The 140155-nt window shown below is 48.6% G+C and overlaps 4 protein-coding genes across 15 annotated transcripts in view; 3 read left to right on the top strand and 1 right to left on the bottom strand.

Moving 5' to 3' along the window:
- SPTAN1 (spectrin alpha, non-erythrocytic 1) overlaps positions 1 to 20713 on the top strand; it is an 86373-nt gene extending 65660 nt beyond the window's left edge. For 5 of the 9 annotated variants that reach the window (XM_077306463.1, XM_077306464.1, XM_077306461.1 and 2 more), the window contains 21 exons: positions 579 to 710; positions 1812 to 1949; positions 2262 to 2366; positions 3051 to 3259; positions 3369 to 3489; positions 3995 to 4116; positions 4522 to 4654; positions 5024 to 5122; positions 5314 to 5473; positions 6157 to 6233; positions 6348 to 6557; positions 10288 to 10584; positions 11754 to 11866; positions 12838 to 12855; positions 14510 to 14572; positions 15938 to 15992; positions 16138 to 16334; positions 16841 to 16894; positions 19100 to 19246; positions 19479 to 19626; positions 20382 to 20713. In XM_077306463.1, coding sequence (XP_077162578.1) covers positions 579 to 710; positions 1812 to 1949; positions 2262 to 2366; positions 3051 to 3259; positions 3369 to 3489; positions 3995 to 4116; positions 4522 to 4654; positions 5024 to 5122; positions 5314 to 5473; positions 6157 to 6233; positions 6348 to 6557; positions 10288 to 10584; positions 11754 to 11866; positions 12838 to 12855; positions 14510 to 14572; positions 15938 to 15992; positions 16138 to 16334; positions 16841 to 16894; positions 19100 to 19246; positions 19479 to 19626; positions 20382 to 20507 — 2724 coding nt within the window. In that variant the 3' untranslated portion in view covers positions 20508 to 20713. The remainder of the gene's footprint in view (positions 1 to 578; positions 711 to 1811; positions 1950 to 2261; positions 2367 to 3050; positions 3260 to 3368; positions 3490 to 3994; positions 4117 to 4521; positions 4655 to 5023; positions 5123 to 5313; positions 5474 to 6156; positions 6234 to 6347; positions 6558 to 10287; positions 10585 to 11753; positions 11867 to 12837; positions 12856 to 14509; positions 14573 to 15937; positions 15993 to 16137; positions 16335 to 16840; positions 16895 to 19099; positions 19247 to 19478; positions 19627 to 20381) is intronic. The other 4 variants (XM_077306468.1, XM_077306465.1, XM_077306469.1 and 1 more) reach the window with 1 other exon arrangement.
- A 117-nt stretch (positions 20714 to 20830) lies between these two features.
- DYNC2I2 (dynein 2 intermediate chain 2) lies at positions 20831 to 40053 on the bottom strand. 2 transcript variants are annotated; one of them, XM_077306473.1, is made up of 10 exons: positions 39482 to 40053; positions 34002 to 34089; positions 30460 to 30720; positions 27938 to 28047; positions 26474 to 26631; positions 25825 to 25934; positions 24096 to 24263; positions 23078 to 23310; positions 21850 to 22007; positions 20831 to 21098 (listed from the first exon to the last, which is right to left on the bottom strand). In XM_077306473.1, exons 1-10 carry the CDS (start codon positions 39526 to 39528, stop codon positions 20860 to 20862), a joined length of 1572 nt encoding a protein of 523 aa, XP_077162588.1. In that variant the 5' UTR covers positions 39529 to 40053; the 3' UTR covers positions 20831 to 20859. The 2 variants fall into 2 exon arrangements, with proteins under 2 accessions (XP_077162588.1, XP_077162587.1); XM_077306472.1 differs by lacking the exon at positions 34002 to 34089 and having other exon boundaries at positions 39482 to 40052.
- Positions 40054 to 66847: 26794 nt separating this feature from the next.
- SET (SET nuclear proto-oncogene) lies at positions 66848 to 73697 on the top strand. 2 transcript variants are annotated; one of them, XM_077305287.1, is made up of 8 exons: positions 66848 to 67291; positions 68952 to 69009; positions 70060 to 70202; positions 70684 to 70787; positions 70930 to 71043; positions 71823 to 71993; positions 72091 to 72181; positions 72824 to 73697. In XM_077305287.1, the coding sequence occupies exons 1-8, from the start codon at positions 67219 to 67221 to the stop codon at positions 72829 to 72831; spliced, it is 762 nt and encodes a 253-aa protein (XP_077161402.1). In that variant the 5' UTR covers positions 66848 to 67218; the 3' UTR covers positions 72832 to 73697. The 2 variants fall into 2 exon arrangements, with proteins under 2 accessions (XP_077161402.1, XP_077161401.1); XM_077305286.1 differs by having other exon boundaries at positions 66852 to 67291; positions 72091 to 72237.
- Positions 73698 to 77945: 4248 nt separating this feature from the next.
- PKN3 (protein kinase N3) lies at positions 77946 to 139260 on the top strand. 2 transcript variants are annotated; one of them, XM_077305895.1, is made up of 22 exons: positions 77946 to 78257; positions 84780 to 85065; positions 93820 to 93971; positions 94499 to 94628; positions 95108 to 95259; positions 97571 to 97769; positions 104497 to 104688; positions 108011 to 108120; positions 109396 to 109539; positions 111752 to 111827; positions 115109 to 115298; positions 117018 to 117177; positions 118679 to 118746; positions 120226 to 120292; positions 121559 to 121650; positions 125119 to 125295; positions 127116 to 127178; positions 129483 to 129559; positions 130969 to 131111; positions 131279 to 131386; positions 136404 to 136484; positions 138024 to 139260. In XM_077305895.1, the coding sequence occupies exons 1-22, from the start codon at positions 78231 to 78233 to the stop codon at positions 138234 to 138236; spliced, it is 2907 nt and encodes a 968-aa protein (XP_077162010.1). In that variant the 5' UTR covers positions 77946 to 78230; the 3' UTR covers positions 138237 to 139260. The 2 variants fall into 2 exon arrangements, with proteins under 2 accessions (XP_077162010.1, XP_077162011.1); XM_077305896.1 differs by lacking the exon at positions 104497 to 104688.
- Positions 139261 to 140155: the final 895 nt, after the last annotated feature.

The raw sequence follows: 140155 nt of genomic DNA, 5'->3' as shown, positions 1-140155 counted from the left end.
TTAGGAACCCACGAGAGAATTGTTGGTTTTGAAATCTCAGAAAGATGTTGGCAGAGAGAGGTAACAACCCCATACTGCTATTTCAGAGCATCCAGTTCCAAGTTGTAGTCTGCTCTGGGATATAATGAACCCTTCTTGGACTGGAAGTAGTTTTTATTTATTTAAAATATTTGTATGCCGCCTTTATGCTCAATTAGGGTCCTGAAGGCAGCAAGCAATTAAGATAATAAAAATCAACTTTTTAAATCATGGAATATAAATATTTTCTTCATTCAAGTCAGAAATACTCCCTATTCCCCCACTGAGTAGATTGGTAACAATAAAAGGGAATACGCACAGGTATATTCATATATTGGGGGGGGGGGGGCTTGAGAAAGAGCTTGGGTTGAAATTTCATAACATTCTTGTTCTGGGTGGGAATAATCACAAGCTCACCAACTCCTGGTTTCCATCCAGTGGACCAGCCTTCCGGTTTCCGCCACATGTGTGCTCTGTGGGAGATACTGTCCCCAGCAGGCTCAGTCTGAGAGCTCCTCGTGCTTGTTGCTAAGGCGCTTCTATGGGTTTGTCCCTTTCAGAGCAAGCACCAGAAGCACCAGGCTTTTGAGGCTGAGTTGCACGCCAATGCTGACCGGATCCGTGGCGTCATCGACGTGGGGAATGCCCTCATTGACCGTGGAGCTTGTGCTGGCAGCGAAGAAGCCGTCAAGGTGGGTCTCACCATCCAAAGCAAACTGCTCTCGTTGAACATTATACAAATTAGGGTGGGATTCCTCCAGCTCTAGAAGCTGGTGTGTTTTAATTAACCTTCTCATGATCCACCTTGACTTGAGCCACAAGACAATTTTTTCCTGGTATTTTCCTTCCCAAAGCAGAAAAGGGGGAGGGAAACCTACACAGAGTTTTCAGCCCTTCTTTTTAAGAGGCTAATTGCAAACCCTACGCTCTACATGTAAGGAGGTTTTAGATTTGGGAAGCTGTGGTATAGGGTGGGAAGACAACACTCGCCAGTCCTCTCTGTGCCTGCTTGGGCCCCAGAGCAGCTGACAGTCAGTGAGGACCCATGGAATGCCAGGGGCCTGGAGGGGCAGCAGTGGGTGGAAAAGTCCCGTAAACTGCCAGTCCTGGCCAGGGAGGGTTGGTGCCTCTGCAGGAATCCTTTCTCAAAGGGCCGGGTGGTCTCAGAACCTGTCTTCGGAGAGAAAGTAGGCTAAAGTAACCAGTTTCTTTATCCCTCTGAGAAGGGCAGAGGCTGGAAGCAATCCATTATTAGGAGGAAAGCTGGCTAAAGATTTTGAGCCTTATACATTGTAATTCCTGAATATGTGAGGAAATAGTGATTCACCTCAAGCGTTTTATATGACTGGCTGCTAACTGTTCTTTGCACCCAGCAACTGTCTACTGGAATGTGGCAGTGTGGAAACAGGGAGATGCCAGGGCCAAGAAGGAGAGATTTTGGGGGTGCCTCACCCTGGCCTTGTAAAGCCAGCTCACAGAAGTTGTTAGACCACCAAAAATTAATTTACTGGCCCCTATATTAGTAAATTCACAGCCTGGAATTGTGGGGGGCAGGAGCTGCCTTCTGAATTGTTCTTGCTTCTCAGCTTGTTTGAGTGGAAGAGGGGTTTTGCCCCAGGCTGTTAAACGTTTGTCGACCCATCAGCCTGTCATTATTTATTTATTTATTTTTTATTTATTTATCATACTTTTATACCGCCCTCCCCGGAGGCTCAGGCTAATTATCTTGCTGCCCAGGGTCGCTTGCGAGGGATTTTGTTTTCATTCTTGCGTCTTTCTGTTCTTCATCTTAGGCTCGCTTGGCCGCTCTGGCTGACCAGTGGCAGTTCCTGGTGCAGAAATCGGCAGAGAAGAGTCAGAAACTGAAGGAAGCCAACAAACAGCAGAATTTCAACACCGGGATCAAGGACTTTGACTTCTGGCTGTCGGAGGTAGCCCAACTCCTGCTCTGGTTTGAATTGCCTTTAGAATTCATCATACTGTAGGAAAACCGTTTGCCGACTATGGAATGCAGGCATGTATTTGTCTCTTTAGATGGAGCACCTTGTTTTAAGAAACTTGTTTAAGGAACTAGCTTAAAGCATTGTGAGCTTTCCAACACCACACCCTCGAAGGGCTCATCTGCTTGAATTAATGTGGTGAAGTAGGAAGCAGAGGCACAGTTTTAACAGGTTGTAAAAGCACAACTTCTGCAGTTGCCCCACCACAAAGCATGACAAAGCCAGGTTCTTTTCCTTCCATAGGTAGAAGCACTCCTTGCATCTGAAGATTATGGGAAGGACCTGGCCTCTGTGAACAATCTCCTGAAGAAGCACCAGTTGCTGGAGGCCGACATCTCTGCCCACGAGGTGAGAAAGGAGAAAAGGTCATTCACGGGCAGTGAGTGCAGCTGATGTAGCAGGCTCTAATCCACAGAAGGCGATGCCACCATAAGCCAGTTTCTGACTTAATTTTAATTCAAAGCATTATCAAGCTGCCTTTCCACCCAACTAAGGGTCCCCGGGGTGACAAACAAGAAAACCAAGATGAAAAATACACATGTTTGTAAAAAAAAAATTAAGTTAGGAACACATAAGCACAGATTTCTCCCTTTCTACTCAAAGGAAGAAGCTGCAGGCAGTGCGCTTCATTAGAAAGAGGCTCCCTTTCTCGGTGGTTCTTAACGCTTAGATCAGATACTGACCTTTGTGAGGCGATGCAGAGCCAGCCCAGGTGGAGGACAAGATGGGAACCAGGTCCAAAGCTGGGTGCAGAAGTGGGACCAGCAAGTCAGGGTGGTGCTGGTGTGGGACCCGGCAGGCTTAGTGCTGTAGAAGAACAAGATGGGAAGTTTGCCCTCTCTTCAGGCTCCAGTGCTGGTTGCTGAACAGAGCATGGTTTGACTCATCACGCCAGGAAAACGTGAACTGGTTGGCTTCTCTGCCTGTGGATCGCCATTTCATTTTCCTGACATTCTTCCTAGGCCAGGACTGTAGGAACCAACATATGTGCTTCATTTCTCACCTGCTCTTGGCCTCTCTGTGTTTTCCCAGGACCGCTTGAAGGACCTGAATGGCCAAGCTGACAGCCTGATGACCAGCAGTGCTTTTGACACCTCCCAAGTCAAGGACAAACGGGACACGATCAACGGGCGTTTCCAGAGGATCAAAAGCATGGCAGCCGCCCGCCGTGCCAAACTGAATGAGTCCCATCGCTTGCATCAGTTCTTCCGGGACATGGATGACGAAGAGTCCTGGATCAAGTACGTACTAAAGCCGTTTAAACCGTGGTGCTGGCCACGCAAAGAAACTGCTAGAGTTGGGGGAGGAATTTTCCCAACCTGTTTCCTACCTTTTCCCTCTGGCTTGCAGGGAGAAGAAGCTGTTAGTTAGCTCAGAGGATTATGGCAGAGACCTAACGGGAGTGCAGAACCTGAGGAAAAAGCACAAGAGGCTGGAGGCAGAATTGGCAGCTCACGAACCTGCCATCCAGGTAGAACCTTGGGATGTAACACCTTTCTGCACGTTCACCTAATACAGATCCTAACTGACCACAATTCTGTTACTGTAGAATAAGCTGCGTATCTGCAAGTCACCAATGACAGGGTGATGCAGAGCACTTGCTTGCATATTCAGGACCAAAACTTGTATCAGTCGTGGTAACAGCTGTGTTTTATAGAATTTCTGCAAAGTTTAAATTGTCTGTAAGAAGTGGAAAACAGTGAAAGAGTAAATTGGAAGGCAGAAGGCCTTGGAGCACTGAGAATATTCGGGATGGGATCTGTGCATGATGAAGACATGTCCCAGAGAACTGGGAAAGCAGGCTGTGCTAATTGTGGAGAATTCCATTCCTAGCAATCATTTATTAATTTTTACCATGAGAGTGCAAGCAAACTGCAGTTGCACTTCCTGTATTTATAAATGTTATTATCAGGTAGCTTGATTTATAATTCTGCAATTGCAAATAATGTGCATCCAGTGTTTTGTCTGTGGCTCAGGGTGTGCTGGACACAGGAAAGAAGCTGTCTGATGACAACACCATCGGCAAGGAGGAGATCCAGCAGAGGTTGGCTCAGTTTGTGGAACACTGGCAAGAACTCAAGCAGTTAGCTGCTGCTCGGTGAGTAAGATCTCCTTCTGCCTCTAGCTTGCCCTTTCTTGTAAAAAAGCCTCAGAGTATACCTAGAGCCAAGTCAGTAAATGTCCATCTTCGTGCCTTCTGTGCAGTCCCACACAGAGTGAGACTGCACAGAATCCCACTCAAACAACAATTACAGGTAAGTGCAAACCGTTTTTATATCACTAGGCTGCTGGCTTTGTAGGCCTGTCTAGGCCCACTCAGGGTGAGGCTGTCTGTTTAGTTCCAAAGGTTTGTTATTTAGTCCTCACAGACAAGATTTCTTGAGAAAAGCACCTGCGTGAACATGGCAGCAGATTGGTAGGAAATAATATCTGCTTACTTTGGGAATGTAGAATTGAAGACCCAACCCACTAAACCATATTTCTTCCTTCCTTTCACTGCCAGGGGCCAGAGGCTAGAGGAGTCCTTAGAGTACCAGCAATTTGTGGCTAATGTGGAAGAGGAGGAAGCCTGGATCAATGAGAAGATGACGCTGGTGGCCAGTGAAGACTATGGGGACACCCTCGCCGCTATCCAGGTGGGCAGGCGGTTACAAAATGAGGACCTTCCCATATCAGTTTTGGGAGCACATCCCAGTTCTCTCGCAGGAGGGAAGGGTCTCGCCATGTGGGCTCCTAGAATCACGCCAGATCCCTTTGCAATTGGTGTGCATGACAAAACCACCTGTCCACCCAAAAGTGAATTGTTCAACCAACTTTCAGCTCACTCTCATAAAGTTCTGTTCCAGAAAGCCACTGAAGTCCTGCCCTTTGGCAGTTGTGCCTCTGAGAAATGTCTTTGGATTTATTTTACTTGACTAGAATGCTTCTGTCATGCCGTCAGCAGCAGCAGCAGCAGCAGCGTTGGCTGTTCCGTTTCGGCTCTTAGAACTGTGCCTTCCTTGCAGGGCTTGCTGAAGAAACATGAAGCATTCGAGACCGATTTCACAGTGCACAAAGACAGAGTGAACGACGTCTGTGCAAATGGCGAAGATCTCATCAAGAAGGTCAGTGGAACCACAGTGCAGCTCCGCAGGCTGAGCAAAGCAGCTTCTGGTCCTTTGGTATAAAATTACACCCTTCTCTGCGTAAGGAATCTGAACAGTTGACTCTGAGGGTGGAAACGAATGGTGAACTTGAGCCAAGACAAACCACATGTGTCGTCCCCCCCCCTTTCTGTTTTTTGTATTTTTTGCAGAACAACCATCATGAAGAGAACATCACAGCGAAGATGAAGAGCTTGAGGGGCAAAGTCTCTGACCTGGAGAAAGCCGCTGCCCAGAGGAAGGCCAAGTTAGATGAGAACTCTGCCTTCCTCCAGTTCAACTGGAAAGCCGATGTGGTGGAGTCGTGGATAGGTATGTGCATCTTGCCTCCTTCTGAAGACTGAGATGTGTCAGACAGGGGGACTGGAGAGGTCCCTGCTGGAAGCGAAGGCTGTGTATTTGATAGTAATTATATTGTTTTTTTCACATTTTCACATATCAGGTGATATGACCATATATGGTCAAGTCGACCTCCCCCCTGACTAATGATGGGCCTGAAGGGGAGGGCGTGTCCGCCGTGGGCATGTCCACAGTGCTGCTTCCCAACCATATTCTTCATGGCCACACCACTGCTGGTGTTTCTTGAAGCCTGAGGAGTGTTTCGGGGGGTTCTCAGTGGTACAAAAGTAGAGGAAGTCTGTAGTTGATCACAAGCAGCCCTTTCCCTCCGTTTCCCCTGTCCAGTGGGTTTGTGAATGCTGTAGACTCCTAACTAAACAGAGGAGGGAAATTGGAGACACAAGGCTTGGTGCGAAGAAAGCAGCTTCCCGTACCTCCAGCTCAAAGTTTCCTCTCCCTTGTTTCAGAAAGTGGGATGTTGACGACAGTGTAGTTGTAGTGGTGTAGTTTGGTGTCCTGGTTCGGAGTGGCGGTCTCTAGTCTGGAGGAAACGCCCACCTCACGGGTCTGTTGTGGGGAGAGGAAGTAAGCTGCTTGGAGACTCCTTTGGGTAGTAAAAAGGGTACATAAAAACCCAGCTGTTATTATTATTCTAGGAGAAAAGGAAAACAGCCTCAAGACAGATGACTACGGCCGAGATCTCTCTTCTGTGCAAACACTCCTCACCAAACAGGTTGGTAAAAGCTGGTGGGGACCTGAACCTCCAAAAGACTAGTTTGGACAACTGGGAAGATCCCTAAAGGCAGCAGGTATGAAGCAGAATCTGTTCCTGCCTTTATCGTTCTAGGAAACCTTTGATGCTGGCCTCCAAGCCTTCCAGCAAGAAGGGATTGCCAACATCACAGCCCTGAAAGACCAGCTACTTGCCGCCAAACACATCCAGTCCAAAGCGATTGAGGCCCGGCATGCCTCTCTCATGAAACGTTGGAACCAGCTGCTGGCCAACTCTGCTGCCAGGAAAAAGAAACTCCTGGAAGCCCAAGAGCATTTCAGAAAGGTCAGTGTGAAATCAGTAGAAGTCAGCGATTAATAGGCAGGCAGGAGAGGCCAGTGTCCCCCTTCTGCTCCCCTTACCAGCCTGCGTAGGGCAGGGGCTTTCAGCCCTGATAGGCATCTCACACAAGTGCTGCAAGGCTTGTGCTGCTGGTAGAAAGCAGCCAGCATCTGGCAGCCCCATAGAGCAGAGCTGTTGCTTGTTAGAGTGGGCCCTACTGAGTTAGGTGGGCCAATGCTGAGAATAAAATGATGTCCCATATTGCTATTAATGTTGTGTACACACAATCCCATTTTTCAGTGTTTACAATAAAATAACAAAAAGTAAACTCAGACTTGGACACAAAGAAGGTTAACTATTCTAGAAAGCAACCATCATGCATGAAGGCAAGGGTTAAAAAGGAGGACCTGCCCTTTGACGATCCCCCTCAGCAATCTAAAGGCATCATCACGGGAAAGGGTATGATTGGTTAAGGCACCATGTCGAGTCCAGTGGCACCTTTGAGACCAACACCTTTTCTTCCAACCCTGCCATTTCCCAGCTAAAACCAACTCGAGTAGCAGGGCTGGGAAAGATTCCCTCTACTTGAAATGTCAGGGCCAAGGCCCAGGATCTCGTGCACCCCAAGCATGTCCTTTGTCCCCGATTAGTAGGTCCCTTTTCTTGCAGGCCTTTGCTGTGTCTAGCCCCACAGTCCTCTGCTCTCTCTGCAGTCAGATAGAGGTCTTCCGTGGCCCTGCTCCCTCTTGAATCGATGACACCAGAGGTGGAACCTGGAGGGTTCTTCTCCCAAAGTCTTATCCTACGACTGAGCTGCTGTCCCTGGTATTGCCAGCATCTCTAAAACAGGCAGTCTTGCCCCTGAATAAAATCTGCCCCTTTCGAAACAGAGGGGCATCCTGAATTTGAATTATGAAGAAACAGAAAGAATGGAGCCAAAACCTTTCAAAGCCTTCCTACTTCAGACTGGTTGTGTGCCCATTGCTCTCCAGCGAATGACACGCTAGAGGGGGAGTTGCAGTGTGCCTTGTGTTTTGTGTGTGTGTGTTTTGTTTTGTTTTTTTTTGGGGGGGAGACCTTTGGTTGAGATGGCAAACCCAAAGCGTCTGGCCAGCTGAACAGAAATGCTATGCCCAAGCCCGCCTAGCCAGCCAGATCAGCCGAATCAACCCTGGCGATCAATGGGGTGACAGATGTCGCAGCCAGATCGCCATCACATCAGGAGCTTATCATGAGAGATCATCTTTAACAAACTTCATCCCCTCCCTTACTTGGTATGAATATTTCTTAAACCTATTCCATGAGGACAGAGTAAGCTCTTGTAGCCTCTCCGAGATCAACTTGTCAGATATCCCAGACTGGGCCCCAGTGATGCCTCATGAAGTCAGGGCTTGATTGATCAACTCGCTCCCAACCAATCATAGACCCATCAGCCTCCTCTCTATTGTTGGGAAGCTACATGCCAAACTCCTATCAAATAAACTTACCTTGTGGTTGACTAAGGAAAAGATTCTAGGCCCTGAGCAGGTTGGATTCTGTCAAGGGAAATCCTCCCTTGATCATTGCACCATCCTTGCCCACCCTGTCAACAAATATAGTAAGAAAGAGGGTCCAAAGCTCTTTGCAGCTTTTCTGGACCTTAAGGGAGCCTTTGATTCTATCCCTAGAGATCTTCTCTGGGACAATCTGTTAAAGATGAAGATAGATAAAAGGCTCCTATAAGGAAACTCTATTCTTCTACCTGTTGCCAAGTCAAACTCACCCCCCTTGGGAGTCTTACTCCTAAAATACCAATCAACAAAGGGGTGAAACAAGGATGCATTTTGGCTCCCCTCCTATTTAACCTTTTTATAAATGACCTTGCTCCATCCCTATCCCCCAATTCTGGCCGTAGCCCAAAAATTGGTTCTCTTCACATCCCACTGCTTTTATACGCAGATGATGCGGTAGTGCTGTCCCATTCACAAACTGGCTTAAAACGCTTACTGGTTCAATTCCTGGACTTCTGTGAAGTAAACAAACTTGCTCTGAACTTTGAGAAGTCAAAAATTGTGGATTTTGGAAAGCCTCGGAAGCCTCTTAAATGGAATGTAAGAGGTAACAACATTGAACAAGTTAAAAGCTTCAAGTACTTGGGAATATTTTTTCACCATAATGCAAATTGGGCTACACAGAGGAAATATGCAGTCACATCTGCAAAAAACTAGTGCCCTGGCAATCACACATTTCTTCTACACCAGTGGAAACCAGTACGTGCCAGCAGCCCTCAAAGTATTCAATGGGAAACTAAGTGCCCAACTGCTCTGTGGCATCCCTATTTGGATCAACGCTTTTAACCAAGCAGTCGAAAGTCTCCAATCTGTCTTCCTTCATAAAATCCTTGGGACCCCGAACTGTGTCTCTTATGCAGTCCTATGTCTAGAAACCAGCCAAAGACTATTGGAAACCAGAGCATGGTTGTTAACAATCAAGTTCTGGCTTCGCATTCATCTTAGATCTGACCCCAATAGTCTAATTTCCCTTATGCTATCTGGACATGAGTCATCTACTTGGTTAGGACACATTGAGGGGAAAATTAAATCTATAGGAATCTCTTTAGACTCCTTGTATCCAATATCTGAAAAGACTGCATTTAATTCAATTAAACGCAGACGGTTGGACATAGAACTGCAGGAACTTAGCAGTAAAGCTAGAAACATTTGCTCGCCACTGAGCTTGGGGATCTCACCAAGCTCTCAGCCCCTAACTGCATACTTCTACCATCTAATCATCCCACAACAGCGTAGAGCAGGGGTAGTCAAACTGTGGCCCTCCAGATGTCCATGGACTACAATTGGGAATTGTAGTCCATGGACATCTGGAGGGCCGCAGTTTTGACTACCCCTGGTGTAGAACATTCATGCTAGCTAGAACTAATGCTCTACCTTCTGCTGAGCTGTATGGGAGATTTCAACAGATCCCGTATTCAGCTAGATTGTGCCCATGTGGACAATGCTGTATAGAATCAATTACACACGTTTTCTTCCATTGTCCATTTTATTCCTTGATCCGAGCTAAATTTCTTAACTCACTGCTGTGTAAAAGAGAACTGCATTCGGATGAACGTAAGACTCAGTTTCTTTTGACATCCCAAAACCCTGATATAATTGAACCAGTTGCAAAGTTTGTATATCTTGCCATGAGAAATCGTGAATGTATTATGTCTTATCCTAAAGCAGGGGTCCCCAACCTTTTTATCTCCGGGGACCGGTCAATGCTTGACAATTTTACTGAGGCCCGGGGGGGGGGGGGTAGTCTTTTGCAGAGGGACATCGCCGCCACCGCCTGAGCCCCTGCTCCGCTTGCTTTCCCACCGGCACCCCTGACTTCCCGCCTCTCACTGAGGGGTGCTGCCAGCAGCAGCTGCGCAGTGTCACAATGAGGGGGGCCCCAGCCATGGCGGCTGCCGGAGAGCACCAAAGGTGAGCTGGCGGCAAAGTGGCAGGGCAGCCCCTGAGGCAGCTGCCAGGGAGGAGGACAAGGAGGAGCCGCGGCCCGGTACTGACTGATCTACGGACCACTACCATTCCCCGGACCGGGGGTTGGGGACCACTGTCCTAAAGCATTATGATCTCTGCCTTTGTTTTCACTAGCAGTGGATCCTTTTGCACTTTCCCTTCTTATATTGTACTTTTATATGCTATTAAAGGCTTGTTATTGTTGTTAAGTCTCTGGATGGGCTTCTCTTTCCAAGGTGGAAGACCTGTTCCTTACTTTTGCCAAGAAAGCTTCGGCCTTCAACAGCTGGTTTGAGAATGCTGAGGAAGACTTAACTGACCCTGTGCGCTGCAACTCCCTGGAGGAGATCAAGGCCCTGAGGGAGGCCCACGATGCATTCCGCTCCTCGCTTAGTTCTGCCCAGGCCGACTTCAACCAGCTAGCTGAGCTGGATCGCCAGATCAAGAGCTTCCGGGTGGCCTCCAACCCATATACCTGGTTCACAATGGAGGCTCTCGAGGAAACCTGGAGGAACCTGCAGAAAATTATCAAGGTAACTGAGCTGCTCCCACTCAGTATTGTCCCGGCCTGCTCTGCAGTGGCGGGCTTTTGCAGTCCCTCTTACTCATCATTGAGCCTCCCTTCTCCTCCCTTCGGCCTTTCCCAGATTAGCTATTTGGGTTAGGAAAGGAACCTTCATCCATGGCAGCTCTTGCAGGCATCGTCTGTGCAACTTGAGCAGCAGTTAGCGCAGGCAAGCCTCTGAAAGCTACAGAGTGGGGCTTTTTGTTTTCCAAAACCTGAGATGCTGAGATCAGTAGGGAGTCCTGTTTACACAAGAATCTAGTCTGGCATAGAGGAGGCCGGCAGCAGATTCCCCTGGCTTTTGCGTGTGAAGCTAGCCAGGGCCAAATAAAAAGGTATTTTGGAGGGATTCGGAATTGAATACTTAAAGGGGGGAGGGGTAAGGAAGTCAGGCTGGAAAGAGCCGATTGTGCCCCCACCCCTCAGGACTCCCAACTGCGAATCTTCAGTCAGAGCAGCAGTGGGATGGGCTGCCTAAGGAGGTGGTGAGCTCCCCCTCACTGGCAATCTTCAAGCAAAGGTTGGATACACACTTTTCTTGGATGCTGTAGGATGCTTTGGGCTGATCCTGCATTGAGCAGGGGGTTGGACTAGATGGCCTGTGTGACCCCTTCCAACTCTATGATTCTATGATTCTCTGTCTCAGAAGAGAACTGCCCATCTCCCACCAGTCAGACTGGCAGAAGAAATGCACCCAGAGTACCTGAGAGCCTCTCTGGCATGAAGCTCAGTGGATGGCCAAGCATAACCTCCCTCTCAGGGTGTGGCAAAGACGAGGGACCATCATGCACAGGGGCCCTGAACTCTCTGGGGGAATGGTGGAGTGCTGACCTGAATCTGACAGTGGAAAGAGAAAAGGGCTGCTTTGCAGGGTCCCAGAAACACTGCTTAGCCCACTATGGAACCCCTAGCAGTTTGCACATGAAGCTGCTTCAGGCCGAGTCTGACCCCTGAGCAGGCAAGGTCAGCCTGGTCGGTGCCAGAGACCAAACAAGGGATCTTGTGCCTTCAAAGCAGATGCTCTGTCACAGAGCTACAGCCTCTGCCCCGCCCCTCCCCTCCCCCAAAGCCTCTGCTGAATTCTTAGGCTCATCACCACCACCACCACCGGGAGTCACATGGCTTTCTTTGCTTCAGGAGCGTGAGCTGGAACTGCAGAAGGAGCAGCGCCGGCAGGAGGAGAATGACAAGCTGCGCCAGGAGTTTGCTCAGCATGCCAATGCTTTCCACCAGTGGATTCAAGAGACCAGGTGCCAACTCCCGTCCCCCCACCTTGCTCCCTGTGAGAGACCACAGACTCCCCTTGTAGATCCACCATTAGGGAATCCCAAGCTACTTTTTCCTCTTGATAGGAAAGCACCCACGACAATATACTCGTGTTCAGCCTAGGGGTGTATACCACAGTATTTTTCAGGTTCATGTATACTGAACCTAAAAAGTACTAGTATTTCCCAATAATCTGAATCCCAGTGGCAGTATGCTATTCTGATTTGGTAAATATTTGGGAATGCTAAATTTGGGGAGTTCCAGTATAACCTGAGGGGACCATTACACTCAATAACTTAGGCTCCTTTTGCAAGCCGTGGCATAAGTAAATGCCAAAGACATTTAAAGGGCTTGCAATCCCTTTAAACACCTTCTCTAAGCTAGAAGTTCACCCAGAAGGTGTTTAAAGAGACTGCAGCCCCTTTAAACACCAGCTATCCTGCAGTCCTGGAAAATTACAGATATTATCAGGATTATTCAGGCTCAGACAATATTACCACTGGCTAGTGTTCAGTTAGGGGTTGAATGAATAAATCATTAATCAGTCCAAAGGGTGGCTTTGGGGCAACTTTGTCATATTCTCTTCCTAGAGAAAATGTGAGAGGAAAAACTTGGTAAGCTGCGAGAGAGAGAGAGCTGATGTTGAACTAGCACACAGCTGAGGACTCCCCTTTTCTGTCCTGGGAAAGAATGCTGTATCTTCCTCTCCTTCGTTCTGCTTCTCAGCATCCGACTTCCCAGCCCTCAGGGTGCAGCAGAAGGGCATTAGAGGAGGGGGTTGGGGAGAGAGCAGGCAGCTTGCAGGGCAAATGGCCTGCCCATGAGCCCCACCTCTGGGGGGGGGGGAGTCTGAAATGCCTATGGGAGCAGCCTCTGCTAATGTACATTTCTCTTCTCCCTCCCTCCATCCCTCCCCTCCCCACGTCTGGTGCGATTTGGGCCTCCCGTTCTTCAGGACCTACCTGCTTGATGGGTTAGTACACAATGTCACGTTTCAGAAAAGCTTGTGTGTGTGTGCGTGTGTGCATGTGTGCGTGTGTGCTTCCTCCTGCCATTGCTTTTCTTGTGAGAGCTGTGTCAGCAGCTGTCTTGTCTGAGGACCTCTGCCTGGGATGTGCATGAGCAGCTTCCCCGTCTGCTGTCAGAGGCCCAGGAAACAGAGCACAGAGCAGCGAAGGAGGAAGAGACATCCCTTTCCTGCCCCATCTCCTGGCCAGATTGGCCTTCTGGCTTTCCCCCTGGCCAAAGGAGATCCGGACAGGAACGTGCAGCTTCTGTGGAGCTGTTTTCCGTTATTCTGAGGTTAACAGCAAGCGTCATCAGTACCTCCACGTGCTTCAAAGCAGACATCTTAGCCACACATTGGCTTCAGCTGCATTTCAGAGAGTGGTCCATGCTAGAGAAGCTGTTTTCCCCCCTCAGGATAATGGGTGAAGAAAGGTGTTCTACTTTTGCCAACTAGAAATGGTCCATGAGCTCAAACAGTGCTGTGTGTTCATAGGACTAACATGATAAGCAGCTGTTGCTTGGTGGCTTAACTTGACGGCTGCTGCTTTCTGCTACAGCAAAGGTATCATTCGTCTCTTGCCCCCTGAATCACAATAAAGGAATTCTGCGCTTTTTGTTGGAAGTTGGGAGGAGAACATATGCCCTAGTCCTCAGCTGTGTGCTGATGGCCCAGAATCAACTTGCCTGCAACAAGCAGCACAATAAGTCCAGCACAGGAAGGGCGGTCCTTCTGCAACAAGTGGTGTGTCTGTCGCCAGAGGCAGAGGCCATGCAGCCTGTTTTTGAAATGGAAAAGGGGGGGGGGGTGCGTGAAGTGGCCAGCCAGATGCCTGCTGAGCCACAAGGGAGGGCAGTTTGTAAATATAATAAATAAAAATATTAAACCCACAGCCAACTCTGAAGAGAGAGAGCTGGGGAGGGGGGATAAAGAGTAATTTTCACACTTTTAAAGCTAAAGCCCAGGGGCACCTTTAAAACCAACAAGTTTAATTTTGGATATAGAACTAGAGCAATTAGCCAACGTCCCCAGAGGGGCATTTTGGGCATCAGAGCTAGAGCAGTTGGTCAACAGCTCCAGATGACAGAGCTGTTCCTGGGCTCTGCCATTTCAGACTTCAGGGGTGGCAGGGGGATGAACACTGAATGCTCCCCCATAGGTGAAAAAAATAACACCCTCACACAGCTAAGCCCTGGGTTTGGGAGAAGGCCAAGCCGGTGCTCCTTCAGCAGCAGAGGTTCTCCAGGAGTGAGTTACGTTTCCTCCTTGACTCAGAGGCAGGGCTCCACGGGAGGCTGTTTGCCTGGTCCCCTGCAGCACATAGAGCCTCCACTTTGCTTTAAAAGATCTCAGGTAGTTGTTTTGGGGTGGGTGGCCTCAGGTGGGCTGGACCTGTGGTTTGACTCTGAAGAGGAGGGCAGCTTTCCCAAGCCAGTGCCTGGAGGGGTGGCCCTTGTCCTGCTGCCCGCACTAGGTGGCGGGGGTCTGCTGGGGCAGTGGGCATGCGCTGCTGCTGCTGCTGCTGCTTGTGACTGCTGCTGTCTGAGAGCTGGTTCTGGTTTGCAGTTTTGTGCTCCCTTTTTCCCATCTGGAATTCACTTGGTTTCTTTTCTTTGACTAGCATAGCATATCGTCGTGTCATTCGTGTCTATCAGTATGAAGTTGGGGATGATCTGTCTGGAAGGTTTTTCTCCTTATTTTTCTTCTCTCACTGTGTTTATTTTTTATTTTTTTTACTGCGCACTCCTAATCCCAAAGACTCGCTTTCCTTTTGACTAACTGTCACTGCTGTGAGATGCTTTTGGCGGGAGGGAGCGTGTTTCCTGGGGTCAGCTCACAGCTTGCCTGCCACCCAGAACATCCTGGGCACACGTTTGGCCGCCTTTAAAACCCCGCACTGTGAGCTGTGAACTTTCTGGGGGTGATCATTGTCCCCAGGGCAATTCTGCCCCTTTGCATTAATGCCAGGCAATTCTGCCACCAAAGTTAGCTTGGAGGGCAGCCTTTGGTTGGGATGAGAAAGGACACCCCGCTTCCCACCAAGAACCGCCATTTCACAGGGGCTCAAAGGAAGTGCAGCTCACCTGCACGGTAGCCAAGACTCGCTGTTTGTCCACAGGTTGTCCATCGTGATCTTGCACCATAAATGTGTCAGGACAGGGGCTCTGAATGCACTGCGAAAAAAACTGCTGCTGCCTTGTTGCTGTTGAAAAGGAAACATGGAGCGATTTTATTTGGCTAGTTCAACCCTCCAGTGTCAATCTTGGGCTGGCCTGCCGAAGGCCTTTTTTATTAACTTCTCTGTGCCCAAGTTGCAAACAAGCCCTGTAATCATTAATGTTTTGAAAAACACGAACCCTTAAATTCTGGATGCCTCAGAGCTCCCCCCCCCCCTTCCGCTGGGGTGCCAGCGGGACAGGTCCCTCCTTGGACCCAGCCCCTCTCGAGGTGAGAGGCGCATAAGGCCTGCTGAGGGGAGAGTGACCCCATGACTTTTGGTGCTCCAACCGGGCCAGTGGTTTTGTGCAGGTTTTCCACACCCCTTCTCTGTGCCAAGCCTCGCGAGAGTGCCTGTCGTTCATTGGCACTCCGAGCTCATCTCAAGCGACTCACCTGTGGTTTGTGTGTGTGGGGCACAGTTGGGGGGGAGGGGAGGTTGCACTGGGGAAGCCAACTCAGCCCACGGAGGAGGTGAGCGCTTTGGATTTGGCATGATGTGTTTTCATACGGCTTGTGGGATGGGGCTTGAAATGAACTGCCCACAGCTCAGAAGAACCCACTGGCATCTTTGGATGTGAACCTTTTCTCTCATAGAAACTGGTCGTGATTCAGCCTCTGGAAAAATCTCCGCGTTGTGCTGGAGGTGCTGCTGGATTCTGACCAGGGCTCTGGTGTAAAAAGAAAAACACCTCCATTTAAAACCCTGCCTTGGCAGTGAGATCAGGTGCTGCCCTGAACAGGGCTGGCATTGATTTTGAGCCCCATCTGAGCTCTTTGTTTTGTTTTGGTTACGGAGAGCCCCGCCCTCACTGGTACTCTTGTGTTCTAGGTCTTGTATGGTGGAGGAATCAGGAACCCTGGAGTCCCAGCTGGAAGCAACTAAAGTATGGCTCTTTCCCTGCAGTTAATCAGAGGGCGTGGGAAGAGGGAATGACCCCGTGAGAGTCACTTGGGCGACTTTTAATACAGGAGTGAAAGTGTGGTGTCTTGGACAGGATTCTCATGGTTCCACTTCCCTCTTCCATACAGCGCAAGCACCAGGAGATCCGAGCAATGAGGAGCCAGCTCAAGAAGATCGAGGACCTTGGAGCAGCGATGGAGGAAGCTCTTATCCTGGACAACAAGTACACTGAGCACAGCACGGTGGGGCTGGCACAGCAGTGGGACCAGCTGGACCAACTCGGCATGAGGATGCAACACAACCTAGAGCAGCAAATACAGGCCAGGTAATGCCCCTTGAACGGGGACTGTGCCTTGGAAACAGGTGGCCGAGCCAAGCAAAAGCAGCTCCTGTCTGAACCACCTGCTGATCTAACTGGATGGGGCCCAGGTGGTCCGGCAACACTCCCAAGCTACAGACGCACTCTTTTAGGTGGAGTGCCCCCCTCTCAGAACAGGAGAGAGCCCAGTTCCTGGATCCAACCTCCTCCCCACCAGCAGCACCTCCATTCTGTTAGGATTAGGTCTCAGCACACAAGCCTCAAAAATTGCCTCCAGGCACCTGCTCGGTTTCCACAGCCACCTGGGAGTTTACAGGACATGAGAAGTAGAATTGTGTGTCATCTGCATACTGATAGCCACTCAGCCCGAACCTCCGGATGACCTCTCCCAGGAGATTTATGTAGATATTGAACAACATGGGGGACTAGATAGGCTTGTCCACCAGCTCCTCCTAGGGGTTGAGAATATTTCCAGGACCTGCTTCCACTAAACTGCTTCCTCCCTCTTCTAGAAACACCACTGGAGTCACTGAAGAAGCCTTGAAGGAGTTCAGCATGATGTTTAAGTAAGTTTGCGGATTCCATTGCCCAAAATGGTGAAAGACCCCAAATCCTTTCAGTCTACTAACAGTCATGGAGCCCTCCCTGGATTTGTCTTTTATTTTTGAAAAAATAGGCATGTTTTGGTTTTGATACTGACCTTCAAGGCCCTAAGCGGTCGGGGTCCTGTGCATCTGAGGGACCATCTCTCCCACTGTGCATCTGAGGGGCCCACTCTATCTCCCACTGTGTCCCCCAGAGAGCATTCCACTTTCCAATCTGGTCCAAGATCAGGGCCCTGACAGAGCTATCACTGAGCCTGTAAGATGCCAGGCCGATGGTTGAGACCAGGGCAGTTTGCCACCCAGGCCTCCCTCCTTTCTGCCCTCTGTTGGCAAGTACTGCCAGCCCTGCAGGACAAGATGGAGGGGGGGGGCTTTGTTAATTGCTGACAGTTAATTTTAGTAATTCATGATTTTAGTAATTCATGTTGTTGTATTGTTGTTTTTAAATCTTACTGTTGTGAACCACCCTGAGACCATTTGTGAAGGGCAGCAATATGCAGTCTGAATAATAACAACAACGCTGTGCACTGGGATGTAAACTTCCATCACAGTGTTGTGCTGATGGGAGACAAAGGCAGGAGGATAGCTCTATCTTGGACGATCTGCAGTTTGCCATTAGTGATTGACTGCAGTAGTGGCCCGGGGCTGTATCGTTGAGTCCAGCGTGTGCATACGAAAGCTTTCCCCAGAAAGCAGCTTGGTTGGAATGAAAGGTGCCACTGGACTCCAGCTTTGTTCTGCTGCTTCAGACCATCATGATGACCCACCTGAGCCTGGCGGGAGAAGCAGGGAAGACAAGCTGGGGGTTTCTGCATACCTGGGGAATGGTGGAACCACTAGCTGGACGTAGTGAGAGGGAGACATTGGCCTACTCACCTGGTGGTAGGTGGAGGGGAGGAATTCCCGAATCAGCCCTCTTCACCATCCATTTTGGGAGAGTAAGTGACCAGGAGGGAGCCGGCAGTCAAATTCTTAACATCCGTTGTAGGATATAAATCCTTAATTAGGTGGATAGGGAATTGGTTAGAGAACCGCACTCAAAGAATTGTTGTCAAGGGTGTTTCATCAGACTGGAGGGAGTTGAGTAGCGGGGTACCTCAGGGCTCGGTGCTCGGCCCCGTACTTTTTAACATATTTATTAATGATCTAGATGAGGGGGTGGAGGGACTACTCATCAAGTTTGCAGATGACACCAAATTGGGAGGACTGCCAAATACTCCGGAAGATAGAGACAGAGTTCAACGAGATCTGAATACAATGGGAAAATGGGAAAATGAGAACAAGATGCAATTTAATAAAGATAAGTGTAAAGTTCTGCATCTGGGTCAGAAAAATGAAAAGCATGCCTACTGGATGGGGGATATGCTTCTAAGTAACACTGTGTGTGAACGAGACCTTGGGGTACTTGTGGATTGTAAACTAAACATGAGCAGGCAGTGTGATGCAGCGGTAAAAAAGGCAAATGCCATTTTGGGCTGTATCAACAGGGGCATCACATCAAAATCACAAGATGTCATAGTCCCATTGTATACAGCACTGGTCAGACCACACTTGGAGTACTGTGTGCAGTTCTGGAGGCCTCACTTCAAGAAGGACATAGATAAAATTGAAAGGGTACAGAGGAGAGCGACGAGGATGATCTGGGGCCAAGGGACCAAGCCCTATGAAGATAGGTTGAGGGACTTGGGAATGTTCAGCCTGGAAAAAAGGAGGTTGAGAGGGGACATGATAGCCCTCTTTAAGTATATGAAAGATTGTCACGTGGATGCTGTTCCCATTGGCTGCAGAGGAGAGGACACGCAGTAATGGGTTTAAACTTCAAGTACAACGATATAGGCTAGATATCAGGAAAAAAAAATTCAGTCAAGAGTAGTTCAGCAGTGGAATAAGCTTCTTAAGGATGTGGTGAGTTTCCCCTCACTGGCAGTCTTCAAGCAAAGGTTGGATACACACTTTTCTTGGATGCTTTAGGATGTTTTGGGCTGACCCTGCATTGGGCAGGGGGTTGGACTAGATGGCCTGTATGGCCCCTCCAACTCTATGATTCTATGAATTGCTGCATTCTTCTGGAGGCAGGTGTGTCGGGGCAAGGGGGCCTTTGGTCATCTGCCGGCAAAGCAGCAGGCCTGATGTCTTAACTGAATAGCTTGTCATCTTCACTTCTAGGCACTTTGACAAGGATAAATCTGGCCGGCTGAACCACCAGGAGTTTAAATCCTGCCTGCGGTCTCTAGGCTATGACTTGCCTATGGTGGAGGAAGGGGAGCCAGATCCAGAGTTTGAAGCTATCCTCGACACAGTTGATCCCAACAGGTACGCATGCTTTAAACTGGGATGGGGATCGCAGGGCCGGGGGGCACCCTGCCACGCTTGAGAATTCCCACTTCACTCCAGAGGAAATGGACTTGGCCCAATTCCTCATCGTGCCACTTGCTTCCCAGTTGTGCTGTTTTAGACCGTTTCTGTTAGGTATTTCTGCCTTGCCTTGGTTGACTGAGCTTGCAGGGGAAGACCTTCCTTTCCCAACTCGTGTTTCTCTCTGCAGGGATGGACATGTCTCTCTGCAAGAATACATGGCGTTCATGATCAGTAGGGAGACCGAGAATGTGAAATCCAGCGAAGAAATAGAAAGTGCTTTCCGTGCCCTGAGCTCGGAGGGCAAACCCTACGTGACCAAGGAGGAGCTCTACCAAGTAAGTGCTTATTCCGAGTTGGGGATTGTTCTTGGGCCATTAGTTTGCTCTGCGGAGAACACTGCAATCTTGATGCCACTTTTGGTCTGAAGCAAAAGCCTGAGTCCAGTGGCACCTTGAAGGCCAACAAGGTTAAATTCTGGCTATAAGCTTATCCTCAGAACATCAAGATTCTCGCCTTTTGGCTAATGTTGAACTGTAGAGTGTGCCGTAGAAAGGTAGGATGCGGACGTTTTAGATCAACTGCAAGCTGAGGCCGTGAACCCAGGAAGCTGCCCTTGGCCCATCCACACCGTTGCCTTCTGACTGGCACCAGTTCTCCAGGGTCTCAGGCAGAGGTCTCTCGTATCGCCTACTGACAGATCCGTGCCAGGGAATGAATCTGGGGCCCTCTGCCTGTCAAGCAATGCACTACAACTGAGCCATGGATCCCAGCACAGGCAGGCTTTCTGATTGGCTCACACCCAGCTGCCAGCTCTAGGTCTCATGGTTTTTGTAGCAGGCAGCTATATACCAGGTTTTGTTCTTCTGGGGTTACTTCTCCGATCATCAGGTATTTGCCAGGCTTTCTTGGCAAGGCTGGGGGGGAGGGGGTTATGCTTGGTGGCAATAAAGCTGGGACAAGGCATTGACAAGATAGTAATTAGGGAGGCCTGACCAAGAGCCTCCCTCCTGCCACATCTTTCTATAAGCAGCAGCTGCCGTCTCCCCCCACCCGCTCCATCCTTGCTGATTCTCTCTCTTTTGCCTCTCAGAACCTGACCCGGGAACAGGCGGACTACTGCATCTCTCACATGAAGCCCTACATGGACAGCAAAGGCAGAGAGCTTCCTTCTGCCTACGACTACATTGAGTTTACCCGCTCACTCTTTGTGAATTGATAATCCAGCACTAGCACTACAGCCCCCCTCCCCAGTGCACTTGCGTCTGCTGCCTCTTTGCTCTCTGCATGTTTCCATCGTTGTGCTCCAAAATAATCAATGTGACTCTCTGATGTAACCTTTAACTGCTTAGCTTCAACTTTTCTTAGTGCAAGAGCCAAACCTGTTGCCGTGTGTGCTTAAATAAAAGTTACTGGTCCAAGTGAGACTTGACTCTTGGGTGGTTCATGATGCCCTAAAACTGCCCCACAGCTCATGTCTCTTTCAAGCAGTGTCTGCAGCCTGAATGTACAGAGTGTCTTGCATAGATGATGAACACCTGATAAAATACAGACTTTTATTCATGTCCCTGTTAATCTGTGATCTCATTTGCTAACTGGTCAAGGTGGCTCAGTTCTCGTGGCCCTCCTTCGGTGAAGTCTGAACTTAACTGCCATATTTTCACCGTACCGCTGCCATCTCCTGCAGCAAGAAGCTGGGACTGTCTGCTGTTGAACTCTAAACAGTAGACAGGGGTGTGGTTGGAGGTCTGCTGGATAGAGATGGATGGCTTCTGAGAGCTTTTCCCAAAGTCAAACAGCTGCACTTCCCCTTCAAAGCAAAGAAAATCAGCACGTTATGCTAGCTCATGGCGTGAAAAGCAGCAACTGTTTTGCAGCGGTGCACTTTTAGTAATGTGCATTCTTAATAATCGCAGTACAAAATTCTGACACAAAATCCTAAGAGCCTCAGCAGACAATGAGGGAAACGGAAGGGCGATAAAAGTTTTAAATAGTCCATGGTTGTGATCAGTGGACAGCTGTTGCTGCTGGATGGAATCCAAGTGACACTTGCAATGCCCTGAACTGCAGTGCCAGTCATTTCATGGCAAGTGTTTTGACAGCCAGATCCAGGGCTCTGCTTAGAGAGTGGCCGCAGGCGGCCTCTGGGGGCTGCGGGGGCATCAGCTGTGATCACCAGTTAGCCTCTGCCTAAAACAAAATTATGCAAAACACGCCAAATTGGGCAGTCACATACAATTCCAGAGAGGAAGCTATGCTGTCTGCCAGTCACACAATTGTAGGTTTCACACAGTGCCTCACATAAATTCACCAGGTAGCAATTGATTCCAAGTTTGTTTTTACCATGTCTACATTTTTCACTCTCCACACCATCCTATTGTTAAACACCTTCTACTTTAGTGCTGTTTTAATCATTGCTCCATATTAAGAGCCCAACATTTCTTTTGAAATCAACTTTTACAATCGCTGCTTGAATATGTTGCCCATTCTTTCCTTGAGTCTGATTCCAGTTTGCGTTTTCTCCTTGGGCAACTTTCTTTGAAAAGTTAGCACACACCTACCTTCACCAGTAGCAGCTGCAAAAACCAAGGGGCGCACTGGAGACCACCTCACACTGAAAACATATTTCTTCGATAACTGAAGAGAAAGAAGTGGCTGAGCTTGTAACATGGAATGCAAATGGATGTGTCCATCAGTCCCGCCACTCAAAAACAGATTCCTGGAAGCAAGCAAATGTTGAGTCAGGAGACGGGAAAGTTCAGCAGTGCAGGGGGCCACCTTGGCAGGGAGAAGGTTTCAAGTGGCTGCTGGTCTGAAGCAACAGAACACAGTTTGGGTCTAGGATAAGGGGACAAGATTTTAACATTGGTAAAGTGGGACAGCATTGACCGAGGGGGTTCCTAATTAAAAATTTGGTCTATATGGAGCAACATTTTTCATAGAACGCCAAAATAGTATTTTTTACTTGCAACGTAAGTACAATTTGCCAGGTACCTCCAGATATCTCTCCAAAAGTGGGACAATCTGGTCACCTTAGGGTGACCCTAGGGGACACCTTAAAGCCCAACAATGTTTAATTCTGGGTGTACGCTTCTGTTTGCACGCACATGAAATTTACCCAGAATTAAACATTTTTCTATTGTCTTATATAAGGCGATTAATTCCCCCCTTGTCCAAACTCAACATCTGTGAACCAAAGCCTCTTGCAAACATGCAGCCAGCGCTTAAGCGTGGGTCACAGCATTTAGAGAAGACCCTAAAGAGCATAAGAGAAGCCATGTTGGATCAGGTCCATCCAGCTGAGCACACTGTGTCCCACAGTGGCCAAAACCCAGCTGCCATCAGGAAATCCTGATATAATTTCTGCTTGGATTTGGGCTTTCCAGTTTACCAGCCTGTGTTTTCAGAACGCCACAGGGGCAACACATCAGGAAGTCCTCCACCAGGGCCAGAACTCCAGATGCCCTCCCACTGCTGCCCCCCAAGCACTAAGAAGTCAGAGCATCGCTGCCCCAGACAAAGTGTCACGCCTGTGCCTTCAGGCTTATAGCCGCTGATGACTCTTGAACCTTAAAACCAGAAATCCCTGCAGCTTCTTATCTAGGCTATGCAGGTCAAGCCTCTACTTAGCAAGTAGCTGATCTCCAAACTAAGCAGAGGTACAACATCATGGATCCCCTTGATGAGCTGTTCAAATACTTGCCACCTTTCTAGTTCTTGCGGGGCCTAACCCTCTGCCGCCTCACTCCCTAGCTGCTGTCCAGGTTGAAGTGACACACATCGACTTGCCTGTGGAAAGGTGAGCAGCTCACAGAATAAACGGGTCCTCCATGGGGGGAGAAGACAAACTGGGCCGGGGCCTTCAGCGGGAAGGAGCTGCCTCTCGGGAGGACGGCAACTGTCTCAACGGCAGTGGAGCACTTCAACACGCAGCCGCCTTCGGTGCCCATGACAAAGATGCTGGGCTCAAAGTGGGAGAAGGAGAGGGAGGTCACGCCCACGGCTACGTCTCCTCGGGAATGCTAGGAGCAGGAAGGAGGGCATCTTGAGGTTCAGAGGCTGAGGCAAAACCACACTGCCTTTTAACGCATTATTGTGGAGAATACCAGTCAAACTGTTTCCAGAGTGCGGGCTGGAAGCAACGGAAACCGCCTTAGTGAACAGCAACTCACAGCCACAGATGTCCCTGAAATGCTGTTTCTGGCAGGCAGGGGACCCACAGGAACAGCATGAGGGGGCAGGGGTGAGAACGGTGGAAATTAGGGTTGTGCGCTTCGGTGTAGTTCAGCCACCTCGGTGATCACCGAAGCCCAAGGAAGCCAGCGGCACAGAGAGGAGGGCAGTGGTGGCGCACCAGCCAGCAGCCACCCCTCCTCTCCACGCCATGGCGCTGGCTGCTTGGTGCTCGCTGAGGCAGCCAAACCACACCAAAGCACACAACCCTAACCTCCACTGGATCCAGGTGGCACTATGGGGGGACATTAAACAGCTACACAGCAAGATACACAGAGCAGGGGACCCCTGCCAGCACAGATCACTCCTGCTGCTTCTCCTGAGCTTCCATTCCATCATGGGTGACTGTAAGTTGCACAGTCTGGACAAATTAGCCCTCCTTGTCCCTTGGCTTGGCTGACTTGGGTGGAAAGGGAGCAGACCCTGTTAAATAGTTGTGAGAATGTACTGGCTGTTGACCTGAGGAGGACGGGAAATGTGAGGAGAGGCTGGCTAGTTTAGATTCTCTGCTCTTCTCCCAAAGGCAGAAGCCCCGAGGCCCCAGTGCCCATTTGCAACCCCACAGCTCTCTCACCTTCTTCAGTTTTGTGCTCCTGGGGATCTGCTGCGACACCAAGGCAAAACCGTCGGTGATCTTCAGCAGGCCGTCTCTCTCCTCCTGCCACACCAAGATCTTCCCATCCGTAGACACACTCAGGACATGGAAGGGGTGGCCATGCCTGGTGTGCTGTAGCCAGCCAACCTGACAACAAAAGCGAGAGGTCATAGCCCAAAGACTGCGCCAGGTGAAAGCCCCTGGACCTCTCAACAAGCAAGACCAGGTGAGAAGTCCGGCCTCTGAAGAAAGGGCTTCCCTAGTGGAATCTGCCCCAGCCCTCTCCAGAGGCAAGCGGGCATTCCTGGACAACCCCATTGGGATGGTGGCACAAGCAGGAACCTGTGAGCCAGTGGGTGCCAGCAGGTGGCCTCTTGGGCTCTTGCTGTTAGCAGGGTAAATAAGTCATAGATATGCACACACTGTATTTTAGGATAAAGGAGATAAAAGTATTTATTAATGGAATGACACTCTGTGATAATACAGCAGAGGGATAGGGACAGGCGTCTCCCCTACATGGCTACCTAAGAAGAAGAGAAAGACCGAAGCTTCCGAGAAGAAGCAGGATATTTCCCTAAGAGCAGCAATCTAAGGACAGACAAGAAAGCACACTTAATAGGAGAGAAAGGTCCTGAACTCTCTGACCTATCAAACAGCCCTCTTGCTGCCCCCTTCAGGGTCTTCTTCTCTTCTCATCTTTGTACACCAGACATTGTCTATTCCAACACTTGCAAGCCCAGACCAGCAGGTCAGGGCAGAGCTGGGAGCATAAGCACGAAGGCAGCATGAATCCTATGCAGAGGAAAGAGCCTGAGGGTGTGTGACCTCCACAGGTATTAATTGTAGAGCTCATTTGTACTCTCCACATTGGCGGGGAAGGAAGCAAGATGAAGGCAGCAAGTTTGATCCTATTGCCAGATTTCCACAGATACTGAGAAATGTTTTTAGCAGAAAATTCTCAGGAGGGTGAGGTTGGCATTCAATGGCAGAATACGCTGCTCTGGCCCAGAGGAATGTTGGTTTGTAGTATAACAACCCCGTCTCCACCGGGCTGGTCTTCTCTTAGGACACTCTTGCCTTCCCCACTTTCACTTCAGGTAGGATACAAATGGTATTGGAATCTCAGCCCTTTTGTAGGCTGATCGGTCCGGCCCTACATATGGCCCCAACTTAAGGCAGGCTTTCTCTATCAGGGTTTCTTGAAACCTTGGGGTTTCTTGAGGGAGTGAGAGTTAATATTTTTACGTATTTTAAACATTTGTTAAACATTTATCAGGCAATGTGACCATATATGGTCATGTCATCCCACCCCTCCCAAAATGGCCATTGATGAGCCTGAACAAGGTGCGAAGGGGAGGAGGCCCATGTGGGCATGTCTACAGCTAGGCATCCCGGCCCTATTCTAAACCATCACGCCCTTCTGGGGCTTCTCGAAGCCTGAAAAATGTTCTCAAATTATCAAAGAGGTGAGAAGGGCTGACCAAGGAGAAAGGAGGGAGCTATGCAGAGGCAGCCCAGCACTTCTGAATCACCACCCTGGGAGTCAAAAGGGAAGGTACGCTCAGCTGTAAGAGGTTATCCTGCCATCGCAGGATTGTCTGATTGACCAAGGGCCAAAGGAGAGCACGGAAATGGCCTCTGAAAGACATCACCCCACCCCCAACACCTCACCCCCCACCCCAAGCAGCATCCTGGCTTTCCCCTGCACCTGATAAACTGGGTCTGTGTGAGTGTCGTCAGTCATGCCTGTCCTCCAGACCAAGGGGTCTTCTAGCCTGCTGGTGTCCCAGACCAGGACCTCCCCGCTGAAGAGGCCTCCTGAAAGGGACAAGAGACACAAGACTCCATGAGTAGCTGACGGCACACAGACTAGTGGCTATTCTTCACCCGGCTGGGCTGAATCATCCCTCTGCAAGAAGAGATCCAAGTCCCCTCCCTAAGGCTGCCTACCCCAGCTAAGTAGGGGTTCAGACACAATGTTTTGTCCGGTGCATCACTCCAAACTCACAGGAGCCAAGGGGAAAGATGTGCCCATCACACACTAGCTCAGCTTTCTTTTTCAAACAAAACTTGGCTAGCTAGTCCTCGGGACTGGGGGTGGGGGGATGAGTGTGTGTGTGTTTTTGGCTGGAACCTCTTCACACCAGCCGTCCTTCTCCATGTCCCCAGTCCAGCTCCTCCTCCTCCATAGATTATTTCCTCCAGAATCCTCTCCCTCTTACCATCGTGGTCCACCCCTTCAAAGGCCTAATGCTGCAAGACGCTGGTTTCTGCTGCAGCACCTAAGAATTGGAGCCAGTGTAATTACAGGCAACAAGATGGGAACACAGGAAGAGAGAGAAAGGGAGTCAAGCTACCGGCTACCAGGGAAGGCTGCTGTGGGTGGAAGGCCAGGCACATCACAGAACTGGGGATTTCCACCACGAGATCAGGACGATTGGGATTCAGCCCCCTACGATCCAGATTCCAGGTGCAGACATACGATTTTTCTGTGCTCCAGTCCCCATCTTCCATTCTGAAAGAGAGCATGGGGGGGGGATCAGAAAGGGGTTTCCTTACAACTGAACTGGGCAATTTCTAGGCTGGCTGCAGGGGGCCACCAGAAGGGCCACGAGCTTCTCTGACAATCTGGGCTTGGACTGTTCCTTCCCTGCCAGCCTCAGCTTAGGGGGCCCACAAATTGACAGCTACAGCTAGAATTCCACCTCCCCTGATCCTGGAGGAATCAGGCACCTTGAAGTGGGTCTCAGGGGGTTTAATAGAATTTACTTCCAAATATGGGGCTGATAAGTTCAATTTTTAAATTACTTCTAGGGGAGTGGATTGCATGACTGTCACAGTGAATGAAAACAAAACACCAAAGATGGCCCCCCTTTCCAACAAGAGGACATAAATTTGGAGTCTTCACCATTTGTATATAATATATTCATCATCATCATCATCATCATCATCATCATCATAGTGAGCCATCAAGTCAGCACTGACTTGTGACCACCCCAGATGTTGCTTGCCACAGCCTCCCTCTGCTTTGCCACCCCGGTCTGATTTGGAGGTCTCCCCTCCAAGTACTGGCCACATCTGATCCTGCTTGGCTTCCAAGCTCCAACAAGAGCAGGCTGCTCTGGGCTTTTCAGGCAGCTGCATCATCCATCCATGGCTCCTTTATATAATTGGGAAACTGCCTTGGGGCTGGACCATGTCTTGAATCTGGGCCAATCAGGGTGCAGCCAACTAAGCGGGCCCCTACACCACCCGCCCTCCCTCACCGCCCCCTCGCCTCTCGCCTGTGCACACACGGGGCCGCCAAAGAACTGGAGCCGCTGCCTTGACACGACAAAACACCCAGAGCAGGTCACCAGCTGCGGGGAGGCCCCTCACGAGTGCCCGCTGCCTTCTTCCTTGCAGTGCGCTTAGCGGCTAGTCATTCTTATACTACTTCAAAAAGCCACATTTATCAAGTTTTTGATAATATATGCAGGCAGATTTCACCAATTAACCTTTTATAATTCCTATGAGGAGCAGACAGCCTGAGAATAAAGAGAAGGCACCTTCTATAAAGTTCTGAGGCCAAAGGCAGCCCAGTAGATACTTTGGAGATGTCCACACGCATGAAGTTGCTGCATGCTGAGTCAGATCCTTGGTTTACCTAGCTCAACATGGTCTCCTCTGACTGGCAGTCACCTCCAGGGCCTCAGCCAGAGCGGAGTCTTCAGCAGCCCTGCTACCTGGCTTGTAGATGCCAGAAACGAGACCAGAGCACTTCCGAACATGGGGGGATGTCTTCCACTGAAGACAGCCTCTGTTCACTCGGGTCAACTCACCTGCCATAGGAACACGCAACAACTGCCCCGGTGGCATTCCAGGAAACACTCGTGACTTGCAGTTTCTGTTCTTGAGCCTCAGGGTATGTTAGACTGTGCAGGCAAAAGACCTACGAGAAGCAATGCAATGATGCTGTACAAAGGCAGAGGAATGAATAAGATCATGGGAACAAGGGAGCTACCAAACCTGCCCAGCCCATTTACATATCCAAACTCTTCATCCTTTGGGGATGGCAGCCTGAAGGCAGAACCGTGTGCAGTATTGACTGCCCAAAGAAAAGCAAGGGACTCTAAGGGAGCACACCTCTGAGCCCCAAGTGTTTCCAAGGTGGGACCACATAGCTCAGCTTCCACCTACGGCTCAAGAACAGCATGGAATGACTCCCTAAACGATAGTATCTCGAGGTTTGTGATGAGACCTCACAGTAGGAGGGTGGCAAGTTGTTGGGATGGAGTCCTGAGTAAGGCTGACTCAGGTTTGCTGGTTGGAGAACTGCAGAGGAAAGAAGAGGAGGTGAAGAAAAAGACCAACAGAGTTTCAAAGTGGCCTGCAATCGCCTTCCCTTTGTCTCTCCACAATAGACACTCTGTGAGGGAGGTGGAGCTGAGAGCTCTGAGAGAACTGTGACTGGCCCAAGGGCACGCAGTTGGCTGCATGTGTCTCAAAGTGGCCTACAATCGCCTTCCCTTCTTCTCCCATGGATCCTACATTTCCAGCAATATTACATCCCTCTTCGAGAGCTCAGAGGACTGTAGGATTGTGTCGTATGCTTTCTATTGTAAGTAACTCACACAGAGGCCAACCAGTTCTGCTGGAGGTTCAGCAACATGGCATTAGAGACCAAGGCCTTCCACTGATGTTGCCTCCTGGCAGTCATATTTAGAAGAAGAGTCGTTTTACACCCCACTATTCACTACCCAAAGGAATCTCAAAGTGGCTTACGATTGTTTTCCCTTCCTCTCCTCACAACAGACAACCTGTGAGGTAGGTAGGGCTGAGAGCACCTGACAGGACTGCTCAATCAGGGCTCTGATAAGCCCATGGTCACCCACCTGGCTGGATGTGGGGGAGCGGGAATCTCCTTTTAAAGCTGTCTATAAGAACATCATCTTATCTCTTTCCCCATGACTTGTGAGAAGCAGCTGAAGGCTCAGTTTTGATCCAAGCATCAGAGCAGTGCAAGGGAATCCCACCTGGTGCTCTAGTGCTCTTCCGTGCCCAGTGCTGCAGCTTCAACCACTTATCAGACTTTTAGTTCTTCAAGGAGCTCAAGGCTGTGTAAACTGTTCTCCCTTCCCCAACAATCCTGTGAGGGAGGCATGGTGTAGCGGTTAAAAGCCAGCATAGTGTACTGGTTAAGAGTGGTGACCTCTAATCTGGAGAACTGGGTTTAGTTCCCCCCCTATTCCTCATGTAGCAAGCTGGGTGACCTTGGGTTAGTCATATTAGAGCTGTTCTCACAAAGCAGATCTGTTAGAGCTCTTTCAGCCCCACCTACCTCGCAGGGTATCTGTTGTGAGGAGAGGAAGGGAAGGTGTTTGTCAGCTGCTTTGGGACTCCTTCAAGTAGTGAAAAGGAGAATATTTAAAAATAGCTCTTCTCTTCTAGGCAAAGCTGGGAGAAACAGTGACTGTGGCTAAAGGTCAGCAAAATATTTCCTGGCACAGCACAAATTTGAACCCAGTGCTTAGTCACACACTCTCAGCTACTACATCACAAATTTTCCAGTTGCTCTTTGCCATCCTCTAGAGCAGCGGTCCCCAACCTTTTTGCGGTTGAGGACTGCCTCCGGGGGTGGGGGAGACACGGTGGCCCAGGCACCGTGCACGCGCGGCAGCTGCCTGCAAACGTGCATGTGCAGTTGCCACGCATGTGCGTTTGCGACAGCAGGGGACGCTAACGTGCATGTGTGGAGCTGCCGCTCATGTGCGTTTGCGAGGGGGCGCAAGGGGCGCAAATGCGCATGCACGGCAGCTCCACACATGCATGTTTGCATTCGCCGGCATGCCAGCGGCCGCACCTGCCTCTTCCCCCCCTCTTGCAGCCTCTTCCCCCCCTCTCGCAGTGAGAAGCCAGCTGAGCCATGAGCGAAGCGGCCGCTTTGGCAGCCGCTTCAGCAGCCCCTTCGCTCACAGCCTGAAGAGCTTCTCGCTGTGGGGGGAGGGGGATAGGGAGTTGCGGCCGCCGCCGGCCCGGTACCAAGCCACCAACCGGGGATTGATGACCCCCGCTCTAGAGACAAAGCTCAGAGCAAATGAAAAAAGAGTTTCACAGGCACTCTGACATCAGTCTTTCCATTTTCCCATTCTCTCTTTCCGCACAAGAGCAGCCAGGAGGGTCCAGCCGGAAGAGGATTCAAACTCTCCATGTCCTGCGCTCACTTGCAGAGGAAGCGCAGGGGGAGGTGACAGCAGCAGGGTGTGTCTACTGAAAAGTAAATTGCTATGGGAAGACAGCAGGAGGGAACAACAACCTCAGACATCAGCCTGGTTCCCAGCATTCGCAGGGGTTTACCGTTTACCGTTTCGTTCTGGTCCAGCCAATTCACTTCAAAGCCATCGAAGGCATGGCTTCTCCAGTTCTTGTTTAGCTCCCTGACCACAGCCTCTTCCACGTTCTGCAGGAAGGAGAGCAAACCGGCGTAATCCACAGGTGCTGCTGGCCGGAGCCCAGCTGCTTGAAGGTTCTCTTTGCCCGTATCTGTTTGCACGGCGGCATCTTGGGAGGAGCAGGACTGGGTTACAGCTTCTGTCGTGGAGATCCCCCCTGTCTGGGTGCTCTTCTATGAAAGGAAGCATTAGAGCTGCATAGTCAAACAGGAAAAACTCCCCTGATTCAGGTAACTGCCTGATTCAGACCTCCCCTCTTTTCCATGTCCATTATGCCTTTCTTCGCGCCCACTTCACAACAGTCATTCTTGGCACCTGCATAACTCTTTCAAGTCATCAAAGCACTTCTGACTAGAGATCCAAGGGGTCACACTAAAAAATTTCCACAATTTTCTTCAGTGGACATTGTTTCCTTTTTTCCAAAGGAAAACTTTGAAAATTTGGGGGAGTTGTGGGAAAAAACACCTTTGGAATTTTTCTTTTTCTTTTAGAATCAGTCCAGTGCTTCTTAAAGCAAGGGTTTTCACGCTCCAGATGTCTAGCATGAAAAAGTAAGGGGGCCTTTTACATTTTTCTGATGGAAAATTTTGTCAAAAATTGAAAAATCTGCGAAGCAATGAAAAACTCCCTATGGAATACTTTCTCTTTTTGATTGTGAAAAACCATGTCTTACAAGCCATTTAACTTTTTCCAAATGTACTGCATAAAGAAGTCTGAAGATGTTCTTAATTTTTCCAGTAGAAATTTCCAATTCAGAAATTTCTGGAATTACCAAAAAAAGTTTGTACTCTGGACATATACAATGTTTTCAAGATTTTGGGAGGGTATAAATATCAATATACTTGACAACAATGCTAATGAGTTTAATGATAATACAGTATTCAGTATTTTCCATTCAAACAGTCATACCTACTGTAACTCTATTAGTGAGTTTCTGTTCAAATAAGGCACTTTTAACATGGAATTTGTTTTCTACCTTCAGTTTGTTTCCTCTCAGATAAAACTCAGATAGTATTTTTCTTATAGTAAACAAAAAATTACAATTTTAAATTCCATGACTATGCCAAGTCATACAATTAAATATGCTAAACCTAATCTACCGTATATACTCATGTATAAGCTTTTTTTCAGCACAGTATTCACACTGAAAAAGTGCTCCTCAGCTTATATGCAGGTATATACAGTAATTGAAATAAACGCCTGCTCCCAGCCAGCCAGTCGTTACATTGCTTCTGCAAGCCTCCTGCCAGCTGAAGCTTGCTTGCTCTGGCTGCTTGTAGGACAGCAATGGTTTGAGTGAGGAACTCTGATCTTTTTTTTCCTTTTGCCTTCACTTCTTCCAACTATTCTACTTCTTCCAACTATTCTTTTGGTTTCTGTGGGTGGAGTGGGTTTTGGGGGTGCTTTGGGATTTACTGTTTCTCCAAATGTTTATTTCTTCTTTTTTCTGAGGGGCAGCATTGTTTGCCTTTTATTCTTGGGGGTGTGTTTCTTTTAAAAGTTGATTTTTACAGTTCGTTCTTTCAGTGTTGAGTTTCACAGTTCTTTATTTAAGTGTTTTGTTCTGAGGGGGGGCACTGTAGCTGTAGTTAGAGTAGTCCATTCTCCCAGTTTCGTAGCTGTTGTACTTGCTGTAATAGGTTGCCAACTTTGTTCTGCTCTGGTTTGCTGGCCCTCTTTTGCACTGACAGAGCACTGACAGAATACAAAGTATTCAAAGAATACTTTGAAATAAGTATTCAAAAACATTTAACCTAATGGTGCCTCAATTAATGTAAATTTACCAGTAACTGCTGCATTTCCCACCTTCGGCTTATATGAGAGTCAATATGTTTGCCCAGATTTTGTGGTAAAATTAGGTGCCTCCGCTTATAAGCAGGTCGGCTTATGTGAGTATATATGTGAGTATATATGGTACCTCACAAGGTGTTTGTTGTGGGGAGAGGAAGGGGAAGGTGGTTGTAAGCTAGTCTGAGATTCCTTCAGGTAGCAGATGAACTTGTAGGAGAAGGGGAGGTAGAATGTTATCATGGGGCCTGGCCTTGATTGGCTGGATACAAGTGATGTAATGTTATATGATGTAATATCCAGCACTTTGTCTTTGGGAGCATTTGGGGTGGGTTTATGCTTGTAGGGCACAGGAACTTGGGGCTATAATAATCAGTGTATTGCCTATCAAATCATTTTCAGCAAGAGTAATCATAAGCCTTGTATTGCTTCTTCAATCAATCACTTTAGCTGTTTTGCCAAGTATATTCATTGGAAGGGGAATCAACAAACAAGGCAGAAGCATATCCCCAGGATATCCCCAGGATATGGTGTAACCTAAGGGGGGGGGGGGCAACCTTAGAGTGTAAACGGCAAACAGCTGGAAGTCCTTGTAAGCAGAAGAGTGCCAAGCACCAAGGGGGGGACAGGGTACAGCATCCTAAGGGGCTATGGAGGTGAGTGGTAATTAGCTAGGGTGGAAACCTCCTGGAATAAGAAAGGGGTTCTACCATAGGATGAAAATCCTCCCCCTAAGAATGTCCAGAGAAGGGTTTCATAACAAGGGTTAGAATGGTAGAGGACACTGCGACAAAGAAAGGGAGGTGACACAGGCAATAAACGTCACCATAAACTACATAGAAGCAATGTTCTTCTTACACTGGCTCCACCTACCCGTTTAAGAGGCTAAGGCAATACATTTTTCCCTCCTCATTAATATAATACACAGTTTTAATGCTTAATATTATTTATGGCTTTATTTATGGCTGGACAACTCCTCCCCTTCCTCTTCCCACTGCCAAACTCTAGCGGCTGTTGTGTTCTTGGATACAACGGGCTTTGCCCCTAGTCACTAAATAAGGATCAACATATGCTAGCAAAGACCCTGCCTGATAGCTTGGGCTAGTCTGCTCTTGTCAGATTTTCGAAACTAAGCAGGGTCAGCCCTGGCTTGTATTTTTAAATGGGAGACCACCAGTGTTGTGGAAACCAAGTTCAGAGTTGCTAGGCAGAGGCAGGCCATGGTAAACAACCTCTGATTATCTCTTGCCTTGAAAACCCTACAGGGTTGCCAGATGTTAACTTGACTCAATGGCAGAACAAAAAACAGAGAACCTGCAATTAAATACTGAGACACCCCCGCCCCCAAATCAAGGAGCTCATTTGAGGTTGACCCCTGCTTCCTACTGCCCTATCATCTTCCTACACTGAAAAGAGATCCAAAGAACAGAGAATGGGCAAAAATCTCTAATGTAAATATGACAAGTTAATTGTATATCTGTCAGGATCGCATGATGACTGCCATGATTTATGCTTGACCTGAGTGGTTCCATCTTGTATCAATGTGTGCTTGTTTCGCTTGTGTAACCCTGAACTGTCTGTGTTGTGATTTAGTTATTGTAACAATTATGCTAAACTGTGTTATCTCTGAGACGAGGAGCTTTGTAACATTCAAGGCTAAGAATACCTGGCTATCACTTCTGGCCGAGAGCCCAGACTGGCACCTGCAGGAGGCGGCTCTGGAAAAATGGTCAGGTTTGGGCAGGAAAATGAACCTGTAAAAGTGAATGCATTCTGTGTATTGATTAGATTTGACTATGGACGTCTAGGGCTTCTGATCTGCTTAGCCAGCAGTCCGCAACCTTTTTTCAGTTGCTAACCGCTGCCAGGGGGGCGACCCGGAGCCCCGCACATGCACAGCAGCCCCTGCGCAAACACACACGCGCGGACCTGCCGCACATACGCGTTTGCAACCGGCTGGGCCACAAACGTGCACGCATGTGCGAAACTATTGCACGTGCACATTTGCACTCCCGGCGGGGATGCTTCCCTCCCCCCCCCCCCACCTCCCGCAGAAAGAAACTTGCCGGGCAGCAAGCTAATAGGCCGCTTTGGCGGCTGCTTTGCTCTCGGCCTGGCGAGCCTCTTGCTGCGGGGGGGGCAGGGAGAGGGAACCGCGGTCTGCTGCCACGGCCCGGTGGTTGGGGACCACTGTGCTTAGCAATAAAGCTTTCTATTATCCCAGAGGTTTTGTTGCTGGTCTGTCAGCCCTGACAATATCCCATTATGGGCCAGGGGTGCATTGTCCCCTTCCAAGGTACTAAGCGTTAGCACTGATTGGATTTGCTCACAGTAACATCCATGTTGGAATATCTGCTTCTCTTTTAACTTCATGGCACTGTAAGGTGCAAACAAAGGTGGTCGGAGCAACTCCTGCAACAGACACATACTTCTTTGGAAAGCCCGGCTTTAGTTTGTTTGTTGGATGGTGTGGAGTGCCCATATTAGATTCTGATCCTAATCTTGACATCTGGACCCCCAACTCTAAAGCTGTATCCAGCTGTACAGTAACTCGGTCTCTGTCTACACCTGCTGGTCAAAGGAATGTACTGCCAAGCCAAGGGCTACCATATTTTGAAAAGCAAAAGAGGGCATATTCCCAGCTGACTCCTGCAAATAGGTGATCGACAAGCCTCATTTTATACACCTCTTCTATTTGAGCTGCGATAATGGCTGCTAACTAGGAATATTCCTAACTTTCCAACCCCCAAAAGAGGTCATTTTCATCAGGGCTTTAAACAGTCCACAAAGAGGATGGACACCAAAAATAAAGAGGACACCCGATAACCCTAATGCTGATTTAGTTTGGGGAATGGCAAGTAGTTTAAAGCGAGCAAGAATCATTACAATAATTTCCTCTCTCCTACACAAAAGGTTTTGATTTCCACAGAAAAATAATTGACATACTGCAATGTGCAAACCAACAATGTATAGCTAATAAAAACATGTGAGAGGATTCCCCAATTTAAATTTCAGCTGTCGAGATGTCATCAGGCAATCAGAAAAGCCATTACCTCTCACAGACCGTTTATGCACTGGGAACTTCCATGCCCCACCTCCCATGCAGGAGCACAGATTGGGGGTGATTGAGGTGCACCAGGCCAAATGCTCCCCTGTGTGGGTGCAGGAAGAGGTGGGGCTAACTGCCACGACTAAAACTCCAGCCTGCAGCCCAGCATGAAGCCTCCAGTGCGTAAACAGTCATATGTAAAATTACTTACAAGCTCTTATTCTCACTTACAACAAATCAAGTTCTCCCTCAGGGGGTGGTTGCAAACAACAGAATATCGCTGAGAGACTATTAACTATGTGGTGCATTGAAATAATGTACTTTTATCAGCACCCTGACAAGGATGGCCCAGGCTGGCTCGATCTCTATGCAGGGATGGCCCTAATCAGTATTTGGATAAGAGACCACCGAGGAAGGCCAGGGTTGCTACACAGAGGCTGGCAATGGCAAAAAACAACCCTCTGGATATCTCTTACCTTGAAAATCCTATGGGGTCAGCATAAGTCGGCTGCACCTTTACGGCACATTCCTCCAGCACCACAACACAAGTATTCATGGTTATTATTACACACATACACCTTCCAGCAAGTGAACATCAATATATTTTGTGCAACTCAAATGCTCACATTTACCAGGGGCTGAAACCAAAATGTAGAGGTCTGCAACTGGACACCCTGGGGCCAAATATGGAATTCTGAAAGGGTGCCCACTGGTTCTCCTCTTGCCAGCATAGAGGCTGAAAAGGTGTGTGTGGGGGGGGGAAGCAAGCTTGGTAAAAGACCAGGCTGGCAAAACATTTACAGCCAAGGGCAGGGGTGGCCAAACTGTGCATGCTGGCAGGGACTCGTTGGACCTGAAGTCCATCAACATCTGGAGAGCCACAGTTTGGCCATGCCTGGCCTAGAGGGTGCAATGGTGATCCATCAGCCCTTGCTTGCTTCTCAGCGTGGCTGTCCAGAATACCAAGGCCAAGGTAATTCAGATCGTTGTATGTGGAGGAGTGAGGCAGTCAGAGCAGTTTCTCAATGGAACAGGCTTCCTCAGGAGATGGTGGGTTCTCCATCTTTGGACATTTTTAAACAGAGGCTGGATAGCCATTTGACAGAGAGGCTGATTCTGTGAAGATTCAAGGGGGTGGCAGGTTACAGTGGATGAGTGATTGGGTTCAGGGTGTCCTGCATAGTGCAGTGGGTTGGACTAGATGACCAAGGAGGTTCCTTCCAACTCTATGATTCTATGACTCTATGATTTCATGATTCTATGAGAACAGTGCAAACAAATAGAAGAAAAAAATAGAGAACAGAGCAAACAAATAGAAGAAAACAATAGAGAACAGTGCAAACAAATAGAAGAAAACAATAGAATAGGGAGGACCAGAGATCTCTTCAAAAAAATTGGAGATATGAAGAGAACATTTCATGCAAAGATGAGTATGATAAAGGACCAAAATGGTAGGGACCTAACAGAAGCAGAAGAGATTTTTAAAAGGTAGCAAAATTATACAGAAGAACTATACAAGAGCAAGCTTAACATTCCTGATAACCACGAGGGGGTAGTCACTGACCTGGAGCGAGACATCCTGGATTGTGAAGTCAAATGGGCCTTAGGAAGTCTGAGCAACAATAAAGCTAGTGGAGGTGACAGCATTCCAGTTGAACTATTCAAAATCTTAAAAGACGATGCAGTAAAAGTGCTCCACTCAATATGCCAGCAAATTTGGATAACTCAACAGTTACATTCCAATCCCAAAGAAGGGCAATGCCAAAGAATGTTCAAACTACCACACCATTGCACTCATTTCTCATGCTAGCAACGTTATGCTCAAAATCCTACAAGCTAGGCTCCAGCAATATGTGGACCGAGAACTTCCAGAAGTACAGGCAGGATTTCAAAGAAGCAGAGGAACTAGAACATGTCATCCGGCCCTCTCAATTCCTGGCAAATAGATGGGGAAGAAACGGAGATAGTAACAGATTTTATTTTCCTGGACTCCAAGATCACTGCAGATGGGGACTGCAGCAAAGAAATTGCTTGCTCCTGGGGAGGAAAGCTATGGCAAATCTAGACAGCATCCTAAAAAGCAGAGACATCACCCTGCCAACGAAAGTGCTTCTAGTCAAGGCTATGGTCTTCCCAGTTGCAATGTATGGCTGTGAAAGTTGGACCATAAGAAAGGCCAAGTGTCAAAGAATTGAGGCTTTTGAACTCTGGTGCTGGAGAAGACTCTTGCGAGTCCCTTGGACTGCAAGGCGAACAAACCGGCCAGTCCTAGAGGAGATCAGCCCGGACTGCTCCTTAGAAGGCCAGATCCTGAAGATGAAACTCAAATACTTTGTCCACCTCAAGAGAAGGAAGGACTTCCTGGAGAAGAGCCTAATGCTGGGAGTGATTGAGGGCAAAAGAAGAAGGGGATGACAGAGAATAAGGTGGCTGGATGGAGGCACTGAAGCAATTGGTGCAAACTTAAATGGACTTCCAGGAATGGTAGAGGACAGGAATGGTAGAGGAAGATCATTGTCCATGGGGTCGTGATGGGTTGGACATGACTTTGCACCTAACAACAACAACGAGTGGGAAATCAAACCGGACTCTCCAGATTAGAAGCCACCGCTCTTAACCACTACACCATTTGTCCAAATTGCTTCTGTGTCTCACTTTAAAACCCCAAAAACATCCACACCCCAGTTCTACACTTTACAGTTCTTAGCTATTGAAGGAAATCCAAACACAAAATGGAGGGCCAACCAATTATTTGATCTGGAAGTCCTCTCTTTCCGTTCCTATGTGTTGTGGAAGCAAGAATTTGGTTGCACATCTTCAGGAATAAAAGGCACCTTCACATGGGACTCCAGACCACTCTTTCCTTCTCTCTCCTTTCCCAATATTTATTATTTATTATTGGACTTATATTCTGCCCTGTCTTTGGAAACTCAGGGCAGATAAATTACCTGCATTCTCTTTTGCACACTACAGGCTTTCAAAGGCATTCCCAATATGCATGACTTTGGGCTTAAGTTTGGGTGCAACAGAGTTTAAGTGGATCAAATGTACTGTTAGTCACTTTGGCAGCTGTGATGAACCCACAGGAGCCCAAGGGGAGTCATAGAGCAGCTAGGAATCCCTAGAGGGAGGGGGCACTCTGGAAGGGGAAGGTGGGAGTGGCCTTGGAGGGTTCTAATTCCACTGGCAGTTAGTCAGAGAAAGAGTGGGAGTTGAACAAGTCAGAGAGACTTGGTACTGGAGAGAAGTCTGAGTTTGGTGAAAGAAAGAGGATATAGGAGACTAACAAGGTTGTGTGTCTCAGGAAGAAGGGGGAATTGTGGCCGCCTGTTTAAGGCGAGCCCAAGACAGTTGAAGCAGAACACTTATATTTCACATGAAGCAACACAAACAGACAGGATGAAAATCTACCTTGTACAAAATAACAGCCTGGAAAAGACCTACAAACAGATTTATAAACCTTTATGTTGGACAGTTTAACAAACATTTTATTAAAAAGTTAAACTGAAGGGACACAAAAATCCCCTTCTCCCCCAGAAACAAAAGCATGAAGTGACAGAGGTGGGAATCTCACACAAACATATCAGGAAATATATTTTTCCTAAACAATGGAGATGTCTGCAGAGTGCTTGGCTGAAATAAAGCAGGATATTCATTACAACAAACTTAAATGGACTCCGGGGAATGGTAGAGGAAGGCCTGGAGGATCATTGTCCATGGGGTCGCGATGGGTTGGACATGACTTCACACCTAACAACAAATTCATTACAACAAATCAAGAAGCATTAGGACTGCTTCACACCGTCAGAACAGAAGTCCAGGAGTGGCCAGACTGTGGCTCTCCACATGTCCGCAGACTACAATGACCATGAGTCCCTGCTGGAAACCGGCTCATGGTCATTGTAGTCCACGGACATCTGGGGAGCCCCATTTTGTCCCCCCTGAAGTATCCCGATAACGAGAGGGGCAGTCCAGACGCGCCCTGAGAACCCAAAGCCTAGGAGGCCTCTCCACCCAGCAACAACCTTCCAGAGGTAGACTGCCTCGGCACGCGGAGGCTCCATTGCCGAGCAGCCGCCGCGCGGCCTGGCCCTCACCTCCTCGCAGCGAGCCCCCCAGCCTTTCCTCCACGCCGACTCCACATCGGCCCCGCTCACGGCCGAGTCCCCGAACATCCCAACGGCCGCCGCCTGAGGGGAGTGGTGGGCGGAGACGATCCGGTTGCCATAGAAACCGAAGCGCCTGTTGGAGGCCGAACGCAACGGTCCTTCTGACGTCACCGAAAAGCGCCGCAGGGACGGAAAGAGCGCGAAAGTCGCCATGGTGCGTAAGGGCATGAAATAGGATGGATTTTGTCCGTGGGCGCCAATTTTGTCTTTCGCCGTCGGTGATCTTCCATCGCTCTTCCTGTGGCAGATTTAACTGAGTAGAGCGAAAGAGACGTCGCCCCTGCGTTGGAATAGAAGCCGGAGTCTGCGTGTCTGCCAACAGTAAAGATGGCGCCTGTGGCGTGCTCGACCACGGCAGCGAAGCAAATGGTGCAGGAGAGCGGGAGCTTTGTGAAGAGCTACTGAAGGACCCGAACGGGGACCAAGGAGACGCCTCCACGTCAGCCCTTACTGTTTCTGGTCATCGGTTTCATTTGGCCTTCTTGATAGCTGTTTTCTCCTGGATTCTGTATTTCAGAGTTACCAGCTCCGGGTTGGGAAATAGGGTGGAGCCGCGAATGGGTGGGATTTGGGGTGGGGAGGAACCTCAGTGAAGTCTAATTCTACGGAGTCCACCTTCCCAAACAGCCATTTTCTTCAGTTGAACTAAATGATCTCTCTAGTCCGGAGATGAGCTGGAATACTAGGGGATCCCCAGGCCCCACCTGGAGGTTGGCATCACTCTGTCCCCCTCCCAAGCAGCCCTTTCCTCCAGGGGAACTGAGCTCTGTAGTCTGGAGATGGGCTGGAATTCCAGGGGATCCCCAGGCCCCACCTGGAGGCTGGCATCCCTCCGTCCCCCTCCCAAGCAGCCCTTTCCTCCAGGGGAACTGAGCTCTGCAGTCTGGAGATGGGCTGGAATTCCAGGGGATCCCCAGGCCCCACCTGGAGGCTGGCATCACTCTGTCCCCCTCCCAAGCAGCCCTTTCCATCAGGGGAATTGAGCTCTGTAGTCTGGAGATGGGCTGGAATTCCGGAGGATCCCCAGGCCCCACCTGGAGGCTGGCATCCCTCCGTCCCCCTCCCAAGCAGCCCTTTCCTCCAGGGGAACTGAGCTCTGTAGTCTGGAGATGAGCTGGAATTCCAGGGGATCTCCAGGCCCCACCTGGAGGCTGGCATCCCTCCGTCCCCCTCCCAAGCAGCCCTTTCCTCCAGGGGAACTGAGCTCTGTAGTCTGGAGATGAGCTGGAATTCCAGGGGATCTCCAGGCCCCACCTGGAGGCTGGCATCCCTCCGTCACCCTCCCAAGCAGCCCTTTCCTCCAGGGTAACTGAGCTCTGCAGTCTGGAGATGGGCTGGAATTCCAGGGGATCTCCAGGCCCCACCTGGAGGCTGGCATCCCTCCGTCCCCCTCCCAAGCAGCCCTTTCCTCCAGGGGAACTGATCTCTGTAGTCTGGAGATGAGCTGTAATTATAGGAGATCCCCAAGTCCCACCTGGGAGGCTGACATCCCTAAACTAGCATGAAAACGTATTAAATTAAAGTGGGTAGCTATGCTGGTTTGAAGCATCAGAATGAAGATGCAGTAGAGGTGCCTCCATACTTGAGATACTGGATGGCGCATAAGGGCAGGCTCTCAGCACTTAGTTAAAGATGCATCAGCTCCTAGTGTGATATATTTATTTCCTTCACTGTTTTCTCCTGGAATTGAGCCCAAACAAATGGTAACTTTATAAACTAAGCTTGTTACCTCTGCTTGATTCTAGAATCTGTTAAATATTTTCATTATGCTGGATGTTAATTAACTCTCACACTTTACCTTTAAGTATGGACTGGTAACTCCCATTTCATTGTATCTAAGGAAGTGTGCGCACACACAAAAACTTTTACTTTGAATAAAACTATGAAAACAAATTGGTGAATGTGTTTGTTGCAGCTTTTCTCAAATAAACTTTGCCCTATCCATTGTGAGATTATATATTCTGTTCTGCATTCCTACGTTGTTGCTTTTAAAATCTGAGGAAGAATGCGTCCACTTGACAGCTCACACCTTGAATAAATCTTTGTTGGCCTTAAAATTTTTATTGGACTCTATTTTTGTTTTTAAAATCAGACATTCTGGTTGGTCTTCTAACATGCTCTAGTTTTGAACCCAGTGGAGGGCAGACTGTTGCAAAAGCAAAAGACAGCAAATGGAGAACAGCAACATGCAACAGGTGTTATAACTGGGAGGGGTAGGAAACTTCTCTGATGGGAGAATAGATATGTTACAAGCAGGCCTTTATTTTCATTTGTGGAATGTTCACGGGGATGGATGCGCCTCTGAGGCCAGAACCAAAGAGAAAAAGACCCTCTATAACAGCTGCACTGTGAACAAGAACAGCAATTGAAAGGGAATGAGATGAAGTGAACATACAGCCAAGAAAGGGGTAAAGAATGAATGAGTGGTGGTAATGAAAACCCATGAAGAAGCCCATGGCATCATCAAAAGCAGTATACTGATTGTAGCATAAATGTTGCAGAAGATGGGAGTTGTCTGAAAAGACATTGAGTTGTGGACGATAATTATTTCTGTTTCACAGACAGCATACAGTTTCTTAGGACACAAGAAAAGCCCTTCTGGATCAGACCAGAATCCATCAAATCGAGCATTCTTTTTCAAGCAGCAGCCAAGCAGACGTCCCTGATGGCCTGCAAGCAAGGCACAGGAAGGCAAGCTTCCCTTCTGCTCTTGCCTCCAAGAACTGGTATGAGGGTTGAAGAAAAAGAAGAGTTGGTTCTGATATGCCGCTTTTCTCTACCCGAAGGAGTCTCAAAGCAGCGTACAATCACTTTCCCTTTCCTCTCCCCACAGCAGACAGCCTGTGAGGTGGGTGAGGCTGAGAGAGCCCTGATATCACTGCCCGGTCAGAACAGTTTTATCAGTGCTGTGGGGAGCCCAAGGTCACCCAGCTGGTTGCATGTGGGGGAGCACGGAATCAAACCCAGCTCACCAAATTAGAATTCTGCGCTTGTAACCACTACACCAAGCTGGCTTCTGATTCCATCTAGGCCATAATTTTCTCTGGCTACCATTCTGGCTTTGTTAATCTGTTTCTTGACTTCATTGGGAAGATATTTTAGTTACCAAAAAAGTTAGTTATAGATCCCTAAGGTCTTACCAGTTTCCTTCATCCAGCTTTAGCTTTATTTACTGGTCAGTTATTTATGCATCTTGACTCTAATTGGCCTTTCCCGGTAACTTCTTTCTCAGCTGCCACCTGTGTGTAATGTGTGAAATATCTGGGTTCAAGAACCACATGACACTGGACTCGTTGCAGCTCTTTAATGGTGACCATACATGATACAAATAGCACCAGGACTTCACTCTGCTAAAAAAAAAAAAAAACAAGACCTCTAACACATATACAAACAGAGAACCATTGGGCTGGCCATGGCAGTGAGCCATTAGCTCAGACCTCCTCTTGATTAATTTAAACTGGTTGGCTGCTGCGGTGGCCACAACAGTTAGAGTCCAGGTCTTCCCGATTCTATTGCAGGACATGTGCTCAGTCCTAGGATCGCCCGCATGCCAGCATACCCAACATAATAGTTGGTGATGTCTCTTTCAATGTATCTGAATAAGTGGGAATGCTTATAGCCACTGGACTCAAACTTTATACTGTTGTTTCAGACCAACACAGAGACCTGCATGAATCCACATTCAATGAAGTTCCCCTTATATAAAATAAGAATACTGTGGTTGCTGTCAAACATCCCAGTCCTGTGAAATTCTGTCGGATGTACTACATTTCAAATTATATAATTCTCCCTCTCCTCTTTTATCGTAATTTTATCTTAATAACCTTGTGAGGCCCGTCAAGCTGAGAGTGCTTGAGTGGTCCTGGCATCCAGCAAGCTTCCAGGGCAGAGTAGGGATTTTAACCTGCGTCTCCCAGATTCTAGTCCAGCACACTCTTCCTGCGGGACTGGAAACAATTCCACCAAGCCTATGGTAGAGGCCTACAAATCCCAGCACAAAGATGACCCCCCCCTACAAAAATGACAAATTCGCATATGCCATTCAGCCCCTCCTTGTTCCCTCCTTGTTCCCTCCTACTGGAGAAAAGGTGGAGAGGTGTTTTTTTTTTTTATTTTACTGTTTTAAAATGTTTAATATATTTTAACCATTTTTTATCTTATGCAATGTTGTGAGCTGCCCTGAACCCTCCGGGAACATCAGCATATAAATTAGAAAATAAATAATAATAAATCACTGCACCATGCAGTCATCAAATACTGTCCCTAGTTTGTGGTGAAATGTAGAAACGGCTTTTTCAAATGTTGCTGGTGTGCATATGTCCTAATTCAGGGGTAGTCAAACTGCGGCCCTCCAGATGTCCATGGACTACAATTCCCATGAGCCCCCTGCCAGCATTCGCTGGCAGGGGGCTCATGGGAATTGTAGTCCGTGGACATCTGGAGGGCCGCAGTTTGACTACCCCTGCCCTAATTCATCAAGTCTACCCTCCCCAACTCTAGAATAGGGATTCCCAACCAGGGCCCGTGGCCTTTCCCCTCCTACCTTAATGGATTCAGCCGTGGGTGTAAAATAAAAAGGGAGGAATCAGTTAGTTACTGGGTTCTCAGCTCCTGCCATTCTTTCAAGCCAACATGAGGCAGAGCCACTGTAGTAGCAGTAAAGTCAGGGAGAGGGAGAAAGAGGGCAAAGGTGTTCTCACTTCTAGTGATGCGTCACTTCTAGGGGGGGGGGCTGCTGACCACTTCCGGGGATCCTCAAAACCTTAAATTTTATTTCAGAGGTTCCTCCACAGTCAAAAGGTTGAAAAGAGCTGCTCTAGAAATTAAATTTTGGCAGAGGGAAGGAGATGCCACTGGACTGTAGGACACATGTCTAAATGCACACACGTGGCTGGCAAATGATGCATTGCGTTCCTTCCCCCCATAACATATCATAGATGTGAACGAATGCCTGAATTTCAGCTCAACCAAATTTCAGCACAACCAAATCCAGGGTGAAACTAAACAGTAGTCTGAAAAGAAAATATGTTCTGGTCAATTTATAAGCTTCATATCTAGGGTTGCCAACCTCCAAGTGGTGGCTGGCAATCTCCTGCAATTATGACTGATCTCCAAGTGACAGAGATAAATTTGTCTGGAGGAAAGGGCCACTGAGGAAGGTGAACTCTATGGCATTCTATGCCAGTGAAGTCCCTCACCTCCACCCCTTCCCAGGCTTCACCCCCAAAATCTGTAGGTATTTCCCAACCTGGAGCTGGCAACCCTAATTATATCAGAAGCCAGTACAGGATGACAACATCAGTACAATGTAAGCAGCGAACGGCGGCTGGAATAATCCAAACTTGTCATAGCTAGGAAGCTAAGCAGGATTGCCCATAACGGGTGGCCAAACCATGGCTCTCCAGATGTCCATACTGCTGGCAGGGGCTCATGGGAATTGTAGGCCCTGGGTATCTGGAGAGCCATGGTTGGGCCACCCGTGCCATAGTGACTATGATGGACCAAGGGTCTGATTCAGTATAAGGCAGCTTCATGTGGTAATGCATTGAAATTTTACATCCATTAGGTTCCCAGCAAACAAGGAAGCATCTCAGAATAGGTGAGATTGCAAATGCCCCCGGCCATAAAAAGAAGACCATATTCTTGCCTGATCATATCCCTTTAACTGAGGTCTGATCCGTCAGAATCAGCAAAGCCCCCAAATGCTACCGACTTCCTGCTCTACACAAGTATGTCTCTGCAAGGAGCATTCCACATTTGGGCCTCCTCTACTGCAGTTGGCCTGAGGTTGAGAAAGGCTGAGCTAGCGGCTCAAGGGTACTGGTGGATTGAATCTGGGACCTTCTACATGCCAAGCCGTTGCTTGACCACGAAGCCCCACTCCCTGGAGGGATGTAATGTTGTTCTCTAGGACTTCTATTTCTCCTGGACTCTATGGTATGCTGTAGAGCAGTGGTTCTTAACCTTCCCAAAGCAGCAACCCTTTAATACAGTTCCTCCTGTTGTGGTGACCCCCAACCGTAAAATTATGCAAGTGTTCTTTCACAGAAATTAAATTGAAACTGACCAATGGCATGAAGATCCAGCGTTTATGATTGTATATACATTGGTTATAAGGTAAAGGTATCCCCTGTGCAAGCACCGAGTCATGTCTGACCCTTGGGGTGACGCCCTCTAGCGTTTTCTTGGCAGACTCAATATGGGGTGGTTTGCCAGTGCCTTCCCCAGTCATTACCGCTTTACCCTCCAGCAAGCTGGGTCCTCATTTCACCGACCTCGGAAGGATGGAAGGCTGAGTCAACTTTGAGCCGGCTGCTGGGATCGAACTCCCAACCTCATGGTCAGCTTCAAACAGCATTTCTGCCACTTACCACTCTGCCCCACAAGAGGCTTTACATTGGTTATAAATTGTATATAAATTGGGGGGTGCCTTCAGGAGGAGTGGCAACAGTGGCGGTTCCTCCCCCCCCCCCTCGGCAAAGCTGCTCACCCTGCCACAACCCCTGTTAACGGGGTTGTTCGACTCCCAAAGGAGTCCTGACCCCCAGGTTGAGAACTACTGCTGTTGAGCATGCCCTTTGAAGCTGCCATTTCCTCACAAAATGCATCCAGTGAGTTATCATGTCATATATATACATGCACACTTATTTTCCTGGACTGTTGCCCAAGGCTGGTTCAAGGTATTTTTTCACACCAAAAGGGAATATCCAACCCTACCCGAGCAGTCCCTTGGGTGGGTTGGACAGAGGACTGTCCTAAGCTGTTCCAGTCCCTGGCAGCTCTGGCTCTTCAAAAGGAGGGCCCCTTCTGTGAGACAGCACCCTCCTTTTTAAAAAGAGCTTTGCTCGGCCAGTTCGGGTTGATGGGCCTGTTGCTATTGCCCCAGCATGTTTCACTGACAACTTATTTTGTGATTTCCGTGTTTGCTTTAGTGAATTTTATATGCCTGTTAATGAACTGCGTGTGGGTTGCCTTTGGCTAAATTGCAAGGTAAACATTTGTGACGAACTAGCAATTACACATACAATAAAGAAAATAAAAAAAAACCTGCTGCCTTCCAGCTTTGCCTTGCTAGAAGCATAAATTGATTTGAACTGTCCTAACTCATCCCGCCTGCCATGATACCTGAGGATTTTGACTTCCCATGGAGGCTATGGAATAGATTTTCTTCACAGAATTCTCAGCACCTCACAACATTCGCAAAGTTCCTGGGCGAATGCCATGAGAACAAATCCAGTGGCAGCAGGCATAGAGCATTAAAAACACTTGAAGTTATAGAAGACACAGGAAATGTACTCATCTTACAAATGTGTTTATAGCTCCCATTGAAAAACAGAGAGAGAATCTTGTAGTTCAGAAGAGGAGGGGCTTCTTTTACCTCACAGCAGGAATCCAGTGTCTGGAGTGAGCATAGATATTCTGCCTCACAGGATATTAATTCAGAAAACAGCAGACTTATCTTAAACCGCTACTGCGGAGCGGATTAATTAAAGGGTAAGGGCTGTTTGGGAGGAGTTAGGGCGGGCCCTGTCCGGGGAAAAAACTCGGCGGGCCCAATAAGGAGCCACAAAGCGAGTGTCCATCCAGGGCCAAGCCGCCAATGGCTGCTGGGCCCAGCCTTGCCTGCCTGGCTGGGGACTCACCTCGCAGATTCAGCTGGCAGCCTGCAGGGTGAGTCCTCCGGCCCAGGTCCTCCTCCATCTTCAGAAAGGAGCAGGGACGCGGTGTCAAAGACACCGCGGTGTCAAAGGACGCGGTGTCAAAGACACCCTGCTCCTTTCTCGCCCCGGGAACCCTGGCCATGGGGGGGGCCTGCCGTTGGTGGGGGCCTTCTCCCAGCCCAAGGGATAGCCTCGCCACGTCACAGACGTAGCTGCATGGTGGGGGGGGGGTCGCCGCCTTCTCCCGGGCACAGGAGACCAGCCTGCGGCCGGGATAATGCCCCAGGTCACAGCCCACTCGCCCCCGTGTCCCAGACCCCCGGGAAGCCTTCACCCTGTGAAGGCTTCCCCAGGGACAGGCCCCTAGCGCCCATTTTATTTCAACATAAAATGGGCTTTATTCCTAGTATAAAACAGCACTCTTGTTCCCAATATTGCCAAAGTTATAGTCTAACTGTTTCTGGCAAAACTAACTTTCTCAGCACACTGGCAGACTGCTGCTCAGAGATGCTTAAGAGCATTTGGTCATGATTGCGCCCCTCTCAACAAAAAAGAATAAGCCTTTATTGGAACTGAATTCAAGGACGTATCGAGATTCAAAGCAAATAATATGAGCAGGAATCTTTTTACAACCACCCTATAAAAGGAGACTTTCGGAAAGCAAAGCTCTCCTGTGTTAGTCCCCTATAAATGTATGTAGTTGCTCAGCCAGTACGACTTCCCCATGGAAATGAAATATAAGAACTGGGAAACTACTGGAGAGTTAAGCATTTCAAAGGAGATCGTCTTCTCCATATTTGATAGTTGGTATGCTGGTGTTTAAGTGTCATTTTAATAAAGCAATTTAGAATACTTTTTAAAAACCCTTAGATTTTTCTAAAATTAGGTGCATATACTGTTTTGGTCAGCCTTTTACAGAGGTCGTATTCTGTGTGCCCCTACTCACAGGTAGTGGAGAACCGGGGAGGGGGGTGCACCAAGACTCTTTCCCCAAACAACGTTGCCTGGCACTAAAATCTTTTTGACATCCGAGCTTCGGAACAACCATCCCCCTTTGTGATCATGTTGATGTACTTTATTGCTGATTTAATTATGGCTTGATCTCTCGCTATTGTTTTCATGTTGTCATCATGGGTGACTTCAATTTCCCAGATGTGTGCTGGGAAACAAACTCTGCGAAGCGTCCTCCGTCATGCAACTTTCTGACCTGCCTGGCTGACAATTTCATTTATCAAATGGTAGATGAACCCACAAGAGGTTCAGCCATACTGGACTTAATACTGACCAACAGGCAAGAGTTGGTGGATGAGGTGAAGGAGGTAGGGACCCTAGGGGGAAGTGACCATGTCCTCATAGAATTCCTTTTGAGATGGGGAGCCAAGGAAGCTTGTAGCCAGACGCGGATGTTGGATTTTCGTAGGGCAAACTTTAATAAACTCAGAGACATGATGAGTGTCATACCATGGATGAGAATGCTGGAAGGGAAGGGAGCATGTGAAGGGTGGGCGCTACTCAAACAAGAGCTATTGCATGCTCAATCAATGACTATCCCAGAAAGACGAAAACACTGCAGGAGCTCTAAGAAGCCTATTTGGATGAACAGAGAACTTCAAGAGCAACTAAGAAAGAAAAGGGAAATGTTCAGGAAATGGAGGGAAGGACAGAACTCTAAAGAAGAGTACCTACAGGTTACCAGGCACTGTAGATCAATCATCAGAAAGGCCAAAGCTGAGAGTGAGCTAAGATTGGCCAGGGAAGCCCACTGTAACAAGAAAAGATTTTTCAGTTATAGAATCATAGAATCATAGAGTTGGAAGGGGCCACGCAGACCAAGAAAAGATTTTTAAGTTATGTGAGGAGCAAACGTAAAGCAAAGGAGGCAATAGGCCCACTGTTGGGTGCAGATGGACAAACTCTAACGGAAGATGCAGAGAAAGCAGAAAGGCTTAGTGCCTATTTTACATCTGTTTTTCCCCACACGTCAAAGGGTTTAGGCACATCTAGAGATGGCAGTAGCCAAAGGATAGTGTCTGGGTGGCAGGTTAACATGGATAGAGAGGTTGTCGAGAGGCATTTAGCTGCACTGGATGAGTTCAAATCCCCTGGGCCAGATTAAATGCACCCGAGAGTGCTCAAAGAACTTTCCAGAGAACTTGCACAAACCTTGTCCATCATCTTCAGGACCTCTTTAAGGATGAGAGAGCAAACGTTCTTCTGATCTTCAAAAAAGGGAGGAAGGATGACCTGGGAAACTACAGACCGGTGAGTCTGACCTCTGTTGTGGGGAAAATAATGGAGCAGATATTAAAGGGAGCGATCTGCAAACATCTGCAGGACAATTTGGTGATCCAAGGAAGTCAGCATGGATTTGTCTCCAACAGGTCCTGTCAGACCAACCTGGTTTTCTTTTTTGACCAATTAACAGGTTTGCTGGATCGTGGAAATTCGGTTGATGTTGTTTACTTGGATTTTAGTAAAGCTTTTGATAAGGTTCCCCATGATGTTCTGATAGATAAATTGAAGGAAAGGACTGCGATCTGGATTTTCAGATAGCTAGGTGGATAGGGAATTGGTTAGAGAACCGCACTCAAAGAGTTGTTGTCAATGGTGTTTCATCAGACTGGAGAGAGGTGAGTAGCAGGGTGTCAGGAATCAGGCTGAGCCCAGCCTGTGGAGTCCCAAGTGAAAGCGCATCAAGAATCCAACAGTCGGTTGCAAATTCCAGAGTAGAGCTTTATTAGGCAAAGTCCACAGTAAGCTAAAGCATGCCAAGATCTTCCTAAGCAAAGATCTTGATAATAACAAAGTACATAGGGGATAGGTAGGGTAGATATAGGGCCCACCAAATAAGGGAGGGGGACCCAGAAGGTTTCGGCGGGAGAGCGGGTACAGGTGACAAAAGGGGTTCTGTTCCCAGGCTGCCAGATGGCCCGGAGCCTTATCGGGAGGTTGGCACATTGTTGAGACTTTGCTGTCTCCGCAAGGACACTTACAGTAAGATTGATACATTTGTTGGGGCTCCTCACCCGCTGGGAAAGGAAGGGAGAGAAGTTCTCAGAAGACAGGTTTATTGCTTTATGGCCTTGGCTAGCCTTGGCCGGAGAAGGCATGAGAGTGTGAGAATATGCAGGGTCGCAGGGAACAAGATGGCATGAAGCATTGGGGTTCATTTAACTCGCCTCCCCTTAAGGCCCCCCCCCGTTCAGGCGCCCGCGGCGACAGGGGCCGGGCCTGGCTTGTCGGGGAAGCGAGAGTGGAACTTGCGGAGGAGAAGGGGGGCGGCTACGTCCTCCGCATCGACCCACTCGTTATCAGAGTCAGGGAAACCTTTCCAGGAGACCAGATACTGCAGCTGTTTACGAAAAAGGCGGGAGTCGACTATGTCGGCCAGCTCATAGTGGGTGTCCTCCCCCACCATGACAGGGGGAGGAGGGCGTGACTGTGGGTGCCAATCGTCCGGCGGGGGGGCTTTCTTGACCAGGCTGACATGGAAAACAGGGTGAACCTTGCAGTAGGCTTTGGGAAGTTCCACCCGTATAGTGACTTCGTTCAACACCTGCACCACTTTAAAGGGACCCACGAATTGGTAACTTAGCTTTTTACACGGCCGCCTGTTCTTGAGGTGTTTGGTCGAAATGTACACCTCATCCCCCACGGCGTATGGGGGGGCGCTCTGGCGCTTGCGGTCCGCCCACCGTTTAAAGTCCGCTTTCGCTTTTACCAGGGACTCGGATACGTCCCCCCAGGCTTCCCGCATCGGGCCGCCCACTCGTCCACCCCTGGCGGGGAGGCGGCGGGGTCTCCCGGCGGCTTCGTGAGTGTGGGGAAGGGGGGCGCGGCGTAGCCGTGCACCACCTCAAAGGGGGACTTCCCCGTACTGGAATGTGGCGCGTTGTTGTAGGCAAGGGCAAGAGGGAGACCCAGTCGTCCTGGTGGTAGTTCAGGAAGCATCGGAGGTATTGCTCGAGGACCTGGTTCACCCGCTCCATCTGCCCGTTTGTGGCGGGGTGGTAGGCCGAGCTAAGCCCCCGGGACACCCCCGCCAGGGTCATTAAGGCCCCCCCAGTATTTGGCAACGAACTGGGCCCCCCGGTCGCTGATTATTTTGCGGGGGAACCCGTGGAGTCGTACCACGTGGGCAATTAACAGTTCGGCCAGGCGCTGCGCGGTGGGCAGGCCTGGGCAGGGGACGAAGTGGGCCTGTTTCGAGAACTGGTCCACTACCACCCAAATCACCGTCTTCCCCTGGCTAAGGGGCAAGTCCGTGATGAAATCCATGGAAATGATCTCCCAGGGGCGGTCCGGGATTTCCAGGGGTTTCAACAGGCCCTGGGGTTTCCCCACCCCATGTTTGTGCGCGAGGCACACTGGGCAGCCCGCGACGTATTTCCCCACGTCGCGACGGGCCCCCGGCCACCAAAACTGGCGTCGTAGCAGCCCCCACATTTTCAGGAAGCCAAAGTGCCCAGCGGCTTTGCTGTCATGGCACAGTTCGAGGATCGATTTGCGGAGAGAGGCGGGAACGTACAAGCGGTCCCCCTTATACCAGACCCCCTCGTGGGCACGGAGCTGTGAGCGGAGGTCGGTCAGCTGCGGATCCGGCCCTAAGGCCGAACGGAACTCTGACATGGGCACCAGGGGCGAGGTTCCCGAGGGCCCCGGCGGGGAGTACCGGACCGGTTGTCCCGTCTTGACCTGGCTGCGGGTTTGGACCAGGAGGCCCAGTTGCTTCGGGGTAAAAACCGTGTCCACCCTGGAGGGGCGATGTTCGTCCGGGTGCATGCGGGAGAGGGCGTCCGCCATGAAATTCTTACGCCCCGGGATGTGGACTAGGGTGAAGTCGAACCTGGAGAAGATGTCCGCCCATCGGATTTGCTTGGCATTTAGCGTGCGCGGCTTCCTCAGGGCTTCCAGGTTTTTATGATCAGTCCAGACCTCAAACGGGATAGTGGACCCCTCCAGGAAGTGGCGCCAAGTGGAGAGAGCGGCTTTGACCGCCGCCGCTTCTTTCTCCCAGATGGGCCAGTTTCGCTCGGTCGGGGAGAACTTGCGGGAGAGGTAGGTGCAGGGCTGGAGGTTTCCCCCCTCCCCCCTCTGTAGGAGGACCCCCCCGATGGCCTCGTTGGAGGCATCGACTTGCACCACGAAGGGCTTGTCGGTTTCGGGGTGGGCTAGAATGGGCTCGGAGGTGAACAACCGTTTGAGGTGCTCGAAGGCACGGGTGCAGTCCAGGGTCCACGGTAGTGGTGCCCCCGGGCGGCCGTCCCTGGCGCCCTTTCCTTTGGTTTTCAGGAGGTCGGTGAGGGGTAGGGTCACCTTGGAAAAACCCGGGAGGAAGTCACGGTAGAAATTGGCGAACCCAAGGAAGGATTGGAGCTGTCGGCGGGTACGGGGGGCCTCCCAATCTAGGACCGCCTGGACCTTTGCGGGATCCATCCCAATTCCCTCCCCGGAGACCCGGTAGCCCAAGAAATCAACCTGGGATTTGTGGAACTCACATTTCAGAAGCTTGGCGTAGAGCTTATGGTCGGCGAGGCGGCGCAGGACCTCCCGCACCAAAGCCGTGTGCTCCTCCTCCCCCTTGGAATAAATCAGCACGTCGTCTAGGTAAACCACCCCCCCCCCCGGTACAACAGGTCGTGCAGCACCTCATTAATTACATTCATGAACACGCCCGGAGAGCCGCTTAAGCCGAACGGCATGACGAAATACTCAAACTGTCCGAGCGGGGTGTTGAATGCAGTCTTCCACTCGTCCCCCTTAGCGATGCGGACCCGAAAATAGGCATCCCGTAAGTCCAGTTTTGTAAAGATGCGCCCCTCCCCCAAGCGGCTGAGCAAGTCCTTAATGAGGGGGAGGGGGTAGGCGTTGACGCGAGAAGCGGCGTTGATCGCCCGGTAGTCGGTGCAAAGTCGGAGGGTGCCGTCCTTCTTCTTGGCGAATAAGACCGGGGCCGCCATGGAGGAGGTGGCCGGGCGAATGAAACCCCGGGCCAGGTTCTTGTCCACGAAGGCGCGTAGCTCCCGGAGTTCGGACGGGCTCATGTTGTAGAGTTTCGCCTTTGGGAGCTTTGCTCCGGGGACCAGTTCGATGGCGCAGTCGGTTGGGCGGTGGGGTGGAAGCTGGTTGCACTCTTCCTCCGAAAAGGCTTCGGCAAGGTCCCGGTAGCAGGCAGGGATCCTTTCGTCCGGCTCGGGGTAGAGACCCATCGCTCTTAGCCAGGGGTTGAGGGTGGCGGGGCTTTCGGACCACGGGACCACGGTCCCCACGATGACCACAAGCGGTGCCTTGGGTTGGTTGCAGTACCAGAAATGCAACTTGCAGTTTGGGTGGGAGAACACGAGGCGTTTCTCATCCCAGTCGATCTCGGGGCGGTGGAGGTCCATCCAGTCCATGTCGAGCAGGATGGAGAAGCCCGCGACGGGGGCGATGGTGAGCGAGAAGCGCTCCCAGTGGGGGCCCAGGTTTAGGGCGAGGGCATTGGTGGCGTGGCGGTTGGCCCCCCCCGCCCACCGGGGCCCCGTCCACCTGTTGCATGATGAACGGTCTGGCCAAATCTTCCAGCCGCGCACCTAGAGCCTGCGCAATTCCGGGGGTCACTAGGGAAGTGGAGCACCCGGAGTCCACGCATACTTGGACCTCAACCCGGGTGTCGGCTTCCTCATTGATCAGTACCGCCGGGAGGAGGACGGGGGGTTGGACTCGTCTTGGGGGCGCCGGTGTGCCGACTGGGAGGGTCCGCCAAGGGGCGCCCGGCAAGACGGACCGTCCTCGTTTCCCGAACTATCCGACTGGGAGGATTCGGGACTGGTTTGGGAAGAGAGCTCCACGTCCGTCGAGGAGGTGGCCGGGGCGAGGAGCGCCCTGGGCCCCCCCTGTTTGTTGGCTGGTTTGTCCGACGGGCGCTGGCGGTCGGAGGCCGGGCGGGGCTTGTTTCTGTCTTGTTGGGGGGAGGGCTTAGCTTTTGCCAAACGCGTTGGGCAGACCGAGGCGAAGTGCCCCTTCCCCCCGCACTCGTGGCAGAGCCCCATTTGCTTGCGTCTCTCACGGTCGGGCGCCGGCGCAGCGGTGGGCAGGGCGGCGATTGGTTTGGGGGCCACCGGGGCCCTGTCCGCCCGCGACGTGCGCAGCAGGCGAGCCGCCTCCTGGCGGCGGCGGTAGGCTCTATAATCAGCCAGGTTCGCCTCGATCACCCCCGCAGCGTCGATCCACTGCTGGAGGTCTCCGTCCTCGGGCGGTCCCCGGTTGAAGACCCCGTCAGGCACGGGGCGATCCAAGCCGTCTACGAAGGCAGTGATGATCTGGGTGTCATTCATGGTGGTAATCCTGGCCGCGATGGCGCGGAAGTCAATGACATAGTCCATCAGGGGTCTCCCCCGCTGCTTCAGTTCGGCCAGCGCCTTCGTCGCTTTTCGTTCACGGAAAGGGTCCCTGAAGGCGTCCCGGAGGGCGGCCCTGAAGGATTCTAAAGAGGTAGCTGCCTCCGTCCCCCTCTCGTACGGGGTGATCCACCATTCCATGGCCTTGCCCTCCAGGTTGCAGCCCAGGGTGCGGACTAAGTCTGCCTCGTCCGTGAAAGAGTCCCCCCACTCCGCCAAGAAACCATCCACCATAATCAAAAAGTAGGTGAGCCTCTCCGAAGACCCATCGAACTTCACCTTGAATTTCCGGCCGCCCAGATGGTCGTGGCATTCCCCGCAGGGTCGTCAGGCTGCCGCGGGGGTGGTTGTCGGGCCGGTGAGGGCGGAGGGGCGGCTGGCAGTTGAAGTTGAGGATGGTGGGGCCGGGTGTCCACGGTGAGAGGGGCATAGGTCCCCCGCCTCAGGGCTGCGGGGCGATCCCACTCCCACGCTCGGTGGTCTCCCCGGGGCGCCGGGGGCATCTCTGGGGGAGTGGGAGTCCGCGTCGGGGGTTCCCCCCATGGGCCCGATAGAAACGTACCGGGGTCCGGGGCCCCCGACCGGGAACGTGATGGTAAGGTTTCCCTCCTCGGGCGGCGGGGTTCGTGGCGTGGGAGCGGCTCGTTGAAGACTGTGATCCGGTGGGGCCCTGGCCGGGGCTCGGGTTCGGTGTCTACATCGTCCTCCTCCAGCCAGGTCATCGTGCCGCCCGGGCGCGAGAAGGCCAATTGCTTGGGGGGGGGGCAAACGTGGAGAGGAGGCCTGTGGCAGCGGCCCCCCCCAGGGACTCGAGAGTCCCGTACCCGAGCGAAGGGGTGCTGTGATGCTTGGGCCTGGCAACGGGGCCCGCAGGGGGGCGAATAGCAACTCGGGTAGCCGGGGCAGTAGAATCGCCTGGCAGGGATGCTGGCAAGGAAGATCGGCCCTTCCTCCCCTTCTCGGAGGCAAGGTGGGCGTTCCAGAGTTCGCGGTAGGTTTCGGCTTGGCGTAGGGCCTCGGTCTCGGCCCGGCGAAGGCCTTCGATTTCTCGGCGTTGGTCCCCCACGTGTAGCATCAGACCCTCGAGTTCTTCGGCAGGAACAAGGTGTTGGCGTCCTTCTCGGGTGAAATCGACTCCCACTTGACGGCCCATTTCGACCAGCCGGTCGGCATCTCCCGGGTCTTCGGGGGCTCCCTCATCCTCGTCCTCGCCCGGAGTAGAGGGGGGGCGATTTCCCCGTCGCACTCGCAGTATCCTTCGCGGGGCTCGGGCATGGCGGGGTCCGGTGGTCTCCGGCGTCAGGAGGGGTAGCCAAAGGTACCGTGGTCGCGCCGTCCTCGGCCCGTTCCTCAATGGGGACGTGGATGATCAGGCGCTGGCGGCCCCCGTCCGGGGACTGCTCCACGATGTCTAACCCTGAGTCCTCCGGGGCTGCCGCGGCCATGGGTAGCGAGGCACACCAACGGATGGATTAACAGGGAGAAGTGGTTATTATCAATTTGTCAGGAATCAGGCTGAGCCCAGCCTGTGGAGTCCCAAGTGAAAGCGCATCAAGAATCCAACAGTCGGTTGCCAATTCCAGAGTAGAGCTTTATTAGGCAAAGTCCACAGTAAGCTAAAGCATGCCAAGATCTTCCTAAGCAAAGATCTTGATAATAACAAAGTACATAGGGGATAGGTAGGGTAGATATAGGGCCCACCAAATAAGGGAGGGGGACCCAGAAGGTTTCGGCGGGAGAGCGGGTACAGGTGACAAAAGGGGTTCTGTTCCCAGGCTGCCAGATGGCCCGGAGCCTTATCGGGAGGTTGGCACATTGTTGAGACTTTGCTGTCTCCGCAAGGACACTTACAGTAAGATTGATACATTTGTTGGGGCTCCTCACCCGGTGGGAAAGGAAGGGAGTGAAGTTCTCAGAAGACAGGTTTATTGCTTTATGGCCTTGGCTAGCCTCGGCCGGAGAAGGCATGAGAGTGTGAGAATATGCAGGGTCGCGGGGAACAAGATGGCATGAAGCAGGGGGGTTCATGACACAGGGTACCTCAGGGCTCGGTGCTCGGGCCCGGTACTTCTTAACATATTTATTAATGATCTAGACTAGATGAGGGAGTGGAGGGACTATTCATCAAGTTTGCAGATGACACCAAATTGGGAGGACTGGCAAATACTCCGGAAGATAGAGACAGAGTTCAACGAGATCTGAACACAATGGACAAATGGGCAAATGAGAACATGATGCAATTTAATAAAGATAAGTGTAAAGTTCTGCATCTGGGTCAGAAAAATGAAAAGCATGCCTATTGGATTGGGGATACGCTTCTAAGTAACACTGTGTGTGAACGAGACCTTGGGGTACTTGTGGACTGTAAACTAAACATGAGCTGGCAGTATGATGCAGCAGTAAAGAAAGGCGAATGCCATTTTGGGCTGTATCAACAGAGGCATCACATCAAAATCACAAGATGTCATAGCCCCATTGTATACGGCACTGGTCAGACCACACCTGGAGTACTGTGTGCAGTTCTGGAGGCCTCACTTCAAGAAGGACGTAGATAAAATTGAAAGGGTACAGAGGAGAGCAATGAAGATGATCTGGGGCCAAGGGACCAAGCCCTATGAAGATAGGTTGAGGGACTTGGGAATGTTCAGCCTGGAGAAAAGGAGGTTGAGAGGGGACATGATAGCCCTCTTTAAGTATTTGAAAGGTTGTCACTTGGAGGAGGGCAGGATGCTGTTTCTGTTGGCTGCAGAGGAGAGGACACGCAGTAATGGGTTTAAACTACAAGTACAACGATATAGGCTAGATATCAGGGAAAAAATTTTCACAGTCAGAATAGTTCAGCAGTGGAATAGGCTGCCTAAGGAGGTGGTGAACTCCCCCTCACTGGCAGTCTTCAAGCAAAGGTTGGATACACACTTTTCTTGGATGCTTTAGGATGCTTAGGGTTGATCCTGTGTTGAGCAGGGGGTTGGACTATATGGCCTGTATGGCCCCTTCCAACTCTATGATTCTATGATTCTATGAATCATGTTAAGACTTTTAAACCAGTATCCTACCAGCTTTAACTGCTGTCACTCCCTGATTACCCCCACAAAGTTCTCCTTGGAGACTTTTGCTGTGGCTGTTTTAAGTTCCTCTGCTGTGTTCACCGTTGCCAGGGTCTCTGTGCAGTTGCTCCCCACCTTCTTGGTGTGCTCCTAGGATTTGCTCACAGGCTGGGTGGGAGGGGTGTGCAGATGAAAGTGGGGGGTTGGCAACAAGACCTGAGCAACAATTTGGAAGCAACATCAATATTTATGACACACCTGCACATACACCTGTCTGTCTTATATTCTCCTTTTCAGCCACAAGACTCAAGAGAACTCAGCTGGTCTCCTACCCAAGCAGTGATGGGACCCAGGGCTGGTCAGATTAACTGCATTTTGTGCATTCAGACCAGTCATATCCATGTCTGACTTTCCGAAGCAGGTAAAGTCTTGGTATTAAAGAGGGAATGTTTGAGCTGTCTAGGCCCATAGCTTACATGTTTTAATTAAACAGGGAGAGCTTCGTGTCATAGTTAAGAACAGTAAACTCTAATCTGGAGAACTGGGTTTGATTCTGCATTCCCCGTGCAGCCAGCTGGGTGACCTTGAGCTAGTCACAATTCTCTTAGAACTGTTCTCATAGAGCAGTTCTTTCTGAGCACTATCAGCCCCATCTACCTCACAGGGTGTCTGTTGTGGGGAGAGGAAAGGAAATGTGTTTGTAAGCCACTTACCCACATGCTTACCATCAACTGTGGGAGATCCAGACCAAAGTCTGCCATCTGGAGGGACTGGGGAATTTTTTGTAATCCGCCTTGAGTCCCACCAAGGAGGAAGGCGGACTATAAATGTAATAAATAATAATAAAATAATGATGAGTGAGATAGCAAGAGATTAAAGGAATCGGACTGCTGACACTAAACATTTTAAAACTGGAAGCTGTTTTTGTTCGTTAACTGTTTTAATTCTATTTTTTAAATTTTAATTTTTGGTATATGTGCCTATGGTATTGCTCACTGCCCCGAACCAGTCTACTGGGTGATATAGAAATACATAAACAAACCGCTTTGGGGCTCCTTCGGGTAGTCAAAAGTAAGGTATAAAACATCAGCTCCTTTTATCTTCTTCTTAATTATTACATGCCACTTCTGACTTCCCAAGTGTTCCCAAGCTGCCTCTGGCAGCTTCAAAAGATGTTAGCTTGCAAACAGAAGAGGCTTCTTGCATCTCTGTGATAGGATTGCCACTCTGGGCTAAGAAAGATCTGGAGATTTTGGGAGTGGAGCCTGGAAAGTGTGGGGCATGGGAAGGGGTGGGACCTCAGCAGGGCATAATGCCACAGATCTCACCCTCTAAAGCAGCCATTTTCTACTGGAAAACTGATCATGGCATCTGGAGATCAGCTGTAATGGCAGATCTCCAGCTGGCACCTGGAAACTGGTCACTCTAGTACTTGAGTTGCTTTGTTACGTCCCTGAACAACAGAGTCCTTTATGCTATCTGCCAAATTAATGGGGTGGGAGGGGTGTCAGGGTCTTCTCTGAACAGCTCAGCCTCTCAGCCCAAGGAGCCAAGCTGTGCACTGAGGGTGATTTGGGGGATCAGGGAGTGCTCAGCACTACGGAATTGTCTGCCAAGAGTGTAGGTTGCCCAACTCCAGGAGGTAGCTGGAGATCTCCTAGGATTACAATTGATCTTCAGGTGACAGAAATGAGTTTCTGTAGAGAAAATGGCCATTTTGGAGGCACCATACCCCACTGAAGTCCCTGTTGTAAAAACCAATATCCTTTTCTGAATATAAATCTGTGTGATGGCCTTTAGACCAGCCATTCTCAACAAGGGAGCACTGGCACATTTGAAGAGGGCCACAGACTGAAAAATGAGAGGGGGGTGGGCTAGTAACTGATCTGATGAAATGCCCTTATTGTCACATATTATGTCATTAATTGCTAGAAAGTCCAACCTTCTCCAAGGGAGATAAAAATAAATAATTTAATCTGTCCCATTGTGTGTGTTTGAATTAATGCATTCAAAAAATGCACCTGCTTCTCTTGGTCGAATGTTATACAAATCTGTCTCACCTGTGTGTAAGATAAGGTATGTCGAGTACAGTTAGTTCACCCTTAGCTTAGGCCTTTTCTATCCTAGCTCATTGTGCAAGTGGCCAGCCCACTGCGGGGGGCTCTGGGGCCTGAGGAGAGCTCCTTAAAAGTCCATGGCCCAAAAAAGGTTCAGAATGGCTGCTTTAGACTTCACAGAATCCCAGGCAGGGTGAATGGGGGCGTTGTGTTTCGAGACCCTGCTGCTGCATGGCAGTTAGTCTTTATCTGAAAGAATCATTCTGTGGTCTTTGAAGAACTGGTAAACAAGTTGATTTACTTTGGTTCATAGTAACAGAAGAACAATTGTAGAGCTGGCAGCCTATTTTCTTTTCTTTTCTTTTCTTTTCTTTTCTTTTCTTTTCTTTTCTTTTCTTTTCTTTTCTATCTATCTATCTATCTATCTATCTATCTATCTATTTATTTTCAAGCAGTTAACATGTAATAAAGCAAATACATAATCTATCTCGCTGAGAACACACTTCTTTTCCTGAAACTGCCTGGGACTCTCGCTTTGTCTCAGACATAAAAGCGCAGATGGAGAATTCCACTTAACCGACAAATCTGACAGAAACAGAATCGTAACAGTTAGATTCTCCCATCATGCACTGCTTCTCCCTCCAATTTGAAGGCACGGATGTAAAACCCAACAGCCCCTCCCCTCAGGCCCCACCTCCCCAATCTCCAGCAGGTATTTCCCAACCCACAGCGGGCACCCCTATGACCGTGGCCCAAGAGCGCCAGAGGCCACCCTCCCTGAGCCTTGCCACCGGCCCCTGTACGTCACCTTGCTGCCACTGGCAGGATGCAGACCTGGCCCAAACAGTGTTCCCTGATAGGTCCCTCCTGGCAGGGGATTTCATAGAATCATAGAGTTGGAAGGGGCCATACAGGCCATCTAGTCCAACCCCCTGTTCAACGCAGGATCAGCCCAAAGCATCCTAAAGCAATTTGGCTTATTGGGAGCAGGAGGGAGGCCCAGCTGACTTGCAGCATCTCCTATAACAACCCTATTGTACATTTGGCTTCTACCACAGAGTTCCTGCCCAGAACCAGTTTGGTGTAGTGATTAGGAGTGTGGACTTCTAATCTGGCGAGCCGGGTTCGATTCTGCACTCCCCCACATGCAGCCAGCTGGGTGACCTTGGGCTCATCACAGCACTGATAAAACTGTTCTGAACGGGCAGTGATATCAGGGCTCTCTCAGCCTCACCCACCCCACAGGGTGTCTGTTGTGGGGAGAGGAAAGGGAAGGCAATTGGAAGCCACTTCGGGTAGAGAAAAGTGGCATATAAGAACCAACTCTTTTTCAGTAATATCAGGGCTCTCTCAGCCTCACCCACCTCACAGGGTGTCTGTTGTGGGGAGAGGAAAGGGAAGGCAATTGGAAGCCACTTCGGGTAGAGAAAAGCGGCATATAAGAACCAACTCTTCTTCTTCAGATATCAGTGTTACCTCAACATGATGATGTCCCTTCCGGATCTAAGGATGCCAGTCCCTTGGAGGGCTCTGGGGATCCCCTGGAATTCCAGCCCATCTCCAGGCTACAGAGCTCAGTTCCCTAGAGGAAAGGGCTGCTTGGGAGGGGGACTGAGGGATGCCAGCCTCCAGGTGGGGCCTGGGGATCCCCTGGAATTCCAGCTCCTCTTCAAACTACAGAGCTCAGTTCCCTGGAGGAAAGGGCTGCTTGGGAGGGGGGCTGGGGGATGCCAGCCTCCAGGTGGGGCCTGGGGATGCCCTGGAATTCCAGCTCATCTCCAGACTACAGAGCTCAGTTCCCTGGAGGAAAGGGCTGCTTGGGAGGGGGACTGGGGGATGCCAGCCTCCAGGTGGGGCCTGGGGATGCCCTGGAATTCCAGCTCATCTCCAGACTACAGAGCTCAGTTCCCTGGAGGAAAGGGCTGCTTGGGAGGGGGACTGGGGGATGCCAGCCTCCAGGTGGGGCCTAGGGATGCCCTGGAATTCCAGCTCATCTCCAGACTACAGAGCTCAGTTCCCTGGAGGAAAGGGCTGCTTGAGAGGGGGACTGAGGGATGCCAGCCTCCAGGTGGGGCCTGGGGATCCCCTGGAATTCCAGCTCATCCCCAGACTACAGAGCTCAGTTCCCCTGGAGGAAAGGGCTGCTTGAGAGGGGGACTGAGGGATGCCAGCCTCCAGGTGGGGCCTGGGGATCCCCTGGAATTCCAGCTCCTCTCCAGACTACAGAGCTCAGTTCCCCTGGAGGAAAGAGCTGCTTGAGAGGGGGAATGAGGGATGCCAGCCTCTAGTTGGGGCCTGGGGATCTCCTGGAATTCCAGCCCATCTCCAGACTACAGAGCTCAGTTCCCCTGGAGGAAAGGGCTGCTTGAGAGGAGGACTGAGGGATGCCAGCCTCCAGGTGGGGCCTGGGGATCCTAAACCAGAGTTGGCAAACCTACCCGGATCACATTCCACTTTAGGAATATACCCTTCCACTTAAATCCTCCCTTATTTACCTGCATTTTTACTTCTGTGCCTTTATTCATTCTGTCATTTTGTTTCACGGCATTTTAAATACTCCAGTAGCTTTGGTATTTTTTGGGTACTTACACTGGAATTTTCTGATGATAGACATTTTGGTCTGAAACATAACACTAGTACCTTAAGAATAACTGAATTTTATTCAAAGGTATAGGCTTTTGTGAGCGATTAACAAGATTGTGAAAAATATTTCGCCATTCTCCCAGAATTTAGTGAGATACCCAAGGCAGCAGGGGAACAAACATATGGTTGTGGGGGGGACATTTTGACTTTTCAAGATCAAATAGTCTTTGATTCAAAATATTAAGGTTCTCAAACTCATTGGACATCAGAAAAAGGTCAATTGAGAATCCAACCTGAGTAATATTCACTTCAATAAGAAGAAACCATGAGCTATATTGGGGGGATCTGGCAAGTAATACATTATTCATAAATTATTAATTCGTAATGCTTCTTCAGAGATTACTCCTCGTGGATTGGGCCCCTGTGTATCTGAACAAATGTGCATGGACCTGAAAGCTTATACCTTGGTCTTAAAAGGTGCTACTAGACTCAAACTTTGCCCACCTGAATAGTATGTGCATTTTGGTTCTTTGCTTAATATAACATAGGTGACCACAGCAGTTCTTTGCACGTTATTTAGAAATTTCAGTTTAAATCTTTTATGAAGGCCTCTGAGGCTGGAGGTGGTTCTTGCTCCTATTTAATTACACTTTTGTTTACTGGCACCCCATGAAAGGAAGGCAGCTCCTGGCTGCATGTCACAAGCTTCTAAGCAATAGCCCCTAAATCTAATCACTCCGCACTAGAAAGTGTAATTGGGTCAGGGGTTTCGTGTGTGTATATGCATGATTACCAAACGAACTGAATGGAATTCTATTCTTATTTGTGCGTCTGTCTTTACGTACTTTGGAAACAAAGCGGTTCTACAGCCAGTCAATTGATACTACCCCTAGATAAATGGTCAGAAGGCGCTTCCGAGCTTAGCGTCTAGGCAGATACGCAAACCTCTCTTCTCACAGAAACTTGGGAATGTAGCTTGTTGGGGCCTCCTGAGTTTGTTCCAAGTAATGCAAAAGTATTAATAACCAGGGCATTGCCCTCGTCGCCCACCCACACTGTACTTAAAATGAGATCTCCCTTCCTGTGGCTTTGACCTTGTAAGCAGTCCCAGCCTCGTCCAGCTCCTGTCTCCATTTTGCATGGCTAGCTTTATGGTAAAAGGGGTGGGTTTTTTTTCTCTCTTCCAGAATGCAACGCTGGGGAACGGCTTTTCATAACAGCCATCTGCAGATGTACACTGGAGACATACAGTCACCAGTTTACACTTTTAATGTGGAATATATTCCGGCATGTTGATTGCAAGTCACCACTCAAGGTCGAGTTTCCCTCAAGGGTTAGAAACCTTTTATAAGTAAAGAGCCAAATTTCGGAAGGCGAGATCAAGGAAGAGCCGGTACCAAAGAAAAAAGGTCCAGTTGGAGAACTGAAAATATACAGATTACCTTTAATGGCACAGAATCCAAACAGATACAGATAGCCACAACTCAGATGAACACAGATGGTATACACTGAAATCTGATGCATGGTGTAGCATTTGTACAAACACAATAATTGAATGTTAACATTTTTCAAAGTACATTGGAAACTTTGGAGAACTGAAAATATACACTTTATCATTAATAATTGACATGTGGATTAATAAATTAATCAGCATTTCTGCACCATAACCATTCTTCTTCTTGAAAAGCTTTCAATAAGCCATAAATATACATAGGAACACTGTGGACAATTGCTTTTGTACATGAGCATTAAACCGGCATGCCTCATGCTCAGTATTATGGCAACTCCTCATCCCTATCGTTTCCTGTGCGGCATCCCAAAGAAATCCCACAAATACCTTTGCTTTGCCATTCCCTCCCTGTACTTTTTAGTCTAGCTGCCCCTCCATTATTCCTCAGTGTCAAAATTTCATTTTTTTTTTAAACAACCACCCTTCTCCATCACTCACATAGCTTTCTGTGCCCAGGGAATATGAGCAATACTCTGGCAATGGCTAAAAGGGAAACGATAACAAAGACAGGCCTTAGAGTTTGAAGGGACCTCATGGGTCATCTAGACCAGTGGTCCCCAACCTTTTTATCACCGGGGACCACTCAATGCCTTTTACTGAGGCCCGGTGGGGGGGGTAGTTTACTCCTCTACTCTCAACCACTGCCCTAACGCTCTCTGATCACTATGGTAATGTTTAAACAACCCTTCAAAATAAGAGACAGACACGCCACAACAATGAACACAAGGAACATCTTATTTTCATGGAAATTTTAACTCATGACAATGACAAATCAATGGGAACCCTGAGCTTGTTTCTCTGCAACGAGAGTGATGAGAGACAATGACACCCGAAGTGTGTTGTAAAGGGCCGGGGGGGGGGGGGGGGGATGAAGTAAAGGGGGGGGGAGAAGGTGTCCTTCGGGGCCCACCTCCAATTAGTTGAAGGGAGGGGCCATTCGTTCTGGTCTGTCCGTCTGGGGCAAGAAAGAACAACTATGCTCCATCCATGATATGGCAGCCTTTTAAATACTTGAAGATGGTTATCAAATCCCCTCTCAGTCGTCCTCTCCAGGCTAAACAGACCAAGCTCCCCCAACCTTTCTTCCTACGTCTTGGTCTCCAACCCCTCACCATCTTTGTTGCCCTCCTCTGGAAATGCTCCAGTTTGTCAACATCCCTCTTCAACTGGGGTGCCCAAAACTCAAGCCTATCAAGATCATCCTGTATTCTGTTGCTGCCATCAGTTGTGTTTGCTACTCCTCCCAGTTTAGTATCATCTGCAAATTTAATGTATCCCCTCTAATCCCTCATCCAAATCTAAATCATTTATAAATATGTTGAACAACACAGACCCCAGGACAGATCCTTGGGGAACTCTACTTGTCACTCTTTTCCAAGAAGATGCTGAACCATTAACAAGTATCCTCTGGGTACGATCTGTCAACCAGTTATGCGTCCACCGGACAGAATTAGGATCCATACCACATTTTGCCAACTTGTCAACAAGAATATCATGTGGAACCTTATCAAATGCTTTACTGAAATCCAGATAAACTATGTCCACAACTTAGGCTGCCATTCCCATCTCTCCTGTTGTGTTATATTGGCTGGTCCAATATCACAAGATGGGAAGCAGTTTATAAACTCCCAGTTATAGGGGGGGGTGGATGGGGGAGGGATTAACTGATTTGTAAAGGGAAAGGGGCAAGTGGCTGATTAAAGTGGAGTCCTCCCCATCTAGACCGCTTGTCCCAAAGCCAGAGCACCGCCTATGGAAACAGATAAACTGAGTAGTTACCTGGAAAAGGTAAAGCCAAGGGGCACCTTAAGGAAGACCAATGGCCCAGCATCCCATTCCCCATAGCGACTGACCAGATGTCCCTGCAAGGGCTCAAAGAACAGGCAAGCCCGTCAGTTGTCTTCTCCATCTCTGAACATGGAGGTTCCATGTAGCCGTCCAGGCCTTTGATAGGCCCTTCCTCTGTGCCTTTCCAGCTGCAAATCCCCACTCTGCCTCAGAAGCTCACCGGGGGACCTGCGACCAGTAGCTCCCACCTCACAGGGTTGTTGTCGAGAGGATAAAACTGAGACCGTGCCGCAAGCCGCTTTGACCCCCCGTGGAGAGAAAAGTGGGGTATAAATACATGAATGGCTGAATCAGTCTAACCCCTGCCTGCACAGCCTCCCACACGAACTGCAATCGCGAGTTCAGCCCCGTCCTCCGGGGGACCTGGGCTGGATTTCCGGGGCTCCCCAGGCCCCCCCTGGAGGCTGGCATCCCGAGGAGCAAGCCCGGCCCGCAGCAGCCCCGGGGGTGGGGGTGGGGGTGGGGGTGGGGGTGGGGGGCGCGCATTCCTGGCCGGCCCGCCGCTTCCTCCTCCTCCTCCTCCTCCCCCCCCCCACGTGCGGCAAAGACTCCGCGCGCGCCCCCGCCGTCCTACTTTCTCTCCTCCAGGGGCGGCGAGCGCTGGAGGCCCCGCCTGTCGCCCGATGTAGCCGGCAAGGATCGGGTTAAATTCGAGGGGCGCGCGCCTGCGCGCACGAGTTGCTCTTTAAAAAAAAAACTGTTACGAGAGAAAACTGCGCGCGCGCAGGATCTCACTGTCCCTTTTTCTTGGGGGGGGGGGGAGGAGGGCGAGCTTGCGCAGTTAATCCACAAACCACTCGTGGGCCCGTAGAGAAAGCTGGCATTCTTACGCTTGCGCAGTTATTCAACATGCGTTTTTCTTTTATACCCGATGGAGGGGGGTAGGGAAAGAACCAGTAGACTTGCGCAGACAGGGTCAGACAGAAATTTATGCGCATGCGTATAAAACCCCCATCTGCGTACCTATCCATAGACACACAGCGAGAGCAAAGGAAGACTGAGCGTGGCGCAGGCGCCTTGGGGGAGTATGGTGGCCGCGGGCAGTGAGGGAGAGGAGGGGGAGGAACACCCTTTCTGCGGCTGCGCACGCATCCTCTCGTGCGCGCTGGAGGAAGGCGGAGGAGGGAAACTTTCGCGCATGCGCGTGGCGGCAGCCCTCTGCCTGTGGTGGCAGCCCCGGGAGGAGGAGGAGGAGAAGGAGGAGGGAGGGGGAAGAAAAGCGGAGGGCTTTTCTGCGCGTGCGCAGAGCTGGCTCGCCTCTCGCCAGAAGCAGCAAGAGGAGGAGGCGGAGGCGGCTCTGGCTGTGTGGAGATCGCGTGAGGGGAGCCCAGGCGCCGCCGCCGCCGCCACCCGACCCAGCGAGCGAGCGACGCGCGGAGAGCCCGGGCGCAGGCAGCGCGGGGAGCGGAAGGCCTTGCGGCGGCGGAGGAGGCGGCGGCTGCAGCGAGCGGCTCTGAGGCGCGGCGAGGCTCCGGCGGGCATCCCGCACGGCCTCCCTCCCTCCTCCTCCTGCTGCTGCTGCTGCTGCTGCTGCCCCCTCCTCGCTCTCTCGCGCGCCCCCTCCCTCCGCCTCCTCCAACATGTCGGCGCCGGCGGCCAAAGTCAGCAAGAAGGAGCTCAACTCCAACCACGACGGGGCCGACGAGATCTCAGGTGGGCGAGGGGCGGGCGGGCGGGGGGAGGGAGGGGGTTGGCGCGCCCGGCCCTCGCCGCCATCTTCCCCGCGGCCGCCATCACCGGAGGCGGGAAGCGACGCGGGCCGGATGTGCAGGCCGCGGCGGCCGCCAGGAGGAGGAGGAGGCCATGTTCGGCGGCCCTTTTGTTTCGGCGCGCTCCGGCCCCGCTGCCTTCCCGCCGCGCCCGGAGAGGGGCCGCCTCGCGCCTGCCTGCCCGCCCGCCTGCCTGCCTGCCTTCCGCCGCCGCCGCCATTCCGCGCCCGAGAGCAGCGCCCGCCCACCCGCCTGCCCGCCCTTGTATTGTGCTTTTGTGCCCGGGAGGGGGACAAGCGCCATGATGGCCCGCGCCGCATGGCTGGCTGGCTGGCTGGCTGGCTGGCTGGCGGGTGCTGCTGCTGCTGCCGCCGCCGTGCCCGGCCCCGAAGCCCCCGCGCCGGCCCTGCGGAGGAGCTTTCTGATCCGGCGCTTTGCGAGGCGTCTCGGCGCCACGTGCGGTTCGCGGCCGCCCAAGGGAGCGGGCTGTTTTTTTCATTGCAATGGGCTGCTCTGGTTGTGAGTCGGTAAGCGGGTTTCTTTTCTCTTTTAGCGACTAACGCCGCGATCTTTTCTACGGAAAAGTCCCCCCCCCCCCAAAAAAAAGCCTAAAACGGAATGCGCGCCCCTGAAAGGGAGGGGAAACAGCTGGCTCTTTTCGAAATCAACTTTGTTGCTCGTAACTCCCTCCCTCCCTCCCTCCCGCGGACGGGCTCGAGCCCGCGTGTGAAGACGCGGCGAGGGCGCACGTGGAGTCCCCTTCGTGCTGCCGCTTGTCTTGAAAGAGGGCTTTCTGGCGGGATGGCCTCAGGGGCAACGGTAATTGGGGGTCGGTCTTCACACACGCTTGCCCAGTTCCCTGGGGCTAGCCCCCAAATAGCGTACAAAGGATCACAGTAGGAGTTGAGGCAGCACGAAAAATTCAAGGGCAAATTACGTTCCCGCCTTTTAGCTGTCCAAACTCCCAAACTTTATGTGTCTGTAAGGCAAACTTCTTGTTTAGTCATTATGATGTGTTTATGTTGAAGGTTTGAAGACTCATACTGTTTTAGTTAAGCTTGTCACAGTCATTTCAGTTCAGTGCACGTTTCCTCTTGAATAAAGTTGTGTTGAGCTTTAGAGCTCTACGTTTCTGTCTAAATCATCTTAGAGAAGTGCTGGCAGCGGTGGTCATCTGCAAGGCGAAGGATGCGTTGGGTGAAAAACCTTTTAATGGATTGTGTTTAAGTATGGCAATACAAGTTGAAAGAGAATTCTTTGGCATTTCTCAGCTTATCTATGAATTTGAGGAGCCAGTACACTTCAAAAATTTTTTAAATCAAGCCCATGTCAAATGTTATACACTGCAGAGCTCAAAGTTTATAATTCAGATAAAATAAAATGTGCACTCAGGATGGTGACCTTGCTGATAAACTAGCATGTTTCCCTCTGAGGCCAGGATCAGAAAACAATAACCTAATTCTCAGGGGAGACTTTGTGAAGATGATCATTAATCTCAAGTGATTTTTTGCTCCATTTATAACAATATTAGTGTTATTTGTCTTGAATTGTCCCTGGAGCCTGCCTTAAGCATCTTACTGACAATGTTTTTGTTTTGTTTTCAGACAAAGAGCAACAGGAAGCAATTGAACATATTGATGAAGTACAGAATGAAATAGACAGGTAATCTATGTGCTCATGTTTCTAGTGTAGAAGTTAAATATGTTATGCTGAAGTAATATGGTGATTCACAAAACATATGGGTTCCAAAATCTGATGATCTGATTGAAAAGCCACTATTGATTGTACCCCTGTTCTAATTATGAGAATCGTAATTGAAACAATATCTTCACATGAGATATATGTCAAAATCTAGGCCTTGGTTGAAAAGAAAATAAGCAACTTTAAACCCAAATGAGTAGAAACTATTACAATTATAGTGGTACCTTATGTACCAAAAGTAGACTCTGCAAAACTGAAACATTAGCAATAATTTTAATCTGCAGTCCTTAAAGTATTTAATTATTATTAGTAGTTTTACATAATCATAAAAACCTTACCAAAGCTCAGTGAAAGAGCCACTTCATTCAAAGGCAGATCTATATAAATCTTTGCTCAGCCTAGTATGGTCAGTCCTGAATGACATTGATGGTAAAGTGAAACTTCTAAAGGTTTATAAGGCTTGATTCAAGTCCCCTTAGTAGTCAGAGAAGCCAATAATCAAATGGGGGTTTTATGCAGGCAATGCAGTCTGCTGCTGATTTGATGCTCTTCTGAGTTAAAATGAGTAGAAGACAAGAGTTGCAGCGTGGAATCTATGATGCAGTAGAATGGCTGAGTGAAATTAACAGTATGTCAAGGTTTGCCTATCATTCATGAGAGAACTATACTTAATTAAGCGCTGAATTCCTCAACAAGTCTTGATTAGTGGAATCACATAGTTTGTAGTGTTAACTTTTGCAATGCAATTAGATTTGTTCGTTTCAGCAATTTTTGTTGGGAGTCCGGTATGAGTATAATCTAATAAGGACTAAGTTCAACTGGCATCAAGATAAATCATCATTAAATAGTTGTTCATAATATGGTGCTGTTATTGAGTTTTAGTTGTGCTAGCTTGTCATCACAGGACTATCACACTTTATAATTATTTACAACTGAAGTTGAGTCTCTGCCTCTTTGAAACTTCTAAAAGCTTCTGATCATCATGCCATATCTTGACACATATTATTGCAGACTGAATGAACAAGCCAGTGAGGAAATTTTGAAAGTAGAACAGAAATACAACAAACTCCGCCAACCATTCTTCCAGAAGAGGTCAGAATTGATCGCCAAAATCCCAAATTTTTGGGTAACAACATTTGTCAACCACCCACAAGGTAAACAAGTCAATATATATATATATATAATATATTTGAAAGCTGTTTTGTTTCTTATTAATATTGCCGATTTCAGTAGCATCAGACTTTCTGGATCCTAAACAAGATATCCCACATAAAGATCATTTAGTGACTATCTTCTCTGGTGTTTTCCTAGAGTCTAACTTTCTGCATCCATTCTTTTGATTTATGTCTATAAATAACTTTGAGGCATACCCTGAAGGTTATTTGTTCTATAGTGGTTATGAAATAACTTTGTAGTAGGGAAAATGTATAATTAAAATATTAAATGACCTTTTGACTGTTGTATGATGTGATGTTTTCCATTGCTTTTAAAAGAAAATCCCTGAACCAAAGATTCTGTATTTTGAGAGCGAGGTTTTGTTGCAACCCATTTTAAGGACAATCAGGTGTACTGTATGCTGCTTTTAAAGCACATGTAGAACAGTTTTATGATAGACATCTCATAATTTTGCCTTAGTATCTGCACTGTTGGGGGAAGAAGATGAAGAGGCATTGCATTATTTGACTAGAGTCGAGGTGACGGAGTTTGAAGACATCAAATCAGGTTACAGAATAGATTTTGTAAGTGTCGGTGCACTGCATCATTCTTGCATGTCTCTGCATGGCTGGGAGAAATATTTGATGCTGCTTGATACATACATTTGACATCTGTGTGATGTATAGTAGTATCTACGTTCTTAATTTTCTTTTTCCTCTGCCACAGTATTTTGATGAGAATCCATATTTTGAAAACAAGATGCTCTCCAAAGAGTTTCACCTGAATGAGAGTGGGGACCCGTCATCAAAATCCAGTGAAATCAAATGGAAATCTGGGAAGGTATGCACCTGTTGAGTATGGCATGATAACAGCTTTTGTTTCCTTGCTGGATTCTAGCCACTAATCTCATTACCTTCTCTAACTGGAATATGTTTCTGCTTGATGGTAAGATTGAGTTGGCCCGCATCTTCATAGAGAATTTGGTGATCTCCTATTAAACCTTGCTAAAGGAGAGGAGAAGGGGGCATATGTATTCTGTGGGTATTTTCTAAATTTCTCAAAGCATGAAATTCTTAATATTGGATTAATTGATCTGCTTCAATTCAGTTAGGAACAGTTGCAGTGAAGTTTTGAAGGCAAAACTTGTCTGTTCAGTCTGTTTGCAAGAGTTGTGTGGAGGTCCAAGTTAATAAAAACCAGTTGCTGTTTTCCTAATACTGTAATAGGTAGAGAGCTAGAAATACATGTTAAATAATAGATCTGTATTGGTCCCTTCTATACTTCTGTTAACATGGCTTAGCTGAAGTACCCTTGGGCAGTTGACATCTCAGTGGCCCCACTAAAGGGCTACCTCAATATGGCCAGCACCCCAAAGAACTTCACAGCTACCTGGGCAGGCTTCGGGGCTGGATTCTGGGAAAGTTGCTTTTGCACTATGGCTTGAGGTTCTGTTTCTCAAAGGAGAGGGGGCATTACGCTGTGTAGTTTCCTGTTACTTGGCCAATAAGTGCCTTGAGGAGTAATCTTTGAATCGGGTGACAGCTGCTTAGCGGTCATGAATGTGAAAAGTCCACCCTTTGGAAGGAAAACTTAAAACATTCTGTGCATTCCTGTTTCAGGATCTGACAAAGCGTTCAAGCCAGACACAGAACAAGGCCAGCAGAAAGAGGCAGCATGAAGAACCAGAAAGCTTCTTCACTTGGTTTACTGACCATTCTGATGCAGGAGCTGATGAGCTAGGCGAGGTCATTAAAGATGACATCTGGCCAAATCCCTTGCAGTACTATTTGGTAAGAGGCCTTCAATAAGCTCACCACATTTGAAGCTCTGTTATTTTAGGCTGCTGAGTAAGATGCACTAATGTTAATTGTCTGCGTTTCATATAAGGTTCCTGATATGGATGACGAAGAAGGTGAAGGAGAAGAGGACGATGATGATGATGAAGAGGAGGAAGGATTGGAGGACATTGATGAGGAAGGTGATGAAGATGAGGGTGAAGAAGATGAAGATGATGATGAGGGTGAAGAAGGAGAGGTTAGAAACCTAAAGCTGTACTCTTGTAACATCCCAGGTGCCAGAGTCTGCTCTGTAAATTGAACAGAACTGGTTACAAGCAAAGTAGCAACATCCCACTATGAGAAGCACAAACATTGAAATTTGAATCCTGGCTATTAACCTGTGCAGTGATTTAAGGAGGATAAGACAGCCTTGCAAATAAGGCCCCTAGTAAATCACACATAGTTTTACTAGTGCACTTGCTTATGTGTGCCTTGGGATTTCCCAGAGTGTTAGTAGGCTCAGAAATTCTTCTAATGGGGGGGGGGGGGTGTCATATCTCCTGAGCGGAGGTGATGCTGTACTTGCCAGGGACTAGCTACTTTGAAACTTAGTGCCATCATGTGAGTTTTTAGGTATATTATAAGGAAACGTGCTTGGTGGGGAGGGGATATAGAGTCCATAATATGGATTTTGGAAGTTAGTTCAGTTGAAAGATTTCAGAGAAGTATTGAGGGATTATAGCAGATTGTGGAATGTGTGAAAAAATAAGTGCTGAGTTTTTAAGTCTCCTTAATGAAGGTGGTAAATAGCAGTAATCTAAAGGTTACTTCTCTTTCAACAGGAGGATGAAGGAGAAGATGACTGAACACTGATGGATTCCAACACCCTCTATCCCCTCCCCTCTTTTCCCACCCCTCCAGTCCCTGGGAGCAAGTTACCGTCGATTCCCCCTTCCTTTTGTGCTCAGTCACCTTGTTCTCTTGAGGTCTTTTTTTCTCTCCTCTTCACCATGGTTCACAAAATTTTTGGAGAAAATAACTTGAGCAGAATACAGTGGAAAAGAATCTACTCATTTCAATTTTTTTATCCCTCTGTTTTGAAACAAACTCTTAAATTAAATCAACACACTGTGTTCTGTGGGGAAGAAAGAGAACCTTCTGCTCCCTTCCCTGCTGGAAGCTGAAGAGCGCTAGGCCCCTGTGTAGTAGTGCATAGAATCTAGCTTTTTCCTTCTTTCTCTGTATATTGGGCTCGGAGATTACACTGTGTCTCTATGTGAATATGGACAGTTAGCATTTACCAACATGTATCTGTCTACTCTCTTGTTTAAAAAAAATGAAAAAGCTAAAAAAAGGGGTTATAGACAGGGTAAGCGAGGGTGGGTTTCAGATGTTGGGGTGGGTTAAGTGGGCATTTTGACAAAACATGACTTCTCCTTTGGCATGTTTAATTGTGATGTTTAAACAAACATCCTTACAGTTTAAGATGACACTTTTAAAATAAAATTCTCTCCTAATGATGACTTTTGAGCCCTGCCACTTGATGGAGAATCAGCAGAACCTGTAGGATCTTATTTGGAATTGACATTCTCTATTGTAATTTTGTTCTTTGTTTTGTTTTTTCAATTTTTTTTGTTTCACTGGAAAAGAAAGATGCTCAGTTTTAAACGTTAAAAAGTGTACAAGTTGCTTTGTTACAATAAAACTTAATGTGTACACCAGGGGGCTGATAGTCTTCACTGAAGAAGCATGCTTTGACCCAGAAACTTTAGTTTGGTTTCTCAGTGTACAAATGTTCCATTAGTGCTAAATTTATATATTGCAGGAAAGACAAAGATTAAAAAGCAATGTCCGTGTGTATATAAAAATCATTGGCAGTTTCCCTCCCTTTCTCTAACCAAACCTGTAAATCTCTCATGCAGCCAACTACTTTCCAAAGCTTACGTTGTAGGGAAGGCTTCTTGATTTTGGCAGAAGAGGCATTTGCCTGTTCCCTGCTACCCTAGTTTCTTCAGAGCTTACTTGGGACTTGTTTCTCCGTCTATATGGAAGCTAGCCCAGCAAAGCTCTGTTTTAATTCTCTCAATTTGGCCCTCGGTCATCCTTGGGACTGAGCAGAGACCGAGGACCTGTTTTGAGATCTAGTAGGAGTGATAAATCATATTGATGTAGGTGGAATTAACTGTAACTTCATCTATTGGTATCAATAAAGATCACTGGATTGGCACATGTAAAGTGAATATTGGTCCTTCAGAGTCTCTTGAATTTTGGCCTCTTCCTCAGAGTTCGGTTTAAATACTTGTTTTTCCAACACTTCCTAATCCTAGTTGACATCGGAGGAACCTTCACTGCTCCTTGAGAGAAGTATGTGAATATGACTTCCATATAGAGTAAGAAGGGAAAAACAGATTATAAAAGTCAAGCAAGAATCTCTACAAATAGGTCAGCAGAAAATTTTTCCATGCCACATTCTGATGAATGATGAAAAGGAAATCTGTTCGGTTTTAATAATATTTTACTCTATAAATATAACATGTAAAAATGTATATGCAGCTACTTAGGCCAAGAAAATCTACTGAAAAGTGTGTTTTGGAGTAGAGTAGTTCTAGAGCGAATCATTTGTATAGCCTTGCAAAATAGCGTGTTATGCAGAAAAGTGAGAAACTTTTTCCCCTTCCGCTCATCAACAGGTTCTAGCAAAAACTGCTTTTGACCTCATTTAGCAACTTCGCAACACTGGTCATGTCTTCTATTGTAAGAATTTTGAAATGGAGGAATCTTAATTCCCAGACATTGATGGCTGGTGCAAAGAAGCTTAAGCAGCTGTTCTTTACCTCGGAGGAACAGAAGGCCAGGTTAGATTCAAGCCGGTAGCTGTGTTGGTCTGAAGATCAGGTTGCTAAGGCATGTTTTTTTTTAAGTGCCCTGACAGTAAAGGCCCACCAGCAGCAAGTTGGAACGTTTGCAGCTCATTTTCACTGAGGCAAGGAATTACTCATGTTGGAACAGAATCGGGAACAAGTAGAATGTTGTGCAACAGAAGAGTGGAAAGTGCCTTCAGGTACCCCCCCCCACACACACACACACAAACAGAGATTAGCATTGGCATGCCTTCATTCGTGAGCTTTGGAAGTTCTTATTTTCAAGGTTTGTGAATCTTCAAATTGAATAAAATGTATTTTAATATGGAGGAGGGTTACGTACAGAATGTTTACACAGTCAGTTTACGAGCTGGATTAGAGAAGGATGCGAACAATGCTTTCTTGTAGACTAACATGGCTGCCCTGCCATATATTGCAAAAAAAGTTGGATGCTGGAGAAGGTTATGTAAGATGGTGACAGGTATGTTTAAACAAAATCAAAATATTTTAAGACAACTGTGTCATACACTTATTTTTCCCAACTACACAAAAATCCCATAATAGTATAGGATTAAAAAAACCCAACCCATAGTTTAAATTTTGCACTGGTTTGAGATTTACTCTTCCACTATTTCACTACAAAGACTGATGAGGGAGCAGAAATGTCCCAGAGAGAGTAAGGTGGGTGTGGATCAGTTGAACATTGTCCCAGCAAAAAGGTTCTAGCTCCATAAAGTTTGGAACTGGTAAGTATATGCAAGTAATTTTAGTTCAAACATTTCTAGGTTTAATTTTACCTTCAAAAATTCTGGGGAATTTGCTCCTTAAGTGCTTGCTACCAGATATGTTTTAATGAGACTTGAAAAACTAGTTTCTTCCTATGATTTTGGGTTGATTTAAAGAAACAACCAACAACCAATGACAAGAAAATGTCATTTGCTAAAAGTCTGAGTTAATGGCTGCTGGCGTGACCCTTAAAAGGTAGGTGCCTCATACATTCCAAATAGTTCAAGCTGCTTCTGCCAAAAAAAGTATGTGCTGAATGCTTAACCCCTGGCCAAGGAGCAAACATGGCTGGCACCTGTTCCTTGGGAAGGAGGGCAGGACTGTCCCAGCCCTCGTCAGAGAATGCTGCTGAGTTCTCAGGGTTTCTGACCACCCGTACTTGAGTCTGGCTGTCTTGTCCTCAGTGGATCCAAAACAGGACCAATGAACCTTTTCTGAGCATCACTTGTAATGACTTGAGTCATTACAAGCCTTGATATTCATGTACTTTTTTTCCATGGTGGAAGTGCTTTTTCTGCATGATGTGATCTTTCCAGCTGCCTGCTGAGGTATTCTATATTGCAGGGGATGTCGGGAGGCTTAATGAAGGCCCCCCCTTCTGAGTTTGTAGAACAGGTGAGTTTGGAAGCAGGGACCAAATAGGCCACTGACTGAGTGGTAGTTCTTTCCTGCTTACAAACGAAGAACATAGTTTTAAAGGCGCTGAATGGGTGCTTGGTGGCAAGATGCCAAGGGGAGGGGTGTGTCGGTCCTTAAAATGAGGGGGGTGACATGATGGGTCCCTGTGGTTGCCACTCGGTGCCAAAGCAGGGTCTGTGAACCCCAGCTACAGATCCCCCATCTTCATGAGGCTCATTGGGGGGCATTGGACCAACACCCTCCTCTGCCTAACCTACCATCCAGGGTTTACTGTCCAAACTAAGACACGGAGGTACTGAAGGTGCGGCACCTATCTTAAGCAATCAAGTTGTGGGCTTTCCCCCCCTAACTCACCAGAGTGCCAGTGTGACGTGAGGGGCATGTCTGAAATGGGGTTTCTGTAGTCCTTACAGTGAATCAATCAAGACTGCTCTCCTCATGGCCTGTGCTGAAATCCACCTGTAGCTGAGGGGGCTCCATGAGTGTTTTGGAAGGAGCTCTGCTCATTTAAAGGGTCTCAAAGTTGCTGTAAAAGCCTTCAGGTGGAAGAACATAAAATTGCAATGCTCCATTATTATGTTAGGCCTAACATTTTGATCAATTAAAAGGATACTCCAAGTAGGTGGCAAAAAAAAAACAAAAAAGGGGTTTGGGTGGGGTGTTTGGAACTCTGGGTTTGGAATTTCTCAAGAGAGCAGGGCGCAATGCCCCTGAAGCCTATCTGAAGCAGAGCACTCTGGCGACACTTAGAGTGTTTACGCACTGGAGATTTCATGCCGGCCTGCAGGGTTTTAGTCGTGTCAGGTGGCCCCACCTCTTCCTGCACCCACATGGGGGAGCATTTGTCCTGGTGAGCCTCATCCGCCCCGGATTTGTGCTCCTTGCGCGGGAGTTGGGGCAGTGAAGTTCCCAGTGCATAAACGGTCTTATAGGCCACTTGTAATTTCTGAAGATCTCTGGAAGTTGGCAGCTCAACATTGGGATCCCTACTAGCCTTGGGAGAGTTCAGAGTGCCTCTTCTAAGAATGGCGCCTGCCACAACATCCCGGGCAACCAAGAACCCTCTTTGTAAGCTGTTGCTCCATTGCCTACAGTTACGTTGCCAATAGAGGCAGGTGCATTGAAATAACTGGTTCATGCATCCATCTGATTTCATGAGATGCCTTTAATTGCACAACCCCTTAATCAAGATCTAATAATAATAATAATAATAATGGGACCTGAAGGGCAGGCACTGCATCCTCATGAACGTTTAACTCCGGCCCAAAACCACATTAAATAGAACAAAATGTGAATCCAAGGGTACTTTTAAGGCCACCAAAGTTTATTTCTGGATATAAGTTTGGTGTGCTTGTTCAGATGTCTGAATAGTGCATGTGCATGAAAGCTTATACCCAGCATTAGACGTTGCTGGCCTTACTGGTGCCCCTGGACCCTGTTCTCTGGCTCCGGATCACCAGTGCTGCCGCCTGACCCTATTAAATACCCTCGGGTTGACCACCCAAGCCGCCCTGGGGAAAAGGGCCGCTCCAGATTTCTCGAGTCTAGGTCTTCTTCCCCAGCGTCCCCCCCTAACGCTCCGGCTCCAGGGGTTGCAACTCTGAAATGGCGCTCCGGAGCGCGGCGACTCGAGCCCCGTTGCTCCAAGTGGGCGCTCCGGGGACGGCCAGGCGCCCGCAAAGCTCCTCGGTGTGCGGGAGAAGCCGGGGGCCCCGCCGAGGAGCCGGCAGCCTACTCCCGAGGAAGCCCGCGGAGGGTCGCTCTGCCCCGGGGGCTTCGCAGGAGCCGCCCAGTCGCCCGCCCGCCCGCCCGCCCGTCCCAGCGCGGGGCCGCCAGAGGGCGGTGGCGCGCAGGAGGCTCCTCCGGGACTCGGGCGGACTTTGAAAAAGTGGCGGCGGGGGACCTGCGGGAGGCTCGCCCGGAGCCCGGCCGCACCTGGGAGGGAGGAGGTCTCGCAGCAGCCATGGCGGCCGGAGAGATCCAGCAGCAGGTGAGGGGCGAGGGGCGCCTCTGGCTTCCCAGCCTTGCCTTGCCTTGCCTGCATGCATGCTTGTGTGACGCCCCCCGCCCCCGTTCCTGGGGTCGCCAGGAGCTGGGCGAGACGGGGTGGTGTTGGGGAGGAGCGCCTTCACACGTGCTAAGGAACGCGCTGCCTGCAACCCCTGCGGCCGCTTCCCCGGGGAGGTGGTGGTTCCCGTCGGGGGGGCGGGGTGTCCTCTGCACGTTCTCAAGGCTCCTTGCGGTGGATTTGCACGGGGGGACCTACTAGCAACCCCTCCCCCAATAAGGTAGCTGTGCAACGCAGCCCTCGGGAGGCAGGAGAGTGGCAAAGGTGTGGGCGAGCTGGGGGGGGGGGGCGGGGAGTGGGGCTTTTCAAATCCCGGTTCAAACCCGCGCAGTTTTGGCCCACTTCTTTTCTCGCTTAAAGTAGCCTACTTGGCAGGGCTGTTGTAAAGAAGCTGGTTGAGACGCGCGTAGCAAACCTTCAAGCCCTCCAGTGCCCGTCTTGAGACTTGAAAGGGCTCGCGACTCTATGGGAAGGTGTCTGAAGGCAGGAGGGGCGGGGGGGGGGGGGAACGAAGCCCGGAACCTGCAGTTTGTAATGGGGGATATTTGCAGGCTTCGGTCCCCCTGGTGTGGGGCAGACACAAGATCCAAGGTGTCCTGGAGGCTGCTGGGAGTCAGGTCACCAGCTCTGCTTTGGGAAATCCTTGCATGTTTGAGGCCTGCCAGAGGAAGAAGGTGTTTGGGGGAAGGAGGAAGCTTGGTGGGGATGTGATGCCACTCTAGGAATTTCATGTCTCATAGGTGCTATGGTATACCACGGAGGCTGCCTTTCTGTTCGGGGGAAACTGATATCTGTAGACTGGATAGCTGGGTCGATCGCTTTTGTGTTCCTGCCCGCTAGAAATAAGGGGCCGTTCCAAGAGAGAGCCCGGTTCCACATGGAGGTTGACAATCTTGGTTGGCATAGAAAAGCAACAAGATCAGCTGCTTTCTGAGGACAAATTAAATGAAAAACCTTTTAATTAATCTGAGTGGGTGCAAAGTGAGCCCAGGAGAAGTTGTGGGGTTGGAAGGATACTCACCTTCCATGGGTTCACCTGAAAGTCACAAGACAACGGGCAACCTTTTACATTTCATAAGACTCTTTCATGTCTTGACATCAAACCAAGTTTATGTCCGGTGGCACCTTTAAGACCAGCAAAATTTAATTCCAGGTATGTCAGTAGGTGGATTTGAAGGAAGGGGGGGGAGAGAGACACCCAGAGAGATGTTTCTGGCTCCCCCTGTGCTGGAAAGTGAACGGGGCCATTTGGGGGAGCCCTTTAGGTGAACAAGAGTTTTGGTCTCCTAGAAAACACTTGCTGTTGCCCTCGAAGGCACCCAATACTCTGGTGCAGAATTGCTGAGTTTAGAACTGTTCAGCAAGTTGGATCAAGGGAAAGATTTTCTTGCTTCCAGCAGGTGAGAATTAGCTTTGCAAATCTAGGAGGATTGTTATGTCAATGTTGGGGAAAGGCCAGAAGAAGAGTGGTTTTTAAACTTTGCTCTTCACTACCCGAAGGAAACTCAAAGCAGCTTGCAATCGCCTTCCCCTTCTCTCCCCACGCCAGACGCACTGTGAAGTAGGTGGGGCTGAGAGAGCTCTGAGGGAACTGTGACTGGGCCAAGGTCAGCCAGCTGGCTTCATATACCTCAAAGCGGTTTACAATCACCTTTTCTTCTCCTGCCTCATAACAGGCACTTTGCGAGGGAGCTGAGGCTGACTCCAAGAGAACTGTGACTGGCCCAAGGTCACTTAGCTGGCTGCACGTGGAGGGGCAGTAACCCCGGTTCTCCAGATAAGAGGCCACCGCTCTTAACCATGAACACCACGCTGGCTCTCATCACTGCACCATGTGGGCCACTGTGGCTGCCTTGTGCTTTGTGGGCAAATGTCACAGTTGTGACGCTTCTCACACTTCCCCCCCCCCATGCCCCATATTTGCCATTTCTGTACATCAAAGGATAGGCTCCAGTGCCCAGCTGAATCTTCTGGGCATGCTCTGTTGCCCAGTGGTCAACAGAGTGGTCTGCTGGGCCAGGAACAGAGCTGGGGTAGGCAGCTGCTGCTCCATCACCCCCTGTGCCCCCCAACGTGGTTAAGGTAAAATGAGAGTACTTACCTTGTTAAAGATTTATCAGATGAAATGACCATACATGGCCCTGTCAACCTACTCCCCCTCCCAAATTGGCCAATTAAGGGCCAGGAGGGAGTGGGAAGGGGAGGGGCCCCAGGTGGGCGTGTCCGCAGCTACACTTCCCAACTATATTCTGCACCATTGCGCCCCTTCTGGGGTCATTTCATCTGATAAATGTTTAACAATTTAAAAAATACATATTAAAAATTAATTCCCCCCCCCCCATCTTTTCAGCGCTTTCAAGATACCCCGGGGTTTCACGAAACTCTGGCTAAGAAGTGGTACACAAGACACTGCATTGTCAGCTTCTGTGATCCAGCATTTGAGTCCTGCAAACTTGTTCTTTGGTCAGCACAAGAAAGAAAGGGAAGGGCGTGTGGGCTGAGTTTAAATATGTAAAGAAGTATAAGGCATCAGGCTGCCCAAAAGAATCAAGTTCGATGTTTTATTAAGAGGAGAAAGAAACTCTTTATAGAAAGAGGAAAGAGAGTCCTAACTGTTCTGTGGTCCTCATTCAGTCTGTTCAGGAGGCGGCAAGCAGGGAGGCAAAAGGAGCAGGGAGTCTCCATTGAGGTGGAGGTAATTTGGAAACTATCAGGAAGTCCCTCTTCTAAGTATGCTTAACGCACTGATGTTGCCTAGCCTGCCAACCCCAGATCAGCAATATTTGGAGGTGAAGCTTAAGAGGGAGAAGTTTAGGGAGGGGAGGGTATAATGCCCTACAGTCTGCCTACACTGCAGCCCTTTCCCCCAGGAGAAGTGAAATAAATATTCTTGATAAAATGAATAGTAAATGTCCGTCTAGTCTGGAAATCAGTTGTAATTTCAGGAGATCTCCAGCCCCCACCTGGAGGTTGGGAACCCTAATGTCACCCTCAGTGGCCAGAAGGAAGGGTGAGATAAAAATGAGCTAAATGGGGGGGGGAGGATGATACTCTTAGCAGTAGGATAAAATAAGTACTGAGTGAGAAGTCTGCACGAAAGATAAAATTCTACATGGATAACAATGTGAGGAACAAATAAGCCAGACGTCCAGTGGCATTAGATGAAAATTTCATTCATTCATTTATATCACACCTTTCCTTGTGATTCAGCACTGCTTACAATATAGTTGCAAACAGTTCCATTTAAAGCCAAAAGTAAGATAGCAAACCTCAAATCTCTCCCATGCCGAAACATAAGTTTGTACATCAGGGCAAGGTTGCAGCCCTTTTTATTCTAAAAAAACTGGCAAATGGTGTGTGTGTGTGTGGGTGTGTGTGTGTGTGTGTGTGTGGCAGCTTAAAGAGAGGGCAGCTTAAAGCCAAATCTAATTAGAGGAGTCATCAATCTACAAAGACAGGGTGAGAACTACTCCCAACCCTTGAAAGATATGCATAGTGAGGTTAACAACAGAAAAAACTGAAACGAGATATCCCGGAGGAAATACTTTTGCTCCCTTGTCCTTAAAAGTGTTGGCAGTCAGTGCGGTCTTTGTTTCCGTTCTAAGGAGCCGGCTTCCTTGCTTTGTCTGGAGATCGTCTCTTCCCACATGGGCTTTTCACAGTGCAATTTCAGGGGGACAGGCAACCCCCCACAATCACACCTTTTTAAAAGTCCCTCTTTAAACAGCACACCTGACCCAAGGTACATTTAATTTAAACTTTTCCTATTCTGTGTCCCCTCTCTGCTGGAGATAATTTTGGAAAGAAAGAGTTTTAAAAAATGTGCCTCCACTCATTTATGTTGGTGGTCGGCTGGAAAGGAGCTGACCCAAGTGAAGTGCTTCAAAGAGATACTGCTTTTGATGTGCAGTCCAGTTCTGTGCATAACTACTCCGTTGGGGCTGTGGGCATTAATGGGATTTGGGGCGATAGCTGTGGGTCAGAGCCTCTGCTTGGCATGCAGAAGGGCCCAGGTTCAATCTCTGTGGGGTAGTCAGGTCCCACATGGCCACTGGTAGGAAATGGGGGAGGGGGTAGATTTGCCAGACTCAAGTTGGGAGAAGAATCCTGGAGATGGAGTACAGAGTCATAGAGCCCACCCTCCAAAACATCCCTTTCCCCCTGAGGAACTGAGCTCTGTAGGTGAGCTGTAATTCTGGGAGATCCCCTGCTGTCACCTGGAAGCTGGCATCCCTAAATCCATGGCACCTCCAGCTAAGAGCACCTAAAGGTAAAGGTAAAGGTATCCCCTGTGCAAGCACCGAGTCATGTCTGACCCTTGGGGTGACGCCCTCTAGCGTTTTCTTGGCAGACTCAATACGGGGTGGTTTGCCACTGCCTTCCCCAGTCATGACCGTTTACCCCCCAGCAAGCAAGCTGGGTACTCATTTTACCGACCTCGGAAGGCTGAGTCAACCTTGAGCCGGCTGCTGGGATCGAACTCCCAGCCTCATGGGCAAAGCTGTCAGACAGCTGCCTTACCACTCTGCGCCACAAGAGGCTCTTCAAGAGCACCTACAGAGCGGTAAAAATAAAAGAGTAAGAGCTAGGTGGGAGGAGAAAGGGGAGGAGCGAGTCCATGATAAAAACTCGGAGGGGCCAATCGGGAGCTGCTTTGGCCTGTCCGAGTGTCACTCTGGGGCCAAGTGGTCAATGGGGAGCCGCGTACAGCGTACATTGGCCACTTGGCCTGTCCTGGACTCTGTGGTGAGTGGGCCGTGGGAAGAGGCTTCGCCACTGGAAAAGGAGCAGGGTCGCCGCAGGGTGGCCCTGCTTCTTTCCCGCTGGCAAGCCCGGGACCTTGGGCGGGGAGGGGGGTGGCGGGAAGGCTTTGATGCACCCAGAGCTCTTCTGTCCGCGCCAAAGCCAGGACCTTGGGGGGGGGAGAGGGGGGATAATCCAACACTGCGGTGAGAAGAGCAGGCCTGATGCGTCGGCGGCCCGACTGCTTGTTTTGCCAGGCCGTGCCCAGGAGGGGAGGGAGGGGGGGCAGGAAAGACTTTGCTGTGGCGCAAAGAGCAGGCCCGGTGCGTCTGGTAGAAGAGCTCTGTCTTGCAGGCCTTGCAGAAGTGTGCCAGCTCTGACAGGGCCTAGGTCTCCTTCGGCAGTGGTCCCCAACCTTTTTGAGGCTGGGGACCAGCAGGGCAACTGCCCGCCCGTGCATGCGCGCCCGCACCAGTGCATTGCGCATGTGCGATGCGTGATTTTGGCCGCGCATGTGCGGTCCTGATTCCCTTTCCCCCCCTCCCGCAGTAAGAAGCTTCCCGGGCTGCAAGCTTGCGGCCTGGGAAGTTTTTTACTGCGGGGGGGGGGGCGGGGAGAGGGAGCCGCGGCCCAGCACCGGGCCGTAGCCCACGGGTTGGGGACCACTGTCTTTCGGGACCTCATTTTGCCAAATAGGGGCAAGGACTGAAAACATCCGGCCCTGATTGGGGCCAAGCGTACTTTCTTGGGGCCAGAGACCACGAACTGGCTGTAATTTTTATTTTCGTTGTGTTTGTTTCTTTGTCAGGGCGGCTTTTATTTACCAGATCACTTCTTCTCTGGCAGGGGACAAACAATATGTCCCAAATCTCTCCCAACCACACGAGGAATCCCTTCCAAATGTACGTTTGCAAACGGCCTACCTTTTGTTCTCTGCTCACACGCTGTGCAAACAGACTCTTGGGTTTCTGGCCCTTGGTTAATACTTAGCTAGAATCCTCAGTGCCTTGCGCATGTCATTTGGCAGTGAAAGGCTTTGCTTTTTCCCGCTCTGAGTCTTTGGCTCAGCTCCTGGACATCTTACTCATCAGGGAGAGAACTTCCTGAAGTACCGGTGTTAAATTAAAGCCACTTTGTCTTGTTTCCTGTTCTGACAACTAACCTTTCTAGGATGGGAACAAAGTTTGACCCCAACAAAGTTGTACTTGGGGTATAAACCTTTGTGTGCATGTATACCTCTTCACCTCTGAAGAAGCACATGCACATGAAAGCTTATACCTAGAATTGAACTTGGTACTGCTGGACTCACAATTCGTTCTTCTGCTTCAGGGCCACATGGCAACCTGCCTAAATCTTTCTAGGGCGGGTTAGTTCAGAGTTCTGAGGCTTTGATTTGTCTTGAATCCACGTTTTGAAAAGGAATCTTTAAACCAAGTGATTTTCAAAAAGATGTTCTGTACCAGGGGTTCCCAACCTTTTTGAATCTGTGGGCACCTTTCGCATTATGACCCAGCATGGTGGATGCAGTTCCATGTTGGCAAATACCAGATTTGGGGGTGGACCCTAAGGAAGGCAGGGTTTGCGAAGGGGAGGGACTGAGGTATGATGCCATAGAGTCCAAGTTATCATTGCCACGCTAACACACTGTATTTCCCTGTTCATCCTTGTCATTTTTTCTTGATGGTGTTGGATCACTTGCAGGGCAGCTGTCTCCAACAGTTGAACAAATGGGCGGACTTCATGGATCCAGGTTCTCAGCAGAAACTGGAAAACGAGAAGGAGCTCATCCGTCGGGCCATCCAGAAGGAGCTGAAGATGAAGGAAGGGGCCGAAAACCTGCGACGGGTGACCACCGACAAGAAGAACCTGGTGCACGTGGAGAACGTCTTGAGATCTTCAAACCGTAAACTGGAGCAGCTGCACAGGGAACTCCAAGAACTCAATTCTCGAATAGTGGCCACTGAGGAAGAGGTGGAGAAAATAACAGGTGGGTGGTAGCAAGACGACATTGGGGAAATAATGCATCATCATCAATTTCAGCCTGTCTGAAGAAATGCCCCTTGGCAAGGGCTTCATCAGAGATGGCCAAACTGAGGCTCTCCAGATGTTCATGGACTACAATTCCCATGAGCCCCTGCTGGGGCTCGTCTGGAAAATGTGTACATCTGGAGATGTATAGTTTGGCCACCCTATAATGATATTGGCAGTGAAATCTGCGGATGGCAGGGTGTGAAGAGGGCAGAGACCTGTTCGGAAAGACCACCTGTCACTGGGGTGACAATCACAGGTTTTGGCCCTAGTCTGCAATGTCTCCGAAGGACGAAAGAGGTACCCTGCTGGGTCAGACCAGTCTCCGTGAAGGGCCGTTTCCTGCCTTGCTTGTAACCTGTAGGAATGGAGAGTTGTTGAGACTCTCTTGCAGGGCCAGAGTTGTCTGGGGGTACAGCATGGGCTTTCCATGGTAAAGGTTCCAAATTCGATCTCCCTCAAGTTTAACAAAAGAAAAAGGAAATTTTGGGAAAGTCCTGCTCCTATTAGATACCCTAACATTGAGCAGATTCAGCTAAGGTTGAATGGGCAGTACTGGACTAGCAGACATATGTCAAGGGTGTTTCATCAGACTGGAGGGAGGTGAGTAGCGGGGTACCTCAGGGCTCGGTGCTCGGCCCGGTACTTTTTAACATATTTATTAACTAGATTTAAAGCCCGTTGTATGTTTAAATACAACGGGCGCTAGAAAGGGTGGAGTGTCCTTGGTGGCTGGGTGTTTGTCTCCTTAAGCCGGGAGAACGTTGGGGCTGCGCTGGGCGGCTTCTGCTGGGGCCGGGCACTCCTTCGCTGCTGCAGAAGCCGGGAGTGGCAGGGCTGGAGGACTTACCCCGCGGGCTGCGAGGCCAATCTGCGAGGTGAGCCGGCAGCCGGCAGCTGGCGGCCGGCCTGGTGAGGCCGGGCTTTGCGCGGCTCCCCATTGGCGGCTTGGCCACTCAGGGGGACCAATCAGGAGCTGCTTTGCGGCTCCTGATTGGTCCCTCCGAGTTTTTATCCCGGACAGAGCCCGCCCTAACTCCTCCCCGACAGGGCTTACTCTTTTATTTAGTCCGTGGCACCCCGCGGGCGCCACGGGACGTTTAAAGATGATCTAGATGAGGGGGTGGAGGGACTACTCATCAAGTTTGCAGATGACACCAAATTGGGAGGACTGGCAAATACTCCGGAAGATAGAGACAGAGTTCAACAAGATCTGAACACAATGGAAAAATGGGCAAATGAGAACAAGATGCAATTTAATAAAGGTAAGTGTAAAGTTCTGCATCTGGGTCAGAAAAATGAAAAGCATGCCTACTGGATGGGGGATACGCTTCTAAGTAACACTGTGTGTGAACGAGACCTTGGGGTACTTGTGGACTGTAAACTAAACATGAGCAGGCAGTGTGATGCAGCGGTAAAAAAGGCGAATGCCATTTTGGGCTGTATCAACAGGAGCATCAGATCAAAATCACAATATGTCATAGTCCCATTGTATACGGCACTGGTCAGACCACACCTGGAGTACTGTGTGCAGTTCTGGAGGCCTCACTTCAAGAAGGACGTAGATAAAATTGAAAGGGTACAGAGGAGAGCGACGAAGATGATCTGGGGCTAAGGGACCAAGTCCTATGAAGACAGGTTGAGGGACTTGGGAATGTTCAGCCTGGAGAAAAGGAGGTTGAGAGGGGACATGATAGCCCTCTTTAAGTATTTGAAAGGTTGTCACTTGGAGGAGGGTAGGATGCTGTTTCTGTTAGCTGCAGAGGAGAGGACACGCAGTAATGGGTTTAAACTACAAGTACAACGATATAGGCTAGATATCAGGAAAATATTTTTCACAGTCAGAGTAGTTCAGCAGTGGAATAGGCTGCCTAAGGAGGTGGTGAGCTCCCCCTCACTGGCAGTCTTCAAGCAAAGGCTGGATACACACTTTTCTTGGATGCTTTAGGATGCTTAGGGCTGATCCTGCCTTGAGCAGGGAGTTGGACTAGATGGCCTGTATGGCCCCTTCCAACTCTAGGATTCTATGATTCTAGACCAATGGTCTGAGTCAGTGTAAGGCCATTTCCTCTCTTCATAATGAAAAGGACAGAAGAGCCAGTTTGGTGTAGTGGTTAGGAGAGTGGACTTCTAATCTGGCAAGCCGGGTTTGATTCTGCACTCCCCCACATGCAGCCAGCTGGGGGACCTTGGGCTCGCCATGGCACTGATAAAGCTGTTCTGACTGAGCAGTGATATCAGGGCTCTCTCAGCCTCACCTCCCTCACAGGGTGTCTGTTGTGGGGAGAGGAAAGGGAAGGCGATTGGAAGCTGCTTTGAGCCTCCTTTGGGTAGAGAAAAGCGGCATATAAGAACCAACTCTTCTTCTTCAGTAATATCAGGGCTCTCTCAGCCTCCACTCCTTCACAGGGTGTTTGCTGTGAGGAAAGGAAGAGAAGGCAATAGTAAGGGGCTTGGAGACTCCTTTGAGTAGTAAAAAGATGGGTACAAAAAATCCAGTTACTCTTCAGGTCCTCTTTGGAAAGTGCCCATTAGAGATTATATTAACTTTGTAAATTGTTTTTTAAACCCTGCTTTGTCAGCAACTGCTGCCAAAGGACAAGAGTCTTCACTGTGTGACTGAAGATAAGCTGCAGCAGCCATTTTGTGATTTTCTCCTGTGGCAGCCATTTTGAGGCTACCTCTAAGGCTCTCATCCTCCAGGTGGTGTCAGAATCTAAAGGGTGCCTAAGATCACAAAGGTTGGGGACTCCTGGTGCAATGCATTGGAGTGAATGGCAGCCATTTGTGAATGGGTGGAATCAATAATGCAGCAGCAGCTTTGGGTTTTTCCACCAGGCCCGAGTTCTCCAATATGGAGCCCATTGCTTTTACCTTGGGTGAGCTTTTCAATAAGAGGGAGGGTCCATTGTATGGACAGGCTTTTTACTGGCTTCCCTCATTCAAATTGAAGGTTTTTCAGTTGGAGGATCAAAAGGACTGGTAAGCCATTGGGGTTTCCTTAGTCAGCATGTGGTTCCATTTGCCCTTTAGGATTTCCTCCTTCTCTGGGGGTGCGGGACAGGAGGGATTCCATTTGGCTCCACCTCTAGAGGCAGCCATTTTGGATTTTCTTCAGCCTCCTGTGGTAGACATTTTGGAGTTGCGCACGCTCCTTCTCCAAGGCCTTACCAGAAATATATAATGGAACAGATGGCATCATATGGTTTAATTTGGATATTATGACACAGTTTACTAATTTGCTACAATTTACTTTTGCCTTATATCTGTATGTTTATGATCCTTGTTCCATTTAGTCTGAGGAAGAGTGCTTACACTCGAAAGCTCACGCTTTGAATAAATCTTAGTTGGTCTTAAAGATGCCATTGGACTCAGTAGCAGAGAAGAGTTAAGACCAGTGTGCAGTAGATATTGGACTAGGATTTGGGAGACCTGGATTCGAATCTCCACACACCCATGGAATATCATTGGGTGACCTTGTGTTGGCCCACACTCTCAGCATAACTGAAAACACAGGTTGTTGTGAGGAAAATGGAGGAAAGGTGAATGATATAAGCTACTCTGGGTCTGCTTTGAGGAGAAAAGCAGAGTACAAATGAAGCAATTAAATAAAATATAATCGTAACAACGCAGATTAAAGCCAGCAGAGGCACTTACAAATAAGCTTCTCCACATAGTTAATAGTTTTGATTATTAGTTGTGATGATTCTTGGAGAGTTTGCCCCTTCATTTAAAAGCAGGTATCTAGAAAGAATGGACTAGTAAGTCGTTCTAAGAGCAATAAAATGTGCTAGAAATAAAGGAAACTATAAGCAGCACAGGCTCCTTCTGCCCCCTTCTACCCCCTCCCACATGCTTGCATACACAAGTCTGTATTTTGTGTCCGGTAGGTTTTGAGAACCAGTATGTTTGGAGAAGTGGCACTAAATATAAGGACTGTATTTACAGATACATCTGGGGAGATAACACTTCTGCTGGTGAGTTCCAGAGAACTACTGAGATTCACAGCTGTTGCTGTCTTCATAATCCCACCCCTTGACTCTATGGCCCTGCCTTGGAATTGTTTGCTTGAGAAGAAGAGGGGAATGTTGTTTTCAATCTGGCATTCAGGCTGCTTCTTTCTGCTGCTGCTGTTATTTTTTTTTTAATCGTTTTGTTTTGCCATATTGGAAGCCCCCTAGAGAATTCCTTTGAGCATGTGATTATCTTATGTAATACATAAATACGCTGGCTTTTATAGAAAGAGGTTGGCAACATGCCTGCCCTAAGGACGTCAGAGCCCTTCTGGAACAGGCCTTTGTTGGCATCCTCTCCCGCTCAGTGTGCAACCAGATGGCCTTGTAAAGCCCCAAAGTCTTCTGTGGTCGTCGCCTCAAGCAGCTGGCATCCAGAGAGCTGCTGACTCTGAAGCAGAGGTTCTGGGTAGCTGTCATGACCGGTAGCCATTGATTGACTTTCTCCGTGAATTGACCTCATCCTTTTTAAAAGTTAGCAGTCATTGCTATTCTACATGATAATTGTAGATTATCTTCTATAAGTTAATTGCAGATTGTCTGACCAATAAGTCAAAAATCAAAATGGCACAAATATATTAAAGTTTTTTTCTTTTTACATTAATGTATTTCTAATTTTCAACTTATCAATATCCAGTAATTTCCAGCAACCAAAACAGGTTCTTATCCCGCTTTCTATATCTTCTTCAGTGATTGCCAGACAATATTTGAACAAAATATCATAGTTATTACATTTCACTTAGGAGAATGATCCCCAGGCCCCACCTGGAGGCTGGCATCCAGGACTCAGCTCTTTGAGGGCTAGCCCCCAAAGAGCTGCCAGTTAGAGGCTGTTCCTTTTTGAAAGGGCCTGTTGCTGAGGCCCCTGTGTAGGAAGCAAGGATGCCATGTCTCCTTTCTCACTCTGCACATTGAGAAGCGTAGCTGGACAGCAAGGCAAGCTCATTCAGTGGTAGAGAGGATTCCTTCTTCGCCCAGGTAGGCTGGCAGATGTGGCTCGCATTCTTCCTGTCATGTGACTTCGATGTCACCTGCTTTCGGGGCTGTCACCTGGGTGTTCCAACTGCGTCTGGAAAGGTAGAAGACCAGTTTAAACCTTGACCAAGTTATCAGTATTGAACAGTATTGACTCTTTCTCAGACGCCGTCCACTCTCAGTGTACTTTTGTGATTCCTTGCAAGTGGATTTTGCCATTCTACACAATAAAACCCAGTTGCACAGAAAGCGGATCAAAAGTACATTATTCAGCGAGTGTGGAAGTAAATCCGAGCTTTGTATGTTCTGTTTCAGGGCTGGCCACTGTAGGGTGGAGAGATCCTTAATCTTGGATGTGCGTCCAGGAATGTGGTTAGAGAATAAATCTGTAGTTAGTTGCTACGTTTCCGAAGGGAAGGGTTTGGCTTCCAGTCGCCTTTCTTTGGGAGGTGCTAAGCTCAAATGGGACTTGAGGAAGACAGCGTAATGGGGTGTTGTCAAAACCTTGTACCCCCAAGCTTCTGCCATTTGTTCTGTCTGCATTTGATGCTGTATTATTGTTAAGCGTAGATATGAATGTCGCTGGGTTAGGATAGTGGAGCTGTGCTTCGGAATCCGGCCATAAATGGTTTGATGTTTTGAGAACAGGTATCTCTCCTTGACCTTGTGGACCTGAGGCGCCAGTTGTTTCTAACTTTTGTTTTTACATCGAACTATGGAAAATGGCTTCTGGAGTGTTTTACACCCAAATGGGTGCTCGGAGGGAAGCTGCAGGGGCTGGAGGGGGCCACAGTCTTGTGAGGGAAATAGTGATCAATGTGGTAAAAATGTAACATAATACAGGAGATGGGAATAGTGGCCTAGGATCACTCTTGGAGCAGTCCACAAACACCTAGTTTCTTTAAATGAAACAAGGTTTTCTGGGCCAGATGAACTGCATACAAGGGAACTAAAAGAACTTGCAGATGTCATCTCTGAACCTCTGTCCATTATTTTTGACAGATTTTCAGATTCAGATACCTTTATTGGCATAGATTTGATATACTTAAAACAAAATTTAAAACGGAAACAAATTCTGGACATAGACAACAGTAATAAGGCCGTACAGCCGGTCTGCAGCAGAGATAGATTAGTTCTCGAGATAGTTGACAGGATTTTTGCGAGGTCCACTATCTGAGAAGGCTCCTTTACACTCAGCAACATCTTCACTAGATGTTTCTAATCGCTGCACAGACACTTCAGTTTTCCCATAAAACCCCCCAGATAATGATGGAACATCTGAAATTTGGGGCAGTTGAATAATAGGTGGCTAAGGGAATGTGGTACATTGCACCCATGCAGACAGATTCTCTCATTTCGAGGGATTTGAAGGAAGCGTCCTCTTGATAGGTTTGAAGGGAAGATGTTTAGGCGTGCAAGGAGAAAGGCCCTTTTAAGGGAATAGTCACCTAACACTTGCAGATATAGGGGCATTGATTTATAAGACCGGGGGATGTCCCAGTGGCCTGGTGAACAGATCCTGTGGCTATTATCTGAATATCCTGGTCTTCTAGTCTTTTAGTGATCAGCTTCAGGACTGTGCTCTCATCATAATTAACTAGAGTAGATAGATCTAATCCTAAGCAACGAAGTTTATGAAAAATTACTTCATTAAAGCCCTTAATAAAATAAGGATCTCCTAAAGTGTTAGAAAGTAGAAATAGTGGAAAAGAATGGAAGTGGATTTTTAACCAGTATTTGAATGTACAAAGCCAGGCTCTGGTTCATAGGGTCTGTTGACCAAGCTCCGCTAAGAGTGTATGGTTTGCGACACAATTTGGTACATCCAACAATTGCCTAAAAAAGGTAGATTGACATTTTTCAACTTTGTTGCTGAACGCACCAATCCAAATTGGGCTTCCAAAAAGAATCTGGGGGATTATTTTAGCTGCATAGATTTTCATTGCGGCCGAGAAATTCCCATTACCCTTCTGGTGGAAAAATTTTGCCAGTATAGCCAGTTGCCCCTTAGAGGATTTGACAAGCTAAAATTCATACCAAGATATTTGAAGTGATATACTTGCTCGATTTGATTGTCTCTCACCTTCCACTGGTACTTATGTCTAGCTTTGGCAAAAATTAACATCTTAGTTTTTCAAAATTAATCGTGATTAAATTGTTATTTTTTACACTTCTTGGAGAACAGGTGAGGTGCCAGACGATTCAAGGCGGGCAAATGTTGTCCCCATCTTCAAGAAAGGGAAAAAGGAGGATCCGGGTAATTATCGACCCGTCAGCTTGACATCTGTAGCTGGCAAAATTTTGGAACAAATAATCAAACACTCGGTCCTTGAGCAGCTGGAACTGAGAGCTGTGATTTCTAAGACTCAGCATGGGTTTTGCAAGAACAAGTCATGTCAGACCAACCTTATCTCTTTTTTCGAGAAAGTGACTACCTTGCTGGATCAGGGGAATGTCGTGGACATAGTTTATCTGGATTTCAGTAAAGCTTTTGATAAGGTTCCACATGATATTCTTGTTGACAAGTTGGTAAAATGCGGTATGGATCCTAATTCTGTCAGGTGGATCAATAACTTGTTGACAAATTGTACCCAGAGGGTACTTGCTAATGGTTCAGCATCTTCTTGGAAAAGAGTGACAAGTGGAGTACCCCAAGGATCTGTGCTGGGGCCTGTGTTCAACATATTTATAAATTATTTAGCTGAGGAATTATAGGGGATACCTATTAAATTTGCAGATGATACTAAACTGGGAGGGGTAGCAAACACAACTGAAGACAGCAACAGAATACAGGATGATCGTGATAAGCTCGAGAAGTGGACTAAATTGAATAAAATGAAGTTCAATAGGGACAAATGTAAAGTTCTGCATTAAGGTAGGAAAAACGAAGTACACCAGTATAAGATGGGGGAGACTTGTCTTGGCAGTAGCATGTGCGAAAAGGATCTAGGAGTCTTAGTAGACCATACATTGAACATGAGTCAGCAGTGTGACTCAGTGGCTAAAGAGGCAAATGGGATTTTGGGCTGTATCAAACGGAATATCGTGTCCAGATCATGGGAGGTGATGGTACCGCTTTACTCTGCTCTGATTCGGCCTCACTTGGAGTAGTATGTTCAGTTTTGGTCACCCCAATTGAAGAGGAATGTTGACAAACTAAAATGTGTCCAGGGGAGGGCAACAAAGATGGTGAGGGGTTTGGAGACCAACACGTATGAAGAAAGGTTGGGGGAGCTTTGTCTGTTTAGCCTAGAGAGGAGACGACTGAGATGGGATCTGATAACCATCTTAAAGTATTTAAAAGGGTGCCAAATGGAGGATGGAGCAGAATTGTTCTCTCTTGTCCCAGAGGGACAGACCAGAGCGAATGGGATGAAATTAATTCAAAAGAAATTCTATCTAAACATCTGGAAGAAGTTCCTGACAGAGTGGTTTCTCAGTGGAACAGGCTTCCTCGGGAGGTGGTGGGTCCTCCATCTTTGGAAATTTTTAAACAGAGGCTAGGTAGCCAGAAAGGCGGATTCTGTGAAGGTTCAAGGGGGGTGGCAGGTTACAGTGGATCAGAGATAGGGTTGTGAGTATCCTGCATAGTGCAGGAGGTTGGACTAGATGACTCATGAGGTCCCTTCCAACTCTATTATTCTATGATCCTATGATTCTAACAAGGTCTGCTTACCGGGAGGGATCAACTGGACTCTCACAGGGGTTTGGCTTGGCTTGCACAGATGGAAATGTGTCCCCAGACCCTTGCTTCTGGGAGAAGAACCCGAACCCTGTGACAAGAAGAACAGAGGCTCTGAAGAAACAGCTCCACATTGAACTGAAGGTGAAGCAGGGAGCAGAGAACATGATCCAGATGTATTCTAGCACCCCAAAGGTGAGTCCAACTTAGCAGAAGATGCTAAAGCAAAGGCTGTGGCAGATCTTGACTGGATGTTGTAAAGATGTTTTTATTTATTTATTTTTAAACATTTAAATTGTTTTTAGGTTTCCAAAGTTGCTATGTTTGCAGTATAAATTTGAATGGACTTGAATTGAGCCCACATTGCATCTCTGCAAGGTTGTCTCAGTTGGAGCCTGCTGCCGTCAGTGGAAGGAGATCCTGGTGGGCTTGTGGACTAGTTCCTGGGCTGATACCTAGTTGACCCCAGGCCTGGGGGGACAGAGGGAAGGTCTGGTGGAGGAACCCCTCTTGCAGGCTCTCCAGGGCAGCCCCTGCAACAGATGTCCCAGGGGAGGTTCCTCTCTCTCTCCCGTGCCATGTTTCTGGCCCTTCCTCTGAGGTGTCCAAGTCCAGCACCAGCTCAGTGGGGCCATGGCAAAGGGCATTATACCTATGCTGGGAGCCAGTTCTCAAGCTCCACATGGCCGGCAGCAGGACCTCCCCTGTCTTTTCCTTCCCAGGAACGGAAGCTGCTGGCCGCCGCACAACAGATGCTCCAGGACAGCAAGATGAAGATCGAGTTGATCCGGATGCAGATTGTGAAGGCATCTCAGTCCACGGGTGGTGGGGAGGATCCAGTGGGCCCAGCAGGTGAAGGCCTGGAGAGTGCTTCCCAATCAGGCTGGCACTTCAAAACTCCATGCCAAAATAACACACTTGGCACAGGGCGGGAGGGGGAGGGAATGAAGCCTGACCCCTGTATAAAGGGAAGCAAATCCGTTTTTAAAGGGGGGAACGTGGAAAAGATATTTAACAATTTGTATCAGTGGCTTATGGGGAGGGGGAAGCTGTTATGAAGAGCATTATAGCCCCACACTTTACTGGCTAGAAACCATGTTTGGCTGCTTCTCATGGGGTGGGGGGTCTCCGGGCAACTACGGTAACCTTCTCAGCCTGGCTGTGCAGCCCTGACGGTGAGCTAGGAATTTGCTTGAAAGAGCAGGCAGCGTGAAGGTCTTAGGATGTGGAATGTTGTGCCTCCACAAAGCCTGTAACCGTGGAATGCACCAAACCCGGACGATGCACGGCTGTGCCGCTGGCTGACCACATTTTCCGGTTTGCCTCTGCAGTGAGGAATGGAGGCACAATCAGCCTTCTGGACCTGCGTCTGGAGGAGCTCCGGCATCGCCTGCGGATTGAAGCCGCGGTGGCTGAAGGAGCCAAAAACGTGGTGAAGATTCTGGGCAGCAAGCGGGTGCAGGACCGTAAAGTTCTGGCCGAGGTAGGCAAGCTGGGGCTCTCGCAATTTCTATTTTATAATGTTATTGTTTATGATCTTGTTCAGTTATTATTGTTATATTGTTATTACTGTTTACCTGTTACCATATGTTAATTGTATCTCCTCCTGTTTTCTGTAAAACGCCCTGAGCCCTCGGGGAGGGCGGTATATAAATATAATAAATAAACAAACAAACAAATAAATAAATAAGGTTGTCCCCTGATTTCCCATTGGCTCCACTTAGATCTGGTAGGATCACAAGGTTGGCAGCATTATCAGTTCTCTTCCCAGCCTTCCCAGGCCCATCATTGGCCATTGGGAGTGGGGTCAACAAGACCATATACGGTCATATAACTGATGAATGTTTCAAATTTTTTAAATATATTAAAAATTCCTACCCATTTGGGAAACACTTCCAATGTCCCCAGGAATCCCCAAGGCTTCACGAAAGCCTGGGCTAGAATGTATCATTGTACACTTACAGCTTTCCTTAAATGTTACCTGTCGGTAGAGTTAATAAGAATGAATATGCATAATTAGCCAGGCAATAAGTACAGATAAAGAGCCTCTTGTGGCGCAGAGTGGTAAGGCAGCCACCTGAAAGCTTTGCTCATGAGGTTGGGAGTTCGATCCCAGCAGCCGGCTCAAGGTTGACTCAGCCTTCCATCCTTCCGAGGTTGGTAAAATGAGTACCCAGCTTGCTGCTGGGGGGTAAACGGTAATGACTGGGGAAGGCCCTGGCAAACCACCCCGTATTGAGTCTGCCATGAAAACGCTGGAGGGCGTCAGCCCAAGGGTCAGACATGACTCGGTGCTTGCACAGGGGATACCTTTACCTTTACCTAAGTACAGATAATTCAAACAGCATAATCGATAACACATTTAATGAGGCATATACAGATAATAAAGCAATAAACAAAAGATGTGGGAACTGAATGTGTGTTAAGTGGCTCCTCCCCAACCCCCCAACCCCCCCCCCCAAAAAAGTTCCATTTCTTTGCATCAGTGGGTCCACTTACGCTTCCAGTTGACATTTCAAATAAACACGCTTGGCATGTTTAGCAAAAGCAATTTACTGAAATGAAACAAACTAAGCTCATGAGACTTTTTTGTTAAGACTAATTTGCAGTACCCATACAGATCGATATATTCCCCATTGGCTCCACCTTCAATTCACAGCATGCCACCACACTTTGGATGGTGCCTCCCTGTTTTCCCATTCACGTTTGGTTGAACACCAGACCACCAGACGGCGCTGTCGATAGCCCTGAAGCTTCCTCTCCTTCCAACACCCATCTATCAACATGAAGCAACACATAGCCTGCACTATAAACAACCCCAGACTCCCAGGCAGTCCCAAGATCATCCAATGGTTACTTCCCCCCTTCCACAGGAAACATAAACATACAAACAGTAAAGAACCGTGGACAGAATGCTGATGCCACCACTGATCCTGACACCTGATCCTGGTTTAGCATTTATAGTGAGATAAGAAGCTGATGTCCCCATTAAGCCTTGGGGGCTGCATCGCCCTGAGTGTTGTAACCACTTGCAACTCAGCCATCTCCTATTCCAGGCTGTTCCTGAAATTCCTTTGCAATAAAGCAGCTACTTTGAGGTCCCCCATTGATTGCCTTGGGAGGTTGAAATATTCTCTGACAGCAGGGGTGGCCAAACTGTGGCTCTCCAGATCTCCATGGACTACAATTCCCATGTCCCTGTGTATGTGCTGGCAGGGGCTCATGGGAATAGTAGTCCATGAAATCTGGAGAGCTACAGTTTGGCCAACCATGTCCTACAGGTATCTTGGTTTTGTAACTCTAGCTATTACCAGAAGCTCTACGGTCAAAAACTTTATTTTCCTTTGTAATTTTTGTCCCCTGGGTGATCATTCCCCCCACCTGTGACTTGGCCCCAGTTTCTGCCTGTCAGTCAGTTGAGCACTGGTGGGCAATGACTGCAGTTGCCCAGAGGTCTCCCTGCACCAGTGTGCACATGAGAGTCCTGCGCCAAGTGTGTGTTGACGGGTGCCAGCCTCCAGGTGGGGCCTGGGGATCCCTGGAATTCCAGCTCCTCTCCAGACTCCGTAGCATTACGCTCCACTGAGGCCCCTCCCTGCCCCAAATCCCGCCCACTCCAGGCCCCATCCCCAAAGTCTCCACAGATTTCCCAAGTCAGCTGGCAACCCAGTGTGTATGGCATGCCAAGAAAGAGCTGTTTGCAGCAGTGTCGGGGTACAGCCGGAGGAGTGCCCCCAGCGGTGGTCGCAAATGCCTCAGCTTTTCTTTTATTTGGACCTTTTGCCTTGTTCCAGGCCCAGGCTTGCTTGCAAGAATCGGCACAGAAAATCGACCTGTTGCGTCTCTCCCTTGAGCAGCTTCTGGGCGAACTTTCCCCTGATCACCCCAAGAGGGCGCTCATAAAACAGGAGCTGGTGAACACCTTCTGCCTGGGCGCTCAGCAATGCAGCGGGACGCCCTTCAGTGCTCTGATCAAGCCCTCGGCCCTGACGGGTACGGCTTCTATTTGGGGTGATTTGGAGGGGGAGGGGGTCTCTGTGACAATCCAGCACTCACCCCCCCCCCCCCCGCGGCTGAAAGAGAGCCATGAATTGTGTGATCGAGCCAGTGGGGTGTGTTGGTTAAAGAACAATGGACCCTAATTTGAAGAGTTGGATTGGATTCTCTACTCTTCCATGTCTAGTCAGCTGGGTGACCTTGGACCACTCACAGTTCTCTTAGGGCTGTTCTTGCAGAGCAGTTCTGTTAGAGCTCTCTCAGCCCCACCTCCCTTTCAGGGTATCTGTTGTGGGGAGCATAAAAACCAGCTCATTTTCAGACCTGGGCGGCTAGGGTTAAATTCTCCATTCAGCCATGGAACTTCCAGGGCAGGGTGGTTAGCATAACATTAGAGATTATTTAAGGTCCCTTATTCTTGGAATCCAAGAGCCTCTTGTGGCGCAGAGTGGTAAGGCAGCCGTCTGAAAGCTTTGCCCATAAGGCTGGGAGTTCAATCCCAGCAGCCGGCTCAAGGTTGACTCAGCCTTCCATCCTTCCGAGGTCGGTAAAATGAGTACCCAGCTTGCTGGGGGGTAAACGGTAATGACTGGGGAAGGCACTGGCAAACCACCCCGTATTGAGTCTGCCATGAAAACGCTAGAGGGCGTCACCCCAAGGGTCAGACATGACTCGGTGCTTGCACAGGGGATACCTTTACCTTTTACCTTTATTCTTGGAATCCAGTGAAGAGCAGGATTAAAACAAAGAATGTTTGAGAGATACAGTTGCCAACCTCCAGGTGGTGGTTGAAGAGTTTTTGGGATGACAGCTAATTTCCAGATGACAAAGATCAGTTCCCTGGAGAAAATGGCTGCTTTGGAGGGGGGGACCCTGTGGCATTATAGCCCATTGACGTTTGTTCCCAGCCTCTGCCTTCTTTGGGCTCCACCCCAAAATCTCTAGATATTTCCCAACCTGAATCTGGCAATCCTATTGATGGGATTTGCCAAATCTGTGAGCCCTTTCGTAGATGTAAATCCCATTGGATTTAGTAGGATTTAATTCTGTGTTAAGGTGTGTAGGGATGAGGGGGAAAGTTATTAATACAGTGCAATGGCTAGTATTATGTTTTGATATGTCAGATCCTGGGTCAAAATGATACCACTGTTTAGTACTTATAAAGTGTTTTTGAATGTTTAAGGGATTTTACATACACTGGCTTAATAAACCTTTACATTAGCCCTGTTAAGTAGGGCATTGTTCTTATCCCTGCTTCTACAAAATGGGGGGGGGGGGATATAAAGTTTGTTATACACACAGGGAAAGCAGATAGATGCCTTTTGGTTGGGGACAGTCTTGTTTCAAAAGCCAGTCTGTTCTCCAGTGGCCTGAATTATAGGTGCAAATACTTCTGCACAAATCAACTCCTTCAAAGGCTGTCAGACTTTATAATTTTCTACCTTCCCTCTTCTGTATTGCTTTCGATATAATCTCCAGATGTGGCTCAGAGTTCTCCTAGAGTTATCAGTTACTCTGAAGATCAGCTTCCCTGGAGCAAATGTCAACTTTGGAGGGCAGAATTTATAGAATGCCACAGAATCTAGGACAGCCTTTTTCAATCTTTTGACCACGGAGTAACCTCTGAAACATTCTTCAGGCTTTGACTCTGATATTAGCTGACCAGGCCTCTCTGCCAGGTGCATGGCATCACTAATAAAATACAGTGGTTCTTAAATAAGAAATTAGTTTCATTTTTGTGCGTACAGCATGCTAAATAGCAGCCCTTGCCTACGCAAAACAAAGCAGCATTGGGAGGAGCCAATGGGGGGGGGGCAGTGCAGCAGATTCAACTCTTCCTTCCCACTCCTTTTCCATTGTATGTAAACTTGACAAGGCCGCTACAGAAATCCCAAAAGATGCCCACCCATAATTGGTCACTTTGGGAGGGGGGCGAGTCGACCTGCCCAAATAAGGAGAAAACCATTCAGGTAATTTTTTTAAATAAAAAAAAATATTTTAAAACAATTAAATCTCTCCCAAGCACAGTAACCACTCTGGAGCTCTGGTGTGACCCTGGAATTACACGTAGCCCAGGCTGGGAATGGCTGGTCTAGAAGAAACCGCCTCTAATTCTCCAGGAATTTCCCAAGGTGGAATTGGTGGCCCTGCGTATTGTGTGATATATATCCCCTGAGTGGAGGTGTGATGTGATTGCCTGGAGAGATTCCTCTCATTGCATCTGATGATGAGAGCTGCAGGCCAGAAAGCATTTTCTAGCATGTGTGTGATTTTTTAAAAAACCTGGTTAGTCTTCATTGTGCTGCAGCAGACTTACAGGGCTCAGCCTCCAGGAGTATTTGGCAAAGGAGAACAGATGCTCTCCCCACAACAGACACCCTGTGAGGTGGGTGAGGCTGAGAGAGCCCTGATATCACTGCTCAGTCAGAACAGTTTTATCAGTGCCATGGCGAGCCCAAGGTCACCCAGATGGCTGCATGTGGGGGAGGAGTGGGAAATCAAACCCCGCTCACCAGATTAGAAGTCTGCCCTCCTAACCACTACACCAAACTGGCTCTACACCAATTCATGGTGACCCTATGAATTAAAGACCTCCATAAAGCATGCTTTCATGAGTAGCCTTGTTCAGGTCTTGCAAACTGAGGACCTTGATGGAGTCAATCCATCTCATGTTGAGTCTTTGTTTTCTGCCATTTCTAGCTTTTTCTAGTGTTATTGTCTTTTCCGGTAACTCTTGTCTTTTCATAATGTATTTCAAGTACAATAGCCTCAGATTAGTCATTTTGGCTTCTAATGGGAGTTCAGACTTGATATGATCTGGAGCCCACTTATTTATCTTTTTGGTACCCCACCTGTATACAGTTATCATCATTATGATTTTATCCATTAACACTACCAAGCACGTTTTCTGCCACAGTGTTGCATATCTTGGAAGTATCCTTACCTTCCAGTTGTTTGCAAATAGCATTCTTGCAGCTGCAAGCAAATTCAAACTTTAAATACCAACATTTGTTGTTGTTAGGCGTGAAGTCGTGTCCGACCCATCGCAACCCCATGGACAATTATCCTCCAGGCCTTCCTGTCCTCTACCATTCCCCTGAGTCCATTTAAGTTTGCACCTACTGCTTCAGTGACTCCATCCAGCCACCTCATTCTCTGTCGTCCCCTTCTTCTTTTGCCCTCGATCGCTCCCAGCATTAGGCTCTTCTCCAGGGAGTCCTTCCTTCTCATGAGGTGGCCAAAGTATTTGAGTTTCATCTTCAGGATCTGGCCTTCTAAGGAGCAGTCAGGGCTGATCTCCTCTAGGACTGACCGGTTTGTTCGCCTTGCAGTCCAAGGAACTTGCAAGAGTCTTCTCCAGCACTGAGCACCAGAGTTCAAATTCTTTGACGCTCGGCCTTCCTTATGGTCCAACTTTTGCAGCCATACATTGCAACTGGGAATACCATAGCCTTGACTAAACGCACTTTTGTTGGCAGGGTGATGTCTCTGCTTTTTAGGATGCTGTCTAGATTTGCCATAGCTTTCCTCCCCAGGAGCAAGCGTCTTTTAATTTCTTTGCTGCAGTCCCCATCTGCAGTGATCTTGGAGCCCAGGAAAATAAAATCTGCCACTATCTCCATTTCTTCCCCATCTATTTGCCAGGAATTGAGAGGGCCGGATGCTATGATCTTTGTTTTTTTAAGCTGGGGTACAAGCCAACTTTTGCACTCTCCTCCTTCACCCGCATCAACAGGCTCTTTAGTTCCTCTTCACTTTCTGCCATTATAGTGGTATCATCTGCATATCTGAGGTTGTTGATATTTCTCCCTGCAATCTTGATCCCAATTTGTGACACCTCTAATCCCAGCTTTCTCATGATATGCTACGCATATATGTTAAATAGGCAAGGCGACAGTATACAGCCTTGCCGAACTCCTTTCTCAATTTTGAACCAATCAGTGATTCCATGTTCAGTTCTCACTGTTGCTTCTTGACCTGCATATAAGTTTCTCAAGAGACAAATAAGATGCGCTGGTATTCCCATCTCTTTAAGAACTTGCCACAATTTGTTGTGCTCCACACAATCAAAGGCTTTAGCATAGTCAATGAAGCAGAAGTAGATGTTCTTCTGGAACTCCCTAGCTTTCTCCATGATCCAGCATATGTTGGCAATTTGATCTCTAGTTCCTCTGCCTCTTTGAAATCCTGCCTGTACTTCTGGAAGTTCTCGGTCCACATATTGCTGGAGTCTAGCTTGTAAAATTTTGAGCATAACTTTGCTAGCATGAGAAATTAGTGCAATGGTGCGGTAGTTAGAACATTCTTTGGCATTGCCCTACTTTGGGATTGGAATGTAAACTGTCCTTTTCCAATCCTGTGGCCATTGTTGAGTTTTCCAAATTTGCTGGCATATTGAGTGTAGCACTTTTACTGCATCGTCTTTTAAGATTTTGAATACTTCAACTGGAATGCTGTCACCACTACTAGCTTTATTGTTGCTCAGACTTCCTAAGGCCCATTTGACTTCACATTCCAGGATTTCTGGCTCCAGGTCAGTAACTTCCCTTTTGTGGTTATCAAGGATGTTAAGCTCGCTCTTGTATAGTTCTTCTGTATAATTTTGCCACCTTTTTAAAATCTCTTCTGCTTCTGTGAGGTCCCTACCATTTTGGTCCCTTATCATACCCATCTTTGCATGAAACGTTCTCTTCATATCTCCAATTTTCTTGAAAAGAGCTCTGGTCCTCCCCATTCTATTGTTTTTTTCTATTTGCTTGCACTGTTCATTTAAGAAGGCATTCTTATCTCTTCTAGCTTTTCTCTGGAATTCTTCATTCAATTCGGTGTATCTTTCTCTTTCTCCCTTGCCTTTCACTTCCCTTCTCTCCTTAGCTATTTGTAAAGCTTCGTCAGACAGCCATTTTGATTTCTTGCATTTCTTTTTTTGGGGGATGGTTTTAGTTGCTACCTCTTGTACAATGTCGCGAACCTCCGTCCATAGTTCTTCAGGCACTCTCTCTATTAGATCTGATTCCTTAAATCTATTTGTCACCTCTACTGTATATTCGTCAGGGATATGATTTAGTTCATACCTGAGTGGCCTAGTGCTTTTCCCTACGTTCTTCAATTTAAGCCTAAATTTTGCAACAAGAAGTTGATGATCTGAACTACAATCAGCTCCTGGTCTTGTTTTTACTGACTGTATAGAACTTCTCCATCTTTGGCTGCAGAGCACATAGTTAATCTGATTTCTGTGTTGACCGTCTGGTGATGTCCATGTGTAGAGTCGTCTCTTGGGTTGTTGGAAAAGAGTGCTTGCTATGACCATTGTATTCTCTTGACAAAATTCTACCAGCCTGTGCCCTGCTTCATTTTGTACTCCAAGGCCAAACTTGCCTGTTATCCTGGTTATTTTTGGCTTCCTACTTTAGCATTCCAACCCCCCATGATGATAAGCACATCATTTTTTGGCGTTGCTTCTAGAAGGTGTTGTAGGGCTTCATAGAACTGGTCAACTTCAACCTCTTCAGCAGCAGTGGTTGGGGTATAGACCTGGATTACTGTGATGTTGAATGGTTTGCCTTGGATTCGAACTGAGATCATTCTGTCATTTTGGGGATTGTATCCCAAGACTGCTTTTCCTACTCTCTTATTGATTATGAAGGCTACTCCATTTCTTCTGCGAGATTCTTGTCCACAGTAGTATACCTGATGGTCATCTGAATTAAATTCACCCATTCCTGTCCATTTTAGTTCACTGATTCCTAAAATGTCGATGTTCAGTCTTGTCATCTCTTGTTTAACCACATCCAGCTTGCCTTGATTCATGGATCTGACGTTCCAGGTTCCTATGGAATAAAAATCTTTACAGCATCGGACTGTCTTTTCTCCACCAGTTACTTCCACAACCAAGCGTCCTTTCGGCTTTGGCCCAGTCGCTTCATTCATTCTGGTGCTACTCGTACTAGCCGTCTGCTCATCCCTAGTAGCATATTGGACACCTTCCGACCTGGGGGCTCATCTTCAGGCGTCATATCGTTTTGCCTATTGGAACTGTCCATAGAGTTTTCATGGCAAAGATACTGGAGTGGTTTGCCATTTCCTTCTCCAGTGGATCACCTTTTGTCAGAGCTCTCAGCTATGACCTGTCCGTCTTGGGTGGCCCTGCACGGCATAGCTCATAGCTTCACTGAGCTACGCAAGCCCCCTTGCCACGGCAAGGCAGCGATCCTTGAAGGGGAAAATACCAAGATTACTATAACCAAAAAGCCACATCAGTGGTATAAGTTGCATGTTTTTATTTATAGTCTCTTTTATTCCATTCTGAATCATTTCTTTTAACAGAAATATGTTCCACCACCATATAAGAAGAGGGTTCTGTAATCTGAAGAGAGTTCTTCTGGCTGTTGAGGCCTAGACCAGGTGTTCAACCTTTTGGGACTACAAGCACTACTGAAATTTTGAGAGGGGAGTGGTGAGCATCACCTCAATATGGCTACTACATGAGGTAGAGTCAAGCTCAAAATGGCTGCCTCTGGAAGTGGAGACACATGCTTTGAGTCCTGGGTACTAGAGGAAAACAGGGCAGAAATGCTTTGATTTTGTGAGATGTTTGTGATTGGATGGGCTTTGGTCAACTTTGGATGCTAATGTGTTCTGAGTCCATGCTGAAATATTGCCCCTCAAGTCTTCTTGTTCCTTCCTTTCCCCTTACCCTCTGGTCTCTGGTGGCATTTCTCAGGGATGCTGGAAGTGCGCTTGATGGGCTGCCAGGATCTTTTGGAAAGGGTGCCAGGCCGTTCCCGAGTGGCCAGCTCAACGCCCATCTTTGGGAGCCCCGCTGACTTGAAGCCCTTGACCAGGACGTGGGCTGGCATGAGCATCCATGGCCGTGGGGCTTCCACAAAACACATTCGGAATGAGGAACTGGGCAGTAAGTTTGCGGATTCTGGTTGGATTTGCTTGGCAGTGTCTTTCCTGAGTTTGTGGCTGGCTGTCGGTGCGTTTTCAGGGGCAGCCAGATGTGCTTCTGGGAAAGGAAGCAAAAAAAAAAAAAGGTGTTTACTGACTAGCATAATTGCAGCCTGCATTCCTGTGCGGTCCCACATGGGATCTGCATCTGACACAGAAGAACTCGCAAGCTCTCTCTCTATAAAATTCCGGGAGCACCCAAGAGTGCTCACCTGTCCCATCCCAGAGGGTGACTTTCCTGCCCAGAATCACATGATGTGGGAGGGGCTAGCACTCTCCCCTCAGTTCTCCAACTTCCCACCGCTGAGAGAAGATTGTTCAGCAAGCTAAAGAGAAATTTTACCTCAGATTCAAAAGAAGATGCGAATTACTAAATTCTGATATTACTGGCCCCTGTTGTAGGACAGGACCTTGTTTAAATCTGTAACCATAGTGCCTCTATATATTTTGGAAACGGCACTAGAGGTGGTCTGCTCGGGACAGTGTCTGGGACACATCCGGTGTCTGGACTCTGTTTCCAGCATGGTGGGCTGCACCCAGAAGGGGTTGGCCCCCACAGCGCCTGTCCCAAAACCTGCCCATGAGGCATGCACCATCTCACTGACACACTCCTTGCTAGCTGCCAAGCCCTGCCCAGGATACTGCTTCACGTGGCTGCGGTGGTGGTGGCAGCGGCCAGGTGCCACTGCTGGCCCCAAGGAGGTGGTGGCACCAAGGTGGCAGCCCCGAGGCGGAAGCAGCTGTGAGGAGGCAGTAACCATAGCTGCAGCTGCTGCCGCCAGGATGACCCGCCCACAGCTGCGATGAGGAGGAGGTGCCCTGAGGCATCGCAGGCACCTGGGGCCACAAGAACGAGCCGCCAGCAGTCACTGGGTGAAGGAGGCAGCCCGAGGTGGCAGCCAAGAGGAACTGGTGGCTCCTAGGGGGTGGTGCTGGCCCTGGGGAGCAGCTGGCTTTTGCGGCCCCGAGCCGCTGGCAGCTTGAGCCAGCTGCCGTGGCCCTACTCTGCCACCACCGGCTACACCCTGCCACCACCTATGCAGTGGTTGCGAGGCTGCTGGCAGCTCACCCAAGGAGCACCAGCCCTGAGGCTGCCCGCCTGCTCCCCGTGCCGCATTCCGGAGGGAAGGTAAGGGAGGGTGTGGGAGCCTGCTCCTGCCTCCACCTCCCCCCCACCCAAAAAAAAACAATCCCCTGCTAGCGCCTACTGCATTGAAGTATGCAGCAGGCTTTTTACTTAGTAAATAAATATTTTTAAAAGGAGAGAGAAAATAAATGGGTCAAAAATGGCGCCAGAAATGGCTCTGAGTCTGTCACCTGTGTTCTGACAGGACCTTTATAGACAGAAGGCATCTCTTAGATGCCGGCAAGCACCATCTCCTTGATGTCGAGATCTGGTGCTGCTGGCTGACTCAATCAATGCTGGTAACCCAACTGCTGCCCAGCACTGAAAGTCCTTGATCACGTAAGTCATGGCTGCATGGGATGCTAGGACACCGTCTGTGTTGAGACGCAGTTCACCAGTTTTTCCATTTTCTAACAATGAGACCCTGAGCCTGCTTGCCTCCATAGCATTGCCACCAAGCGTTGCTGCCAAGCTTTGGCACTGCCAGGCATCAGCACCAACAGTCACTGCCAACCCGTGCCACTGAACTTCACTGCCAAGTGTCACCACAAAGTGTGGGGAAATTCAAGGGACAGGCAATGGTGCCCCCCCCCCCCAACACTGACCATTAGCTGTAGAAGTAAGTAAGCTCTGCCCGTATTCCCAACACCCATGAAGGACTGGGAAAGAGGTTGGATATGGGCTCTTAAGCTATAAAGTTGCTATCACCTGCTGCCACCATGAGTGAATCTTTGACACAGTTGCTGGCAAAGGATCTGAGACCATCTCAGAACTGATTATTATAAGGGCAAGGGTGCTATAGCCTTGTCTATAAAGGCCCCAAGTAAAGCTGCATTCACACCTGCATTAGCAGAAAATGGGACGTTTACACTCAGGAGGAAAGGCTGTGCTTAGTTTTGATTGCTTTAAGCATCCCAGAGCCACCTACATCAGTTTGGATGTGCAACCAGCAATGATTATATCTGTTTGTCACCTTCCCACCCCCTTTCTTTTTTGTTTCATGAAATGAGCTGATCCAGGCAATGTGTTGTTAGGTGCGAAGTCGTGTCCGACCCATCGCGACTCCATGGACAATGATCCCCCAGGCCTTCCTGCCCTCTACTATTCCTCGAATGTAGGAATCCTTAATTGCCTTACTGACTTTTTAAGGCCTTTCATGGTCTGAGCCGCACATATCTGAGGGGCTGCCTATTGCTTTATGCTGCCCGCAGGGCCTTGTGTTCCGCAGGTACTAACCTGTTGGTGATTCCTGGTCCTCGAGAGGTTCGCCTGGCCTCGACCAGGGCCAGGGCCTTCTCAGTCCTGGCCCCAACCTGATGGAATAAGCTCCCAGAAGAGCTAAGAGCCCTGCAGGAGCTTTCACAGTTCCGCAGAGCCTGTAAAACTGAGCTCTTCTGCCAGGCCTTTGGTTGTGGCCCAGGAGATCACAGGAGCCCCTCCACAACCAAGAACTGTCGGCATCCCTGAGGACTGGGGCCCTGAGGCGCTGATGAAGAGGGGGACAGGGGAGGTTAAGGAGGAGCTTTTATCTTTCTTTTCTTGTCACTGGAGACTTTGGGTGGGAAAGGCACCCTCTGTGAGTGGAGGGGTGGGCACTCTTGGGAGCTTCTATATATATATATATATCGCTTGCGAGTTCTTCTCCATGGCAGGCCTTGCATCAGACGCAGATCCCAGGTGTGACTGCACAGAAGGCCACTCAATGAACAATAGTTACAGGTAAGTGCCACCCTGTTTTCTCCAGGTGAACTGATCTTTGTTGCCAGGAAATCAATCGTAATAGTGAGTAATGGGTAGCAGCATTTTAAAAACAATAATTATCATTATAAAACATTATGTATTAAAATTCGTAATAGGTCCCTTAAACAATTCTAACCACTTCCATTCTTACAGCAAGATCTAGATTGTTTCGGATTCAGATGGAAATTTGAGTGGGATTTTGAACAGGGAGGTCAGGTTTTCGACACCGGGCTTGTCACTGCTGCTGGATGGCTTAATTTGATTTTCTCCAGCAGCCTCAACTGCATCTGATGCTGGGTTTGGGGGATCAGGAGTCTTTGGGTGACTTATAGCAGGGATGCCTCCCGTCTCCTCCTGAGTGAGGTGGCCCCTCTAAGAGCAGCTGTGTAACCTTCCCTCACTTCCTTCCCTCTTGCAGGTGAAGTTCTTGCTTTGCTCAAGGTGGACAACAAAGTGGTTGGGCACACAAACTGGGGGCCAGTGAACAACCAAGCTTGGGACCAAAGCTTTGTCATCGAACTGGATCGAGTAAGCAGACGTGCATTGTTGGGCTCCTGTAACTAGGGATTCCTTAAGTTTTTAATCCCTTTCAGTGTGCCACCGCAGATCTGGCATTAGTCCTGTTTATGTCTAGGGTGCCCTTGCTAGAACCTGGATGTGTAGAGGAATAGGTGCATCACTCTGGAAAGGATCTGCTCCCATGTTGTGGTGCTGCATAAATTGACAATAAGAGCTCACAATCCATTGATTATTAGGGGTGAGCAGTTTTTCTTTAGCTGGGAGACCACAATTGGGTCTCTGCCTACTTGTGATGTAGGTGTGCAGCCACTCTCGTTTTGCTGCACTGAAATTGTGCTGGCAGGATGTCTATTTCTGACACCACAGAAGTGGGAGGAGACCCAGGGGTGGCCTCCTCTGCTGCTCTTCATTGTACTTGACCCTCAAGTTGCTCCCCCTTTTTTCAGTGGGCATTGGCTCCCTATCCAGTGCTGGGCTCCAGCAGCTTTTGGTCTACCAAAAAATCTCCTGTGGGTGATTTGTGGCCCAGAGCATGATTGCTTCCCTCCGGGTGTCATCATGCTGACTCCTGTGCCTTCTGCTCTCTTGCTTCTGTCTGCCTACATCCCTCCTTGAACTTCTGGTCCTCTGGAAACCAGTGTGACTTTCTCTGGTCCATCACTGTGCCTTCTGTCTTTCCATGCTGCCTGTTATTTGGTCTGCTTCATGCCCCAGCACATGTCAGGCTGTTCTTCCCAGTTAAAAAAGCAGTTACCTCTTTACTCTCTCTTGCTAAGCAGCTCACTTTGATCGTTTCCCTGATGCAGCCTGGAGCACAAACATAGGGGAGGAGGAGGGGAGGGGGCCCAGTTAATTCCATCCCTTTGCAGGCCAGATCGGTTTGGGGCTGCTGACAGAAGAACATTCTTCATGTTTCTGGTTCCCCTCCTCTGCAGACCTGGGGCAAAATACTAGGTTCCAAATGTGATTGTGGTCCTGCCCGCCAACTTGTTTTCCTTCTGTCATGGGAATGTGATTTGATTTGATTATTATTACGGTCTTTGAGCAGCATGAAAGTATCTACAGACCACATCTGTACAGTCATGGGAATGTGAGCGATTTGCTTTCCAGGGCGATGTGACGGAGCTCTTTATTCTCTCCCCTGCTGTAATTGAGTGGATTCAAAATTTAGATATTAGTGTGTAGGGGAATTGCCCTATCTGTCTGCATAACCGTTGTCCCTGCTTGGCTACACATTTTGCATTGTCATTTGTTTCCTGTGTGTCAATCAATCAATCCCTGCAGTCTCGAGAGCTGGAGATCTCCGTTTATTGGCGCGACTGGAGAGAGCTGTGTGCAGTGAAATACTTGCGCCTGGATGACTTCCTAGATAATGAACGCCATGGCATGTGCCTCTCCCTTGAGCCTCAGGGGCTGCTTTTTGCAGAGGTAATAAGGGGACAGATGCGCTTCCTCCTTTTTGACAGCGACTTCATTTCAGTTTACAGTTCCAGGAATGGAAGCAGGTTTGGCCCCAGAAGCAGTCTTGAGAGGAGACTGTCTGAGAAGCATAACTAAACAACCGGGAAGAAACAAAAGGGTGAAATTGAAATGCCTGCCATATAGTTAGGGTGCTGTTTCAGCAGTTTTTATATTTCATATTCAATGCAAGGTTAAGCCTTTGCTTTGTATCTCAAAGATCACAGGTTGAGTTCCCAGTCTGCCCCGTCAGAGAATTTCAGGTCGCAAGGCTAATATGCCAAACAACTGAGGTTCTGTTGGTTGATCTCTCTCTTTCTCCTCTCCCCTTCTTCCCAAGGAGTTCAAGGCAGCATGCATTGGCTCTTCCTCCATATTTTATCCATTAAAAAACAAACAAACCTGTGAGAGAATGACTAACCCTGTGTTAGCTGTGTAACTCACTGGACCTCGATGGAGTTACATTGTCTCCAAAATACGAAGTGGCAGTTTGGGAGGGAGGATAATTAAATGGGGTGCTTCATTTGGATGTTGAGATCTTATTGGTGGCTTCATAACCTGGCTGAGTTATGTTGCCAGATTTCTTCTTCCTTGAAGATCTAGCCACAGATCTGGCCATGCGTGGATAGCATCCCTGCTTGACTGCTGCTGCACACTCTACTTGGGACTGCCCTTGAAAGCTGTTTGGAAGCTACGTTTGATGCCAAACTCAGAATCCGCAAAGTGATAGGAACTTGTATCAAATAGAACAGTTTTTTTGGTTTACCATTCAACAATGGATCATTTGTCTCAGTTTTACTGCATTGTGATTCAGTTCTTCTTCTGTGAGTGCAGCTGATGATGGGAGGGGCCCCTGGGCTCTGGTTGGTGGGGGTTTGTTGACTTTTCTCAACCAAAAGCTTGATGGAAAAGCTCCAGTGTGCAGGCCCTGTGGAATTGCTTTAGCTCTGGGAAGGCCCTGGTATTGTCTGGAAACTTGTTCTGCCAAATGAAGGCTAGGACAGAGAAAGGCCTGGCCCTGGTTGAGGTCATACAAGTTTCCCTGGGGGTTTCTCAGGTACTCAGGGTCCAAACCACGTATGGCCTTGAAGGTGATTACCAGAACCTTAAGCCTGATCTGGCATTCAACTGGGAACCAGCGCAGCTGCTGGAGTGCAGGCTGGATGTGGGCCCTCCAAGGTGTTCCTGTAAGAATCCTGACTGCTGCGTTCTGGATCAGGGATCAGGGTAGGCCCGCACAGAGCAAATTTCAGAAATCCAACCTAGAGGTGTCCGTTGCCTGGGTCACTGTGGCTAGGTGTTCCGGGGCCAGGCTGGGCACTAGTAGCTTGTCTTGCCGCAGGTGGAAGAACGCTAGCTCAGCTACTCTTGTGACCTGCTCCTCAATGGAGAGGGAGGTGTCAGAGATCACGCCCAGATTCCTGGCTGAGTGTGCTATTGATAGTTGCACCCCATCCAGGTTGGGCAGCCGCACTTCCTCGCCTGGACCTTTGTTACCAAACTACAGAACATCCATCTTTGAAGAATTAAGCTTCAGGTGGCCCTGCTTGAGCCAGCCTGCCACTGCTTCCAGACATCTAGCTGATGAGTCTGGGGGTGCGTCACGGTGACTGTCCATCATGATAACAACCTGGGTGTCCGGCACGCAGGTCCCAATCTGTCTAAGCACTTTTAAAGGCAAAAAATAGCAGTCCATCAAATTATACCCAGAAACAGCACAATGTGAGTCCAATAGCACCTTTAAGACCAACAAAGATTTATTCAAGGCATGGGTTTTCGAGGGCATGCCTCTTCGTATTCAGGATCTTTATCAAAAGGCCTCTTGGGACAGGGCCTTCTCTGTGGTGGCATATTGTATGTGGAGCTTCCGTGAATTTTAGATTCCAGCCTTCTCTTAAGTGTTGTTGTTGGCTAGTGTCTTAAACTCTGAAATTCTGCTTTAATTCCGCTTTTGTTTGTTTGTTTGGTACGATTTTATAATGTGGTTTATTTTCTTACCATGTTATTTGCTGCCATTTATTGCTTTGATGTTTAATGCGAACTTACGTTTCATATTTTTTTGCAAACTGGAAGGTTCGTTTATTCCAAGATAACTCATTAAAATTTAGAAACAAAAATAGATTAATTCCTACGGAGAAACAAATACATCTCATTCTTTTTCCTCCCCACTATTCCTCCACAGGTAACATTCAGCAACCCCGTGATTGAGAGGCGCTCCAAGCTGCAACGTCAGAAGCGGATTTTTCCCAAGCAAAAAGGTTAGTGGGGACTTGGCAGATGGGCAACTCTGCCTGTAAGAGTGTGTATGCCCAGGTCACTGGTTCATTGTTTATTTTCTTTGATTTTGATCCTGCTATTCCCCAGCAATCAGGGCTCAGGGCGGTTACAACATCAGTATAGAGCAGGAGTAGTCAAACTGTGGCCCTCCAGATGTCCATGGACTACAATTCCCATGAGCCCCTGCCAATGGGAATTGTAGTCCATGGACATCTGGAGGGCTGCAGTTCTGACTGCCCCTGCTGCAGGATCAAGGGAAACTGCTTGGCAAAGATTGCTCTACATCTCTTCATGACCCAAGACTTGGGCAGCTCAATGATCATGTGTTCCCTGTATGAAACTAGATTAGCACTCCCTTGGATTTTACTGTAATTTCTACTACTTCTTTGCTCAGTTTAAGATCCTATCTGCATTCCTGCAGTCTGCAGAGGTTTGTACTAGATGATCAGAATCACAGAATCATAGGGCCACACAGGCCATCTAGTCCAACCCCCTGCTCAATGCAGGATCAGCCTAAAGCATCCTAAAACATTCCAGAAAAGTGTGTATCCAATCTTTGCTTGAAGACTGCCAGTGAGGGGGAGTTCACCATCCCCTTAGGCAGCCCATTCCACTACTGAACTACTCTGACTGTGAAATTTTTTCCCCTGATATCCAGCCTATATCATTGTACTTGTAGTTTAAACCCATTACTGTGCGTCCTTTCCTCTGCAGCCAATGGAAACAGCATCCTGCCCTCCTCCAAGTGACAACCTTTCAAATATTTAAAGAGGGCTATCATATCCCCTCTCAACCTCCTTTTCTCCAGGCTGAACATTCCCAAGTCCCTCAACCTATCTTCATAGGGCTTGGTCCCTTGGCCCCAGATCATCCTCGTCGCTCTCCTCTGTACCCTTTCAATTTTATCCACGTCCTTCTTGAAGTGAGGCCTCCAGAACTGCACACAGTACTCCAGGTGTGGTCTGACCAGTGCCGTATACAATGGGACTATGACATCTTGTGATTTTGATGTGATGCCCCTGTTGATACAGCCCAAAATGGCATTTGCCTTTTTTACCGCTGCATGATCCTGGAGGAACTTCCAACTGTATGATTCTATCTGTCGTAGGACTGATTCTGTGGACCGGCCTACCAGAGGAGGTCTCAAACATAATCCTTGCCTTCTTGGGTTGAAAAGTAATCTGTCCTTTTTCATGGGGCTTTTAGTTGAAGTTAAAGTTTCTTTGAACCTTTATGGAAGGCAGCAGGAGGGCTGAAAAAATATTTTTTCAGTAGGGGATATATTTCTGGATTGGTGGCCTTCATGATTTTGTTGCATTCTTTTCTGTTGGCATTTAGTTTTTTCTTACCCTTCTCACCTTGCCTCAAGTCAGGCTTTGCGACCACAAAGTCTGGGTGTGGGGAAGGGATTTGGAGGGGGGTGGGAAATCGATGGGAAAAAGCTGGTGAACTTTGGTCATGTTAAGGTGGTAGTTAAGTGCACACTTTTCCTCCATGCACATAGTATGCTCTCTGCCTCTTCTTCCTCTGAGGATTCACAGGTGTTCCTAGCTCAGTTCATCTGCTTGGTTTGAGCATTGCACATTTTCTCCACCTCTGCCACACACCATAAATCTGTGCTCAGCGCCAGTAAGAAATCTTGTGGGAAGCGAATCATGCAGTGAGGCACTGGGAATCTTGATACCTCTGCCCACCACAGAGTGCTGCTCTTGAAAGTGGGCAGACTTTCTGAGTAACCCACAGGCCAGGGGAAACTGCTTTCCCATGATGCCTTTCTTAGGCGAACAGTCAAAGACAACTTCTAGAAGCTCAACTTGGCACTGCCAAATCAAGGCCATTTTGTGGGCTGCAGTAGCACAAGGACAAAAAAAACTGTGTTATTTATTATTTATTTATTTGTTAGGCTTGCGTTCATGTCAAATCAACACATCTTTTGTTCTTGGACCACTAGTTGAGAAGGATACAAGTGTGTGTTGTATTTAAAGAAATGGAAAAATCTGATTGGCAGCTACACTCTTTATTGTGTGTATAAAAGTGTCAAGGCTGCTGAGAGGGACAAAACTACCACAGATTTGGGCAAAGTGCACCCGAGTGGTGTTGGGTGGGGGAGAAGTAGGACTTTGGTCTGGTGACGGCTTCTCACCAAAACTACCATGTGTCCCTGTGAGCCAACTACAGCCATCAGGCAGCCATTAGCTGGCTCTCCCACCCCACGGGGCTGCCCACCGAGCATCAGCCAGACCCCAGGCCTTTTCTTTCATGACTTCTGCTCTGGGCAGGGGGCTCCCTTGGAGATCTTCAGGAGGTGTGGCAAGGCCTGCCTGCTTTCCTGGGCTTCTGAGGGAATATGAATTGACAGGCACCTTTTTAAGGGAGGGGAGAGGAAGATCTTTTCTTTTTAAGGCTTTGAACTGAAAATGTTGCAAACTATTGTAAGCTGCATCAAACTACAAGGAAATTCAGGATAGAAATGTTTTAATCAAAGAATAACAAGTACCATCCAGAGTTTCTGTGAGGATAAAACCTGTGTTGGGGGGGGAGTCATATATTAATCGCCTGGCAAGAGATGAAGTGTGAAATATAAAGTTGAACAGTGGAATTTTAAAAAGAAGACGGTAAACCACTGAATGCTAGTGAAACACTGAATCCCAGAATTGAGGGGCAATATCAGGGGAAGGCCTCGAACTCTATGCCCTATTGCTGACCCTCCATTGGTTGGCCCCTGTGTGAGGCAGAATACTGGACTAGAGGGACACCCTGGTCTCATCCAGCAGGGCTCTTGTTATATTTTATATTTTAAGTCATATAATTTGGGTCTATTAGTATCAAAGGTCCATAAAGGTAACTATCTTATAAATTTATAGACCCAAGATTTAAAATATAAAATATAAGGTATATAAAATATAAGAATTAGGTAGTGGGTTGAAGACTTTGTATCCCTGGGGGAAAAAAACAATTCAGAAATAAGTTTACTGAGGAAGTAAAATACAAAAATGAGGTTTTATACCTAGGAACTTGTTCTGAATAAAGCTTTTTGCCATTGCCAGCTTGGAAATTTCTTTCTGTTGATGCAAGGTGCTTTGGCAGATTGAATTGTTGTGGGGGGAAATGGACATAATGCATGACAGAGGCCGTGTGCAAATGGTGATCTTGGTATGTCCCTAAGGCTTAGCCTCTTGGGAACTACTGAGAGAGCCAACGACCCAGGTGATTTCAAGGCATGGCAGTTTTCTCCTGAGCTTGTGAGTTTTTATTCCGGCAGGGAAAGAGTTCCTCCGAGCCTCTCAGATGAATATCAACATCGCCACATGGGGGCGCCTGATGATGAGCATCTTACCGCCTTGCAGTTCCCTGACCACCTTGAGCCCCCCTTTCCGGCCCTCCCCCCGCACGGACCTCGCTTCTGCAGCCCCTTCTCAGAGCCGAACAGAACTGGTGCCAATGCTGGACTGGTAAGGGCCCGAGTTCTGATCACGGTCAGCCAAAGGCAGCAATTGCCGATGCATCTAAGCATGCTTGAGAACAAAACAGCGGGCGTACTGGGTTTCAGGCACAGTAAATAAACACAGCTGATTCCATGGAACGGGGCTGGGTGATCAAGGGATGACACAGCAACGAGGGGCATGGGGCTAGGATCAGAGAGGCCAGGTTCAAATTCAGATTGCTGAGTGACTTTGGGCCACTTTATAACATGGAACGGTTAGGACAAGTTTGAGGTAGCAGTTCAGAGCGACGTCCTCTAATCTGGAGAACCAGGTTGGATTTTTCACTCCTCGACATGCAGCCAGCTGAGTGACCTTGGGCCAGTCACAGTTCTCTCAGAGCTCTCTTAGCCGTACCTACTTCATAGGATGTCTGTTTCGGGGAGAGAAAGAGTAGGCTACTGTCAGCTCCAAGTAGTAAAAAGTGAGGTACAAAAAAAGAGCTCTTATTCTTCATACCAAGGGCCAAACTTGTTGCATTCAGGAATACAGCAGGTGCTAGATTGGGGGGGGGGGGGCTTGGAGTGGAAGAACTCTGTGGACAGCTTCCCTCTACCCCAGAAAGGCTGCAGGCTGGAGGCCCCCGGGTAGGGAACTCACCAGCAGGGGCAGTGGAAGGAGGGAGGGAAGTGGAAGGACGAGGGGGTGGTCAGGGGTGGGGGATGGAAGGTGATTGGCTGGCCGCTGGACAGACAGGCAAGCCGGTTGGAGAAGGAAGCACTCGGGCGGGACAGCTGCCCTGAATGGGTGTTAAGCGCTGAGTGGCACTTAAGCCACGAGAGACGCTCCTCCCCCAAGCCCTTGCCAGAAATATATTATGTGGAACAGGCATTGGATATGGGGGGCAGAATCCCCGACCGTGTGCAAAGAGTCAGACCGTTTGTCCAGTTACCGCCGTATGGTTTATTCTGACTGGTGGCAGCTCTCCGAGGCCTTGGGCAGAGCAGGGTCTTTGCCACCTCCTGCTTTCCATGATCCTGTGGCTAATCTGGGCCTGAAATCGGGACCTTTTGCATGCAAGTAAACCTGATCTCTAGTGCCGATCTGTGGCTCTCCCCATTGAGAGAGATGCTGGGTTCTGAACGAAACAGCACAATTCAGTTTCTTCCTCTCGGCCCTGAGCCCCGCTTATTGAGACCACAAACTTTACTCCTTAATCATGCATAAGCTGGCTGATGGCTGATGATGAAGAAGTGGAGCCAGGTTTATTTTTGAAGCTGAGGGTTAAAAGACACCCCCCCCCCCAAGCTAGACTTCTGAGGCCATTTTATCTCCTGCGAGTTAACACATTGGAGAATGAACAAGAACAACCCTTGTTGTGGCCAGCCTGCCTTTCCCACAGCTATAAGTTTCTCGTTCTTCCTCTCAAACAGGCACTGAGGATGAGGCAGCAGCAGAAAATGTTTAGAGCAAGCGGCTGTTGGGCCGAGTCAAGAGCAAATATTTGAACGGGTGGTCAGCTTGTGTTTAGTTCAGAACAGCAACCTGGCTGCTTTGAAAGGCTGGCTTTTCTGTGCCTCGAAGGGTCCGGTGGGATGCTCTGGGGGAGAACCGGGGCTGGTTTAGTATTGAAGAGCCGCATTGGGAGGAACAGCCTAAGGAGAGCAACAAGACGGACATCTGTGCTGTCCCTGGGGCGGGTTGCTGTAGCTGATGCTGTGGGGTGTGCCTTCTGATGTCTGCCTGCAGGACTGTGGAAGAGAGATCTCCCCCCCGAAACATGTCTCCCAAAGGCAGCCACTGCCCAGTGGCTAAACTGACGTTCGATGCTGAGCCTCCTCCGAAGCCGCCCCGCCTCTTCCTGGGCTCTTCTCCCAAAAAGCTGGAACAGGCTCCTGTGGATTCTTTGGTAATGTGGACGCTTTTGATGTTGGGTCAGGTTTCTATAGAGACCTTGTGGTCAACTTGGATACTTTAGGCCAGGCTTTTGTGGACCCCTGGGGTTTCTTGGCGTCCCTGGAGGGGTTTCCCAAATAAGTGGGAGTTAATTAATTTTTATACATTTTTTACATTTGCTAAACATTTATCGGTTGTTATGACTATCTATGGTTGTTTTGACCCACCTTTCCCACCAATAGCCAATGATGGGCCTGGAAGGAAGGGGAAGGGGAGGGGCCCCGGGTGGGCGTATCCACAGCTCTGCTTCCCAAACAATATTCTGGATGATCGTGCCACTTCTGGAGTTTTTTGAAGCCTGAAGAATGTTTCAGGGGTTTCTTAACAGTAAAAAAGTCGAGAAAACTTGGCATGGAGGTGGCATGCCCTGTCCTAACAGTCTCCCAGTGTGCCTCAAGCACTTCACTTGGCCCCAGTACAGGAGAGCTGTTATGCTTCCTAGGCTGAATTCTGTACTATCTCAAGTCATGAATGGCCATCAGGACAAGGGGCCCTGTTTGGTGGTGAGGCCAGCTTATGGGCTATTGAGAAAATTGATACCCTGGAATAGTCTTAAATGGAATGGCCCTTTTCTCAAATGTGAGAAATGTGTGAAGGATTCCATCCCTTGGAGATACGGTGGGTACATCAGTGGGAGGAAAAATTGGGGAGATTTTGGGATGAGGTGGATTTGGAGGTCACCTTGCAAAAAAAAAATTGTACATTATAGCAAGTAGAAAATGATCTTAAGATGAATGTTTAGCCCAGGGGTGGCCAGACTGGCTCTTCAGATGTCCATGGACTACAATTTACACGAGCCCCTGCCAGCATGGGCTCATGGGAATGATAGTCCATGGATAACTGGAAAACCACAGTTTGGCGACCCCTGGTTTAGCTTGTTCCTGCAGATTCTAATGTGGCACTATTCAGAGCCTATAGGTTAAATGAAAAATATCATTTAAGTAAGTTATCTCAGGGTGGGCTGGCAGAAAAATCCTTCCGACTAGATAAGGCGAAGGAGCGGCCGGCTATCAGCTTCCTTGCCTGCGTTAGGCGTGAATAGGGTGGGTCATATCTGCCCCTTCTAGAGTATAAAGGAGAAGCAGGAATTTGAACCTAGGTCTGCTCGAGGCCTTGAGTCTCTGCCCACATTGCCTTTTTAGTCCAAGAGTAGGAAGGCGAGGGGGCATCTTCTTCATTCAGCAAGAACGGGACATTGGTTTGTTCACTTGGCAACACCCAGCCCTCATGTGGGATGTGCAGGTGAAGTGGAAAATGTGTCCTCTGGCTGGGGAAGGAATTCGCATTCTTGAAGACATCCTTACAAACTGAAGCGTCTCTTTTCTCTGGGCTGTTCTTTCAAGGAAGGCCCCAAGTGGAGCTGAATAACTGGGGCTGCTTTCTGCTCCAGCAGAGCTTTGACAGCCCTCTGGCTCAGCCATGACCCATGGTGTTTCTTTTTCCTGCTTTTACAGCCTCTCAAAAAGTTACACCTTGAAGAAAGGCCTCTTGGCCAAGAAATGGTTAGCCGGGCTTCCCTGAGGTGAGTTCTGCAAGTGGAGAGGATAGATATCCAAGGTGAGGAAGAGGAGAAGGAGATACTCTCAAATTAATAACAGTGCCTGTGTGTCAAGTGACGTTGAGCCACCGCCAACTTATGCAACCTCAGCAAGGGGTTTTGAAGGCAAGTGGAAAGCAGAGGTTGGTTGCTGTTGCCTTCCTCTGCAGAGTCTTTCTTGGTGGTCTGCCAAACAAGTACTGAGCCTGCTTAGTTTCTGGGGCCTCACAAGATGGGGTGATACTATACCATTCCACATCCATAATAGCATAGGTCAGGATGACTATGGACTACAATTACCATGAGCCCCTGCCTGCATGTTGGCAGAGTCTCATGGTAATTGTAGTCCATGGACATCTGGAAAACCACAGTTTGACCACCCCTGCCATAGACCTTCACGTATATTGGATCTGATCCAGTCACTTCCTTTCTGTTGCATCATCTCAGGAACACCGAGGGAGATCAGAACATACCTTGTACTTAGTTGTGGCAAATGTTAGCATGTTTGTCTTTTTTTTAAGTACTTTGGCTAAATGCAAAGCTCCAGAGGTCTCCCCGTTCCCTGGGAGAAACTTTTGGGCTCTAGAATGGCCCCTTGTCCTTCATTTGCTCTTTGGTAGCGTTTTCATGCAGCTTTTTCGGAAGGAGTGAAGGGAGAGGAGGGAGGGCCTCCGGCTCACCTGTTTTTGCCTCGTTTTCGGTCCCTCTCATGAGTGTAGGGCACGGAGGAAGGAGCCACAGTGGCAGCAGGAGAGAAAGGGGCCAGGCTCAGATGGAGGAGGCCAGAGTGGGCTAGTGCTTCTCCCTGCTGCGACCGCAGAGAGCGTGTGTGTGCAGGTGCGCTCTTAGTTTCCTCTGAGTCTCTTGGCACCACATTGTTAAAGTTGCATGGGGGTGAGGAGGGGGGAGAGGCTGTGGCCCTGATCCATGGGGGGAAGGCACCACTTGTCCCTGCTGCACATGCTACATATGCTCCCTAAATAAACTGGCCCTGACTGACAGGCCCCTTTATCCAAGGAGACATCGACTTTTCTTTTTTCTTTTGTGTTATGATTGTTTTGGACTATGCTTTTAGCAGTCTCATTTTCTTCCCGCCTTCCAACACTCCCCGCCAGGTTCCTGGAATTTACTCCAGAGTTTCCTTGGTAACAGCTTGTGGTCCACAAAATGTTCTAGGGCATCTGTTAGCTTGAGCTGTGCATTCTCTCTCTTTGCCTCTCCCTCTTTCATTTATAACATTGGCTGGTGTTGTGCAGGGATGGAGGATCTTCCTTGCCTCTTTTGATGTCCTCCGGGCTCCTTTAGAGCTATTTGGGGTCACTTCCTTTCTTTCTTTGACTTTTAGAACCTTCTCTTCTCCTCCTCCTCCTCCTCTGTTGAGGGCTGCCCTAACCCTGACTTGGTTTTGCATCCCGGGACGTTTTTGTTGTGAGCTGCCTCAGTCATGCTTTTCTCTGCCAACAGGAAGAAAACCGTCCAACTCGAGGACTTCAGCTATCTTGCCATGCTGGGTCGGGGCCACTTTGGAAAGGTGACGCGTGAGAATATGCTTTGTCCTTTTCTCTTAGTAAGGCATGTTAGGAAGGCTGGGAGGAGCCAGTGGTATCCTGGACTGCTCTGGTTTCAGATGGTGGCTGGGGCTGATTCCACTCCAGACTGTCCTTCCTGCAAGCAGAAAGCAGGACCTGCCCCTGCTCTTGGCTTCGCTGCACTGTCTTTGTTTGCAGGGAACACAGGGGAATGGGGGAGCTGGTTTTCATACCCTGCTTTCCGCTACTCTGAAGGGTCTCAAAGCAACTTCCTGTCGCCTTCCCTTAATCTCCCCATGACAGGCACCTTGTGTGGGAGGTGGGGCTGAGACAGTTCTGGGAGAACTGCGATTGGTCCAAGGTCACCCAGCAGGTGGAGGAAAACTGGGGACTCAAGCCTTGTTCTCAAGATTAGAGATTTGCTGCTCTTAACAACTACATCAAACTGTCTGTGAACTTCAGTCCAGTTTCCGGGTGCTTCTCCTGCATATGTGAACCAGACCTGACCCTATAGTTCCATCTCAGCAAATGTCCACATTCGTAGAGCAGGGTGGATGTGTATGAATAGAAGCCATGCTAGAGGGCAGGTATTTGAAACTAAAGTTACTATTTCCCCGTCCACCAAAAGGAAAAGTGATTGTTCTGGAAGAATTTTGAGGAAACGGGAAATAGCTGCATCAGTAACCCAGGTGCTAAATGGGAAGTCCCGTGGCTCAGTGGTAGAGGGCTCTGCTGGGCATGCAGGAGGCCCCAAGTTCAATCCTCAGCATCTCCAAAAAGGACCAGGCAGAAGGCGTTGGGAAAGGCCCTGGAGAGCTGCTGCCTGTCTTAGCCTTGATGGATCACGGGTGACATTCAGGATAAGGAAACTTCAGGTGTCCTGGAGAGGTGGAGAGGTCTAAAAATTATTGTCCATCTGGATCGAAACATGTCAGGTAATTTTGTTATAGATAGTTTTGTTGTTGTGTTCCTCCTACTGTTCCTGTATATTTTCTACTGAGATTTTAATGCATTGCTATTAATTGAGTTTTAGCACTGTGCCATAAAATGTGTACTTACTAGATTTTTGTGATAATAATTTTTAGACTTCTCAACCTTTTCCCCCCCAAAATTCTGCCCAGTTCCATTCCAGAAAGAGGAGGAATTCCATCTTGCCAAGAAGTCTGAGGGATTTGGGGCTTGCTATTTTAGCTTTGTTATTTTAGCTATTGTTTAACTGCTGTTCAGCAGTTGTTGTACACCATGGAATAGAATGTTATCCATTTCAGGTGTTGCTGGCCCAGTACAAGGCCACAGGCAAGCTGTGTGCCATTAAAGCCCTCAAGAAACATGACATCCTCAGCCGGGATGAGATGGACAGGTGAGAATTTGTCCAAACTTGGTATTGCAGCTGCTGGCCCAGCGAGCGTGAGTCAGCATGCATGATCTGCAATGAGTTTCAGCCACAATCGATATTTGAGAGAGAAGCTACTGGATTCATTGTCATCGAAGTCGACCTCATAGTTATGGAGGTTAACCATGGCTTGTCTAAATTAGGAAGGCTGCAGCTGGTGAATCGGAAATAGTAGTACAAAATGGGCATTCAAACTGTGGTTTGCGCTACTTGGTATGGCATGATGTCTGCATTGACAAACCCTAGTTAAGGCTTTTCCACCTACAAAGCAAGTGCATCTAGAGCAGCCTTCTGCAAATTGTTTATCATTGAGAAACTCCGGAAACATTCTGCAAGCTTCTAGAAACCCAAGAAGTGGTGTGATCATGTGGAACATGGCTGGGAAATAGAGCTGCATACCTGCCCACCGGGGACCCCTCCCATTCCCACCCCCTCTAGGCCCATCATTGGCCATCTTGGAAGGCAGGTGGTGAGTCGACATGACCATATGTGGTCATAGCAGCTGACAAATGTTTAAGACATTTTAAATATATATTATTTAATTTATTTTTATTTATAATTTGATTTGCTCCCAGCGACCTGGCTCGCGGCGGTTCACAGCATAGGTTGTTGTTGTTATGTGCGAAGTCATGTCCGACCCATCGCGACCCCATGGACAATTATCCTCCAGGCCTTCCTGTCCTCTACCATTCCCCAGAGTCCATTTAAGTTTGCACCTACTGCTTCAGTGACTCCATCCAGCCACCTCATTCTCTGTCGTCCCCTTCTTCTTTTGCCCTCGATCACTCCCAGCATTAGGCTCTTCTCCAGGGAGTCCTTCCTTCTCATGAGGTGGCCAAAGTATTTGAGTTTCATCTTCAGGATCTGGCCTTCTAAAGAGCAGTCAGGGCTGATCTCCTCTAGGACTGATCGGTTTGTTCGCCTTGCAGTCCAAGGGACTCGCAAGAGTCTTCTCCAGCACCAGAGTTCAAAAGCCTCAATTCTTTGACGCTCGGCCTTCCTTATGGTCCAACTTTCGCAGCCATACATTGCAACTGGGAAGACCATAGCCTTGACTAAACGCACTTTTGTTGGCAGGGTGATTGTCTCTGCTTTTTAGGATGCTGTCTAGATTTGCCATAGCTTTCCTCCCCAAGAGCAAGCGTCTTTTAATTTATTTGCTGCAGTCCCCATCTGCAGTGATCTTGGAGCCCAGGAAAATAAAATCTGCCACTATCTCCATTTCTTCCCCATCTATTTGCCAGGAATTGAGAGGGCCGGATGCTATGATCTTTGTTTTTTTAAGGTGGGGTTCAAGCCAACTTTTGCACTCTCCTCCTTCACCCGCATCAACAGGCTCTTTAGTTCCTCTTCACTTTCTGCCATTAGAGTGGTATCATCTGCATATCTGAGGTTGTTGATATTTCTCCCTGCAATCTTGATCCCAATTTGTGACTCCTCTAATCCCGCATTTCTCATGATGTGCTCTGCATACAAGTTAAATAGGCACGGCGACAGTATACAGCCTTACCGAACTCCTTTCTCAATTTTGAACCAGTTAGTGATTCCATGTTCAGTTCTCATTGTTGCTTCTTGACCTGCATATAAGTTTCTCAAGAGACAAATAAGATGCTCTGGTATTCCCATCTCTTTAAGAACTTGCCACAATTTGTTGTGCTCCACACAATCAAAGGCTTTAGCATAGTCAATGAAGCAGAAGTAGACGTTCTTCTGGTACTCCCTAGCTTTCTCCATGTTCCAGCGTATGTTGGCAATTTGATCTCTAGTTCCTCTGCCTCTTCGAAATCCTGCCTGTACTTCTGGAAGTTCTCGGTCCACATATTGCTGGAGCCTAGCTTGTAGGATTTTGAGCATAACTTTGCTAGCATGAGAAATTAGTGCAATGGTGCGGTAGTTTGAACATTCTTTGGCATTGCCCTTCTTTGGGATTGGAATGTAAACTGACCTTTTCCAATCCTGTGGCCATTGTTGAATTTTCCAAATTTGCTAGCATATTGAGTGTAGCACTTTTACTGCATCGTCCTTTAAGATTTTGAATAGTTCAACTGGAATGCTGTCACCACCACTAGCTTTATTGTTGCTCAGACTTCCTAAGGCCCATTTGACTTCACATTCCAGGATGTCTGGCTCCAGGTCAGTAACTACCCCATTGTGGTCATCAGGGATGTTAAGCTCGCTCTTGTATAGTTCTTCTGTATAATTTTGCCACCTTTGTTTAATCTCTTCTGCTTCTGTGAGGTACCTACCATTTTGGTCCCTTATCATACCCATCTTTGCATGAAACGTTCTCTTCATATCTCCAATTTTCTTGAAAAGATCTCTGGTCCTCCCCATTCTATTGTTTTCTTCTATTTCTTTGCACTGTTCATTTAAGAAGGCATTCTTATCTCTTCTAGCTTTTCTCTGGAATTCTGCATTCAATTGGGTGTATCTTTCTCTTTCTCCCTTGCCTTTCACTTCCCTTCTCTCCTTAGCTATTTGTAAAGCTTCCTCAGACAGCCATTTCGATTTCTTGCATTTCTTTTTTTGGGGGATGGTTTTAGTTGCTACTTCTTGTACAATGTCGCGAACCTCCGTCCATAGTTCTTCAGGCACTCTGTCTATCAGATCTAATTCCTTAAATCTATTTGTCACCTCTACTGTGTATTCGTTGGGGATATGATTTAGTTCATACCTGAGTGGCCTAGTGCTTTTCCCTACTTTCTTCAATTTAAGCCTAAATTTTGCAACAAGAAGCTCCTGATCTGCATAGGTATATAAACATATTTACATAAAAATAATCTTATGACAATAAAATCCCCAAATCTCAACGCCATAAAATAAAATATTGTTGAACAATAAAATCCGATAAAATTAACTATTTGGGAAACCCTTCCTGGGCTGCCAAGAAACCCCAGGATTTCATGAACCCTGGTTGAGGAAGCCTAGCCTGGAGTCTAGCAGACCAGTTGCTCTGGAATGTGATTTGCCTGTCCATTTTGAACTTTGAGCCATAATTCAGATTTTTAAATGCTGGCTTAGCCGAATTCGTGGTGTGATGTCTGAAATCAGCCGGTCGAATTAAAAGCACTTTAGCTGGTTGCTAAGGCTTCTCCATGACAGGCTTAACACAACAAATATGCAACCCGAGTAAACTTTATTGTATTGGGCTATTGTCCCTCTGTTTGTAAGCCGCCCTGAGCCAACTTGTTGGGAGGGGTGGGGTATAAATTTAATAATAAAATAAAAAATAAAATAAATGACTGTGATTGCCATCCTACTCAAAAGACACAGAATGCTGCAATTCAAACATTTATTTTAGGGGAAAAATAGATTTCTTATCCTCATAGTACTAGGAAGATTTCCCCCCCCCCCCCAAAAAAAAGAAGAAGACGAAGAAGAAAAACAACAGCTCTATTTTGGCTCGCTGACACTGTCCTGTTTTATTCCCGGCAGCTTGAATTGCGAGAAGCGAATCTTTGAAGTGGTCAACTCCTCTGGCCACCCGTTCCTGGTGAACCTGTTTGCCTGCTTCCAGACACCGAGTCACGCTTGTTTTGTGATGGAATACACTCCTGGGGGGGACCTCATGATGCGCATTCATTCCGATGTCTTTTCAGAGCATGTGACACGGTGGGTTGCTGAGATGATTTTCTAAATACTGTCACAGGTCTGATATATTTGGGCGGCACAAAAAAAAGACACCTCATCTGCTTGGGATTTCCAGATGTTAAGTGGCTGTCTGCCTCCGCAGGGTGCTGGCAGGGCTCATGGGAACTGTAGTCCGTGGCCATCTGGAGAGCCACATTTTGGCCACCCCTGCTGTAGGGTTTTCAAGGCAAAAGAGGTGTTCAGAGGTGGTTTGCCAGGGCCTGCCTCTGCATAGAAACCTTGGTGTTCTTTAGTAGTTTCCCATCCAGGTACTAGCCAGAGCCGACCTTGTTTAGCTTTTGAGATCTGTTGGGATTGGGCTAGCTCAGGGCCATCCAGGTCAGGCTCTCTTCTCCTAGCTAAATCCTGTAGCTTCACGAAGGGTTTGATATCTAAGTGGGAACGAACAGTCAGAGGGAGGCTCCTGCAGCAGCGGGCAAGCAAGCAGAATTGGTTGGGTGAGAAGAGGGTCTTCAGGAGCCTGCCCCTTGAAGAGATTATTTCAGTATTCCTGGTGGCTGCCACCAGAGCAACAGGGTGACTAATGGATTAAAGGGGCAACTTTAAGACCAACAAAAGTTTATTGAATGAGATACAGACTGCCTCTGAAGAAATGTGCCTGCACATGAAAGCTTGAATCAAACTTTGTTGGCCCCAAAGGTGCCACCGGACTCAAACTTTGTTCCACAGTAACTAATGCTGACTGATGAAAACAGCTGTTAGCATAACATTTCCAGCTTGCTATAAAACCAAACTTAAAGGTAGCACCAGCATGATAAGCACCATAAAAGGAACAATAAAACTAGAGGTCAGTATCACCACCATAATGCAACAATATATATGAGCTGAGAAATAAACAGCTAAGAGATTGAAATTCAACCAACAAAGATTTCAAAGGTTTTTTGTTGGCAACTAAAATTCACCAGATTCGTGGCAGGCAGGGTGCCTACAAGGCAAGAATGTTGTGCTGCAGCAGAGAAGGCCTCTGTACTTGGAGGCCACCACCCACTTCTCCTTGTGACTTGGGGGTATGCAAAGCAGGGCAATTGGTGCGCCTTGGGATGGCTTGTTCCATGAAAGGGAGGGAACGTGAGACGATGTGTAACAACCCACAGACAATCAGTATGTTTTACTTCCCAATATCATAGAGCCAAAGAAACCTGGTATTCCCAAGTTCCCAATGCTGGTTTGGGATTTGGATCTGAGGATTCTTTTCTAAATATAATAAACAAACAAACAAACAAATAAATAATCCAATTTTTTTCTTCATTATTCCATAAGGGGAATCTTTCCGGGGGGTGTAGGGGCTGTTTTTAAACCTAATAACACCAATATTGCTGCAGAGCTGCTGGTGCTCTATGATTATATGATTCTATGATTTTATAATATAACGGGAATTGGGCAGCCCCTGGGCAAATTTCTCAGCATATCTCAGCCTCTATCTGCAGTATGATAATTTTGCCTTCAAGAGCTGTTGCCAGGATTATGACAAGCTAACAAGGGGAGAGATGTAGCTCAGTGGTGGAGTGTTTGAAGGTGCCAGGATCTGGCATCCCATTATGTGAAAGACCCCTTTTCTCCTGCGATTCCAGAGAGCCACTGCCAGTCTGAGTGGACAGTTTTGACCTGTGTGGACTGACAGTCTGATTCAGTATGAGTCAGCTTCATGTGTTTGTGTCATGTGCGTGAAGTGGACATGACAGTTGTTGTTACAGATTTTAGTGTGGTGCCACATGGGCAGGACTGGAGGGCTTGCAGTGCTGCCTGGTTGCCATTTCTGTGCTGAAATCTTGCTTTTGTAGGTTCTACTCTGCCTGTGTGGTCTTGGGCCTCCAGTTCCTACATTATAAGAAGATAATTTATAGGTAAGACAACAGTGATATCGAGGGAAAGGGCCCAAGGGGGGAATCATAGAGGGGAGCTTTCCTCAAATTGAACTGAATCTCCATCTTTGATTTGGTCTCCTAAATATCATACATTGCAAATTTATGCTTCTCTTATTGTTCTAGTTTTTTAATAGGGGTATTAGTCATTGGAATAGGGGAAGGGGCTCATGGGAATGGTAGTTCATGGACATCTGGAGAGCCACAGTTTGGCCACTGCTAAATTATGTTGCAAGGAAATAAATGGAGTGGTCCGCTATGCAGGACTAGATGCAGGACAAATGGGTGGTTTTTGCCGATGCAGTTTGCAATTGTCACTTTGTACACTGGTCTCCTCCTGGCAAATAGTTGGGGAAGAAATGGAGATAGTGACAGATTTTATTTTCCTGGGCTCCAAGATCACTGCAGATGGGGACTGCAGCAAAGAAATTAAAAGACGCTTGCTCCTGGGCAGGAAAGCTATGGCAAATCTAGACAGCATCCTAAAAAGCAGAGACATCACCCTGCCAACAAAAGTGTGTTTAGTCAAGGCTATGGTATTCCCAGTTGCAATGTATGGCTGTGAACGTTGGACCATAAGGAAGGCCAAGCGTCAAAGAATTGAGGCTTTTGAACTCTGGTGCTGGAGAAGACTCTTGCGAGACCCTTGGACTGCAAGGCAAACAAACCGGTCAGTCCTAGAGGAGATCAGCCCTGACTGCTCCTTATAAGGCCAGATCCTGAAGATGAAACTCCAATACTTTGGCCACCTCATGAGAAGGAAGGACTCCCTGGAGAAAAGCCTAATGCTGGGAGCGATCGAGGACAAAAGAAGAAGGGGACGACAGAGAATGAGGTGGCTGGATGGAGTCACTGAAGCTGCAAACCTAAATGGACTCTGGGTAATGGTAGAGGACAGGAAGGCCTGGAGGATCATTGTCCATGGGGTCGCGATGGGTCGGACATGACTTCACACCTAACAACAACACCACATTGGTCTCCCCTCAAAATCAGCTTGGAAGCTCCAGATGTTCCTGAATACGGATTGACACCAACTGAATTTTTGTGGTTCAGTTTGTAGTCTGTGGCTGAACTATGAATACCACATACCAATATGCCGGTTTGCAAACCGAAACAGTTCATATCATTTCATGAGCCCTTTGAAGTGTAAGCCCCTGCTCCCTGCTCCAAGGCTCCAGTCAAACAAGCAGACTGCGTGGGAGACAATCTCTTGATTTAGGAAAAAGCGAACCAGGGCATCGAACCCTGGTAGTTTAGTGAGTATTAAGAATTATGTTTCAGGTTATCACAAGCATGCCTACGCAGGACTAAGATGCCCAGATTTCTTAGGGAGAGAAATAGCAGTGCTAGACCAGTTCATTGCAAGGAGTCCCACTGAGTAGCCTTGTTTAATCTAGCTGAATTATTTTCAAACAAGCCCAGAGTACATCACTTGGCTGTAATAAACATCACTCAAACATGATTGTCCATAGTCAGGTCATATTTTTCCACATATGGACACAGTTTAACAAACCAAATTAAGTTGGTGAACAGTGTCTTGTGCCATAGATTCTCCCAGATCAACCCACGTATCCTTCCTTAGGACTTTAAAAGCCCAGCTTTATATTCGTACTAAGGACAAAACATATTGCATTGGGGGGAGGGGTTTGAGTGGAAGAACTCTGCGGATGGCCTCTCCCTCTCCCTCTCCCCAGGACCTGGAAAGGCTGCAGGCTTGGAGGCCCCTAGGTAGGGAACGCACTGGCAGGGGCAGGTCTCACGCAGCAGGGATCTGCAGCCTCTGAGCCTCAAAGGGAAGAGGAAGGAGGAGGGGGTGGTCAGGGGGTGGGGGACGGAAGGCGATTGGCTGGCCAGTGGACAGACAGGCAAGCTGGTTGGAGGAGGACGCACTCCAGGGCGGGACAGCCTCTCTGAGTGGGTGTTAAGCACTGAATGGTACTTAAGCCATGAGACCAGCTCCTCCTCATAGCCCTTACCAGAAATATTAAGTGGAACAGATTTCTTAAATACAAACGGTGAGCACAGGGTAATTGGTTCCAGATAGCTAAAGCCACCACCAAGAAGACCGTGCTCTGTATCATCATCATACTGCCTCAACCCTGTGTTGAACATGCATTTTATTTGCAGTAATCATGATACCTACAGTCTTCTTCTGTCTCTAATCTAAAGTATCACCTCCTCAGTCTTCAGCCCCAGGCATGAAGAGTGGGCTAATGAACTTTTGGATGCTAGGTCTCTTAGCACCTTTTTCCTGAATTTTGCTCTGTTCCTTTTCCCTGTCTGCAGGGACCTAAAGTTGGATAATCTGCTCTTAGATGCACGGGGCTTTGTGAAGATTGCTGATTTTGGACTCTGTAAGGAAGGTGAGTAATCTTGGCCCTGCCTACACCTTAGTTAATTTGGAGCATCTGTCTTTCAAGGCCTGTATGGAGTTTCCTAAGAAATTCTGCACTGCTTAACTTCTTCATAAATAAATCGGGAGTCAATAAGGAAGTTGTCCAATTGGCAAGAACCACCAAAACTAATCAGGGTTGCGAAAATCCTAAACATACCGAGAATTGCTCTTAAACTAAGTGACCTGGCAACCAAAACCAGAGCTTGTGAGTGCCTTGTGATTCTGTGCAAGTTCTGATTATGATTCACAGAATTTAATTTCACATAATTTAATTTCTTGCTGATCTTAGCTTGCTTCCCTTTGAAAAAGAGAAACCAAGTTTCTAGCCCCTATTAGCTGCAAAGATGGACTGCAAAGAGCTTGGAGGTCAGGAGCTATTCCTTTTGGGGTTTTGCAGTGGCCCTACAGCTAGACCTGTATCACAAGGGATTTCTGTGACTAGCCAGGCATGCAGACACATGGGTGTCTGTATGCCTGCCAGAAAACCCATACCCTGAAGGGAAGGAGGATCAGGCAAGGCTGAAGACGGCAGGGCCACAAAGTTCTCACAAAATAAATGAGCAGGTTAGAGGAGGCAAACCTGGAGTGGGTGTCCATTTTGCAGGAGGAGTAGCCAGCTGGCAGAGCCCGAAGCCGGGAGGGCCTTTCTTTCTGGCTGCACTCTCAGCGAGGAGAGCACAAGTGCCTTGCTGGCTTATCTGCCGCAGCTGCCATCTCCATGCCCGAGGCCCATCTTCACAGGGAGGCCTTTACACTGGGCAGGGACTCAGGAAGCTCCAGAAGGCTGGGGACAGGGGAACTTCGGTGCTGTGCCCGACCCAGTGTCCCTGTATGACTGAGAGCCACAGAATCGAGTATGCAAGGGGAGCCAGGCATGCATGCTTTGATTCATGTACCGCAGAGGCCCCCAGTATGGCGCCTGTGGGCCCCGCAGTGCTTGCCAACTGTTTTCAGAAAGTGGGCGGGACCAGGTGTGACACTCGGCACAGCAGCGCTTATGACAGGTCATTGGGGGCCTGATTGGCTAGGCAGATTAGAAATGAGGCCGTTTCAGCAGCAGCCACCACAGTGCTCATTTCCTCCTGTCTCATTTCACTTTCCCTGTCTCCCCTGTATTTCGGCTTCCTGTTTGTGGTTGGATCCGCCTCTGGTGGCAGCCATTTTGTAGTTGCATCCTGTGGCAGAATGTCAAAGTTGTCCATAGGCCCCAAAAGGCCCCAGAGGAGCCCAGTTGCATAGACTGAAATATTCCGCTTCTGCCAGTGCAGGGATTGCGCTGAGTTTGGAACTTTCAGAGCAGAGAACACCCAGCCCAGCAGGGGTGACTTTGGCTAGTTGTTCCTGGTGTATTAAAATGATCTATTTACAACCTTCTAGGGATGGGCTTTGGCGACCGGACCAGCACCTTCTGTGGCACCCCAGAGTTCCTGGCTCCAGAAGTGCTAACGGATCCCTCTTACACCCGGGCCGTGGACTGGTGGGGGTTGGGCGTGCTCGTTTTCGAGATGTTGGTTGGTGAGGTATGTGAGTCTTCATGTGGCAAAGCTTTTGTGGCAAAGTTATCCTGGCCTCAATGTGAGATATCCAAGCAGAGGAAGAACCAGGAAATTACTACGTTATTATAATAAAAAAAAAAACATAAGGCATTAAATCTTGAATGAACGGGTAATCTCTTCCTTTCCTACAGTCTCCGTTCCCCGGCGACAACGAAGAGGAGGTTTTTGACAGCATTGTCAATGAAGATGTCCGTTACCCACGATTCCTTTCGACAGAGACTATCTCCATCATCCGAAAGGTAGAGTCCAGGCATTGCTCTAGGACAGCGATTCCCACTTGCCACCTGCTTATTTCTTTCCCAAAATATGTTGCAGTTCTGGCTTTCTTCCTCTTCAGTGGGAGGAGCATCAGATGAGCGCTGGAGGCATCAGAAAGAGCCTTCTCCAGTGTTTGGCCCTGGCCCTGGCCCCTCCATAGCAGCCATTTTGTAGTGACACCTTGTGAGGAGGGTTTAGGGGAGTCCCCTTCAAACCTTCGTAGGTCCTCCCAATTGCAGAAAGCCAATAAACACACTGAGGCCAGGTGATTGGAAAACAGAAAAGAATCTATTTTTAAAAAGCGGGGCCTTTTTAGCAAGCTGGAATGAAAAACGGGATGAACATGTCTATAAGTCTTAGGCAAAGCAAGTTCCACAGTCACTGCATTTATGACCCGAACAACTTTAAATGGCCCCACAAACTTGGGCCCCAGTTTGTGTGAAGGTTGTTGACAGGCAAATTCTTTGTGGACAAAAATGCCAGATCCCCCACCGTCCAGGCACGGGGCTCACTCCTTTTCTTATCAGCAAACGTCTTGTAGTCTCGTTTCGCTTTCTCCAAATTCTCCACAATAAAGGGCCACGGATCCGCGATGGACTTTTCCCAACCCTGTAAGTCCTTTAAACAGTCATTTCGCGGAACCCAGGTGGGGGCTGCTTGTAAATCAGTTCCATACACCATTTTGAAGGGAGACACTTCAGTTGAAGAATGTGCTCCATTATTATACGCAAATTCAGCCAGGGGCAATAGGGCCAACCAATCTGACTGCTTTGTAATTAATAAAGCACCGCAAATATTGTTCCAAGATCTGATTAACTCTCTCAGTTTGACCATTAGTCTCTGGGTGGTAACCTAAGATCAAAGCCTGTTCCACCCCCAACGTCTCCAGAAGCTCCCGCTAAAACTTGGCAACGAACTGGCTTCTGCGGTCTGAGAGGCACCGATCCAGAAGCCAGTTTGCACACGTGTTCCAGAGAGAGGCCCGCCTGGACGCAGAAGGCAAACCTGAGCAAGGAATGAAATGGGCTTGCCTCGAGAATGCGTCCAAATCCCTGTTTTCCCATGGCAAGGAGGAAGATCAGCAACACAGTCCATGGTCATTCCTTTCCAGGGGGCCGAGGGGGTTGGCAGTGGTTGTAACAGACCTGTTTCCCCCCCGCCGGCTTGGCAGCCAGACAAACGGAGCACCCTTTTACGTAATGCTCCACATCCGTGCACAAGGTAGGCCACCAGTAATGCCTACGCACCAGATGTAAGGTTTTCACAAACCCCAAATGGCCGGCCGACTTGGAATCATGGTAAAGTTTTAAAACGTCCTTTCTGGCGGCTGCAGGCACAAAGTTTTTCGCCCTTGCAAAACACCCCCTCCTTCAGTTGCAGCGATTCCCAAAGTCAGGGAAACTCGGGATCTGTGGTGACGTCCTTCTGAATCCAGCCCCCAGGCGTGGGGGCTCCTTCCTTGGCTGCACTGCGCGTCACAGCCACCAACCCCAACTGGGAGGGACAGAACACCGTGTCCACCAATGGTTCTTTTTTACACTCGTATCAGTGGAGGCACGACAGCGCATCGGCCAAAAAAATCATTTTACCAGGGAAATGGTGCAGAATGAAGTTGAAGCGGGAAAAGAACTCAGCCCACCACATTTGTTTGGCTGAGAGAGTCCGGGGCTGTTTCAGAGCCTGCAAATTTTTATGGTCTGTCCAAACCTCAAAAGGGACTGCAGACCCTTCAAGCCAATGCCTCCAATTTGACAATGCCAATTTTACCGCAGCCACCTCTTTTTCCCAAATGGCCCAGTTATTTTCCTGGCCAGAAAATGTCTTTGAAATATATGCCAGCGGGTGTAGTTGCCCCTCCTCCCCTTTCTGCAAAATCTCTGCCCCCATGACCACATCCGAGGAATCTACTTGCACCGTAAACTTTTTCCTGAGATCAACGTGGGACAGGATGGGTTCAGTGGTAAACAATGTCTTTAATGCCTCAAACGCCACCTGACAGTCTTTGGACCAAACCAACGGAGCAAAGTTGGGAATGAACATTCTGTAAAAACTGGCGAACCCTCGGAAGCCTTGCGACTACTGACGGGTCTTCGTGGGCTCCCAGGGCAACAAGTCGGAATCCATTTATATTCCCCCAGCAGAACCACGATGACCCAAAAAGTCCACACTTTGCTCGTGGAATTCACATTCAGAAAGCTTGGCATGCAACTGACTGGCTCTTAAGCGCCTGAGTACCTGTGTCACCCAGGCCACATGTTCCTCCATAGTCTCTGAGTATAATAAAATATCCTCTAAAAAAACCAGGGCCCCTTCATACAATACATCATGCACCACTTCATTGATCATGTTCATGGACATAATGGGCGGGCAATATTCAAATTGACCAAGGGGGTTTTAAAGGCAGTCAAGTACTCTTGGCCTTTTTAATTCTCACTCTGTAGTCGGCTTCTCTTAAAAATCTTTCCCTTCCCCAAATGTCCCAACAAGACCTTTATCAGGGGCAGGGGGTACGCATTTGAAGTAGACGCTGCATTCAAACCCCGATAATCCGTGCACAACTGCCAGGTGCCGTCCCTTTCCTTTACAAAGAGCACCGGGGCAGCCATGGGAGAGGCGGCCGGCCGAATGAAACCCTGTGCCAAGTTCTTGTCGAGGAAAGCGCGTAGTTCAGTCATTTCCCTGGGGCTCATTGAATATAATTTTGCCTTGGGCAGCAGTTCCCCCGGCTTCAATTCAATGCAACAGTCTGTCTTTCGGTGAGGGGGAAGCTGGTCACATTCTTTCTCCTTCAAATCCCAATATTCCCTGGGCAAACGGGGGACCTCACTGCTACAGAGAGCAACATGCTCACACCGCCCTTCCGCAATATGCTCACACCGCGTGACAACAATGAGGCCGGCATCCTAGGTTGGTGAATCAGAGGACCCTGGACCTCCACCGCACACGGGGGTCATATTTGTGCAACTAGACCAACCCCAACACAAATGGAAACGCCGCACAACCGCTTGAATTCATTCCCAATGCTATAGGGAGTGTTTGGGACACCCCGTCTCCCCCTTTTGCACAAATCTCAAAACCTTCTTAAGTGGCTCTGTCCCCACACCCAGGGCTTGCACCAGTGTCGGGTTTATGATAGTCCAGGTGCATCCAAAGTCCAAAATGCCCTGGACCTTCACTTTCTTCCCCGACTCTGGGATGGATAAAGTCACTGGTAGGAGGAGTATGGGGATAGGACTTACCGAGTGCTTGCCCCGGACTCTGACCTTCTGGCGGGGCTGTCTCGTGGCAGGTCTTCCTCGTTTCCCGGCAGTTCTGACGCTTCGGTGTCCTTGTTGGTGCCACTTGAGGAAGAGGTGTACTCGAAAGGCTCCAGCAACGGAGTTAGGAGCACCTTCACCGTCTTCTCCCCGGCAGGCTTCGCGTTGGGAGTCTCCAGTCTCTAACCAGGCATCTTGGGCAGACAGTTGGCGAAGAAATGGCTGGCCTCCGCTGCCCAGACACAACCCCTTCTCCTGGTGTTGGGCTCTCGCAGCGGCATCCGGCGTAGACGTCTTCCCCGGGGTGGATTTCTTTTGTGGCCCCGGTTTCTTTACATTTTTCGCCTTCTCACCTTCCAGGTGGGTCACCAGGCGCATCCATATTTCCACTTCTCCGGCCAACCGGACCCAACCCATGACCGTTTCTGGATCATCTAGGTTCATACATTTCTTCAACAAATCCAAGCGAAGGCCATGTCAGTTAAGCTTCCACTCTCTGCACCTCCATCCAGTCAGGCACGGCCGAACTCCTGGGTGTTCTGGGCCACAGTCATCGATAGACAATAGAATCAGAGTCCAGGAGCACCTTTAAGACCAACAAAGATTTATTCAGGGCGTGAGCTTTCGAGTGCAAGCACCCTTCGTCAGCCATATACACTCCAGTGCCACAATTACTGGACCTAACAACATCACCTACACCATCAAAGGCCTATACAGCTGCTCATCTTCCAACTTAGTATATGCCATCAAGGGCCAACAATGCCCCCCTGTTCTCTCCATAGGGCAAACAAGTCAAACCCTTTGCCAAAGAATTAATAGGCACAAGTCTGACATCAAAAACCACAACACTGAAAAACCTGTGGGGGAGCACCTCAACCTTCCAGGACATTCAATAACGGACCTGAGAATTGCTTTTGTATTGCAAAGGAACTTCAAGAACAGGCTAGAAAGGGAGATTGCAGAAATTCAAGTTATTACAAAACTCAATACTATGACATACCCAGGACTCAACAGGGACAAAGGTTTTTTATCTATTCATGCTAACCTTTTTCAACTTGTGTATCCATATTCCTCACTGTGTTTTTTATTTGTGATAATATGACTGTAAGATATGGTATTGTAATGGAATTTTGATTTTGACTTCCTGGCCCTGGGAAGTGACCAGCAATTCCCTGGGAGGAATGTCTCACAGTGGGATGGAGCAAGTAACCTATGGGGAGGTGAGAACCTTTGATCACTAATAAAATGCAGTTTGGTTTCTCCCTATGTTTTTGTAAAGTACACTGAATTCTAGGGGATTGTTTGGCTGTTTTGACAAAGGATTATCATTGGCTGTATTTGGTTGTGACACAGTCTACTGATGTAGCAGAATTGATTTTTGCTATATATTCCCTGTGATGTAAGGAGATCATAGTCTGACGAAGGGTGCTTGCACTCGAAAGCTCTGAATAAATCTTTGTTGGTCTTAAGTGTGCTCCTGGACTCTGATTTTATTGTGCTACTTCAGACCAACACGGCTACCCATTTGAACCTATTGCATCGTTAGAGAGAGGTCTCATACAGCCCCCATTCATTTCAGTGGGACTTGCTGGTGGATTGTTCACAGTGAATGGCATCTGTGCCTCTCTGAGGCACTAACTGCTTGCAGGAGGTACCCCCCCCCCTTGGCTGACTTGACAGACCTTACTACTCTGCGGTTATACTTTGGGGGGCAATATTTGCAATGTATCGTTTCCTGCAGCTTCTCCGGAAGTGTCCAGAGCGGCGCCTTGGAGCTGGAGCAGCAGATGCCGAGGAGATTAAAATCCAGCCCTTTTTCAAGGTAGGGAGTTGCCTCCATCTCATAATGAAGAAAGTGGCCGCTGTTTTTTTGGTGATCCATTGCTGGCCTGGAAGTACACAGCACAGTTCTTCTGTGGGACTAGAGAGGTTCAGTCCCGAGTGTGACCCCCCCCCCCCCCACGGGGAGAATACCTAGAACAGGGGTCATGTAACTGTAGGAATGCTACTGGGAATTCCAAATCTAAACGAGGAACTGGTAAAGCCTGGATGACAAAAATAGAGTCCAGTAGCAGCTTTAAGACCAACAAAGATTTATTCAAGGTTGGAGCCTTTGAGTGCATGCACAGAGAAAGCTCCTTCCTTGATATTGGACTCTATTTTTGCTACGCTACTTTAGACCAACACAGCAACCCACTTGCATCTATGGTAAAGCCTGCGTTTCACTTGTGTCTGCTGCTTCAGTGAATCCCAGCCCAAAACATTATACTGCACAAGCGCCCAGCGGCCTCTAGGTAACACTCATGTCCTGATGATTCTCGTCATGGTTTCATTGCAGAGGAACAACTCCTGAGGCATGTAAACTGTGGTATTCCTACGGCTGCGTAACATTTGTGCAGAATTGCTATGTTATGTTTATGCTTTTAAGTGGTGGTTCCCAACCACTGGGCTATGGCCCGGTGCTGGGCCGCAAAGGCCCTGGCACCGGGTCACGGCTCCCTGCTTCCGCAGGGCTGCGCCGGGCCACGCATGTGTGTTTGCGTCATGCGCAGCCACAAGTGCACATGCGTGGCACTCCCGCGCACTGAGCTTTGTTGTCCACAGTCTTTTAACTGAGGGTTGCAGGCAAAGAGGTACCAAGCATGGGCTCTGCTAGGGTTGCCAACCTCCGGGCGGTAATAATCAAATACAAAATGGGGTACACGGTGTGTTGAAGTTGTACAAAAGAAGAAAAACGACTCTGTAACGAGAACACAACTAAATCAGAATTAGTACAACGCAGGAAAAGTCCATCCAGTGCTTAAAAGCAGTGGTCCGCAACCTTTTTCAGGTGTGCCGCGCATGCGCGTTTTGCGGCCGTGCCTGGCGCAAACGCCCATGCGCGGGCGGGCGATCGCCCTCCCTGCCGCCGCCGGTCCGCAGCCTGAAAAAGGTGGTGGACCACTGCTTTTAAGCACTGGATGGACTTTTCCTACCTTATACTAATTCTGATTTAGTTGTGTTCTCATTACAGAGTCGTTTTTCTTCTTTTGTACAACTTCAACACACCGTGTACCCCATTTTGCACACTTGACAGGCCCTTGTGTAGCTGAATTGTCTTGATGCCAGTTAAAGTCGAGTGCTGTGCTAGAGACCAATCTGTCTCATTGGACAGATGCACAGCTCAGTGGGAAGGGGTGTGCTTTGGAGACAGAGGCAGGCAGACTACTGGACTACTTCTGCTTCAGACATCTCGGAGTATTCCTCTGGTCTGTATTCTGCTTGCTCGTGTTCTAGTATTTAGCAGTGGAATCCTTTCCATCCTGCTTTGTGAGACTCTGCACTGATCACTGGGAGTTAATTGCATTGCTCTCTTTTCCAGGAGATTGATTGGGATGCCCTGTTTGCCAAGACCATAAAGCCCCCGTTTGTGCCTACTTTGAAAGGTGCCACTGACGTCAGCAACTTCGACCAGGAGTTCACCTCGCAGAAGGCCGTCCTGACACCGCCTGACGACCTCCCAGCCCTTACGCCAGAGGAGCAGGCCATCTTCAAGGACTTTGACTTTGTCTCCCGACACCTCCTAGAAGCCTGATCTGCTCCAACTGAAATCCCACCCACCCTTTCTTGGCTGCTGGAGGCAAAATTCAGACACTGGCTGGGTATAATGAAGTTTGCAAAATGCCCGTGAATGCACAGGAAGACTTGCTGGGAATGGGATCAGGTTTTCCAGTACCGATGGGGACAAAGTATTTTTACCTGGAGAACTTCACCTTCTGCACCGCTTAGGCATGGCGCTCTGCTGGAGCACTTTGGGCGATTAAAAAACGAACTCCACTTGGAAACAAGGCTGCCGATACTTTGACATTATGGCAGAAAGGGGAGTCTACTGCTCTCTTCCTGCTCTCTCTGTTTATTCCAAAGCAGAACTCGTGAAACTTTCTCCACGTGATGTTCTAAAGCTCCTTGGAGGTTTATTTCAGGCCAGGGACAGGAACCACAAGGCACTGAAACCTCCCTCAACATCCTCCCCATGCCAAAATAAACCCACAGAAACACACCTGTGTAGAGAGATAAGCAAGTACCTCTTCAGGAGCGATCTAGCAAGCTTTCTCAGGGATGGACGGATGGGATCTCCGCATAAGGGATGAGGATTGACCTGGCTCCCCAAGCTGGGCTTGGGTTTGTTACTGTTGTGTTGTTATTGTGCTGGATGAAGTCCGCCTCAAAACTAGGCTAGTGAAGGAGCTGTCGGATCACAGGCTGCTAATCACTCCTCTGATGCAATGTTTTCGGGACCCAAAGGATGGCTCTCGGCAATTCCCAAATGTGTAAATGACTTCTGTGGCAGGCGGGTCAGCCCTGCCTTGCACTCCTGTTGGTATCGGGAGGTGTGGGCTTGAATGTGATCATTTCCCCCAAAGCTCAGGCCCATCACAGAAGTGTCATCCACAAACCATTCCTGTGCACATGGAACTCCTGCCACAAGTTTACCGTTGTAGAGAAATGCGTTTGGAATCAGTCCCAAGGCTTAGTTAGGAAAAAAACTCTCAATCTTTGCTTAGCGGTCTAGTGGTTCTCTTATGAAGATTGTATTAAAATTGCACAGCTTTTCCTTATGCTGTGAAAGCTGCTGAGTTTGCTCTGCCTTCCCACCCCCTTGATTATTCTGATGCTGCTCAGTAAGGGCAGCATCTTGAAACACCTGACCCTTCCCATTAGACGTGCCAGTTTCTCCCCCATGTGTTTGTCAGAAAAGATGTCACTGCAATGGGTGTGCTGAAATCACACTTTTGTTTCTGTGCAATTTCTTTACAGCTCGGGCTGTATCTGTCGAGTGGCAAAGAGACACTTTATATTAAAGAGGAAATGAAGTATTTGGCAATGACTGGGAAAAGAGCCAACCCAGACAGTGCAACTTGAGGTCTGGTTGGGATCTTTGAGAGATATAAGCAACAAATGCCTTCAAACACCTACTGCGATTTGCTATTTAAGATTAAATTGCTTTGAATGTGAACTTGGGAGTGAAATATCCTTTGTGTGGGACCCAGGGATCATGAAGCTGCAGGATCCGGAGGGGAGGGTCCCGGTCTTCTTTTTTCATCCCCTCTTTCTTTCTCCATGACGTGCTGGCAAGAAAACGTTTCCCCCAAGACCAGGTTCAGGCCCTGAAACGCCAGCTGTGGCTGCGGAAACCAATCACAGTTGCTGCCCTGAGCTCTCGGGAGTTCCGGGGGGGGGGGGGGGAATCAAACTGGTCAGCCAGAGTCCTGTTTCACTGGCAGTGCTGCCCTCAAGTCAGCAGGAGAGAAACCAACTGGGAGAGAGGAAATGTACTGATGCCACAATTTTAAGTTAAAGCCCTGAATGATTTCAAGCGGCATTTGCACTGTTTAGGCTGCTAGGCAGGATTTAAGTCAGTCACAGTCACGAGTCCAGCGTTTACATTCCCTCCTCTGCTAGCTGCTCTTCAAATTGCTTGTAGGATCCAGGCAGAATCCTACAGATTTTTCA

Source organism: Paroedura picta, chromosome 12 (assembly GCF_049243985.1).
Source record: "Paroedura picta isolate Pp20150507F chromosome 12, Ppicta_v3.0, whole genome shotgun sequence".
NCBI lineage: Eukaryota > Metazoa > Chordata > Lepidosauria > Squamata > Gekkonidae > Paroedura > Paroedura picta.
Note: the sequence above shows the minus strand (reverse complement) of the source record. Positions and strands in the feature narration are given on the sequence as shown.

Excerpts from the sequence above, each read along its gene's own strand:
- DYNC2I2 (XM_077306472.1), bottom strand. The coding sequence starts at position 39,721 with ATGCCCTTACGCACCATGGCGACTTTCGCGCTCTTTCCGTCCCTGCGG. Across the intron at positions 24,264-25,824 it reads ACACAGACCCAGTTTATCAG|GTTGGCTGGCTACAGCACAC; the intron begins GTGCAGGGGAAA and ends TTTTGTTGTCAG. Across the intron at positions 23,311-24,095 it reads GGAGCACAAAACTGAAGAAG|CATTCCCGAGGAGACGTAGC; the intron begins GTGAGAGAGCTG and ends TCCTGCTCCTAG.
- SET (XM_077305286.1), top strand. The coding sequence starts at position 67,219 with ATGTCGGCGCCGGCGGCCAAAGTCAGCAAGAAGGAGCTCAACTCCAAC. Across the intron at positions 67,292-68,951 it reads CGGGGCCGACGAGATCTCAG|ACAAAGAGCAACAGGAAGCA; the intron begins GTGGGCGAGGGG and ends TTTTGTTTTCAG. Across the intron at positions 70,203-70,683 it reads ATTTGTCAACCACCCACAAG|TATCTGCACTGTTGGGGGAA; the intron begins GTAAACAAGTCA and ends ATTTTGCCTTAG.
- PKN3 (XM_077305895.1), top strand. The coding sequence starts at position 78,231 with ATGGCGGCCGGAGAGATCCAGCAGCAG. Across the intron at positions 94,629-95,107 it reads GGATCCAGTGGGCCCAGCAG|TGAGGAATGGAGGCACAATC; the intron begins GTGAAGGCCTGG and ends TTGCCTCTGCAG. Across the intron at positions 104,689-108,010 it reads TCGGAATGAGGAACTGGGCA|GTGAAGTTCTTGCTTTGCTC; the intron begins GTAAGTTTGCGG and ends TCCCTCTTGCAG.